The sequence below is a fragment of the Labrus bergylta genome, chromosome 6 (genome assembly GCF_963930695.1).
Source record: "Labrus bergylta chromosome 6, fLabBer1.1, whole genome shotgun sequence".
NCBI classification, from domain to species: Eukaryota; Metazoa; Chordata; class Actinopteri; order Labriformes; family Labridae; genus Labrus; species Labrus bergylta.
In genome coordinates, this window is record NC_089200.1 from 15,255,757 (window position 1) to 15,378,820 (window position 123,064).

General features: G+C 39.1%; 4 protein-coding genes across 5 annotated transcripts; 2 read left to right on the forward strand and 2 right to left on the reverse strand.

Annotated features, from left to right (window-relative positions):
- Positions 1-25,220: 25,220 nt before the first annotated feature.
- xxylt1 (xyloside xylosyltransferase 1) lies at positions 25,221-58,494 on the reverse strand. The gene is made up of 5 exons (XM_065955810.1): positions 58,018-58,494; positions 56,290-56,928; positions 48,755-48,902; positions 38,111-38,243; positions 25,221-28,993 (listed from the first exon to the last, which is right to left on the reverse strand). Exons 2-5 carry the CDS (start codon positions 56,824-56,826, stop codon positions 28,597-28,599), a joined length of 1,215 nt encoding a protein of 404 aa, XP_065811882.1. The 5' UTR covers positions 56,827-56,928; positions 58,018-58,494; the 3' UTR covers positions 25,221-28,596.
- Positions 58,495-59,759: 1,265 nt separating this feature from the next.
- On the forward strand, positions 59,760-68,351 carry LOC109987956 (serine/arginine-rich splicing factor 11). 2 transcript variants are annotated; one of them, XM_020639245.3, is made up of 12 exons: positions 59,760-60,104; positions 61,248-61,381; positions 64,153-64,262; positions 65,299-65,388; positions 65,480-65,526; positions 65,633-65,766; positions 65,996-66,077; positions 66,216-66,329; positions 66,502-66,591; positions 66,703-66,774; positions 66,856-67,033; positions 67,560-68,351. In XM_020639245.3, exons 1-12 carry the CDS (start codon positions 59,983-59,985, stop codon positions 67,764-67,766), a joined length of 1,380 nt encoding a protein of 459 aa, XP_020494901.1. In that variant the 5' UTR covers positions 59,760-59,982; the 3' UTR covers positions 67,767-68,351. The 2 variants fall into 2 exon arrangements, with proteins under 2 accessions (XP_020494901.1, XP_029134169.1); XM_029278336.2 differs by lacking the exons at positions 59,760-60,104; positions 61,248-61,381 and adding an exon at positions 61,393-63,890.
- Positions 68,352-70,130: 1,779 nt separating this feature from the next.
- Positions 70,131-95,949, reverse strand: LOC109987959 (ankyrin repeat domain-containing protein 13C). Its single transcript, XM_065955811.1, has 13 exons — positions 95,252-95,949; positions 93,292-93,333; positions 86,436-86,540; positions 81,611-81,696; positions 80,538-80,583; positions 79,547-79,613; positions 78,142-78,286; positions 77,176-77,307; positions 76,521-76,682; positions 73,399-73,478; positions 72,612-72,710; positions 72,120-72,220; positions 70,131-71,895 (listed from the first exon to the last, which is right to left on the reverse strand). The coding sequence occupies exons 1-13, from the start codon at positions 95,628-95,630 to the stop codon at positions 71,765-71,767; spliced, it is 1,575 nt and encodes a 524-aa protein (XP_065811883.1). The 5' UTR covers positions 95,631-95,949; the 3' UTR covers positions 70,131-71,764.
- Positions 95,950-98,240: 2,291 nt separating this feature from the next.
- Positions 98,241-107,745, forward strand: LOC109987958 (cystathionase (cystathionine gamma-lyase)). Its single transcript, XM_020639247.3, has 12 exons — positions 98,241-98,518; positions 100,305-100,386; positions 100,545-100,640; positions 100,750-100,859; positions 101,149-101,283; positions 101,414-101,471; positions 101,983-102,060; positions 102,480-102,632; positions 103,473-103,594; positions 104,249-104,301; positions 104,717-104,855; positions 106,563-107,745. The coding sequence occupies exons 1-12, from the start codon at positions 98,333-98,335 to the stop codon at positions 106,578-106,580; spliced, it is 1,230 nt and encodes a 409-aa protein (XP_020494903.1). The 5' UTR covers positions 98,241-98,332; the 3' UTR covers positions 106,581-107,745.
- Positions 107,746-123,064: the final 15,319 nt, after the last annotated feature.

Sequence of the window (123,064 nt, forward strand, 5' to 3'; positions counted from 1 at the left end):
GCCAGAATATAAGTTGTTCCTCAAGCTCTAAGTGGAGATATCAGTGTCAGCTGAAAAGCATGTGTGGAGATGGGAAAGACAAGCCGCAAATTTCTTTCTCTATCTATATCTCTCTACTTGTATAACATCTTTCTACATTATCCCCTGCATGAAAAGACTGAAATAAAATCCTTGGCATGGCTCTTGCTGATTTTGGATACTACACTGCACTTCCACTGAGATTAAGCTATTTTCTCTCTTTGTATTGTCCTATCTTTTGAATTGCTCCTACTCTTGTCTTTGTCTGACAATATGCAGTGACGTCTGAACACAGTGACAACCTTTTTTTTTGTCAGGGGAATACAGAAAACTGACAAAAACATAGGCTGGTAGTATTTATTAGAGGTGCTTCTCACAACTCAATCTCTGTTAAAAGTTCAGCAGTTGGATAAGCAATTTATATGGACTCATTTCACAGTATACATGAGACAGATTCCTGTACATGGTGTAACTTAAGCTGATGATATTCGATGATAATTACTGAGGGAGAGTGGACAGCAGATTCTTTCAGCTTGTTCAGTAATGTGTCCAGTCTGTTTGTACAAGTATATTTTTAGCTTCTCACCCAGACAGCAGAAAAACTGAATATTGTCTCACTGCCATGAGAAGGGATCATCTCAGGAGAGCTGAGAAGGTGATAAAGTGGTGCAACATTTAACAGCAAACCAGCAAAAGTGAGAGTGAGGGCTGAGCTGTTATAGCTCTGTTTATAGTCTGTCTTCTCTCTTTCACCTTACATAAGGAAGGGGGGTGGGGGGCTCTACTGAGGCCTCCCCCTCAGAAAATTCTACACTTTGTCTGCAACAAAAACTCTGTGACATTAGAAATGCTGTTTTTTTATACTAACAGACATATTTGGATCGACTGTCATTTTTATCAATACCCCTGTGACCTGTTTTATGTGTCAGTAGTTAAACATCTGTAAAACTTTGTGTTTCTCTTCAGTTATTCACAACATGTGAGGCACTTAGCATATGTGCACTGGTTGTATAAAGTTAATTGGGTTATTTATCTTGAGGACAGACTATTTCTTGAGTATATGGTCACTGGTGTCAAGTCTTCTTTATAAAAGCATATATAGTAATTTAGTAAATTATGGTTTTGAGTAAATCAACAATAAATAAGGATATGCTATAAAGGGAAAAGATACATGGGAATAGCAGTGTTCTCAAACATCCACTTCTTTTATGCAGTCTTTGATTTTCTGTCACACAATCTTTAGGAGTTCAAGAAGAAAGCCAAACCACTGCAAGCAGCCAGTAGACAGCGACCATCAGAGAGGCTGCAGAGATAGGGCTAATCAAAAAGAAAGCAGAAGTGCAATAAGAAATGCACAAGGCTATACTTAGAAGTAGTGTTAGTGGGTTTTACAAGAATAGCTGTAATTATACATGCCATTTTTAGTTTGCTGTTTCAAAGTAGTGATTGGGCAGGCCTATTGAGAGCTAAAACTGTGTGAAATAAACAGCACTCAAAGAACATTAAATGAGATTTTATTACTGTGACCAATTGACTGCTATGAAGCTGATGTTTTATATGACAAATAAGGAGATGAAAGCAAAAATCTGCCAACAGGGTTATTAATCCAATATAATTGATAGGAAAACTACAAATGAAACATTAGCAAACAATTTGAATTTAATAAAGGATCGCCCCTTGAGATGCATCATCTCATTTAAAAGTGGGCAATACTTTATGGCTTAATATGCAGACGCAAAAAGCCCTGCATGAAAAGAATATATGCTCAGTAAGTGGTCACGAAGCAACAAAAAAAAAAGCACATTTGAGAGAAAGCACACAGGTAGCTCAGGAATAGAGGCTGGATTTGTGCAGTGGTGGAGGTGGTGGGGGTGGGGGGGGTGGGGGTAGTGTCGACCCAGAAGCACGTGTCATGGTTGCCTGCTGTGGCACCCTGGTGCCTTGTGTGGAGAAGAAAAAAAAGTCTGATTTATCACCTGCTGCACAGAGGCATCAGACAGCAGCCATTCAGTGTCCACAGAAAAACACAGTGACAGTGGGAAGCAAAATAAAGAAAGGGGAAGTACAGATCAGAACTAAGAGGGGGAAAAAACACAGGAGAAAATTATGACAAAGAAAACAAAGGAGAGAGATTTTGTAGGGACGAAGAGAGTAATTGAGAAAAAAAGCAACAGGATCATAAATAGACTTCTTCACTGGGAAAAAAGAAAATAGATACAAGGCAGAATAATTCAGTAAGAACTTAAAGGTAAAGGTTGATGGGTGCAAACATCTATTTTTGTATCTGATCACGTTAAGCTGTATGGAGCGTGTGTGGAGCACGTGATAATGGAGGTCCTTTCTCTCTGATTCCATCACGCTCACAGGATTTCACTGTGACTGCTATTTTAGTGATAGAAGCAAGTGATGATGTGCTTTTGAATAAAAAGACCATGAAAGGAGAAAAAATTCATTGAGGACATTTTTTTCGTTTCTTTATTCTCTTTCAATTACACTCGTCAGAGGGGTTGAGAGAATAGAGAGTAGGGAGATAAATATGATCCCATCCATTTATTTACTCAAAGAAACACCTACAGTCTACATATTTATTGGTGACCTTGTGTGCATACAAGTAACAAAAGAAACTCACCAACCTTAAAAGGATTTGTTCATACATTAAATAAGGAAGATGTTCTTAGTATTCATACAAATTGTAATTGCATTTCTTTTAACTTTGGCTTTACACAGCCCCTAAAAATTCCCCTGCAGATGTTCTCAGGTGACTTTCAAACAGCCTAAAAATGGGGTGGGGATTATCATTTTCAGGGTGGCTATCTTCATCAACATGATTAATGTGCCCCCCTGCTCATTCCCCAGTGACAGTGTCAAGCCACCCTGCAATAATGATGAGTGCTTTTTCTGAAACGGTCTCCACTGCACAGAGTGTTGTACATCATTCATGAAGTTTACATTTTGCAAATAAAGATAAGAACTCTAATTGAAAACTTTAAGTAAGGGCATCCTGTAAGATCAAAAGACTTCTTCCCTGTATACATACAATGAACTGGACAGGTTGATTCCAAGCTGTGCCAGATCATTAGTCAATTTGCCCATTACTTGATCATGATTATTGGCATAGCACTTCTTAGTCCTAGTTGTATTTTTTTGTTTAAGGGGGCAACATTATCAGCAGAAATGGAACTGAAACCAGTTCTAAAACCAGACTGAACCAAACAAGCCAAACCTCATTATAAACTACAAGTGCAGGACAGCATCATCAGCAAAAGGTGCATAAGATATTAAAATAAAGGCAGTAGAAGCTTCAGTTTTAACAAAATATTTTACCTCAATATGTGCATTTACTGGATGGACAACAGATTTCCATATCTCTATTTCGTGTACATATGTTATTGTGATAATATCCAAATTATACTTGGGCAGATGTGAATACCTGGGAGGCACGCCCGGGTATATGTGGGAAATACTGTGATGTCACTTGCATTGGATCATTTCTGCCGCTATGGTTGTAACAAATGATATGATTGGTGCCTTAGACAGAAACAGCATTACGCTGCTTTATTTGTAGCGCTTTCTGACTATGAATTGCTGCAAACAATACTTAAAAACACTTGTTTCAGTCTTATAATACATTGGTTGAGAAATTATTTTACAGCTAGAAGTGTGTCAATACAGAATGCCACAAATCAAATGTTCTTCAGATAACTAAAGGTGTCCCTCAGGGATCTATTTTGGGGCTTATTCTGTTCTGTATTTTTACTAAAAAGAACATCAAAGGAAAATTACACTTATATGCTGATGACACTATTATCTACACACGTACCCTCCTTAGAAAAATCAGTGCAGGAGCTTCCGATGGCTTATCATAAAGATGATGATGTAGATCAATGTTTTGACTTTCCATCAGTTTGATTGGATTTAAATTATCGCATTAAATGTTGTATCATGGACTTGTTATCATGTTATTATCACATGACATTAGTAAAACAGTTTTTTCACCATGATGGTTAAATTTAGCAAATTGGACAATCATTTATCAGCACAATCTTGCCCATTGCACCAAAGAGAAATAGGTTTTTCAACAACAAAAGAACTCAACACATTTTTCCTGTTTTTTAGTAGATAAAAAGCCTAGTCTACATTAAAACAATGAGGCACTTTTTTGATCATAAAATAAAATAGGAAAAAAGATCTTAAATTATACAAAACCCCATCCATTATATAGACATGAGCAATCTCACAATTATATGAGTACCACTCAGTAAGAAAAAAACAATACAGAAATCACTCAACAAATAATGAGGCAGCTACAGGTGAAATTGAACAACAGTGCTTGAAAGGGAATGAGGGGTTAAAGAGGGAGACAGAGAGAGACAGAGAGAGATAAATAAGGTGACAAGAGAGGGTGATTGCTGTGGCGAATGATGGAAGTCCAGAGTTGCGAATGTAGGTCATCAATTCAGAAATGTATGTTAGTGTGTCAGGGAAGGGAAAACATGTCAGGGAAGAGCGTCAGACACAAATAAAAGAACAAGTGGGCATACAAAGGAAACAGATGATTAAAGTAATAATCAGAAACAGAGGTTATAAATAGAGCTACAGATGTGAGAGGTAAGTTTAAGTCAACAAAAAGGTAAAATACAGAAAGAAACAGAGATATAATATTAAATAGAATGATGGGAAATATTGGAAGGCAAATATATACTCTTTTAAATTATGTAAGGCCTTGGTTTGGGATCACAGTGTGTAACCACAGACCTGTGGTATAAGCACTCAATGCAGATACAGACAGACTCACATTATTGAAACATTGACAGAGATCAAGAACATAATGACAAAGAAGTTCAGATTTGTGCATGTATAGTGTTATTTATACCTAATAGTTTGTACTGTGATTAGGTTTTATTTTAGTTCATTGACTGTGCTGCAGGACTCTTTTAGCCTGTGTTACGCCTTTTAAACTTTCAAAGATAGAGCTTTGGTGCCCCATTCCCATAATCGATACCCTATTGAGTCCCTTTTGAAATAAGCAGCAACTACATGGTGCTCTATATGGACCTCATGCCACTGTGGCATGTGAGCACAGCAAATGGATTGTCCTATTTCACGAGCAGCAGCAATGTTCCTGTCAGAGTACAGCAGTGCCTCCAATAGGTATGATCTTTCTAGCCTATTTTCTGCTCTATGTGGATAGATCCTTAACGTACAGCACAAGATACAATATGTCCAGATGCTATAGTGAAAACAATGTGGGTTTCTTAACTGGAAATAGATGGAATCCATCCCACTTTGGATAATGCACATCTATGGTCTAGAAACATGGCTGAGTTTATAAGTCCAAAACCATGACAACACAGAGTTCAGACCAGGAGGCAGAGCTGCAGTCTTACATGCTCTTCTACTCTTCCTTCAGAGCAGTTTCCCAGCCCTTCTAACTGTAATTATATTATGGCAACAGTCGGCCCCCCACAGCCTGGACCCTTTGTCACAATGAATCTAAATATAAAACTATGAATACAATTTTGCCAAATATAATAAAGCATTAAAAATAAATGTGGTCTGCTTAATATCAGATCAAATGATCTGATATCAGAAAATGTATATTGATCAACAGAAACCTGGCTGTGTCAGAATGATGCTTCAATGAAACCACTCCTCCCAGTCATTTTAATACTCATATACTTTGAGACACTGTTGATGGAGTGGTAGCTACTCCAGAAAATCCTCTTTTATCAGATCATTTACTAAAAACATTTGACTTCCTCCTACTAGACTACTCCACTCAACAAAAATGTGTTCACTAGAAGATTATCTGATAGTGCTGTAGCTAAATTTAAGAAGGTTATTCCAGCTACTTATACTTCTCGCTAATCAAAGAAAATAAAAACAATCCAAGGTACCTTTTCGTTCATATAACTTTATCAGAGGCCTCAAGACAGTTTGCCCTGATAGTTGACTGTGCCCTGGGAGGGCTGTGAGCAGGTTTTCTTCTTGAGGATATCTGGAAACAAGGGTGGAAAGCAAACTGTTACTGAGTTGAGGTAGGCTGCAGAGGCTTTGCAGACCCCTCTCTCCACAGAGTCTACACCCTGCTGGGTATGAGAGGGATCGCTGAGGAGAACAGAGGCAGCAGAGAAAAAGTCTCCGGGTGGCTGTGGGTGAAATGGGTGGGATTCATGGCCTAATGCTGCTGGGACGTAAGTCGGGGCTTGATCAACCCCGCTGGGTTGCCTGGGTGAGGTTGCATGATGTTGCGATCTGAAACACCCAATGAAGCCAGGAAACATCACTGATGATACGTCCCAGCGCATCCCTAGGATGTAGCTTTTATCTTTAGCACTGTAGCCAGGCTTACAGTAGGGCTGTCACCTTTTCAATAAAACTATTTCGATCAAATTTGGAAAATGACACAGTAATGTTCAAACACATTTGACCCGAAAATGCAAGGTCTAGAATGTAAAGTGTCCTTAGATCCCATTTGTTATGTATTGGCTCTATACAAATAAAGATTGATTGATTGATTGATTGATTGATTGATTGATTGATTGATTGATTGACTTATACAGTAGTCATATTTATAGCAGAATTGACATTATAATGTCGTGACAGTTGTATTGTGGACTTGTTTTACTGATATTGGTTTCTGCAGGTGAATAGAAACTTTTTATTTTATTTTAACCATGTCTGAATTTTATCCTTTTGATGTACAACTTGATGATTCACTTTTCATTAAGCTGCTATTCATTTAAAATGAAGAATGAGCCTGCTGGTTTGAAATCTCAACACTGCTCTGTTAAAAGCTGATGATTTGGGAAAAAATAAAAGGTCCATGAAAATTACAAAGCGACAAGAATGATAGCCAAATGACAGGGAAGATGAGCCACTCAGCTATTGAGGAAATATTTTTGATGTCTCATTTAAGAAGATGAGTTGTAGATTATCAGAAAACAGCCTGCTTGAAAATATGTCCAAAGCAAATGGCCACTCAGTCGTGCCAGACAGCATTGACCAGAGGGAACTTTGAAGGCAGGCTAAGTGCAGATGACAAATAACAAAACGTAAGACAGCAAACATCATGTTCTGTCCCCTTCTGATACGAAGGCATGTCACCTTAACCACATAGCTGGCATGTAATGAAATGAGAGCAGCTGCAGTCTAACTAGCATTGATAAATCAAACTCCCCCTGCAGTGATAGCCATAAATAATGAGCCGTGACCAAAGTTATGTAACACAATCAACTGGAAGCACAGCGGCATCCATTTGCAGTTCCAAGAAGAGCCTAATACCACCACCCTGTCAACTGCAGCCTCAGTGTGTTCCCAGTTTACAGTGTTGGATGAGCAGGTGAATGTTGCATGCATGTAGATGGGAGCAATTGTCGTTAAGTAGACCAGCTGAGCATGTAGGAGCGAGGATCTTTGGAATTTTCTACTCAGAGAAGATCTTTTCCTCTTTTGACTTGTGAAATAGCACATAGGTTATTCATTATACACTTTGTATATGTATACACACACACACATATATATATACATATGTGTGTTCCTGTCAGAGTAAATTAGAGTTGCTGTGACTGGTGTCACTCCAGCTGAAGTCCCAGCAGAAATGAGTGGGTAGTCCAGGCTGCTAACAGGTTATTGTGCCAAAGATAAACTGGCAGCCTCTACTGGGGCAGACGGAGGAAGTAGCACTGCTATGGGGCCGGGATCAGGGCCGGGTGGTTGTAGTGCTATCCCTGTGAGATCAGGTTTGAGTGTTTTGAGGAATCACAGACTTGGTTTGGAGTACGTTTATTAGAATATCAGCTGATATTCTGTCCCAGAGAGACAGACAGACAAACAGACAAACAGACAGACAGATAGATATAGATAGATAGATAGACACTGGGAAATTGCCCATAATTGTAACGATAGGGCTGCTAAAAAATCTTGATATTTATTTATTCTCTACACACGTTCTAAAAACATTGAAACACTATCAGAAAATAACTGGTGTATCTATCTATTTATTGGAGATCTTGGGTCCCTGTTCTCATTCTGCAAAGTAAAGCTGTGATGGAATATGATTTTACTGCGACTGTGACTGTGATAAATATAATTGCTGATCTGACTGTTTTGAGACACAGAGTACGCAGAGCTGCAGTCTTACCCCCAATTCACACATACTCCGTGCGCGCCGCGGTCTGTCAGCGCCACGGTTTTGCTCCGTCGGACGGCTCGCGCCCATTCACACTGGATCCATTTCTGGGACGTCAGCGCAGCGGAGCGCACCCATGACACATCACAGGAGAACTACAAGATCCCGCAGGAATAAAGAGAAAAACATGCAAACAACATGTTGCTTTGTCTTTCTGAGGATGCACTGTTGTTCATTCGGTTCCTGTTGTGACGTAATGTTGAAAAGTGATGAAAAATACGATCACGAGTCCGTATATTGTGTTTTATTTTGAAATTGACCAGATGTTCTGTGCGTTTCCTTGTCTGACTTCCTGTCCGGGCTGTCATATTCTGTCCAGCTTGACGCGTGCCTGCAGCGTACTCCGGCGAAAATAGACTCGCTGCGTATTTGTAACGGAGCAGAGGGCAGTGCCGTCGGTGACACGTAGTGTGCGCCGCTGACGGACCGCGGCGCGCACGGAGTATGTGTGACACCTCCACTGCACTTCCGTCATAAAAGCACCCCAGCAATGTCTATGACTGCAATTCAAAATTATAATTATCTTATAGAGTGTGTCTGTCCCCAGGCCCAGACCCTTTGTTACAGTAAATCAAAAATAATCTCTCTATCATGGTGTGGACCTTCCGACTCCAACTGCTGCCGCTGTAACTTCAGTAATGTTGCTTAGTACTGTTCATGATGGAATAATGTTGGGTCTGTTTAAATAGTACAACTAAGTAAAGTCTTTTAACTGCTCTTTTGTAAAGAGTCTGGAGATAACTTTCTTTATGAATTGGCACTATTTTAATAAAGATTGATTAATTGACTGTTTGTTGTGACTATAAAATTAGTTAAGTTTATATAAAACAAAAAAAATGAAGTGAGTGGTGTGTGTTCTTTATGCTACGAAAGTTTTCCTGAAACTAGATTTCAAAAGAGCAATTTCCCATTTCTGCATATACATGGCATGTTTCAATTTGTGTGTAATTCCTATAATCAACTGATGTCTCTATCAAGTGTCTGTGTTGAGATTAACTCCAGCAACCTGCATAGGGTTTGGATGGTCCTTATAAGTAGAGAAAACAAACATATAAATAATGGGTTTAATTGTTGAGTAGAACATGGAAATGATTAGATCCCTCAGACTTAAATTTAAAAGGCTTGTTTTTTGAGTTATGTAATCATTACATCTACATCAACAATGTATTAGTAACCCCAAAACGATATGGATGAAATAAGCTCCCGTGGTAAAAAAAATGAGCTTGTTTAAACACACAGAGACAGAGAGAGAAAGTGCATGCTAAACCATGGAGTGGTAAGGTGACAAGAATCGTATAGATGGTAGCCTCAATTTGATCACAAGCCACAGCAACAGCAAGACACTGAGAGCCTGAGACACAAATTAACAGGACCAGCCAGAATATATTTTCAGAATCTACCATCACCGCCCACACCTTTTAATTCATCACAGACAGCTGGCCATGCCTTCACTATTAATAAACTAGTTAGTAACCCTGAATGATTCAAAGATGAACTGATTTCCCTGTGATTGAAAATCAGTGAAGAAGGAGAAAGATGAACAACTGTTAATAGCTATGTTTCATTCAACAGAGTTACTCCCTAGTACCCCAGGATTTCAAATGGTAAAACACAGCGAATAAAACAGTTCTGGTTAAATATTGGCATTCAATGGATTCACATGCCAGAAAAATCAAGATTAAAAACAATGAGAAAGGTTTGGTGACTTTGACATGGCCAGCATATAGCAGGTTGTCCTGACAGTGCAGCCCTTTGAGGAAACCAAGAACTGTGGAGCTTGTTGGAGTCTAAACTGCTGGACAACACAGACATGACGAACAGACAGGTGTCCATGATACAAATGCACCATTTAAGGAAGTTGTGGAGTTATTGCTCTCTTTGAAGCCAAGCTCAGAGTCAATAAGGTAACCAACAGTTTATCAAGTTTATTAGCGTTGATAGCTTATTTTACCCACATCAATCACACCTTTAAAATAATTAACACCAGATAAAGAAAATGTGAAGGGGTTAAAACAGCCCAGCAGAGAGAAAAGAAAGATGAGAGGATAGCTGTTCCTGGCTTGCTATCCAGGGGTTAGCATTTGGTTAGCCAGCTACATTAGTTGACTTGCTAGCATGGTTTACGGTATGTCACCAATGGCTTTCAGCATCAACTGTTTTGTGAGGAGATTTGCAGAAAAACTTAAATATTTCAGTGTATAAAATGTGCAGAAACATAAAACTAAATCATCTTGTGAATGACTTTCATTGGCGATGGGATGAAGCAACAAGATATCTGCAGTGGTTAGCAAATGACCAGCTTTATTCTCCCCAGGTCTTATTTTACTGCCATCAGTATGAGTCATTATGGTACATAATTGGTTCATCTGTGAAAGAGCACAGTTGTCGATGGACGGACAGCTGGAACATGACTGCAGGTAAAAAGCAAGCCTGTGTCGAGTAAATGTGGGACGCCACGTGCATGTCAGCTTAGATTCATATCAGGGTCTTAGTTGCACACTAATACGCACGCACACATACCTGCAGTGCCATAATAGCTCAGGAGATAAACTTTAGCTTTTCAGTCGACGCACACAATGACAATCTGTTGCCTTGAAAAGCAGACAGCATGTGGTCTGTATTTCTGATGTGCAACTAGGCAACCTGTGTCAAAGCAAGACATTATGAAGCCCCTTTTGGGTGCAGCTTTGTCTTTGTTGTGCTTTGCAATTTGCTATTTAGTATCACACTAATTTGAATTGAATCAAAACACACTATTCCCTGAGCAGAAAGTACCCTGGATGAAATAGCTAGACATTTATGCCAGTGTCAGTAATTTGCTTGGTATCTTGCTGCTTTCCTGAGCACCTCCACCTGAGTGATAGCAGGCTTATCTGGGATAAAAGAAATAAACAAAACGGCACTAAGCGATTGGAACAGTAGGTATACTGAATGTGGGTCAAACTCATGGAGGCCTGACACTTAAACTACCTCTCTGCCTGCCAGGAGAAATTAATTTATTCTACAGTACACTCGTGTGTGTGTGTTTGAGTATGTGTGCTTATGAATTACTCACACAAAAACATGTTTTTTTTGTGCATCTGCTCATTTACGGCATGTCCACAAGAGATAGTTATCAGTCAGCTGCTCACCTGCACACATCCCCCTCCTCCCTTTCCCCTCTTTTCTCTCTGCGTCATTCAGAGCTTTGATGTCATTTATGGCCTTTCTCTTTCAGGGCTGATATTCATTACTGCTCTTTGTCATGAAGGGAAAATGTTTTAAAAGTTAAATACTCACACACAGGATCAAAAAACTAAAGTGAGTAACCTGACCTACATTGTTGTGTAACACTACAATCCGTGCCCCAGAATAAAAACACTTACCTATTTAAAATAGAGTTTCAAGTATTATAAACAAGCCTCAGCCAGGCAGTAATTTGCTCTATAAACCAAAAGAAAAATCAGCAATACAGTCAAGACTGAGCATACAAATTCAAATTGCAGGAAAGTGTTTTTTTTTCTTTCTATCAAGCATCTGTTTTTCAAAACACCTTCCACTTGAAAGGCAGCATAAATCAATTGATGAAAAATGTTTTGCCGGGGCCAAGTGAGAGCAGCAGTCAGGTGTGTGTTTTGTTGTGCGAGTGTTAATGAAAACATGCTGATGTTGAAACAAAATATAGAATGATTTGCTGTCCAGTGGAGGATGTTGATTTCTGAAAAGAAAATGAAAGCACCCATTTTCCATCCACATCCAACATCCTAGAAAGAAAACAAGGATGTTGGACGTGGGTGGAAATGGGTGCTCATGTGGTGTGGTCTGTGAGAGAGGTGAGACAGATCAAGTAAGGACATTAACAACTTATATTCTTTGTCAGGGAATGGCTTTATACTGTATGTGTGTGTGCCTGAGTGAAGTATTTGATAGATGGAGCAAAGAAGGCAGTATATCATAAAAGTCAATGAAAATGACACAGGCATTTAGAAATCAGTAATTGTTTTTTCCCAGGGCCAGTCACATAACAGTGAGGTAAAAAAAAGAAGATAAGACTAAGAATGAAAGGTCCACTGGGCTCGTGAACCCACAGAGAGTGTATACCCCTCAGCTGTATAATATATTTTAGTTTTGTCCCGTTTCAGAGTTGACAAAAAAGATTGTCAAGCCACATCGTACACCGTCTGTGCCTCACAAAAACAGCAGACTGACCAAGTGACCAATTAATCGAGGAGGGGGAAAATAATGGATGTTTGTAAAAATCGAGATTCTTCTCTTCTAAGATTAAAATTGATTCATAACTTCCAAAAATCAATTTCTTTTTCTTCTTTTTTTTGGGGGGGGCTAATCAGTCATTCCCTAGTAAGTGCTAAAGCTAGCTCTTTAACTCAGTAAATTGCCAAATAGAGCAACAAGAAATTCAGCCAGTCTCACAGAGGACTGGAGTAGATTCTGAAGTATGTACTAATTCAAAAATAGACTTTGAATCCAGGGATCTAGATCCAGAACCGTTTTGAATAGAAAATCGATTCTGAATCGAATCGTTACCCCAAGAATCAAAACTGAATTGAACCGTGAGACACCCAAAGATTCCACGCCCTGCTGATTAATACTTACTTTTTATTTGATTTATTAAACCTATTTTTGACCAACACAGGCAGCAGCAGAATTTACAGAGCGAGCAGCCAGACATGTCTGTGTAGTAGTAAAGGGTTTGGTTGAAACACATGTATTATGTTATGGCACATTTAATCCACTGGCTGAGTCAAATCAGTCTGCATCATCTCAGGTTGCCCTGTCATTCTCACTCTAACACTGTTATTTTCATTGTTGATGTTCATTATACACAGTATATATATTAGACTAAGATGTTTCACAGTCAGAGATAGCAGTCAGAGTTACAGCATGAGCACCAGCTAAGAGAGCTCTGACATTTCTGTTGTAAATGACAGTCACAGTCTCTGCTCTGACAGGGACTCGGGGTGTGGAAGCTCACCATCTGGGCCAAGAAACAAGGACAGAGCCATGGCCACGCGGACTCTCTGTCAAGCATGCATCATTTTATAATGATGCTCCCAACAATGGAGGCAGGGCTTGTTGACAAGTTATAGTGCGCTTGTTGCCATGGTAATGCTAGTTGTTGGTACCAAGAACCAAGTCCAGAAATTTGTAAGATGTTTTTTCTATGGCTTAATTCTTCTTTGCTCTGAAATAAAACTTTATATGGCCATGCTTGCTGCTCCATGAGGCTGTAATGCTTATTAAAACAAAGCTGCTGGATGGAGAAAGGGTTACCTAAATGAAAGTTAAAAAAAAATGTTTGCTATGGCTATTTTTAGAAATTACTCAACTCTACTTTGGCCAGACTGGGTTTTCCTTTTTGTCTGTGTAGGATGCACACGGCTCTGCTGATATATAATGCTGATATAAAGCAAACTTAGGCATACACATTCGTAATGTTCTTAAATTAAATTGACATTAAGCAACATAAATATTCGTTTACAATTTAAATACATCATATATGCCGTGTGTGTGTAAGTACATTTACATAAACAAACCTACAGTACTATTTAACACAACTAAATGCCAACCCCTCGTTTCCTTGGTGAGTGACACCCCCGTCCCACCTTGTCCCACCCCCAATTAGTCTTCCCTTCTACTGGCATGAATTTCTACAGCTGAGAGAGCTTCAGACCAAGACCTTAAGGTCTGTCCTTTTGCACCATGAGACCGTGCATCAGTGAGTTCTAAGGACAATATGTCATGATTCACATCATGGCAGCCCTTCCCTCCCCTTTTGCTGTGTTGTTTGTCACTCCCTGTCTGTTTAATCCTCATGTGTCTCTCCCCTGTCTGTGTGAGTTTTGTGGGCGGGGCTCATGTTCTCAGGTGGCGCCAGGTGCAGCTAGTTGGTCATCAGGATCTCGGCTACAAAGACTTCCTTCTGTTTCACCTGCTTACGTGGTATTTGTACTCTCTCGGCTTCTCTGGGTTCTAGTGCTCTTTGTGATAGGTTGTGTAGCTAACCCCGTTTTTCTTCTCTGCTTTGCGCTAGATCGCTGTTCGTGGTTTTTTGCTTCACCTCACCTGTGCTTTTTTGGACACCACTCTGGGATCACGGACATTGCCACTGGGAACCTCGCACTACCCCTCCTCTTTGCACCTTTTGAGTCACTTTTGGAATAAACCTTTTTGTTATCAACTTGATCCTGCCTATCTGAGTTGTGCTTTTGGGTCCAGAATTTGTACTAACCGTAACACAATATATCTAACAGCAGGTGCCACCAGCGATTTAATGACAGTGTTTGTTGTGGTTTCCACCGCACTACCAGGATTTTCTTGGCAGCAGTTAAGCCAGAGAGCCAAATTCTTTCCTCATGTACAGAGATAGGGACCTTGGAATTGTCATTTAGTAGGCACATTGAAGAGCAACATGGCTTCTCCTTCACAATTATTTCTGACAGTGATTTTGTAACTTGTGACCAAAAGGACTGCACCTCAGAACAGTCTTCTGATAAAGAGTTGTATTAACTCCTTTTATTACAAGTGAATTTAGATAAAAAGTCTTGTCATACTTGTGATTTCATGGCAATCTATTACATGTTGAATCAATACACTCCACCTAGTGGTGGGCAATATGGGAAAAAAAAACATTGTGTCTTTTAACATTGTGTTATGGAATTACAGAAGCAGAAAATACAAGATATGTAAAAAAAAAAAAAAAAAAAAACCCAGTACAGACTTTATCTACACAGACAACCAGATGTGCAGATACACCCAACACATTGCATTTACAGTGGCACTGTTACGCCTCATTTATCAACCCTGATGAGGCTCACCATCAGAATGCCTTTGCCTCACAATCAGGCCAACAAAGAAGACAGAAGGTGTAGCAAAGGCAGACTAGTCTTCCTAAGTCTAAAATGGTGATTGACTCACTGTTTTCCTTTATTTGCCTTTCTCCACATCTAAGTAAGATTCTAAGGGCCAACTACAGCACAGCGTGAACCGACTGGAGTTCATTGCCTCCAGTGGGACAGCTGCTCACTGTCATGAGGCCTGAACCCAAAGCTTCTGGTTGTCTGACAAACCCCATCTGTTGATCGCGCTTCTGTGGGATATTCTAAAATATTTCCAGTTATTAAATCTGGAGGAAAAAAAGTGATTTATGAATTGATTAAACGACAGATTCATCTGATACAGAAGGTTTCATTAAAACCTATCCAGTTATAATATGTGTCATCCTCACAATTTATGCTCTGGCATTATTTGAGTGGCTGTTAATCACCACTGAAGCTTCTCCACTGTTCGCCTGTTGCATGTACTGTAGCACACTGACCTACTTCTGTGGTCTTCACTTTGTGTCTTATAACGTGCCTGACACACAGGCAGACGAATTGGCCGGACACATTAGGGCTTCATTATCGCAACCTTTCCCTCTGGTTTTCCTGTCAGACTCTGGGGTGTTTCCATTTGCCAGCTTGTGTAAGATAAAAGCTTTGTACGTGCATGACTGTGTGTGTACATGTTTTAGTGAAATGTATGTGACAGACAGTGTATGTAAGGGTACCATTATGTGTCTTCTTATGAGTCACTGTATAAACAAATCAGAACAGGCACATTGCAGTCGTTTTGTCCTTTAGAATTTATTTGAACTAAGAACCTGAACAACACACCACACACACACACACACACACACACACACACACACACACACACACACACACACACACACACACACACACACACACACACACACACACACACACACACACACACACAGCCTACAATCTCACTTAAATGCCATGTCATGATGCGGTCACAAGCATCAGTCTTCATATCACCTACAAATACCACAAAATTGGGTCAACATTTATGTCTCATCAGGTAACTGGCACATCGAGCATCAACGTGAAGCAAAATCACCTGACGTGCGTCATTTCAAGCCACACACACACACTGAACAAACTTGATATATAACCATAAAAGAAAAAAACGACAGGTTTTCAAGAGAGAACCAACCAGACTTGATGTTTAATCTCAAATATGTTTTATCCCTGATCCTGATCCTGGAGTGTGAGAGGCTTTATAACATCTGGGTTATTCACACCTTCATGTTTTTTACAGTCAAAACTATTTAAAGTCTACTAAAATTTAACTTGATTCCTGCCTCTGGTAATGAAATTGAAGAGAATTGATGCAGTTTTCTAGAGAAGCCATCTCTAAGCAAACCTCGACCATGTAGTGTTTCTGTCTTATCATTAAAGATATTGACTTCATTGGAGAGGAGATGGCCTTGTTTAACTTCTGTAATCTCATTTGAGTCTTTGGCGATTGATTTTTTTTATCTGATCAATTTCCATTAAGCCCAACCAAAGACTAATTTTCTTCTTGGTCATGTCCACCATGACCTTAGGCTGTCCTGTTGACACTTAACAGAGCAAAGGGAGAAGAAGTAGGTCAACTTGTCCTGAAAGTAATGAATAGCATTAGTGGAACCTATTCAGTGTTTCCCACAGAATGACGCGATATTCTGTTATTCCGCAAGCAGCTGTACAAAGGAAGCCATGACATGCTTCAGGAGCAAGATGCATAAATAAATAAATAAATCAAATAAAAATGTAATTTAATTCTGTTTTCATAAAGAGTACATTTAATGAGCAGCATTTATTTAGTTTAAAAGCTACCCCCATGACACAAATACGTCCATGCATCTCTGTTCACTATAAGAATATTCAGCAGGGTAAACTGTGTTCTCGATGAAAACAACAAAGAATGTTGATCCATTAAAGCCCAAACATTGATCATTTCCCTGACATAACAAAAATGTTAGTTTTCATATAATAAACAAAATGGCAACAAAATTTGGTGAGGCTCAGACACCAAAGTACTGTCAGTCATCTAAAAGTTAAATATATTTGAGCACTTGATTTCACATTTTTCAAGTATACTTTCTATGATGGTCAATTTGAGAATTGATCTAGTTAAGTTTACAGTCATTAAAGAGCCCATATTATGCCCTTTTTGAGGTTTGTATATTTAATATATGTACCTACTTTTGTACGTTCACAATAGGTAAATTGGGCGGCAGTAGCTCAGTCTGTAGGGACTTGGGTTGGGAACCGAATATGGAAGTTCCAAAATATGGAAGTTGGTCTGGTAGCTGGAGAGGTGCCAGATCACCTCCTGAACACTGCCGAGGTGCCCTTGAGCAAACCCCCTCCCCACCACCAGCTCAGGAGCACCCACCGTGGGCAGCTCTGTCACTCTGACATCTCTCCATTAGTGCATGTCCATAGGATCCTGTTTGTGCATGTGTGTGTTGCATGATTACAGAGTGTAAAAACTGAAATTTCCCCTTGCAGGGATCAATAAAGTTAAAGTTAATCTTAAAGTGTCTGTTTTCATGTACTGCTTCTCCTTGCTCCCTCTACGCTCTGAGTCTGTCAGCTACGCTCTGCTGAGCCCACACTGTTAGACCCCACGTGGGCCAAGTCTGCTCTGATTGGTCTGCCGATCCGCTCTGTCGTTATTGGTCAGTTGCTCAGCACGCGTCTCGGAAATTTCAACATGAGCTGCAGGGCTTGCCACAACGAGCCAATGGGCTTAGATCAGTGATCTCACACTGACAATGACGCCACACTGACATATTTTTATCGCGGGGGGCTAGAACCGAGCGTTACATGCAGCTAATGCTACAGCTAACAGGAGGACGTAGAAGAAGCCGCGTTTTCCGCTGACTTTGAATTTTTGTACATAGATGTGCCTAAACATGCACAGGACACTTGGAAAACACACTAAAGGGCATATAATTCTACAATTCTACAATTCTACAATTCACTTAGCAGCCGCTTTTATCCAAAGCGACGTACATCAGAAATGTAAGTACAACACAAGCAAGGATCTAGAAAAAAAGGGAACAATGTCAGTAAGAGCAAACGCTCAGCTTTGAGTCCGATTGGACACACAGGTGCTGACAGGCATTGCACAGAGGCAAAGCACAACATTGACGGCAGTTCTTGAGAGTTCTAATCAGTAAAGAAACCATCTTATAAGTCATCGTTATCAAACAAAAACAATCGTCACAGCCATCATCATCATCATCAATGATATCGAGACCATCATCATTAAGTTAGTAGGTATTCATGAAAGAGCTGGGTCTTTAGCTTTTTCTTAAAGGTGCAGAGGGACTCTGCAGATTGAATGGAGTTTGGAAGTTCATTCCACCACCGGGGGGCAACAGAGGAGAAGAGTCTAGTCAGCGTCTCAGGACCCTGTTGTGAAGGTTGGATCAGACGTCTTTCATTGGCAGAGCGTAGTGAGCGGGAGGGAGTGTAGACCTGGATGAGAGAGTTAAAGTAAGGAGGAGCCGTTTTTGTCGCTGTTTTGTAAGCGAGCAGCAGAGTTTTAAATTTGATGCGAGCAGTAACTGGGAGCCAGTGTAAGGAGATGAACAGCGGAGTGACATGTGCTCTTTTAGGAAGGTTGAAGACCAGTCGTGTTGTTGCATTTTGTATCATTTGCAGAGGTTTGATAGTGCATTGTAGGAAGACCAGCCAGTAGAGAGTGTTGCAATAATCGATGCGTGATATCACAAGAGCCTGTACCAGGAGCTGTGTAGCATGTTCTCACAGGTAAGGTCTGATCTTCCTGATGTTGTACAGGGCAAATCGACATGACCGGACAATTGAGGCTACTTAAACCTTAAAAGTTAGCTGGTCATCAATCACGACACCCAGGTTCCAGGCAGACCTGGAAAAGCATAATATGGGACCTTTAAAGTCTTTCAGACTCAGGCAAGACTTTTCACTGTTGCAGTTGCAACTTTTCACTGTTGCAGCAGTGACAGAAGTTTAAGGACCTAGATTATAAATGCAGGGTCCAAAATTAACACCCGTTAATTAACCCATTCCTGGGATCTTTCTGTGAAGACCCCTCTGGGGTCACCTTATAGGGAATATAATTGACACATCCCCGCTGTCTCTGCAGGTGTTGGTTTGGTCTAGGGCTTGGATAGGTATAGAGTCAGATGAACTTGTGAACATCATACACAAAAGCTTCCATATATTTCCACAACTTGTGCCTTAGGTAATTTAGTCAATGTTGGGTCCCATTTGTTTGATTTGATTTTTTTGACTAGAGTAACTACAACAGCAGCTCTAAGTGTTAAAATAGTTTTGCACTTAATTATAGGGAGTGAGTTATTAATTCAAGGGGTCTTATCAAGAGTAAACTAATTCTGCAATGTAGGATCTGAATAAAAGATACAGCTGGTAATGAAATGCCAATTTCTATCATTTATGCAAAACAATCCAGTTTAAACTTGACTTTTGAAAAGGGAACAGCTGATACGCTTTAATTACCTTACTACAAAATAGTGCAATTAACTGATATCTTCCTTATCTTCAGAAACTGATTTTTTTTATGCAAGTCCCATAAACTGATTGAACTTTCTGCAACGTGAAAAGTTTAATCAAACTTTCCAGACCTCAGGTGTAGTTCACCACCTTAGATTTTCAGTCTGATCCTGCAGCTGAATACAAGATTAGCCGCTAACACTGACATCTCTCTCCTCTGACTTTGAAGTAGTGCGACACAGAGACCCAATTTCTGCTGGATAGAGCCATATATTATGTGGGTCAGCCTCCTGGCCAGTGATCACAGTTGGCTTCCTCCCAGAAGGCATTATGATTCAATATCTTGTGAATAAATGGCTGTAATGTGTCCAGGGGCAGCTTGAGACATTGAGTTCACATACTTTATCTCCCTGTCTGCTCATTGTGAGGAGGCATGTGTCCTGCTGTTTGTGACGCAACTCTAAAATTCATCAAATCTTCCTGCCTGATACTATTTCTTGTGTCATATAGGCTACATGCATAATGCCTGAAAATACAGTACAGTACATAATGGCTAACAAGTCTCAATGTTCTCCCTTTTCTGAACAATAACAATACAGTATTTACATAATCCCCTTTTGGTTTTCGGTAACACTTTATATCACAGTGGCTTTACCACATTTTGTGTTCATGTATAAAACTCATATACACTTCTGCCATGGTCAATGGATGGACTTTAACTGACTAGACAGTAGGTTCATACTGTACTCTTGTGAACTTAGACCATGTAGTAGCACAATGTGCAGGAAAGATTGAAGGGAAGGATAACGCAAATCTTAAGAAAGTCAAATTAAATACTACATATGATTACTTAACGACCTCATTCCTGCATGATGAGGTGAAATTTGACTGGTTCCCTGCAAGCTTTTTTACAGACCTACAGCAACTATCTGGATAGCCCCACTAAACAACCTGACAGTAATGTTTTGCTTGTCACTTAGTGTTTTCTCCAAACATAAATGAATGAGACTGAGTCTCTGAAACAAAAATCAAGTCAGCAAGCCATAGCAATGCAATGAGAAAACAGCATAGAGACTTATCAAAAAAACCTTGATTTCTTAAGCAAAAGGCGAATCGTCCTTACAAACCATCAAATCATCATACAAACTAGACATGTGCACTTCATCAACATAATCTGACAACGGGTGCAAAACCCTCAATAGCAATAGCAAGTAGGCCTACTATAATGATCGCCAAATTAGTAGATTTACCTACAGTCTATGAATTCAACACAATAATGTTTCCCAATAAACTGTGTTAAAACAGTGGCAAAAAAACGAAGTCCACCACAGGTGTCTCTTATGCTGGAGTTGAAAGGTCTCTCACAGGCCTTCGTTTTCTGCACCACCACATACAGCTCAGGTGAATGTCTTCATGTGCATCTTAACTCGGACTTTTCATTAAAAGTAAATAAAAAAAAACGTCCAGACGTTTGGGTCGCATTGATAAGCTCCTCACTAGCAGTAATGTTTCTTGCCATCAAGAGAAAAAGTTAGCTCGCTAGCCTGCCTAGTTTGGCACACTTTTAGCTAGCGTGTGATTCGTGTCCTCGCAGCGAGCGGAATATTTTATAAAGTAAATAATAACAAAGCCCACCCACTAAAAGTGCAGATGTGACTGTTCAATATTAATGTAATTCTAAGTTTTCTCATTGAATAACTATATCCTAGCGCTCTGTCATTTTATGGCTTCAACATCAATTCCAGAGCTAGATGCATATCAGTTTCCTCCATGCGACAGCGGAGGGAGACAACTCTGATAGCCTGACATTTAGCGCAACAAAAACTGATAAAGACAGGGGTCAGAAATGTCCATCAAATTGTGAATTGAATAAAGCATAATAAAGAAGTGAAAAAAGAATAATAATTATGACTAATGACTTAAATAAACAAATGAATATTTTTTTGTCCCATCAATAAAGGACAAAGCTAGCCTATCAGTACAAGGCTAATCTAAGGCTAGGCTAAGTAAGCTTAGCTAGCATAAGTCTGGAAACTAGGAGAAACACATTTATCTGCAGAGAAGAAATAATAGTGTGTGGAGGAGCACTTATTTTCTAATTGTATGTTCCTGCAGCCTATCAGCACCTTACATATACGCTAGTCTGCCTTTGCATGGGGTATCCTGTGTATCAAATGTATTATCTTTGTTTAATTCTACCAACTTTAATTTTGGTTCAACTCTTGATAGGCATCATATTTTTTCAACAACTGTCAACACTTAAGTGAAAAGGGGTATTACCCAAAATGCCAACCAATATTGTACAAGACATCTTCATTGGAAAGAAAGTGTAGCCTAAAGGTTTAATGAAGTTTGATATAATGGGACAAGTCTTGACCAAAGTGTAATTAAAGAACTCGGTAACTGGGCTACATAAAAAAAAAATATGTATAAAATTATAGGCTATTAAATGTTTTTTTAACTCTTCCTTGGTTGTGTGAATCCATCAGCGTTGTTCCTCTAAATAATGTAGTGTATCATATTTCAATTTAGTTTACTATAGCTGTCAATGAACGTTAGCTTTTAAAAAAAACATCAAATCAGTTTGAGATAAATCTTAAAACGACACGAGTCATGTCTGATATCATATACTTAAAGAAATGAGCCGCAGAAATGATGTTGACAGTCAGTGGCCCACTTTTTGAGCCATGCTGTTTCGACTGATGTTTCACCTGCTGGTGATTCACAAAATGACTCTCCACTATCGTCATAATCTTCCCTCTTGTTTACAAGGTACAGCTGTTCTCAGACTGAGTGGTGGAAAACAGAGCGGTCTCTAAGGACTACAGATGTTGGTGGTGCATGTAAGACAGACGTTAATTTGTGTCAGGTTATTCATATGCAAAACATTTTAAGGATAAGAGCATGAAGACAAAAAAACAGAAATTAAAAGAGAGAAACACTGAAAATATATCATTAATTCATATTAAAATGATGCTAAACCAAGGATCAATGTTTGGAGGATAAAGGTTTTGGTTAGGAATCATTGGTATTTTCTGAAAGCTACAGCTACATTTAGAAAATGTTTCTCTTTTGAGTCTTGAAGCCACATGATTCAAAGGCACATGAGAGATTTATCATATGCAGCACCTTTTGTTGTTTGTCATTGCTGACATTCACCTTGAGATCGGCTATTGTAGTAAGAAATAATCAGAGATCAGCAGGCTTTGTTTTTGTCGTCTGAATAACACAGGTTCTTGTATATTGTCACTGTGAGTTGGAGGCTTTGCTAGAGGACAATGGTGGCATGGGACCAGACACGAAGCACAGGTGCATCAGACCACTGCTGAAAACATCTCATGACGTTTGTACAAAATAATCAGTGGTTACTGTCTGGAACTGTTACGTTTGGTTGATTCGTTTTATGTAACTTAACAAACGAGTTACCTTCAAGCAAACATGGAATTTCACAATATTATTTTAAGTGGCTGAAAATATGATAACCTAAGGGAACATATGGTGCACTTGCAACTCATTGGGTTTTTTGTTGTCTAAAATGCTGCACCAATAACAACAACTTAAGGAAGGCCTCCAAAGCTAAAAAAATATACATATATTTGGACAGTTTGAAAGTGTTGTGGTATGTTTTGTGTAAAAGCAACCTTTTTATCATCCTAATGCTAATTTCATCACTTTTTGGAAAAAGACAATTAACCATGCAATTTTTCCAAAGTCATCAGACATGAGGACATGAGTGTTGTTGTTGGTCATTTAATAGCTGCACATTGAGAAGTCAATGGTTAAGAGGCTACATTCCAAAAATAAACGTTGCATTTTCCTTACTAAGTATGTTAAAAAATACAACTGTGTTGTTGTTTATTGGTTGTTACCTCTATGCTAGGATAGCCAATTTATTTGTCTTCACATTATGTTAACCAGGCTAGTAATGACTTCATGAATACAAATAACTGCTATCAAAGTATATGTATTAATTCAGCTCTGCTCAAAGCAGAAACAAAGAATATTTCCTTCAAATATCCTGCTGTTATTTTCAGTAAAAAAAAGAAATCTGATGACAACTAGAGAGGAGACAGTAAGTCGAACTGAGAAGTGAGCGATGTGTACAGATGGAGACAGGTCTCTTACTGGTCAGCTTTTTTAATGGGCAGACTGACCGCCATCTGGGGGTAAGAGGAGACAGGCAACAACTTCTTATGTTTCAAAGTCCTCAAAGGTTACAGATAAATATTCTAGATTTTGGTGGTGTCAGACTTTTGACTCATTTACATACATACATAAATGTATATTGTGCTCCTCACAGTACAGACAAAGAGCAGATCAGTCGTTTTGTCTGAAAGCTTTGTGTTGTGTCATGTCATATAAGCACAGGCTTCTACACGAGTCCATATGCTTCTCGTGGTTGTTGTAGGAGTTTCATCATGTGATGGTTCTTTAGGATTTGACTATTTTGCTGACTATGATTAGAAGCTACAGCAGCAACAGATTATTTGTCTTTATTTCAATATCACGTTGCAGGAACTCTCAGAGTCTCATTAAGCTCTGCAGTAAACTGTTTGTGTTTCTTGGATAAGACAATATTGCTTCTGCTGTGTCAATCTATTGTAGTCTATTGTTTCTGTCGGCTTTGGGCTCAACATTTTTGTCAGTGAATCCAGACTGAAGGTTTTTCCACCAACAGAGGAGCTGTTATAAAAGGCCTAAGACAGGAACCCAGTGTGAAAAATGCTATTTGTTAAGGTTTCAGTCTGTTTTTACCTTTTTTATTGCATGAATTAAAATGCCTTTTCTTTCTTCCAATCACTGATTATGAAACAGGGCATTTGGAGAAAAACATGTAAAGTAGACATATGTTCAAATTAATTCACATGTAAAAAGCTAAAACCATTTTTCTAAAACACCAATCTCAGTACGTGGCTGACAGACAAATTCATACATTTCAGCATTTGTTGACACAAAAGACATTCACATGCAGGTGTAAATTTGGTTATTTAATATCAGCACATTCAGAGGTCAAGGCTGATTGATGTCATATTTTTCTGTCTATGGAGGGTTTACTGTCTGTGTTGGCAGGTCTGAGTGACAGAAAGAGGCCGTGTCTAGCTTGTAGCAGACGAACAAGAACATAAGCACAGGTTTGTATAATGCAGTGGTTGTCAAACCTCAGGGGCCGGTGCATGGATGATCATAGAGAAGTTTAGTAGGTCTGCTGTTGTAAAGAAAAGAATGAATGTCAACAGCTCTTTCTGCAAAGCTCAACTTGTATTACAGTGTTGTCCCGCAAATGTTAAATGATTGATGATAATTAAATCCAGTTTTCTGAATCTCATTTTGTTTTGGCCTCTGAAGGAGCTCATGACAGAATAAGGTTTAAAATGTCAAGTGAGATATGACAGACCTGCATGAATATACACCCTTCAGTCAGGTTTTTTTTTAATGTAATAAGGGCACTAGGGTGCTCAAAAATTATTAACAGAATAAATCCATTCTTATTTTAAATGTGCATGATAAAGCCTCTGAAAGCTAAATAAATGGCAATCTTTGGTCAAATATTTCATTTCATGTAATGGGGTTGAACATTATTTGACATCTGTTTTTAAGTGATGGAAGTGCCGTTAGCACTTCCCATGTAAGGTTAATTATTTGCGACTGAAACAACAGAAGAATGAAAAAAACAGGTATCATTAGTAATAATTTATTTAGTAAAGTTAACAGACAAACATAGGAACAAAAGCTTACCGTAGTTCTGTAGCAGAAAGAGCATTTAAAAAATAGATTTTGGCTTCTTGTTGAGCTGCTCTTGTTGTTACTTAAACATATCAAGTTCTTTAACATGGAACATCGTGGCTCTTTACTATGTCAAGATGTTTCTTAGTGAGGTATGGATGATATACTTATGCACATAGTTATTTTCATTTGAAAGCCCTTTTAGCCCTTTAAATTGCACATTCAACTTGTGAATACAGAACATTTACAGTTTTAACACTGAAGCAAAAAATATCAGGTTAAAGCAAATCATTCTCACTTTAATCCATCTTTAATCTCTAACACAACAGGGAGCGTCTTTGAGGGGTAAAGGTAGCACATAAAACATGGGTCATGCTTTGGGTTTCATCTCCCTCATTTTCTATTAAGTTCAAGGGAAGTTCATGGACGGTTCAAATCCAACCTGTGGCTGCCATCCTTTCCCACGTGTCATTCACCACTCTCCCCTTATTTCTGACTCTATCCACTGTCCTGTCTCTAAAAAAAAGCCATAAAAAAGACCACCAAAAAAATTAATAAAAAAAAACTATTTTTATATTATTAAAATATACTTCACATGCACTTCCTGGAGACTTCAAAGCAACTAAGATTTGGACAGAAGTTTCAGGTTATGGAAAGGTAAAATAAAGTGTCACTATAACTCTTCGATGTTATTTACAGCACATAAGGATGAACAAATCAGAGAAGAACAAAGACATTACTTTTAAATCGCAATACCAATCGATTAACATAATCTACCAGAGCAAATGGCGTCAACTCTAACAATACTATGAGAGTCAATTTGCTATAATTTACAAATATATTAATGATAGTTTATCCTATGTACTGGTCATATTGTTGCATTGTGGGTAATGCAGTTTTTTTTTGCAGTTTTTTTTTAGCCCAGATAACTGTAGAGGTGTTTAAACAAGACTAAACATTGGTTGTGGGTTGGTTGCCTTTACTTTGGGATTTGATATTCAACAAATGAATCTGATGCTCCTCATCATAGATGTATCCATTCTGAGAGATTAAGGTGTCAATGTTCACACACTGCAATGTTACACAGTTATGTGGAAAACTGGATGTTGATGACTGGTCACATATTAAGTCTCTGCAATTTTATTAATGCACCGAAAAAGTTCAGAAATTGAAACCAAAGAATAGGAAATATACACAAACATAAATGTATGGATTGAAATGCACAATGCAAATGGTATAGTCGTAAAAAATAACAACAGATGAAAAAATAAAAAAAACCTTCTTGTTGAAGCATGCTTTTAAGTTGTAAAGTGTAAACAGGAACTGAAGATGGAAATGGTTTCATTGTATTTTGTTTACACTGATTCAGTTATTTTCCTCGGTAACAACAAAGGGTTTTAAAGACATGGAGGATTGAGAGTGTTGTTCTGCAAAAGGCAGAAAACATATTGATCAGCTTCAGGGGGAGTTCAAGGAAAGTGAATTGATCCAGAATAATGTCAAGCCTCTAGTGCTTCCAACAGCCTCTTTGACTCTATTGACTGTCTTGGGCATTCAGCAGCTTTACTCTAACAATGAGTGTGTTGTGTGTTGGGAATGAGCACAGTTCGTGTGTGTGTGTGTGTGTGTGTGTGTGTGTGTGTGTGTGTGTGTTTCCTGACGGTGAATATTGAGTGTTGACTTTTCTTTGAATCTGTGTGTCAGTTCAGTGAGCACAGCAAGGGAAACTCAAAAGTGGGTCAACGTCTCGAGTCACGTTCCCCGGCAGATTCACTCTTTCTGAAATGTGTGTGGCTGATGGAATTGTGTTCAACCTCAACTAAACTGCAAACGCAGTACACGAACAGCCATCACTGCCATCATTGTTAGCCAATGTCCCCACGACGCCTTCTCCTCAATCTGCTGCAGCTTTTTTTTTTACTTTTTTTCCCTACCTGTAACAAGATGTGTTTGAATAGAACTGTGGCAGTGTGCTCCCACGTGTCTCAAGCATAGACTTGAGTGACCTCACCCAGAGATTACTGCAGGGGGGGGGGCTCTGGAGCCTCATCAATGGCGGTCGCCATAATGAAAATTCTGCCGAACTTTCGGTCAACCTAATCACAGGGAAAGAGCAGAATCTGAGGCGGGTTTGAAGCCTCCTGACAAACCGCTACATCGCGCCCAGCCTTCAATCATATCAGCCTCAAGCCTAACTGAGAGTAACTTTTATTGTTCATAAAATCAAAGCCGATGTGTTATAAAAAGATTCACCCCACCACACAGTGTGTGCCCATGAGGACACCAGGTATCTAGTACCGATTTTGTACCAGGCTGTAAACATGTTAATTTCTGCTGTAAAAACAGGCATTTTTTAAATAGGGTGTGTATGTGCCTTCCAGGGAGCCAGACTCAAGCGGACACTCGTTGAACTGCAATTTTTTGCACTCCGGCATTGGCCTCTTTTTCAAACACCGCAGGTTGCCACAAAGTCTGAAGCCTCACAGGCTGGCAGCTAATAACCCAAGACTAGCCCTAACCTGCTGCGGTTTTTAAGGGGTATGAGGTGACGCAGGGTGCAGTTCGGCCACTGTGGTGGTCAGAGTGAATAGAGGAAGTGAAAAACAGTTTTGAGACAATTTTTGTTTCATAATAGGGTCCGGACATTTGCCAAATAACACATTTCCTGACCAAATAACTGTTTAAAAAATGTGTTAGCCAAATAAATGGGAAATGGATGATGGTTTCTCCTCCAAACAATTTTTAGTTTTTATTTAAATTATTGACTAAAAGCTATTTCACATTCATTTACGATTTACTTTTTGTGATGCAATCGACTGCATTCATTCTGACATTAGCCCTTCCCTGCACTCAAAAGGGCAAATGCAAAAAAGGTTTAAATTCTTTTACAATGTACTGTCATCTAAGAAGGTGCTGCAATGGCCAATCAAATACCAGCAAGCAAGAGAACATTACTAATGCAGTATACTAACAGGTAGATAATCACCACATCTCTACTACCAAACCTTTGATTTCATTAATCTGTTTCTCAACTCTGTACCTGAGAGAAAACTCTCCTATTATTACACCTTTTTGCTTTGTTATACGGTAGGATTTTTATTTTTTTTGGTCTTATCGGAAAATGTCAGCATCATATTTGTAGCACTGTTGTGCAGGTAGGACTTTCAAAAGCCCCTTGACCAGCAGGGGGCTGAGTATGTAAAAGAAAGAAAAAAGAAACTGCCATAAATGTCAGAATCCCCCGTTCCAAATAGCAGAACTCTCCCTTTTACTAAAATGTAGAATTCAAACACTCCTTTTTCATTTCCAGCATCAGTCCAGTCCTTTACTTCAGTCATCTGGTATTGGGGAGTTACAGTTCCCGTGATAGATGTAGACTGGTCCACTACAGCGATAATACAACTGAAACACCTCTCCGTATCCATGGTCCCTCCACCAAGTGCACAGCTGCCGGTTCCATCCACAGGCCAGGGAATAAAACAGTTCAGGGTGCTCCATGCCGATCATGGTAAAGAAGTCCTGGTCACCCAGGTGGCCCCTGAATCGGTACTGGTCTGCCAGTTTGGCCACATTGCTCGGCTCCAGCAGCTGGTTGTAGAGAGCTGACGCCCTCATAGCTCCTAAGTCCAATAACATCACACCACTGTTGAAGCCTGGGAGTCCATCTGGAGGAGGCTCACCTACCTTACTCTCAGGGTTCTCCTTACGATACTGCCAGAAGGTATGTCTAAGAGAAAGAAAAACAGAGGTGTACAGGACAATGAAAGTGGGAAATGCCATATTTTGATTTCAGTTTTGTGATACCTTTGGTTTGTAGCGTTGAAGGCGCTGGTAATACCTTCATTCTTAACAGTGACTATTGTGACTGGTATCACGTTTTGCTGTTGTACTGTAATGATCATTGGACATACAGTTCATGTTGAGAATCTGTTCCAAAGTGTCAGATCAAAATGAAAAAGACTTCATTCTTAGCTGACCAATGTGTGATTAAGGGCTGCATGATTTTGGAAAAACCGACAATGCAATCTTTTCTTTCTGATATATATTACAATACTAAAAGAAATATAGGACCTTTTACCAGATACAATCAAATTTCAATAACCACCCCCCCCCCTTTTTTTTATTATTATTATTTTTTTTTTTTACTATTTGGGGCTTTTACGTTTCTTTTGGACTAGCAAAACGTCCCATGCATGTATGCAGGCAGGTGTCATGAAGACTCTGTGCACTTCCCTGTGTGCTTTGGTGGAGAGGTGAACTAATGTCATGTCAGACAAACTTTTTTATAGAAAAGTCATTGAAGACGAGAGGTAGGCTAGTTTTGCTAGTTTTTGTTTTGCATCAAGCTACTGTCCTAGTGTGAACCACTTCTACATCTACAGATATGAACAGGTTAAGAAATACCAATAATCTTCATAGCAGAATGTTCTAACTGCTTTTACAACTACTTACATTTAAAATAACACCAGTGTCATTCAGGTTTAAAATCCAAAATGAAAACAAGTTCTCTACCAATATTCTCTCACCTGAGTTATGTTAGAAGTGACTGACTGTTGCTACAGTTGCCGCCACTTTATAAAAAACATCTAACATCTAGAGGATTCAATAAAGAATCAGACCAATAAGAAAATCTGACAAGGACAAAGTAAAGGGAACAGAGAGAAGGAGAGTCCAAAAAGATCAATGGTATCATATAACCATCAATAAGTATAAACCTGATTGCATAATAAAGGACAATCACTTAGTTTATCTACTGTAACAAATCAAAAAAAATGTCTGTTGTACATTTTTGGGTTGTTGTACATTTACGAAAGTGAGGGTCAACCCTGTTTCAATTCACAATTGCTTAACCAACAGCTCTGAAGCCAAAAAAACAGGAAGAGAGCTGGTCCAGAAGTGTTCGAGCATGCTGGAGTGCCAGTCGCTTGTGCCAACTCAGCGCCCTGTTCTGCCAACATACCGACTCTAGAGTAGCTTAAACAGAGCTTTATTCTGAAAGCATTTGTATGCAAAGACGTGTGTACACATGAGTAGAGAGCTTTTTTGGAGCTTTGTAATATTGCCTTGTGTTCAAATTTTACCCTGGAAAGACTTCTAAGTCTAGTGTAACAGATAGCACTCCTTATGTTATGTAATGCATGGTGCTATAAAGGGTCAGTATTTTTGGCTCACTTGACTAATATCCATGCCAGGAACAAAGCTGTAGTTTGCATGAGAAATGGGATCAAGCTTTAACTTACAGCCTTGGCAAATAACTCAGATGAAAAATATTATGTATGTTTCTCTCCGTATAAAATACTGAGAGACAAAGAGATGATGCAATGGCATGAACAGAATCTTTGGACTTGTCTGTGTGAAAAATACCAGTTTCTTAACAAGTGCCAGATGTTTTAAGTGCACTGAGCTTCAGGAGGACAGCTACATTTAAGTAGGGTTATGAGAAAGCAAAGAAGGGAAGCAAGGTTTGGGTAAGGGCCAGTTTAACTGACCTACGCTGGGACAGTCCTTATTCCAACCAAAAACTTAAAAGAGGGAATGTTTGTTTGCATATTGGACCCCTGATGTACGAGCATGTACATCATGTGCTATTTGTCTTGTCACCCTGGAGACAAAGAAAAAACCCAAAATGGGACAAACAAGAAAAGCAGTAAAAACATGCGGTCCTGTCTGTAGCTGTTGTTTTCTTACTGTACTGTCAGCATGCTGTGGGTGTACTCTTTTCGGGGAAAGGTGATTTTTTTTATTTAAGGAAAGAACAGGATGTCCTTCTCTCGATACTAAAAGCCAGTGCAACAATGTTTTATTCCTACAGGACACTTGAGTGAATGGGAATGCACTATTGCATGCATGTTTACACGCACACACTCTCCTCAGAGTTCAGATTATTCACAGTTTTGGCCCAGCCTGGGGAAACCTACAGTGGATTAAATATTAAAAGGAGAAATGTGTGGGCTCCAACACATGTGGATAGAAGCCAGACAAATCTATTGCACAGCAGTCAGTTTCCTCAAAAAATACAAAGTGTTACTTAACTGGTGAAATATACAATTAGCTGAGCTCTCAATGCTCTCTTGGTTATTTTCAGATGAACACATGGGAATAATTATGATTCATATTGTAATGGATGCCTCTTTCTCGATGCAGCTTGTTCACGTCTGGTAGGAGCAGCAGATTCCCTGAATCACTCTTTGATATTATTACTGACCTATATAAAGCAGCTGTTGCTTGTCTACACAGTTTTGCACAGCCTGTTGGAAGCTGGGGACTTGTGGCCCCTGCGGAGCATTTATCATTATTAAGACATACACTGGGTCTACGTGCCCCGAGACACATTTGGGATGAGTACTTTTAGTGAGGGAACATTTACACAGACCTTTCCCTTCTGATGTTTAAACATATGAATGTACCAAGAGCAACATGTTGCGTTTGCTGATTATTGCAAAAATATACGATTTACAGCAAGCAAGCTGGTTATTGACTATCTGAGATGGAATAGCGAGCCATAAAAGAGGCGTTTGCAACCGGTTGTTATTTGCGTTATTTATATCTGCAGTTTCTAACCTATGGTGACCAATGCTTATACTGAGCAGAGAACATTACAGTTAAAAAATACAACAACAAGAGAAAAAAACAGAACAGAGGAGTTAACCGACCAAAGTGTGCTGAACTTATTGTTGGTTCTCACCAGTTGGCAAGCTGAGCAACCACTGGAGACTCCGATTATTTACTGCTCCATGCCAAGAAATAGTCAAGTATATAGCTACATTTACATTGGGGCATGGACGCTTTCACACATTAGCTTATGTACAACAAGGTAAACAAATGAGATGAAATCTGTTCAATGTGCTGGTAGGCAGATTTTGTTTTTCTGGACATAGCAGAGCCAGCTTTTCCCAGTTTCCAATTTTTTATTTTACAACATAACTTCCAGGTACATAATCGTGTGTGTGTATGTATGTATGTATGTATGTGTATGTGTGTGTGTGTGTGTGTATAACAAAATCAGAGACTTTTTAAAACAAAGCAGTAAAACATTCAAGTGCACAGTTAGTCCCATCAGTCCTGCTTCAGTACTCAATAAACGTGTGACTTCTGCTTTCAAAATGTGACATTCTAAGAGCAGGTACTGGACAGAATGTGGCTCGTCTCTCTGTCGCAATCACCTCAGTTTTGTACCAGCTCACTCAAACCAGACTTGAAGTCTTAGTTTAGACCATTGCACCTCTCCTCCTGCTCTGCCAAGACAGCCAGCCTTCTAAGTGTTTTCCTTCCTCTTAATGGTGAAACAATGAAGCATTAGCAGGTGACAGCGGGGACAGTCTGTGCTACACCATTCCAACGTGTCCTCCACTTTGTTGTTCAGAACAAGAAAACAGCCTGCTCTCTCAAGTCTGTGCAGAACTCTCTCACTGACAAACAGGTGTCTGGTCCTGAGGAACACAAATGAACTATCTGGTGCTTCTTAACAAAATGTAGTCTGGCGATGTGAGAGGTTTGTCAAAGAAGACTCCAGCTTTCATACATGAGAAAAGCCTTCAAACAAGAATGCTCACTATGCTGCAGATATTAACAAATTTTGTTGGAATTAGTTAAAAATATAGATAGATAGATATAGATAGATAAAATATATAAAATCCTGTAAAATATATACAATATTGTTAAGAAAATGTAAATATTAAAAAACAACAATTTATTTAAACAATACCAAAGAAAACTGACAGTATAATTTAGCCTTTAAAGACTCTTATTTGATGAACTTTGAGGATCATGATGACCCTTTTTATAGAAAAAAAATATTGTTAGACTGTCCATAAACAGCATATCTACTTCTTTAAAAAGATAACTTATTTTTGATCAAAACAAAGATATACCAACTATATACACAGTGAGAGTACTACACAGCTCAGGGTCAAATGACTGGAAAACAGAGGAGTATTCTTTGATAAAAAAATACATATTTCATATTCAACAGTTGATTCCATCTAAGGGTAAAAAAGTTGGGACTATGTGGGATGCATCACACAAAGAAGACTCAATACACAAAGTGCGAGTGTTTGTGGGTTTGTTACACTTATGTAAGTGGGTCTTTTCTCTTGGGCTTAAAAGCATTACAACGCAGCTGCAAGGGAAAAGACATTGGGCATTTTTTTTTTCCCAATAATTAACTTTCAGTGGCAGGGTGTTCTATGAATGAGGCAGGTGGGAGGACACGTTCTCCTGCATAATGCTCTGTCCATTAGCACCAACACAGAGAGAGAGAGAGATAGAGCTGAGAGCCTTCTCCACTCGACGCAGGAAAACACTACAGTGGAGAGGATGCTCACAAAGAATCACTAATACCAACGTTCAACATTTTAATATAGCTATGCACACGAACTAGATAGCTCATTGGGCTAGCAGGCTGGGAGCAAATGCAGTTCTCAAATATTCACTGTTTGGATTATTTTAAATCTAAAGATTTCTGACCAGTTTTATGTATAAATCAGTTCAGTTCACTTTTGCCGCAAAGACGATGGGAGAGGCCTTTGACCTGCACCTTGCAGTTAGTAAATTGTAATTCATTTAGCATCGCACACTTGGATTGTATTCAGAAGTTGGTCCAAACATGGCAGGACACAACAGTTAAAAAAAAAACCTCCATGAAAATCGCCTCGTTGTTTCTTAAATGATTCAGATACCATAAACTAGACTTGATGGAGAGCAAATCCATGAGAATCTTTAATCTAGTGTGAAGTAAATCTATCAAGCCTTTTATTATTTCATTCAGAAAAAAAAAAAAATCTACAGATCTGCAGATTTGCTTACCCTTGCTCTTAACTTCAACTATCAAAATATCTTCACTTAATCGTCTTCAAAACTCAAAAAGCTTGTCGGACATCATCTCCTATGTAGACACTGAGAGGCAAGGCATCCTGCATGGTTTGAAATGAGTCTATTCAGGCCCACAGGAACCAAAGTAGCAGGGGGTTCCCAGGCTGGGTTACCCATTGAACCAGTCGAGTGGCGGGGAAGAGATAGAGATCTGTTTGGAGATGCTGGTGCCAACTGGAGCCTGGGCAGGAAACCAGCTCTACTTCCAAAACCTGACATCACTAACATATACAGTCATAGAAATAGTCTTTTTTGCCTCACACATATAAACAAGAACTACCTGTTCACTGACAATGTACCTTCCCGTAAAAACGTTTAGATCATGACGACAATGGAATCCAACAAATCAGGGCAACACGACCCTCTGTTCTCGATAGAAAGGATTTTATGATCCAGCTTTTTGGACCCCAATTCCAAGTCCAAACCTTTAAATATCTGCTGCCCCTGGTACTGCAGCTTCTGGTCTAGTTTCCTACTTATTTCTACGAGATAAAATTGATTAAGTGTGACTTCTCTGCTATCTGTCTACTGCTACTCATACAGTATCTTATAGCTAAGGTTACCTTTTTACTTCATTAGTATTTCAGTGTTTTGCACCAATATATTATTATTATTATAACATTCACCAACTATTTTCTCCTATATGAAGTAGATGTGTGTGGTAAACCGGTATTATATTTTGTCAGGAAATTGATTTTTGGCATACCCTGATCACCAGTTAAAACACACATGTTTTGTTTGGTGTGCACACTCAAGTCACCACTAATTGCTTAACCTTCCAGCCACAGTGGTGGGGAAATAAAAATAGCAGAAAATAGTGATTAGTGACAGACAACAGCTCAGATTGATTCCCTTAGTCGTCTGCTTGTTTCCCTCTGAGCCAGCAGCTCACTGATCAAAGGGCTTTTCCTCCTCCTCGTGTTAGAGCAGGTAAGAGAGTTTATAATGAAAGTGAAATGTGGAACAGCCATCGGGTAAAGTTGTACTCTCCCCTCTCCAAGTTTCAGTAAATAACGTCAACATTAAGTGGGTGTGCTCGCCTGCAGTATGTCTCTTTCTCTCTGTCTTTGCTTTGATAAAGGCTATGTGCTGGAACGGCTCTGCATCTCCATGATAACAGGCCTACCTGTTTCAATTTATGTCATGCGTATGTTAAATCCAAGAGGGTTACAAGAAGCGAGCTGTGGCTCTGACTAAAAGAGCAGACAGTGTAGTTGAAAATCTCCCGACTTAAATTGCAACACCTTTAAAGCTAAAATGAATTATACATTCTATTTCTGCCATTATGATAGAGTCATATCACACAGCACATTGTGTATATTTTTTAATTGTAAATAGTTTTTATATCCTCCAGTCCCTGCATTTTGTACAAAACTTATTATTCTAGTTTCACTTGGTACCTATTGCTTATTTTATTCCTTTTTTGTTGTACTTGTATTCTTTTCCTATCTATAAACACCTGTTAGGTGCTTTTCTTGGGACGAGTGGTGGACATGTTTGATTGATATCTAAGTGAGTGAGATACACTTTACTGAGATGTTTGCCAAATATCAATAAAATTGATAAATAAATAAAAATGATAAGGACACACATTCACATAAAAAAATATGGAATAGTAACTCTGCTTAGGAGTTTAAATTGGAAATAATGAAGACATTCAAACACATATATAAATAAGCTCTTATTAATATGCCCAGAGGCAACCACTTGGCTGCATTTTTATCTCAGTAAGCAGCTGCTGCATAAAACCTCTTACCTGACCTTGACTCATGTAGTCTCACTATCCTACGCACAGTGATGCACACGTGCACGCACGCACACATACACACAGTGACGTCCTGTTTTGATGCTGTCGCTGAGTGGAAAACAGTTTGGTAGACTAAACGTACCAGGCATGTTTGTCTTACTATCTTGGAAAGAGACCGAAAAATCAGATGAGGAACAAAGAGCTTGAAAGTCTAAGTCCCCTGTTTATGAGCACACACACACACACACACACACACACACACACACACACACACACACACACACACACACACACACACACACACACACACACACACACACACACACACACACACACACACACACACACACACACACACACACACACACACACACACACACACACACACACACACACACACACACACACACACACACACACAGTAATGAACAAGACATTTGGATTTAGAGGAACAACAGCTGTTGTTTTTATTGAGTGGTTTGTCTGTATGTTCATTATGTTAATCAGAAGCTTCAGATCAAAAATAAATAGAGATAACAAACCCGACTGATAGCATAATTGGGACAGATTGTTTGCAAACTTTTTCACTACTTATTCACATAACTTCCTAACAACTTGGTAAAGACTGATAGGAAAAACCTGACTCTGCATACAGATGCACACGTTTAACGTAGCTGCAGTAAGTACATCATGACTTTTTTGGCCACTGGACAATATTTGCAGAATTTGTTTTAATTCTCAGTTTATAATGTTTTGAAACAAACTTTTGACTCCAGCTTTCAATACTAGTGTCGACTTTAACTCTTCCATACACAGGGTTTCAATGTGGATACTCCAATGGATAAAAGGAGGATGAAAGAAGAGAGGGAGGGGTTTAGTCTCAATCTCTGCAAAGTCACCACAAGGTGCTGTAACCATGTTGGTTCAATGAGTTGACTTAAACAAAGTCAAGGTTCCAGTGAAATACAACCAGTTAGAAAACGTTTTATGGAACCTGTCAGTTTGGTCTTCAGCTCTGATGACGAGCTGTTTATTTATTTCCTGCAGACAAGTTTGACAAATAGACTGGAGATGGATCTGAAGAACAAGGTGAGAGGGAAACATTTTCTAACAACCAATATCTCTCTGCTTAGATTCCGCCAAATCTTCAATTATTTATCTGACAGGAATGACTTTAAATAGCTTGTTACTGAAAAAATATTGCAACTTTTGACATTGACAGCTGCTATCAGGATCCCTATCTTATACAGCTGAAGCACTGGAAGCAACAGCAACAGCTGTGAAAAATCATACTATACAGATTAAAAACATGCTTGTTACACTACACATACCAACTTTTCCCACACAATGATGATATACATATTTTGCTTTATAAATATTAAAATCCAAACAACTGCACCCAAAAAAAATAAAGCCTCCAAACTTGGTCTTTCGTGAGGATCTGATCGACAGCACTATGACGAAACCAAAATCCAACAAATGCAACCGATGATTTTCATTGGTCTCACCACACCACAAGATTTTCAGTTGCATTATTGCATCATTGAAAACCGGACCAGACAACTATTATCTTCTGTTACATGTTGCATAACAGAGTTTTAATTCTTGTCCACAGTTGTATAACTGCAGGCTGTTATCACTACTGAAATTCTTGAGAATGCATGAGAGACTGCTTATGTTCTTTCTCACTTACACACTGAGAGAAAGTAACTGTGAACGTGTAAATGAGGCCCGGAAAACTCTAATCCATCTGGGGTCAGCAACACTGAGAGAGATTATAACGGATATTCCAAATGTTGCTCCTTACACCAATCTTTACATTATATAATTTCATTACATCAAAGTAATGCAAAATTCATGAAGTTTTGAAGCTTAACATTTTATCCGTGTAACCTTTTATGTAAGTCTAAAGGGAGACAAGCTTAGTTTAGTTGCTCTGAGTAACTAAAACAAGACTATGCCCTAATTATTTCAGTTATAGAAAACAAGTCAATTGATAAATACAATCTAAAATATCTGTGTAAAGAAAAAAAAATGTCTTTCCGTTAAGAGGCAAACAACCAAAAGCCTGATTTTTTAAAATCTTTTTACAGATGATGGATCTTGATTCAATATTAGCCAGCGCCATTTTGACACTTTGAAAAGTAATAGATTTTAAAGCTCTGCACAAGCTACACGTTTATAGTCAGATATTTGGTGATCTAGATTTCAGACCAAAGTGCCTACCTGTAGACAGGCTGCATCTCTCTGGTAATGCCTATCACTGCTCCTGGAGGGAAAAGGTCAAATTCTTGGAAAAGGTCCCTGATGTTGGTCCTGTACTTCAGGTCCAGGTCAAGCTGCAGAATGCGCGTCAGACCTGAGGGAAGAACACAGCACATCAATAAGGCTCAAGAGTCAAGCGCCAAAAAACATAACCTTTGATTATTCAAGTCTTCTAAAAGAAGGACACTGTTTAACAACGAGAAAGAATCCAACCAATGTGGATAAAAGATGAATCACAATTCATTTTTAAGCAAGTTTGGTACGAGTAAATGCGTTCCCCATTTGTAGAATGATCACAGGAAATTAACTTCTGAGTAAACTGTGCATGTAGGTTGAATTTCTCTGACCCAGCACATCATCCAGTGACTGTCTGCCTGACCACATCTCAGAGTCATTCCAGGAATAGAAGGCTCGAGGAAAGACAGGACGCTGACAAGAGTCTTTGAAATCTCAAACGGTTGCTCAGTGGGGGGTGTTTCTGACTTTTTACCTAATTCAATGACCTACAAAAATAAAAGTGTTTGAATTAAGGAAAAGTGTATACAAAGTTTTCAATGCCTGTAAAACAGTGCATGTTCGATACAAAGCAAACGATTAGTGCTTGATCTTGTTTCTGGATGAACTAGTAACAAAGGTATCCAGGATATTCGGATCCTCATCTGTTCATTGTTCCAGCTTCCTATGTTTTGCTAGTTTCTATGGTTATGAAAGGATGGGAAATACTCCTGAATGGTGTGTCAGGGGAATATGCTTATTGGACTGATGATAACACTTGTCAGGGGTTAAACATACTGTAGAAGAGAAGAGAGAGGGAACATTTTGTTGGCAAATGGTTGATTTAACAGTTGAGTTTCTGCATTGGTGCAAATGGTCCTGAAGGCTTTAAAAGATGAGGACACAAATATAATGAGTAACATAGGTCACATGCATCATGGAACTTCTGAGCTCCATTCAACATGAATTAAGATCTGTTTCAGTTTCTACAAAGCCTTTTTGAGATCAAGCAGCCTTTCATTCTTAAGCCTGCCATTACAAATGTAATATTACCATGAAGAGGGATATGAATGTTTCTATTTCTGTATGATAATAGCAGACATTTATCAGGAAAAAAAGAGTACTTGAAAAATATATTTTATCACCCACTTGTATGTTTCATGCTTAAACATGCAGAGTAAAGTGACTCTCATGGCAGCATATGAGCTGTGCATATGCTCCCCTAATCTGGTTATTCTGTTGGTTTTATTCAGGACACCTGCATGTTGTTGTTCATCATTGTTCCTTTAAAGTAATAACAAACAAAAAACCCCCACTAAATTCTTGATTCTTCAACTGAATGTTGTACTGTTTACACCGTGTCCTAACAGCACAGAGCATATATCATCGCAAGGCGCACGATCGCACGCTGGCTATCCACACTGCATCTGTTAAATATTTAATTCTTTGCTCTGTGAATATCATTTTCCTCTCGCAAAAGTATGACATCTAGTGCTTTTTTTTTTAAATTGAAGGTAGACAAACAGATGTGTGGTGCTTTGTATTTACCAGCTATTGACTCAAATCACAACAGTCAGCAATAATCGGCTCGCGGTGAGCCGGAAAAAAAGTGCATCTGCAGTGTTGTTGACACAAGTCAAAGCTCAACATTTCAAACAGGGATGTTGATATAATTAATGCACCGCTATCTCCACTTAGTAAAACAAGCTAAAAGCTCTGTTGAGTGAGAAAAGGGAGTGTCAGTGCCTTGTAGAGCCCCCTCCTCCCTCTCGTTTCTCGTCCGCCTATGAGCGACAGAGAGGAAAATAGAAACATTGAGTCAGGGTAAAAACGGCACACCTTGTCGCTTGTGGACAGTCAGGACACTCCGATAGTAAACAACTGAATTAAGCTGATTTTGTCACCGACAGGCTGAATGAACTAGAATCATCTTAAACTTCAGTCAAAAGCGTAAGATGTTTAAAATTATGGTTTTATCTACCATAATGACACTTTCAACTAAGGTATTATTCCTGCAGGTTTAAAATAAAATAGAATAATCAACATAGATGAAATAAAATGGTGGGAAACATCACAACCCATGCCTCCAGAAAGTGAAATGCAAAACAGTTGAAGTGTACACTTGTTGCTATAGGAACAGCATAATTCTGCTGCAAAGATTTTTGAGCTGGCTGTTGAAACAAGTGTCAGAAAAGGTAGACTCAGCAGCATTGCAGTGACCTGTTTTCTGTACTCTCCAAACAAGGAAGCGTCCATCACAATGGGTTCATGCGCTGTGGCAACACGGAGAGGCCTGAAAGAGTAGACACCAAGAGTGAGCTCAGTTTGTTTGTACTAACAGGGCTTAACTAGTGGGAGTGTAACAGGAAGAAGTCCTGGAGTTGGTACAACATAGTGATGTAGTGGGTTTGATGTTAGATCAGTGACTCAACACAAAGTCATGATGAAGATGAATGACCGGCTTTAAAGTACACAGCCCGGAGTCATCACAACATGTTATGGTCATGATGTCAATACTCATATGATTGGATTTGCTCACAAGATGGCATTCTAACATTTGATGTTTAATACCAGTAACTTAGATCGAATGCTAAATTGCTAATGCTTTAAAACACAAACTGTAAACAGTATGAAAAGGCAGCATGTCCTTCATTGATCCCACTTATGTTGTGTATAAAAGTTTACAGTGTGTTTCTGATTGAAAAAATGTTGTTATCTGCCGGCAAAGTCTGCAGCTAGCAAGAGGGTAAATGACTAATCAACACAATCTGGGAAATGTTGATCTTGAGTCTTTTTTAAAGTATTTTCATCCACATTTTTTTCTTTGAGGGTAAACAAAGCTCAGGTGTTCATGTGTCAACATGAGGTGTTAACACGCTATAAGTTACACAGAAGTGTACAGTGACTTCTGTGACTTTACTAAACCCTTGCATTAAAATGTCCACTTCAGGTTAAACATAAATGGAATTATCTTATAAACTATGCAAAGCAGAGTCGGCAGAGGTCTTTAATTAGTTTATTACTACGACAGGCCATCAGCCTTCCTTTTTATTAAGAACTCCTGAAGAAAGAAGATAAAAATGTAAGTGCACATTTCTCCTATGTTTAGCTTCTCTTAAAACCGAACAAATAACTTTCTATAGTTGACAGCTCAACCTGTCCTGTTCAAAACTTAAAACTGAGCTGTTGAGTAAATCACAGATCAACTCATGTACAGTAACCTCCATTTGGACTTTTCAAACAAGACAATTGTTTAAACTGACTCCCACCTGGATTCAGTCTTTGTCTTTTGCCGGCCTCATTGAGAATTCTCAGACATTTTAAACAAAGGAAGAACACACGATATGAAATAAATACTGATATGAAATACTGATGTCAACGCAGACCATAATCATTACTGAGAAGTCCTCTTCTTATTACACACTATCCATTCTTTTTAAGTAGAAATTAAGAGGGTTAACTTTAATGTTGATCAGGTGGTCACATTTTATTGTAGGAGTAATGTTATTAGAGCGTCGTACAACTCGCCTGAGGCTCCGGTCAGATCAGGCAGCTCTGTTTGACCGGAGCTGAACTGAGCCGCACACACGCGCACACGCACACACACTGTTATCACATTATTTTCAGGGAGAAAGTGGGTCAATGTCATTTAGTCCTAATGTCCGTCTTGATGTGAGCACTTACAGTCTGTATGGAGAGTCATTGTTTTCTACTTCGACCAACACTGTCTGAAAAACACCCTGCTTTCCTCCAGGAGGAGGTCCTTTGAGCTGAATTTCTCATTATGTGACTTTGCATCCACAAAGTCTGAAGTGTATCCAGTGGCAATAAAACAACTCCTGTATGGCTGCTTGTGGTCAACATAGTCTTGACTGGTTAGAAAATTAATCTTAGCCCAGGACTCTTTGTTCTAACTCTAGAGCCTTTAGTGCAGAAACTACGGCATAATGCAAATTTTCATGGTATTACAGTATGTGATACTCAACACAAACTTTAAATGTACGCGGATGAGATGTTATTATTAATAACTCCACCAGAAAAATCAATACCCACTATATAAAGCTGTATTGAGGAATTTATAGTTTTATCTGGATACCGTATTAACTGGGATAAATCTGAAGCTATGGCAATGCCAGGCTACTGCCCCACTCCTCTCTTTAATCAGTGGAAATTTTGTTGGTCAATGACGGCTATTAAGTATCTGGGCATCCTGATAATGCCGTGAGATACGTGAGAAACTGGTTAGCATGTCAAGAAGTGAGGGACAACCAGCTGGTTACAGATAGAGGTTGAAATTTGTTATGGGTCAACCCCATGGTCTGTTTGGTCCAAAATCACTGCAACAAAAAGAACATCCTGTTATTGCTAATGCTAGATTGATATGGAATAAACTAGATAGAGCTGGTCGCTGGGATTTCTTTAAATCCCCTCTAGCACCTTTATGGAACAATAGTAAAATTCTTGTTGGAGATAAAACGGTTAACTGGACTCTATGGAGGAGGGCTGGGAATTTGTACATCTCAGATTTGTTTGTTGGCCGAACTAAACAATTTCTAATCTTCAACCAAATTGTTTTGGTATAATTTACCATGTAACCAATTCTGGAGATATGTCCAAATGCAAAGTACTTTATCAAAATGGTTAGGAAGCCCCCTTATATGCCCCACAGGCAGCCCAATTGAAGAACTGCTTACTAAATCCTCATCATGCAGAGGCACTGCCTCAAAGATTTATCATTCACTACACAATCAATTGTGTGATCCTTTGATAAAAGTAAAAGAACAATGAGCAAAGGACATGGCTGTGGACATATCACCTGAGGATTGGGATTCATGTTTGAAAAATATTAATACAATGTATAAAGAAGTTGGCAATAAATACATCCAATTAAAAAAAATAATACACTGGTGGCATCGGACGCCTCAAAAATTACACAAGTGGAAACTAAGACCTACAGACTCTTGCTGGAGATGCGAAAAGGCTGGTGCCTCTATCTTTCATGTGCTCTGGACATGTTCTGCAATTAAAGACTGGTGGAACAATATACAACAGGTAATTTACGAGGTACTGAAAAAGAAATTCCAAGTCTCCGCTAAACTGGCTATTTTGGGTTCGACCACGGAGCTTAAAGACTGTGGCTTGTCCTCTTTTGAAAAACGATGGATTATTTTGGCTTTTACCATAGCTATACGGATACTTCTGAGACACAGGAGGAGGAAACACCCACCTTCCTTATGAAGAATGGGCCACAACTGTGGCTCAATTAGCAGCTTATGAGAGAGTAACATATTGTCTGTTGGACAAGCTAGATCAATATATGCTTACGTGGGGCCCATTTACTGCTTGGCTTTCAGTGTCTGTAACTTAAGAGGTCAATTTAGTAATTACGTAATTTGATTCATTTTAATATTGGACAGATGTATTTAACCCGGGGAAACAGTGTGTGCACTATTATTTTGTTTTATTTTATTTATTTTATGTCCATGTTGAATACAAAAAAAGAAAATGAATCTTGAAAAATAAATAAATAAGATAGAGCAAAGCATATAGGGTTTTGTGCTTAGATAAAAACATAATTACAAATAGCAAAATTGTATTTTCAAATTCTGCCAATATATATTAGATTTTAATATTTTTCTATCTTATTAACTTTATCTTTTGCAACATCTAGGTACTACATACACTCTAGGCAAAGCAGTTCACACAATAGCAATGCCAATGTCACTACCTGAAGTGAAAAACAAGAGGTTGCAGTTGTAGGAAAAATGCAAGTCCCAGCATGTAGAAACCTCACGAGGGATACAAAACATGGAACATCTCTCCACCCCAAAAAAAAACAATGTTTCCTAGGGACGTTTATCATTTATTATATCAGGTTTTATATTGCAATCTCATTTATTCTCCTCCATGGACAAATGGTTCTAAAAGTAGGTCTTCATTTTAGAGGTCACACAGTGTTTCCCCTAGGTTTACAGCGTTGGGGGGGGGAACACGGCGACACAAACACTTCTTGGTGTTCATGGGTTTAATGACAGCTGTCCTTTTCTATCGGAAAGGTATCCTTAAATGACTTTTTTCCCTGATTTCCGACTCTATCCACTATCCTATCTCTACAATAAAGGCAGAAAAAGCTCAAAAATAAATCTAAAAAATAATAATAATAATAATGGTAGGGGAAACACTGTCACATATTATACTCTTCAACAAGTTGAAATAAGTCTCAGAGCTCCCTAAAACATGTCTGTGAAGTTTTTGTTATAAATCCACTCTGATCCTTTATTTTAGCACGCCTAAAAACCTCTTTTTCAGCCTTGATAAGAACAGGCTGTTTCTGTGTCTGTAGCTTTAAATGCAATAGACCTGTGTCTGACCACGCCCCTCTCTGGAAGGGCTTGGTTGGCTTGGGCTTTCTTGCTCCCTGTCCTATTGTTTACAGTGAGAAGGCAGACACAGAGGGCAGAAACAAACATCTAGCTGTGGGAGTGTCAACCACCTAGGGGAGGGGTTTCTGCCCTTAGTGATGTCATGAAGGAAAAATGGCCTGTTTGAGCACACATTTTTCTGAAAAGTGGAGCAGGCAACTTATAGAGAGGATGGACTTTTCTCATAATTGGGGGGTTTGTAGACAGACTAGGGGCACATTAGTGTTAGAAAAACACGGTACAGTGTATTTTGAATAATATGTGACCTTTAAGTAATTTGTTTGCAAACAGCTGTCATCGTAAAACATCTGTAAACTTTGAACTCGTGTTTTACACAGTCGTATGTGCAGCATATAAATGCTGTACATTTAAATGGCTTCCTTTAGGCTAAACTGAACCAAGATAGAAAGGTCTCCAAACACTACCTTATCATCAGTCATTTATATCTTGTAAAAGGGCTTCTGAACTGCACTTGAGTAGATTATAAATAAGAATATGGGGTTGAAGAAGATAGAAAAACTAATGTTTAGTTAACTGAGAAACTCAGTTGTTTTTTTAGGTATACAATGGTATATAGTTCACATGATAGGCTAAATTATAAACACTTTTACCAGTTATAAAAACTGTCAAAGGATTTACTTTTTTGGTCAAAATCAGAATAACAAGAATGTGAATGTTTAAGAATAAAAAAGAACCCCTCTAAAGGGTTTCATTTTATGCATAAAAAAGCCTATGTATGTATTTATGGACAGTCAGTACTAGAAGGTTCAACCATCAACAGCAGATGCACTGCTTAATAATGCATCAGTACTGCCTGTGTTGACAGGACGTCAGTCTGATATCTGCAGACAGCCGGCTAGCTTGCATTAGTAACTTGTTGGCGACAGACTGAAGAAAGTAGAGTCTTCACACATTTGTGGACTTACTGCTAGACATTTCATGGTCAGCGATAAAAGCTCTTCAGCAACTAAAAGCAGAAAGCTCAGTTTTTTTTATATCTATTTTTTAGATGTGAGGAGGATCCAGTTTGGCTAAGAAGTGATAGCCAGAGTCTGATAGTCAGCCTGAGTTAAATCAGCCAATTTCTGCTTTGTTTTGTACGTGAATATTTTATGTTGCACTTGTCTATGAAAACTTAGGTTGGCATGACACTTAGTTATATAAACACTGAGTTTATAAGGGAAAATATCAGTCATAGTTTTTCATTAGTTATTAGAAAATTCATGTCAAGATAAGCTGTTTTTAAAAGCTTTGAATAAATTGACCAATACAGTTGGTCTGAATAAAACAATGTGATGACCCAGCTCATCAGAGAGCTGGGTCAGCGGCGTGTCACTCGCTTAGATCGTTACAACGGGCTGTAAACGGGGGATAGAAATCACATTTTGAATGAATTGAAGTTATTTGTGTTTTCCTTCTAATCACAGTAATGACATGGAAAAATAGCCTCAGTGGTGTACTTGATTGGTCTTGATTTAAAATCCAGAGTCCAGTCTGATACTGAGACAAGAACGAGTGTGTGCTTTCAACTTCCGAGACGACGCCAAGACCTTCAAAAAGTGGTCTTTAGAACAGTCTTGAGACCAAGACCGAGTACTACAGCACTAGTGTGTGTGTGTGTGTGTGTGTGTGTGTGTGTGTGTGTGTGTGTGTGTGTGTGTGTGTGTGTGTGTGTGTGTTTGAATGATTGGTTGATCTGTATTTTACTGCTGCCATTATCTGCCCAGGGACTACAGATGGAAATTAACAAAAAAGCTAAATGTGGTACAAAGCATCTTTTCTATTCCGAGTGTGATTTTGTACATTGTCCCTGATTCAAAATAAACTAATTAAATAAAATAAAAATAATAATAATAATAAAAAATAATAGAGCATGAGATTGTCCATAAAATGGAATAAATAAAAAATGTTTGTTATGAGATTATTGTTACCATAAGCTATGTATTGTTGTGGTTTTGTATGAACCACTTTTATTTGTCTTTTCATACAGAAATGTGTAACACAACTCAAACACACAAGTTTTTACTTCCTATTTATATAAAAAGTCTGTTTAGCTGTTTGAAGTCTAAATCCAAAGTGCTGATCGTTTTAATAATCTTCTGAATAACATTTGATCAAATGGCCATATCTCCCACTTCACAAGTTAGAGGATGTTACATTTCCAGCCCTCCCACTTGCAGCTGCTGTTTCTATTTGTAATACCACTTTTATTCCACCATGCCGTTTCACCATTAATGATGTTATGTGTCTGCTGTGAGGCTCGCTGAATGAAAAGAGTTTCATGTTATAGTTCAATCAAAGCGGGATGCTGTAAGTGACACTGGTGGAGGCTGGAGCAGCATGTCGCCCCAGTCTCTCTCTGTCAACTCAAGCAAGCACATAATGCCCTTTATAGATAAAAGCCATCTCTAAATATAGTGTGTGACCATTTGGACGGCAGACACATGTGCTTGATCAATAAGTATTTCAAGGACACAGTGTGAGACACCATCAGACAAATAGCCTCAACCTCAGAGAAGGGACTGCTTTTCTTTAATTAAAAAAAAAAAAGCTTAAAAAAAGTTCACACTGGCAATATCTTTAAAATTGTGGAAAAAAGAAAACTTCAACACTAATTACATTTTAGAGCAGAGAACTGAACAACCACACATCCACATGTTTCCTCTGCTAGCACAATCTTTTATTTATCACCCTGTTCTCCCTGCAGATCCATCTGTTCCATTACAGTTCTCCCCTCCTGCTCCTGATTGACTACCTGCCATCCCATGTAAGGTAAAATGAGTTTGCTTGTATACTGCACATGACCACCGGGGTTGGCAGTGCTGATATCCAGGACAGCATCCTGACCTGGAGTGTGATATTGCTTTTAGACAACAGTTATACAAGCAGAAAGTAGAAAAGTAGAAGTAAATCGTAAATATCAACAACGGAATCATTTTTAACTAGCTCCACAATTTAACCAAGACTAGACTGCTGCCAAGCAACCCAAACCTTCTATTCTACTGAACTCTTGCTACTCAGTTCGTGTCCATGGTAACGATACAGCATCGATACTTTATACTATGAACCTTTACTCGCATATTAAAGGAAATGTATCTTCTCGTGAAACCAGTGAAGTTAGAGTATATTGTGTGATTCTGAGGTATGAGATTGATGAATACAGACAATGTCAGCTGTAAAAGTCAATTAGTATTCAAATCTCCTGGCTGAGGAGGAGTGATGCATGTTGTGAAGAGTCCCAGTGATGTTGTTCTCCTATATCGTCACTCATAGAAGGCCTCCTGTCCAATCAGAGAGTTCTTACAAATTCATTCGATACCAAAGACTGTCATGTTTATAAAAAGTTTTTAATGACTGAAAAACACTCATAATACACCCTCTGTTCATTCTCTGTCGGCCCCTAAGTGTCCCTTAAATCACTAATGATAAAACTTTAAAGCCCAAAAACGTGATAATCTGAAGAGCTCACATTATATCCGCTGTGCACCCTGTCAGAAATACAGTTTATATCACTCAAATGTGCTGGAGCCCTGCTGTCCTCAACAAAGACACTTCAGGTTTCTAATGTGTGCCTCCGGTGACTATCGATTCTCCAAAAGCTCGTAAGTTTAGGGTCATTTGTGGAGAGACGCCCCATGCTGCCCGTCCACTGAAGTGAACCACAACAGTGCACAGCAGAGGAGATGGCTGCCATGGGTCAGCACTAACATGGGGGGCACTAATGTGGGCAGCAGTGACGGAACAGAGCCTTCCTTCCTCGCTCTGCAGGGCCTCTGCAGCCTGCCACGTGTCTGTTAGATACCTGCCCAACCTGCCTGCTCCAGCTGTGCTCCAGCAGTGCCAGAATAGAGAAGTGAGCATCTGAGTGAATTTTTAAAACGTGGTCTGCCGCAAAATCAAAGCACAATACTAAACTTAAAGCTATAAAAAGTAGCAGCGAGTATAGACGAATATGTTGTTTTTGTACGTTTACTTATTTTTTTGGCGCATTCATTTCTTTGATTGATTAGATGAAGAGGGACAGGAACTGTAAATAGGAGAAAGTGGGGTAGACGTGCATCAAAGGGCCGAGGCCGGGAGTGGAACCTGCCACTTATGCGACAAGGACCAGCATGAAAAATGTACCATCACCTATTTGGGTGATCTCAATCTAAAACTGATCTGAAGGGCCAAATAGATTTTTCCTTACTTTCTGGCATGATGTGATGCATGGCAACAGACAGGAAGAAGATGGCGTCACTGTAATAAGCGCCAGAGCCGGAGCTGAAGTGCTTCTGCATGGCCTCCACGATGGGGAACAGTTTCTGTGTGAGAGCCTCCACATCATGGAACAGCACCTGCAAGTTCAACACAGAGGAATCAGGATATGAAAGCAGTGTTCAACTGAGGTTTAGTTTAGAAATAGAACAACTTCTACTGATCAGGTGTGAGACTATTTGTTGAGGTCATTCAAGATCCTCATTAACCTATTGTTATATAGCTTGTATGTGTGTTTCTCTCAACCTAAAGTCTACATGCCAGTCTGGATTTTATCAAACTGTCCTGAGAGTGAGTTAGAATTAGTTAGGAGTTAGCTTTTTTTCCTAAGGGCCAGTGTCTTTCACAATTATTTGCAATGAGGAGAGAGCGTTTGCGGCAGCTAGTGGCCGTTTGGAAAAAAAAAAAAGCGCAGCGCCCAGCGTCCTTTTTCCCAAGTGCTCCTCCTTTTTGTGCGGCCGCTCCGAGCGCTCAAGTTGATAATATTTCAACTTTTCAGAAAGGCGCTGTTGACATCACGGAAGCTCTTTTCCAAATGTATGATGTGAAGAGGATTCTTTTAATATTTTAAGCACTGATTATCATTAAAGTGTTCGTGTGAGAAGAAAAATAAATATAACAGATTAGAATTGACAGCATTTCCTGAGGAGAAGCATTTTTAGGTTTACCTTGGTATCAGTCAATGTGTATGTTTAAGGCTTTAGATTAAATCTTCACTATTCGGGCCGCATTATTATAAATCAGCCTCACGTGCATCGAAGGGCAAACATGATTTACTGATCCTGGCAGATAAAGGTAAGTCCTCAGGCGTTTATGGAAATCAGTGCCATTTTGGACTCTTTGTAATGTGGTGTAATGGTACGCTGCTCTCGGTAGAGTAACTTGTGTTGCTAAAGCTCCGATAAATATCTGCAAGGGAGAAAATTCAAACTATAGAGTGCCCATTTGTTTGGCTAAAGATATGGGGGGGGAAACTCTTACTGTATATCCTCAGTCAGTCAGTTTCATATTTTTTTAAATCTGGATGAGACATTGAAACAGTCACATTAACACACATTTCCACAGTCCACCAAATCAGAACTCATTTGTGTTTTCATTTTCCATGACAATGCTGAAGTTCCAAACTTAAAGGTGTTCTCACTGCAGGAGTTCTAAAATCCTTTCTGATTTTGAATTCGGGTAGCATCACACACATAAGGAGAATCCTAACAGATATTCTTTTCCATAATCTCAAAACATGCCCACAGTACAAGATGTGAAAATCTTGGCACATCACATCATACAGGATTTCATTAAGATTATCGTGCCAGAGGAATGCACCACCTCACATGACCTCGCGTAAACAATGGAGTTTAATTTGTGCTTTGTGCAGAGAGGACCAAACGTAAAAAAAAACAAAAAAACTTGTAACTGTCAGATTCAGTATAGCTGTCCGACCTGTGCAGTTTGCGTCCTGCCGCTGGTCGCCCCTACTGTCCACTTGTTACTTTCCTCCCTTGTTTCCCGTGGTGGCGTCCCGGACGATCGCCGAGCAGATCTGTGATGTTAAGATTGGATCTTTAAACCACTAACACTACAAGATAATCTGGTAAAATAATCAGTTCGGAGCAGCCTTGAGCCGGGAACGACCCCGCGATTGTCGTGAAGGAGGAATCGGACCTCAAATCGGCCTGATCATCCTGCAGTGTAAGCCAGGCTTGTATGACTGCAGTGCATTCACTCATGTAGCCTTCACAACAACGCCATCTATCAAATATTTATATCTGTGCAGTGTAAAGCCTTATTTCAATTACATTGATCTTTTAATAGAACATTAATTGCTCAGGATGCATTTCTTTATAAAAAGGGAGCCAGAACAATGGGAGCTCAGCCATCTTGAAAACTGAGCTCTGCTGTTTAAATGTTCCATCAAAGATTTAAGTTTCCTTTCACCTTTATCAGAGTGCTATTCATTACACATACAGTATGTTGGTGTTCCTTATCAATAGGAAGCTTTGAAGGGATTGTCCTGGATATTTGTGGGCATTTACATGGATAACAGCTTTGAATAAAAGCTCATGATGACAGGTAACTGCTAGAAAACGTATCGGTCCTCCTGTGTGTCATGAGGGAGCAGAAAATGGACAGAAAATATTGCTGTAAGTGCAGGTCTAATCATTTAAATATGTGTATAGTTTCAGGGAAATTGCAACTCTAAATATCAATTGAATTACCAACTGAACTACTTCTTTTACTTTTTGTGGATACAGACTCCGGCATATAGATGATACTCATATGTAATAGTGTGAAATAAATAAAATCAATTGTTAACTTGAGGGGCAACTTTTTGGCATTGAATGTATTGTTTTTAAATGCAGGTAATAAGCATTTCCTAATGTTAAATGGACTTGAGCTTATATAGCGCTTTTCTAGTCTTCCGACTACTCAAAGTGCTTTTACACCGCCTGTCACACCCACCCATTCACACACTGATGGTAGTGATCGCTATGTAGTATCATCAGAAGTAACTAATCCCATTCATACACTGCCAATGAAACAGCGGGAGCAATTCAGGGTTAAGTGTATTGCCCAAGGACACATCAGACATGTTGCTCAGCTGGGGATTGAACCCTCGACATTCCAGTTGAGAGGCGACAACTCTACCAAATGAGCCACAGCCACCCTAATCAACACCATGTATTGCTTGCGAGACGACTAAGTGACTAAAACACCCGCCTAATCCTAGGTCACATGTCCATAAAGATGGGATAATAGTATCACTTCCTTAATGAAAACGTTTGGTTCAGGATGGCAGACATTGCCTCCTGATATCCTTCTTTATACTGGAGCCTACTTGCACTTCCTGGTTACAGGATACTCTAAACTACACAGTCCTGGGTAATCAGCCAATAAGAACTGAAGTAAGGTTGTGAAAGTTATGCATCTTTGGAACGCTGAATCTCTTTTCTGCACAACAAATGAAAGTTTTTAGGTACTAATAAAGAAACCTTGAACCTTAAAGGCTTTATATGTGATTTCTTTTGATCCAGCAGATGTCGCCCTTGAGCACCAGCATGAAACCAAAACAACTCGCCGTGCATTGTTGTGTTAGCGATCTTTATCATGCTCATATCACATAACACTGCATGTAAATTTACCCGAAATGAGCGTGATCTAGAAACGCAGTTAAGCAGTGAGTACAGTATGTTATTCTTCTTTTCTCTAGACCCGCAATTAAACAACTTTTATACGCCGGGGGATGAGCCAGCCGGCCGTCCCGGCAATGTCAACAAACTGAAGATAGGACTCGGAAAACTCGGAAAGCATCACAGACAGCGGGACTCGTGTGTTACACCTACTGTAGACAGTCATGACTCACAGAGTTATTTTCAGAGGATATACTTGATTTCTATTATATTTAAGTGTGAAAAATCGCATATAAATCCTTTAAAGTTGGTCAAATAAAAAGATGATGATATAATTTGGATCAATTGGAATTCTATAAAAGTGAAACGTTTCATTAAGTAATGTGTTGAGTGCAAGACTCCAGCATGTTGTGTCATAAGGACTGTGTGAATGTCGGTTAGCAGGAAAGAGTACAGCCACCAGGCGGTGTGACTCTACAGGCTGTTTGTTGAATTGACCTCTGTTGGGAAGCCATGCATGCAGAAGTTCTTGCATAACTGTGTGGTCGTACCCTCATGCTCTTTTAAAATAAATAATTCAAAAAGAATGACACTTGAGATGAGCAGACAAGGATGTCTACATGCTCATAAACATGCTTCTGTTCACTCACTGTCCCCTCTGGGACATTGCCTAAGCTTCTGTGTTTGTGTGCAGAGAGGAGACAGAGGATGTACTTGTGTCAGTGGGTGCAGAACATTATTTAGTGATTTATTATCCTATGATGTCTGATTATCATGGTATAAAGCACTGGTCTGGAAAACACCATGCAAATGCTAAAACCACTGGGTGAGTGGGCGGGCAGCTTGAAAGTGAGAGCACTGTTGGAGCATGTCAATATGAACATACAGCAATGAACATAATGTAGTGTACTAGAAATAAAAATAAATGGTAAGCTGGACCAATACGAACCAACTTGAGCCGCAAAGTTAAATCTATATTAACCTTTTTTTATTTGTTTGAGTCTTGACTGATATAGATAGATAGATAGATAAATAGATAGATACTTTATTGATGGGAAATGACATGAAACATTACAAATTAAACCGCAAAACCGACGCCCCCCTCCCATACATATATATATTAACCCGAAAAAAGATTTAAAGAATACCCCTAGATGAATCAAACTTAAACTGTGCAATTCAAAAATAGATTTATACAAGAAATGTACATAACCCGTGCAGGGATAAAAAATATATGTGCAATTTAAAGCAAGAACCTATAAACAGTCGAGGGAAAAAATCTGTAATTAGACCTAAATATATAGATTTTTTTTTTTTTTTTTTAAAGTGTTGACCTTCTGAAGTTGTGATATGATATGTTGCCATCAAAACATTTGATGCCAACAAAGTAGCAGTAATAGAGACTGCCTTTATTTAAAGGTTATGGGGGCATTTACTTCCTTATTTAAAAGGGGACGGTTAATGAATAACAGGAAATGAGGTGAGACAAAGGTGCAACTACAATCAAAAAAAATCCTCAGACTTTACATGCTGTTAACATAAGGAACTGAATATTAAATGATATTTGAAGGTGATGGTTTTTTCAGAGAAAATCCCAATGTGTTTTTTTTTAAACACTCCTTGTTTTCTTCTTCCATCTTTGTAATTCACAGCATCTGACACAGAGCCCGACTCCAACTGCGCTCATCACACTACTTTGAGAACTCAAGGGAAAACTTTTGGAAAAGAGGGTCGTCTGTTTGTATCATGCTGCACTGCAGAACTCGTCCTGCGTACGCTGCTCGGTACAGCGGTTGATTCACGCTCTGTGACGGACATGCGAGTTCGTTTACATGACGTCAACAAGGCGTGGGCTCGGGGGAAAATTCACACGCTGGATGTAGGCCGCCAACGTAATTACAAGTTGTAAACCGCATCAGGATCCTGGAGATGTATTTCTCGACTGGCTGAACAGGACAGATGCTCTTCTGAAATATAATGAGTGCATATAAACTACATAAAATCTATAAATTCATTATTTTGTGCCTTTCTTTTAGAGTGGCGGGAGGTCACACATGAATGGCAGGGAAAGCACTGCTGGGAATAGGCTGACATTAAACTTTATAGGAAGGATCATCTCTACAGGCCAGTTTGTGTTATATTTCCAAGAAAGACACTTGGCCTGGTCCTCTAACATAATGGTGACACAACAGATCCTTTATATTGGTTTAGCAGGTGTAACTGCACTTTGCCATCACTGTACACTAACCTCTTCCAGTATTATTTTGTGACACACACTTCACCTGTACTGCTGCAAGTCTTCGAGCTCAGTCTCATGGTATAATCAGGCCGCAAAATGACTAAAACCTCAAAAACTGCCAAGAAGCCAAACTGAGCCAAACCCTAAACAAATCCAACGCAGAGCAGGCATCAGTCTGCGCTAACACAGGGAAATCACATGCACATTTGATTTTGTGGAGGATGAGACACTCCTATGAAAAAGGGCCAAGCTGGTGAGGAGGATTTGTAAGCATAAGAAATGTTCAACCATTTTTGTTTGTATTTTTCCATTGTGATAATTCAAAAGGAGGCGAAATAGGGCAGCACATTGCATGCTACAGAAAGAGCAACAGAGAGGGGACATAATCCTCTGTTTTGGCAGAGAGAAGGGGGGGGGGGGTATCCCCATTGCTAAGGAATTACTTTGGTTGGGCAACAGTGCCACCTTGTGTTTGACATTATAATCTAGAGCCTATTTTTCTCTTGTAGGATGTCTGCTTTTCTCTTGAAGCTTTGGATTTCCCTGATAATATCTCAAACTAAAATGTTCGAGTTTGTTTGCAGTACATTAAAAAACAGTTGGTTAAATTGCTAATAGGTCTCACATTATTCATCTCATGTCCTTTAAGAGCTGTCCTCTTCTCCTCATAATCAAATACACACACATGCACAACAGCACCCACATCCAACAAGAAAGACAAAATCTCTGATGCATGTCCCTTTGGATAAAAGTGTTTGCTAAATAATTGAAGAATTGTAGAACATGCCATTTAAAAATGGTGGATTTTTACTCCTAAACTGACCGCTTTTGTGTAAAACTGTAGTCATGAGTTAACTTGTGAATGCTCCTCTGCGTCTGTATCTGTGTGAGCAATAACTAAATGAATGCTCATTCTGTAAAAACGATTGACTTTGTACTGGTCCTTCAGACACAGACGTTCATTTACATATGAACAAACAACAATAAACCTCGTAGTTTCATAGACCGACCCCTCTGGGGCTGTTTTTTATTTTTTAAAGATTTATTTTTGGGCTTTTTGTGCCTTTAATTGAGAGATAGGACAGTGGATAGAGTTGGAAATCAGGGAGAGAGAGAGAGTGGGGAATGACATGCGGGAAAGGAGCCACAGGTTGGATTCGAACCTGTGCCGCTCGCTTGGGAGACTATCGCCTCCATACATGGGGCGCGCGCACTAACCACTGCGCCACCAGCGCCCCCCTCTGGTGCTCTTTGACTACAAAGATCGACTATTACTTCCATTTAATTTAACGTTTGTGTTTAACACTCCATTTCTGGTCAGTCATGACTTCTAAGGTTTGGATTTTGGTTTTGCAGACTAATGAAGATCTTAAGAATACAAACAATCATGTAATCATTTATAAAACATATAAATAATGATAATCATATCAACCTGTGGGTCACAGTCCTGATTATTTATCGTCTGTTATATTCCTTTGAGCTTGTTGAGGCTGAGGTCATGGAGGACTGGAAAAGATAAGTGACAGACAAGCCGTTCCTTCAGTGATCCTGAAACTTCTTTTCACGATGCCTCATCACTGAACATTTTGTTCAACTATGTCTCAATTATTACAGTATGCAGGCTCATTCAAAGAAGCCAGAGTTTTACATTGTTATTGACACACTAAGAATTCAAAAAGCATTGGATTATTTCAAGTAGAAGAAATAGATCATTTGGGGGCGCAGACATGGCCTAGCGGGTAGGTCGCGCTTTATGTACAAAGGCTATAGTCCTTCAAGCGGGTGACCGCGTTCAAGTCCGACCTGTGGCTCCTTTCCTGCATGTGATTCCAAGCTCTCTCTCCCCCTGGTCCTGACTCTATCCAATGTCCTATCGAATAAAGCCCCTCAACAAAAAATATATTTTTTAACTCATTTAAAAAAGATGAAATACTTTTCTGAATCGTTGTTTTTCGGCTCTTAGTAAAGTAATTAAAAACATACTATGAAATACTATCCCACCATGTCGATGTAATGACGACCAAACTCTGCTGATATCAATGCACATCAAAGAGAACTATACTGAAAAAGAAACCAACATAAAGACAGGATTTGTCATCCTACCTCATACTTAAATGTTGCATCAAGGAGAAGTTCTTGCAGCATCTTTTCTCCCAGATCTCTGCTGGCCGGGTCACTCACAAAATGAAGGACCAACACCTCTCCTTCCATGAAGCGTGCCAGCTTAACCATAGACAGCATGGCCACCCTGAATTTGTCCTGCAGGCTGCGGCTCTTGTCCACCTTGGTGAACATCATGAGTGCGTGGTAGTGTTGGTCAACAGCTCCACTGTCCCCTCTCCTCGACATAAACCCCTCGCTCTCTCCCCCTAAGTCGTGCTCTACCCCTCCTTGCTCCTCAGATCCAGCTGGGTGCGGGAGCCTGGTGTCCACAGTCAGGTCTGCATCATTTCTGTTGGTGTTGTGACTGGCCTGGCTCTGCTTGATCCTCTTTGTGGTGCTAGAGAAGTTCTGTCTCTCTGAGCCAAAGTAGTAAAAAGCAACGACGGCCAGCGCAGCAGCCAGGAGCAGCACGAACTGATACGACCTGAAGGTGCTGATCCTACCCATGATTCTGGCTATCAGTCTTAAGATGCCCATATCTCATGCTTGTGTCATGAGAATGTGGACGTACATGTGGATCCATTCGTCATTGTGTGTCATCCAGTTGTGTGTTTGTTTTCATAACTTGAAAACTCTTTCCTGTAAGAGAAAGAAAATGATTGTAGTGCAGCGCTGTCCAAACAGGGATAATGTGAAGGTTAAAAAACTGGAATCAATGCACCATTTTACTACTTTAATGACAAATTTAAGTATAAGTTCAATGTATTCAGCCATGAGTTTCAGCAACAAAAAAAAAGGTAGATGAAGCAATTGCTTGCTTTGATTAAACTGAAACTGATAATCTGTTACATCTTTTTAACGCCTTCCAATTTTAAAAAAAAATCTGGTTTTGGATGCATGGCTGGACCGCTGTTAACTGAAATTACAATTTGAAAGCCGCCCTGCATAAATGCCTGTGCTATAGTTCCTGACGATTACCAATGAGAATGATTACTTCTTTCTTTACACCTTGCTGCTATAATACTGTCATCTTCTAAACTTAGCAATTAAAACACAAATACATCTGTTGTGTTTTTTTTATTAAATTCATTTGATGCTTCATATACTGACATTTATTTCACAAGCCTCTTTATTTTCCTTTTAAATCAAATTAAGATCTTTCACTTGTGGACAATTAATAATCTCACAGTAAAAAAACAAACAAAAAAAAACAAACTCTAACATCTCCTTAAATTGAAAGTGCTAAAAATAATTAAGTATTCTGAATGTCCTATTTCAAAAGCTGTGTTAAAAATCTAAGGATTATTGTAAATGATCAATTTGCAGCCTCATTGATAATACATCAAAAGGTATAAGTTGGTATGTTTGTAATATTAATAGAAATATGCAGAAAAGTTTATAAATGACGTGAAGCAAATAGTTATCTCTGCAATGTTTCACTTGAAATATAACAGTCTGGTCTGCGAATTAAATCAAGTGCAGCACAGGCACATAAGAAAGGTGTTTGAGTTGTTAAATGTAGACACAGTGCACCACTGCCGTGTTGTGTCATGTTGTGAAACTCAAACAGGTGGGATGTCTGGTGTCTCAGCTCTGCAGGCAGTTCATTCAAAACATGTCGTGCCACGGTTTCGCTTCTTCTTCTTTTTTTTTTAACACAACAATGCTGTCAAACCGTCTTTAAAACAAGCACATTTAAACGTATTGACCCATTACAGAAACACTTGCCTGTGTCATGTCGATGATCTCTGCAGTCCCATCTTGACTGAGGTTCCGAGGATAATTCAGAGCTGAGTTTAAACTTTGTGAAGCATCTAAACTAACTCCATCTCTTACCTTGATGTTACTTTGAAATACAATTAAACCGTGGCTTTCACCACAGCCACGTTTAATTAAAAGTATCTACCGGCACATCGACTTGTTGACATACCGACTCGCAGCGAGGATGCTACGTTAGCAAGCAACGACTTTGCGCCTTGATGTGGGTCGTTGAGTTGCCCCCCCCCCCTCCCTGACGCTGTTTGTTAAACCCATGCAAAAAAAGTAAGCTTAAAATGACCGATGCATGTTTGCAAACATTTCTCGCTCTAAAAGTATCACAGTGTTTGCATGTCCTTGTTACATCGAGGGGAATCGCGACCAATAGACTATTTGGCAAAATCAGCAGCTAGCAGCCTAGCAACAAAAATACTGTGACACAACCAAGTTAGCCACACCCACTTTCAGCCATGCTGCCTTTAGGGACCGGTAGATAATGGCAAGCCTTTCCAAAATATCGTTCAGTTCGTTCACTATGATGACTTAATTTTCAACTTCTTTTATAGCATAGATTACAGTGGTTAATTCAAATTAAAAACGTTAAACGAAAAATAAGTTAAAACCAATAAAGATATTTAAAATATTAACAAGTCAACCAAAGGACAAACAGGGTTGCGGATTTAAAAAGTGTGACATTCTTGGCCCTATGTTGGTTCTATACATTGGTAAATTTTGAATTATTAAGCCACGTCTTGCAATTTGGTAGGCTATAGTTTAGTGGCATTTGACTTGGCTATTTACATGTTATGGTTATTAATGCATTTCAAAGGGAAAACGGTGTGCATCTTTCCTCCTCCACATTTCGCAGCTTTTAAGTTGCTTTCCTGGTTAATATTTTACAGGAGTAAAATAATGTGATACTATAGCTAGCTATTCCAGCAGATTTCACATTGATTTCACAACCAGATGTTGTTGAAAATAAGAAATACAAAGCGTTGTTATACAAGTGTGTATTTAATTCTTTAAAAATACATTTGAAGTCTATCAGCCTGTATCCCAGCGTTTTTTCCTCAAAATATCAATAAAATCAATAATAATAATAATAATAATGATAATAATAATAATGATAATAACTTTATTTATATAGCACCTTTTAAAAACACAGGTTTGACAAAGTGCTTTGACAAACAAGAACAAAGCAAACTAAAACAAACACAGAAGAACATTAACAACAGCAAGAACATAACAAATGCAAAATACTAAAAAATAATTAAATACAATTCAACAGAAAAGAACCCAAAGATACCCAACAGACATATATATATATAACCCGACCATCACAAGAACCATTATAAGAACCCAGGCAACAAGAGCTGAGACCAAGAGGACCAAAGATTTAAAAAGATGTAAGAAACTAAAAGAGCTAAAAGAAAATAAGAAGATAACAGCAATAAGAAGGTAAGAGCAGTAAAATAAATAGAAACAAGTGGTTAAAGGGTCAAAAAACCCAAAACTATAATATTAATAAAAATAAAAAGTAAATATAAATCAACAAAAAAATCAACATCAGCAACCTGTTATCAGACAGGCTACATATAACATATAACAGCTCTTTAATAAAAGTAAAACAACCTGACATTTTATTTTCTAGACGAGAACGGGTTGGATCGTCAAATTTACTAACTGCACTTGAAAGCAGCATCCCTGCCTCGCGACATTTTCAGCAGCGGTATTGTTGCTGTCGACTCGCGGTCGTTGTCGTTTTCGTCCGCAGCACATATTTACTACCTTCTCTCGAAAGGGAAAGATGCTCTCCTCTGCATTCGCCTAATGTTTTTTTTTTCCTATTAAAGATTATCGGAACCCTCTTTTTTGTATTAAATTCAGGCGCGTTGCTGGCGTAAAGCTAGCTAGCTTGATTAGCAGTCGCGAAAAATGAATTCCAACACGCACGTCATCCAGGTGACAAATGTCTCCCCGAGCACAACGTCCGAGCAAATGAGGACATTGTTTGGATTCCTTGGAAACATAGAAGAGCTCAAGCTGTTTCCACCTGAGTGAGTATTGTGAAATAAAAAACGTTTCCTATCTAGTTAAAGCAGCACTCCTGTCTAGGCCTGTAGTGTCGAGTAGGCCTCACTACATGCTAATGCTAATGTTCGCCCGCGCCAAGTGAACGCAGACGCGGTCACGCCCCTCGACGTCACTCCCCTCGACGTCACCGCAGAAAACACGCGGAATTTATTTTAATGTTTTTTCTCTACGTATGAATGATTCAGCACAGATTTGTGTCGACGCCGGGATATAGTTGAACTCTTAACTTTGAACGTGATGATAGTGAACGAATCGGCAATAAATTGAATATTCGTCCGTGGATTGAATCAGAATATAAGTAAAATAATTATATAAAATGAAACTAAAACTTTTTATTTTATGCTTTTTAACTGCATCATGTGTTTTCTCCTCCTGTTCGAATTTTTTTTTTTTAATTGAGATGTAAAATCATGCCTTGATTTTTTTAAACCTCATTTAAATGGAATATATATATATTTTTTCATTTTTGAGATTAATGTCGTTACGTTTATTGTCGTAAGGTCAAATGATTGACGATCTAAAAAAAAATGGCAACCTTAGATTTGTCATCCACAGCATTTTCTTGGTGTATTAAATGCTGTCTACAAATAGTAAACATATCAAAGCAATGGCTCCCTGTTGGGTAACCCCTGGGTTCCCTGTAGCACACGTGGGATGTTGTTACACATCAAGTAATTTGATAATGAGCACAGTAGGAAATAATTGTTCTCTGCTTTGTATTTTCCTCAACTGAAATACACCTGGCTTCTGAGCAGGTAGGAAATGTGAAGACTGCAACAACAACCACAACCTAGTCACTATTTAATCACAATTTCAATCCCAGGCAACAAGTAGTAAAACATTAAGTTTCAAAGCATGACTGATTGAGAGTGTTCTTTTAATCTCAAGAACCTGTCAATAAAAACTGGAAAAACATTAACATTATATTCTTGGATAACTTGTAAGTCCAAATGGAGGGTAAAACATCATAGACTGGACAAGATACTATATCATAATCCTCTTTTAACTCAGTTGTCCCTGGGGACAAAAAACTAGTAATTTTGAAGAAGGCATGTTGGGTCTCTTTGTTTGTATTCTTTGCACAACATGTCTGTATTTTTTTCCAGTGACTCTCCCTTGCCTGTGACTTCACGTGTCTGTTTTGTAAAGTTCCATGAGTCTGAGTCGGTGGGAGTATCCCAACACCTGACGAACACCGTCTTCGTGGACAGAGCTTTGATTGTGGTCCCTTTTGCTGAAGGTGGGTATCTGTTTTATCCTTGTCGCTGTCTGATGACTATCTCTGAACATACATCTCATTGTCTAGATTATTTAAATCAAAATGCCAATGTGAGCCATTGTGAGTTTTTTCAGACCAAGCAATATTAGCTAAGCTTTTCAGTGCTTGGCAGTTCTAGGTATGTAAAAGGGAAAATGTACATTTGTGTCCATGTCTTAAAATCTAGCTGTAAACCTCTCTCTCTGTTATTTGTGTTGTGGTTTTCATAGTGGACAAGTCATTTGCAGAGAGCCCCTTCCTTGCTGGCTGAAAGTGGTCCTCTGCTGCCATCAGAAAAAAAATATGGCACCAGGCTCGCAAGCCCCACTTCTCTTGTTCTGCAGTAAAATATTAACTCTTTATTTTTTTTCTCTCTGTTCAAGGCATCATTTCTTTACAAAAAAAGTAGCCACACAACTCTTAAGCCAAATACAGGGGGTTGGGAAGAGGGTGCAGGGTGCAGTCCTTACATGTTTAAAGGACTTAAATAATTTTTAAAATAAAAATGTATGCTGATTAGTAGCCACACCCAGCTAGGGATGCCCCGAGCAGATCTGCTCAAGACTGAGCAATTATTATTTATTTATTTATGGTAAATCAATTAGTATCCACTCCAAATTGAGCAACTTCTGATCTTCTGTTTATATTTTTGAACTCTGGGTGCACCAGTTCTGAAAGTATTCCGTTATGCCTGAAACATTTAATGCATTTCTATTCATGATATCGACACTAATGGCATGCATTAAAGAGAGACAATGAATTTAGCAGCTTTTTCTTTTTTTTAGAACTTTTGCATATCTCCTATACCTCTTGAACTTGTACTGTTTATGTTTCATAGCAAATAGGTGGATCATTTTGCTCCACAACAGGTCAACACTGAGGTTCATTTGGATTTTTGGATTTTGTGCATCAGTGTAGGACACCATTAAAGACCCTGCACATACACACTGGTGTTTTCAGTTAGTGGCTGATTAAATGTATTTTTAGGTTCAAACAGGATGGGATTCTGTGGGAGTTTTCTTACACCAACAAACTCCAGTTGTAAGTTTCCCCTCCTTATCAGGTGCTTCAGGTAGCAGAATTAAGCACAGTCTTGCCGGTCCGCAAGTTTCTCAGGAGAAGTGTAATCAGCCAAATAAGTGAAAACACTGGCACAGGTGTAATGTGGCTGTTTGGGTTCTCTGTTTATTTTATGCGGAGCTGTTCAGTAAACATACCCCAAATTCATACCTTATTATCGAGTCTAATGTTGGCATGAAGAATGATTTGCGTAACTTGCATCTCAAAGGAAAATATAAATATAAGATTAGAGCTCAGATCCAGAAGATACCTGTTCGGGACATCCCAACACCAAGCACAAAGCATGCAGGATACATGAACTAATCGGCTGTGCATGCTAGAGTAGACGTGGAGGTGTGTGCCATCATCTACAGTTTCACTAAGCAGATGTGTTGAAAGTTAATTAGCATATAATTTGGCTATTAGCACCTAAACTGACTTTGGCTTTGACCTGCTTCATGTGCCAAAGCCTTGTTTCATTTTACACTGTGCATCTGTAATTCCAAATTGTCACTAACACACAAGAGATAATGTAGTTTTAAGCCTCTGCTTGATGTTGCAGTAAAATATGCTTTTATTGACCCTCTCCACACATGACTCTGAAAGAGTTGAGTGACTCTCACGTTTAACAGTGGTGTTTCTTTTGTTGTTGTGTTTTACAGTTCTTTTTCCTGGTTCAGCCAGCCCTATATACCAGGCCCTGCTGAAAATGCCACCAACAGTTTTGTCTTCTGCAGCCTTATCCTGTTTCTCAAGTGTCCTTTCTGTTGTGTGTGTGTGTGTGTGTGTGTGTGTGTGTGTGTTTGCGCGCGCACGCATGTGTGTGTGTCTCTCTCTCCCTCTCTCTCTCCCCCTTTTTTTAAAATGTAAAAAATGAGATTACATAATTAGCCTGTTTTCAGATTGCACAGCCATGGAAGATCATCTCTATAAGATTTTCCCTTTGATTATACTGTTTGGTTTTCCTTCAGCTTTGGGCACATTTTTATTGTATTATCACAGCTTTTGCTTGCAATAGCATTAACATGTCTAGTTCAGTTTATCTTTGACATTGTTTAGTGTTTTAAACTCTAGCAATACAGTAGCTTCTTAGCTGTACCTATTTCTGGTTGCAAAGTAAGTTATTTGTTTTTTTTGTGGTGGGATTGTACACGGTAACCACCGACAATAGCCCAGAAAAGGTAATATGACCAAACCTTTTCTGTTTACTTTTTGTATTGGTAATGGTAAGTGATGTTGAAATGTACCATTGTGTCTACACCCAAATCATGAACTTGTTTTCTGTATCTCAATGTTTTTGTGTGCTTTATAGCGAAGCAGCCGGCGCGAGTCGCTTGTTCATAAAACATCTAATGAAAGTTGAGAGCACATCCCACGGGACAACTGGCTGTGCTTGCTTACGTTTGGTTCATGACTTAAAAAACAAGTACAGGTGATAAAATCTTGGCAGTGTTGACCACAGTGTGTATTGTGACTTTTAAACTCATAGATGCTAATCCTACAATCAATCATACTTACACAAAAAAAAAAAGTCAGGGATCAAGATTTACAGACAAGACAAACAGTGGATTTTTGACTTTTTTTTTTTTTTTTTACTTCAGAGTAGTAAGACTGAGGTGGCTTGTCTGCAAGTCTTGTCTGAGTGTTGATCAATGTTTGCTCGGGGTTTGTACTGAAATGTTGTCTCTCTCCAGGAGTCATTCCTGATGAATCTAAAGCTATGTCCCTGCTGGCTCCAGCCAATGCCGTGGCAGGAATGATGCCTGGGGGAGGCCTTCTTCCAACACCCAATCCTCTTGCAACAGTGAGTTTTATACCATGGCCGTATCCGAATTGCGAAGTACATACTCAATCTTTCAGTAGGCAGTACGTACGATCTGTGCTGCATACTGTTAGTACCTACTATTCAGTATGCGCACACAGTAGGCAGATATTTGTGCCTACTTCGTCTGATTCATTCAGTATGAGAGTGACGTCATTTACGTTTCCCGAACCGGCTGCATTCACCGTTTTTTTTTTTTTTTTTTTCGTTTCTTTGTTTAGCTTTATTCAAGAAGAGTAATGCACATATACAGTCAGATAAACAAAAAACAATATCACAATGTAAATCAAGTAAAAGACAGATTAAATAACTAAATAACATACAGTACATAAAGGAAAGTACAAATGAAAGACAGTAATATACAGAATATAAAATAAACCAATAAAGACGCATTTAAATAGTGAAATCATTATTTAAATAGAGGGGGAAAGGTTTTATAATAATGCAGACATCTGTTATATTTTCTGTTGTTAATTAAAAGTAGTGATTTCAGTCGGGACTTTAACTCTAGATTAAAAATTGATTAAATTAATCAACGCTCGTTTGTTTTGATTTGGAGGCACACGTGACGTGATGATTTACGTTTAATTTCGCACAGCATTGTGGGTGGTAAAACACAATTCATTTCCTGAAAGCATGCATCCGATTGATCCATACTGCATAAAACCCAGAAGTTAGTATCCATTCTGAAAAGTTCAGCATACTGAGGTGGACCCAATAAATGCATACTGAATGACCACGAAAGTTCAGTATACTGAAACTCCCTACTGAATAGTACGTACTGCATACTGAACTGTGACTATTCGAAAAGGGCCCGTGTCTCCCTGAGAGTTCAGTTTCAGTGATGATGCTTTATACACATCATGTGTACAATTAATACACTATTATTATTGATGAATTATAATACATCAATAAATACATTAAGGTAAGATTCAGGCTTGCATTACCTGAATACCTGAAAAATATTTTCTACACTAGCTCTGCAGAGTATCCTGAATGTTTGTGTCTGTTACTCCAGATGGGAGGGACACCGTTCGGAGGTCTTGGAGCTCCAAACATGGAGCAAATGGCTGCCATGGGAATGCAAGGACCTAACATGAATCCCCAGGTGAGCACTTAACCAGTCATTTTCAGAATCAAGACGGTTAATAATTGACAAATTGTAATAGTAATTAAACTTGTCTGTCTTATATTTTAAGGCTCTTTCTGCAGACTTCCTGAAGCTCATGCAGTCCATGGACCCCAAGTAAGAAACATTACACACTTGGATTCATGTTTTCCATCCAGTGAGCCTCATGGTGTGGTTTTTTTTGTTGTTGTAGAAAACTCTAAATAATTAATTGCACTTGCAGACTGAATCCATTAGCGGCCGGACTGAACTTGAATCCAGGGATGAAGAATGATGCTTCCAATAAGGAGATTGAAGAGGCCATGAAGAGAGTCAGAGAGGCCCAATCTCTCATTTCTGCAGCTATTGAACCAGGAAGTGAGTTCTCTTGTTTTTTCTCTATCAGTACAGCATGCACAGTCTGCTATGCTGCTTCAGTATAATGTTCTCGATGTAGACCAGAGACTTTTAGTTTTTATAGATCATTGTGATGACTGTAAACTGTAATTTCCCCTTTTTCATTTTTCTGGAATATTTGTTCCCCTATAGGATCATTCAGTATTTTGTACCTCCATTGAGATTAACTGTATGTCATTGTTTTTTGCAGACAAGAAAGATGACAAACGGAAACATTCCCGCTCCAGGTCAAGGTCACGGCGCAGGCGGACTAGATCTCGCTCAAGACACAGGTAAAGACTCCAACCAGACAATTTCTCTTGTGGGCTAGACATAAACGACGTGATCAGAGAATAATGGCCCTTGGTGTCTACACAAACGGAAATCAGCATTTGTTTTATTTTACAATGTTCTGCTTCTTGATTTGGCAGACGATCAAAGAGCAGGTCTCGGCGGAGGTCCCATTCTAGGAGTAGGAGGAGGTCAAAGAGTCCACGAAGGAGGAGGTCCCACTCCCGGGAAAGAGGCCGCCGCAGCAGATCAAGGTTAATCAACCACATGTTAACTACTGTTGCAGAATTTGAGGTGTAGTTCGGGCTGTTTTTCTGTCTCGGAAGCTGTTGTTTTGGATTTTTTTGTTGATAAAACAAAGTTTCCTTATTTGTTCTACTTTGGGTTACTGCTTGCTAATGTTGTTGATCCTTGTGTAATTTGTAGGGACAGGAGAAAGGAGGAAAAGTCTAAAAAGAGGTCTAAGACACCCCCCAAGAGCTACAGCAGCGCCAGGAGGTCTCGAAGCATTAATCGGTAAGTGTATTCATAACAGTAAATGGCAGCAGTCCATGTTTAGTCAAATATGACTGCAGTTACAAACGTTTGTATTAGTATTTCTGATTTCTTTATAACTTTGTGTCCCAGAAGGCACAGGCGAAGCCGCACTGCATCTCGATCCCCTAAGAGGAGGGTGTCCAGGTCTCCATCACCCAGGCGGTAAGTTGTCGGATGTATTTACACTCAATTAATGAGATACATTTGAAATTGGAAACTAAAAAAATGTCATTTTTTTTGCAGACATAAGAAGGAGAAAAAGAAGGACAAGGAACGTGAAAAGGACCGGGACAGAGAAAGGAGGGAGGACAGGGACCGGAGCCGAGATGAAAGAGAACGCTCCACTAGTAAGAAGAAGAAAAGCAAAGACAAGGAACGAGACCGGGACCGCAAATCAGATAGTGAGAAAGGAGATGTTAAGGTATGTTTGAAACTTAAAATTTTCTATTTAAAGTATTGGTTTTCTTTCATATTGACTTCTTCACTGGATTTATATCCATGATCTTTTGTACATTTGTTGTCATCATTATTACTATTATTATTTTGAGAAAGGCAGGCAAAGATACTTTTGTTGTATCTATATTTTTTTCATATCCCAAGTTAAATGTTTTGGAGGAAAATAAGGTCATAAATGCCCAAACCATTCTTGTGAAGTTCTTGTATTAATACAATTTAGAGCTATATATCTGAAGGTGTATTTCCATGATTCTATGATCAATTGGTCATCATTTATAAGCATGCAAGAGTTCATGGTTATAGACATAGGCGTCAGACCTCCACAGAAAGGAACATATTGGTGTACGGGAATGATGTCGCTGAATATGTCCAGGAAAACAATCTCTAGAAACGAGTGGGAACCCATAAGTTGTAACATGCAGTTATGTTTGTGAAAATTAACATTTACAACATATGCCTTTTTTGTTAACACTAGCAAATTGTCTCATTAGGTGACTCGCGATTATGATGAAGAGGAGCAAGGTTACGACAGCGAAAAAGAAGTGGAGGAGGATGATGACGAGAGGAAGAGCGACTCTGATTCTGCCTCATCCCCAAAAGGCCAGGAAGAGATGGAGAGATCTGAGGGACAAATCCCCAAAAAGTCCAAGCTGAATGGAGACGATCACCATCAGGAAGATATGGAAATGAGCGACTAAGAACATCCTGAATCTGATTGTGTTATCCTCCCACTGTCCCCTTTTTTATATTTTTAATATAGGTCACATGTCTGTGCCTGATCTCAAGAAGTATAAAAGATGTGTTGTCTTAAATGTATAAGCATTTGGGGTGTTTGTAGAAGGAAGAAACTCAAATTTTGTATAAATAAAAAATAGACTAAGATTTGGTTAACATGAGACGTGGTTTTAAATTGTCAGTACTGTACTTTTTTAAGACCCTTATTATTTTTGTTGCCTTTGTGTTCAAACTTCGTCCACCTACTGTAGAAAATACACAGAATTATTCAGTAAAATGTTGTCTCTAAATATTTTACAAGTCAACACTGAGACCTTTCCTTCCTCAGGCTGTAAGTAACTCTTCACCCAGCACCAACTTTGTGTCAAGTTTTTGGTTCGGCTGAATTTTTGCTTTAAGTGCAACACATCCGGTCCTGTTCAGCAGGCCTTCCTATTTACACCCCTATGTAAGTGTACAATGTAGATTGAAACGTGTTGTTGCAATGAAATACTTTGTCTGCATTAGGTTTTCTGAAGGAGACTAATAAAAAAAAAATGGTGAAAATGTCAGCTTGTGTTATTTAAAGAGATTTGAAACAAATACTTGGACAATATTGTGATTCGTTGTCACTTCCTGGAGTCTACACCAGTTGCCTGGCAACCACACAGGGAAAGGCAAGTTGCTTTGACCTTAGTGTGAATTCTAACAAACATACTGTTACTTTTTATTAATAAGCATGACAGTATGGGCTGGTAGAGGCAAGTTGGTTACCATTGTACAAAGTGTTGAAGCTGAGTCGTCGCTTTAGCTAAACATCCAAGTGACTTGTAATGGAAATGTTCTCATTGTAAGATAACTCCCGGCAGAAAGCAAGTGAAAATCATTTAGCTTTAGGATTTTCTTGCGGCAAGTTGAACAATCGTGCAGAACAAATGGTTAGATATGTTGAATTCACACTCGTACTAAATAAGGTAATAAATGAACATGAACCTTTAAGCTCTCATGTCTGTATGAGCCAAGGTGATTATTTGAAAGTGCCAGAGTAGGGAAGTTAGCCAAAACATACAATGTTTTTATCAACATCAGAAAGAGCTGATGAACTGTAGAAGCAGCAGCAGTTATACAACCCTCCTTTCAAGGCCCTCTGAAAAGATAGCACCACCACCACAGCCAAAGCTAACTGTATTATGTCTAGAACCTCACCAGCATTATGTGATGACCTATGACCCATTAAAGCCCGAAAACACTGCACATTTCTGTTTCTTTCTACAAGGTTAAGTATAGAGAAGTATTCACTTTTCTCTAGCATAATGACAAATGTAGTAAAAGAAGTTCACTATATTATGAATATTATGATGTTGGTTGTTATTATTAATACATAAATAAGCAATTGCTTTCTATGAAATATGAAATAAAATAGAGGCTGTAAAGTGAGTTATCTCATGAATTTGAAATCTTTATCACTGTCTATCACATAGCCAGTCCTTTGGCTGGAACAAATGGAAAACACATTCAAGATGTGTGTAGCTTGAAATCAAGGCAAAAAAAGACAAATAAATCAGGTTACCCCATCTGATATAACGGTTCAGGAATTAGCACATCAATTGATTGTAAGCACAGGGCAGGGCCGGACCTCAATTCAATGACCTCTGGATGTCCTTTTTCAATGGGATCGCTTTCAGTTTTCAAACAATCACATGGTTCCATACTGGTGGTTGTAATGAACATACAATGTCTAATGATTGTTCAGGAAAGAGGTCATGGTAAAGGTAAGGTGATCAGTCCACTGAGCTATGGTCCTGCTCTCTTTTTAGGGGTATGTTAGGAGTTTATGATTTACCTTAGTATTGCATTTCTGTAAGGAGGACACAATGAATGATGTCAGTAATCAAACAGGTTATTTGACTGTTTCGGCACGGGACGGAATCATACCAGTTGGTCATCTTCAACACATAGGGCATTCACAAAATTTCAACTGAGCTAATAGTCCGGCTCTATTTTGAAGGTTTTGATTGGATTAGAATTGATTGAAGAATAGCATAATTGTAGGTACAACTAAAATAACTTCATTAGAATCAGTTGTTTGTTTAATTCCCTTCTTTTAATGCTGAAAATTATTGTGGATCATCTCACCTTTTACTAAAAACATCGTATAGTTCCTTTGGCTACTGGGTTGTCAGTTCAAACTTTCCCCCACTATGACACCAATGCTCGCAGCCTCCAGTGACTTTTTTTTTTTTTGCTGTTCTCTCTGTTGCTCTGTTGAAAAGATTGATTGCTTTGTTCATCTGATGTTGGTTCATAAACTTGAACCTGTGTAGTGAAATGAATAAACGACAGCAGAATGAAGAGATTATTTCTTTAAAACATTACAAGTATGTACAAAAGAAGAACTGCCAACATGTTAAAAACAACAAACCCTTGAATTAAAGTAATCGGACATTACATTTAAAAAAAAAAAAAAAAAAATCCATACGTTTCCTCTTGCAGAAGACATATTAATATCAGCAGCACAAAAAAGAAAAAAGAAAAGACAACGTAAAAGACAAAGCTGTATGTACATATTGTGTGGGAAGGGGAGGGGGGTTAGTTCTCATCATGTGTAGAAATGGAGAGAATGTACTTAGTTTACAATCCCCAGGTTTGTTCTTTAAACCTGATTTTACAGTTTGTAACATCGTTTACAAAGATTGTTTTGTTGTGCCAGAAACAAAAGGTGTAGATGTCTCAACATATTATGCTTGCTTCCACTAAAAACAAAAATGAAACTGTTGTACCGTACATTTTGCAACGTTTCCGGCAATGTCTTTATTAAACCAGTATAATTCAGATGCAAGTTTAAGGGCTGACTATCACTAAATCAATGTCTGTACACTCAGCTGAATGAAGAGTGGCTGAAACAGATCTAGTGTCCAAAAGTTCAGTGATACTACTCCATGCCCATAAAAGTCAGTGACACACACACACACACACACACACACACACACACACACACACACACACACACACACACACACACACACACACACACACACACACACACACACACACACACACACACACACACACACACACACACACACACACACACACACACACACACACACACACACACACACACACACACGCAGCATAAGTGGAATTCTGCAAATACAGATTTTTAGGTTTTTAATCTACAAATTTCATAAAACCAGGAATTCAGTTTTGTGAATTCTAGATCATATTTATCAGGATAGCTTTGGAAATGTATCTAAAGTTGTTCATGAAAAGGAATTGAGTGTCAAAAACACTGCAATTGTCTCTCCTACACACCTGTCCTACAAGTGTAAGTTAGTTTATATACAAATCATTATCTCATTGATCTCAAGTCGAATACCACAAAACTAAAACAGAATTCTGAAAATTCTATTTAAGGGGAGAAAAATAACCTAAAAAGTCATTTTTGGTGGAATTCCTCCCGAGTGTGTCACACAGTCACATCAGTGCTTTACAACAGGTCAGTTAGAACACATTCCCTTATAAACATTACTGAGAGTTTAACACATAGCATCAACTGAACTGGCTGTCTGTCTTTCTCTTCTACCCCACATACAGCTGACACTCGTTTGATCTTCAATGCCCTTTCACTGATGAGACGTACTGACTCTCAGCTCAAAGATATTTGCACTTCCTGCCTCGGCTTCTTGATTGAAAAAAATTTGAAGTGAGATAAAAGAATCTTCAAGTGTACCCTTCAAAACGCTTAATGCGTGTGAGGAGATGTTGACCCCTTCTGTCACGGCAAGCCTCTATCCGCTCTGATGAAGGCTTTTTTTTTGATCTCTTTTGTGAAACTGTGTTCATCTTGGTGCCCTTTTTGTCGAGGGCTGACAACATAGTAGCTGCTTTTTCTGTCCACTTTTTGTGTTGTAAATCCAAAAGTGTTTTATAGCATAAAATTGCCTCGATGTCAGTTTGTTTCCTTCTCCAGGTTCAGAGGTTAAAGGTCAGGGAAGCGGCTGGGGTCTTCCTTATATTCATTGGGAATGGTAAAGATGGACTGATCAAACTCATCGTAGCGAAACTCCTGAAAAGTCACCGTGGCTGTGATTGTAGGAAAGACAGGGATGTCTGCAGGAAGAGCATGAGCAGAATTACAAATTACATCTTTAGACTTGTACGAGGGCATGCTTTGAAAGTGACTGTGTTTGATTTTTGCAGCATTTTAAATGAGTAGAAGCAAATATTAAATTCCCTTTCAACATCTCCTTTAGTTTAGCTGATCATATATTTATTTTCTACCAATCAACCTTGCAGTGTTTGGTTCTTCATAAAAGATATATACATCAACTTACCGAGTTTGACTGGAAAGCCAGGGGGGAGCTTCATCTGGACAAACTCCCTGAGTTTATTAAAGTGCTTGAATGGTGCAACGACCTCGAGAACGTTCAATAACCTGAAGGAGAACAAGGAACACAGGGTGACAGGTTAACTACTGACGACTAACAAATGAACCCATGGCTGAAATGCAAATAAATGAGCACTTTTTGAAACTTTTGATATTTGTGTTACATTAAATGATTTCAATAAAACAACTAACACATTTTTCTACTAATATAAACACAAATCAATAACTGTAGACTTCACAGGAAAGAACTGTAACACATTGCAAACAAGAAGTTTATTTTATGTAAAGGAAATCATCAGTTCCAATAAACAAAACTTAAAATAAATCACTTCCCTTTTAATCCACCACTTTGCACACGCCAGCAGGAAAGAACTAGAGGGCATTTTGGCAGCGACCTTTTTAAAAACAGTTTGAATGCCAAGTTAAAGAGAACACTCACGATTCAATGCCCAGAGGGAAGTCTTGACTCATGGCTATCGTGGCTTTAAAGTTTTTCTTGCTCTCCTTACAAACCAGCTCTCTGCCTAGATGAGGTGCTCTGTGGGGAGAGAGAATCATCAGACTGTTAGAAGAGCTTGAGGACGTTTTGCAGAAATCTGCCATTTGTCATATTTGACCAATTTAAATCATGTACGGTATTTATGAGTCCTAATATTTTATTGTCATTAAAGTAACACAATCTAATGTCTGTCATATTTCCTCTTGACAGTTACCCAACAAGACCTCAAAGTGTGAGATTTAACATTTCGAGACGCACATTTCAGCAGACACAGGTTTCTTACAAATCTGCATCGACTGTAGTCTACAATGTATATGATAACATAAAATAAATAACTAAAGGAGCCGGTAGCCTATTGGCTATCGTGATCGCCCCATGTACAGAGGCTGTGGTACTCAAAGCGGGGGGCGGCCCTGGTTCAAATCCGACCTGGTGCTCCTTTCCCGCATATCATTCCCCACTCACTCTTTAAAAAAAATCCAAACAAACTACATAAATAAATAACTATACTTTAACCATCTGTAATCTTTATAAATTATGATTACTATTTATTACAGGTTGACTTCTGGCTTTTTGGGAGGTATAATAAAATAGAGGTTTGTTTAAAAGGAGAAGTTTCTTCACTCAGAAATATATGTCTATGATGTCAGTTACATTATTTTCCTTGGTGGTCTGGTTCGACTTGTGAAATTCTCAAATTGAGGTGGTCAGAGATGAAGGTACCTACTTTCCATTGTCAGCAGTGATGTATTCTTCCCAGGATATAGTGTTGGGAGAAGGGGCAGTTAAAGACTGCCGCCGCACTGGCTGTGGAGCAAAGAGACAGAGACAAAGGTTGGACCTTAGACTTATCTTTTAAACGATGTGACTTTATGGTACAGACAAAAATGTAAGTAGAAGGAAACTCTTGCGCTTCAGCTGCTCCGCAAATGAGAGTCGGTGCTCTCAGAGAAGGACCTAATACGTTCAAATTATAAATCAATGGACTCCGTCTCTCAGGGAGAATTCAAAGAAAGTCCTGGAGCACATGAATCATTTAAACCTAATGTTTTTGGGGCGCAAAGGAGTAACATTTTCGAGGCACTGCGTCTTCCTCAGAGTCAAACCTTGACAAAAAGTGAATTTGGCACTGATGGAAAAAACTAAAACTGATGAGTCTTTTAACAGAGAATAGTCTAACATTAAGCTTAACCCATCTTTGTTCCAAATGTGCAGTGACATGCACAGCCCCGGCCAGTAGAGGGCCCTACTACATCTATATATATATCTGGTTAGATAAAACCTAAAAGTCAATTTGGGGATAACAGGTGGATATCAACTTGAGCTGTAGCCTCCATGTACCCTCAGCTCAACATGAATGTTTGCTTTTCAGACTCAGGGTTTTTTTTAACTGTTGCAGGAAAATCACTATATTCAGAATTAAAAGCAGGCCCAATGTTACTCGGCTTTACAGAAAAGATTATTTTCCAGTTATTAAAACGTGTGGTTGATGGAACTAAAGACAAACTATGTTAATTCTCCCGAAAAAACAAAACCTTCCTTTCCTTATTCCTTCTCTTGGTGTTTTGGAGGGAAGATGATGATATCAAATCATCTAAACCTCCTCAGGAAAATGACTCAGCTTGGTCTTCCCGACTGAGCTGTGGAGTTCTCCTTCAGCGACAGTTTATTTTAGGATGCGACAGTCTGTTCTCACAGAGTCTGAACTGGGATGAGCTATTTCCTGTTCCTCCTAAAATGGACTTTCTCCTAAAATGAACCTGCTGTTCTTGCCAGTTTGTTGCAAGCTATGGTTAAATTAAATAAGATAACTAGGGCAGAATAATGGGGATGAATGGCGCGGCTGATGGGACACCTGACTTTGCCAAGAGTCGGCTGTTTGTAGTGCGAATAAAAACGGAGACAAAATCTTCATCCCCACTAGCACAGCAGTCATGACAGAAGTGTTTTGGAGTTTTCACTGTGGGCTTTGGTCTTATTAAGAGCTCTCTTTCACACAGTGTGTATTGGCTCTGGCGTGTTGTTGTGACGAGGACAGAGTACACACAGCCTGCCGAGGCACCGATGTGCTGGTATGTCGGTCCTGCCCCTCCATCATTCCATGGCACCAGGGGTTTTAGCCTTCATCCATTTGATCAATAGTGTCAAGCTCTTTCTGAAATCCTCCCCTGCGCTTCCCCTGTGTCCACAGGCACAAAGCTGACCTGCCTGCCTTGCTGTGGTAAACACAGCTACGTCACCGCAGCTGCTTATTTTCCTCTCACTGCCTACCCTCTAGGGTGGGAGGAGAAACTATTTCCACATCAACACCCTCAAAACACAGCCGGTTCACTTTCACCATGAGTGGGCACTGATTCAAACAAGTGTAAATAGACTGACAGACAACAGAGGACACTGTGATGACACAAGGCCCAGCGCAGAACAAGGGGGGAGTCTACATAAAAACATCTATTGAGTGTTGAGAGGCATTGTCTTTGCTGTGCAGCTGGCTTTCTGTTCAATGTTTAGACAAAGGCTTAGAAAGCAAACTCTGGAATATACTGTGCTTAGGGGATGGTGAGTGTGAGAGTCATCCCTGTGAATTAAGTGCAGCTGTGTAGCTTTCACCACTAGGCAGCAGTGCAGGGACTGATATCCATGCATGGTGGATGAAGGGTGGGGTTGAGCTGTCTCACAATAAACAGTGTCAGGGAGCTGGTGGTTCTGCCTCCATGTCAATACCAAGTAAAATATCAAAGTGACAACATGGGGGAGTCAGATAGGAACTTTCCCACACAAAAAAAAAAAACATGCAGATTTGAGTGACAGAGTCTGACAGGAAGTCCATGCTGGCTCTACAGGATCTATCTTTGATAGATAAGGCAGTGGGAACTGTGAGGTTGATTTAGTCTGAGACTCATGTCCTACCCCAAGGTTCCAGCGGGACAGGACAGTTTCAGGACTGGACTGGTGGTTACGCTGCAGGTGTAAGTAAACATAATGTTCATCCACATTTTGGTACTTAACCTTACTTTTTTCTGTTTAAGTTAAAAACTATAAATGAGCATTTTTTTGTTTTTTTGTTTTCAGCAACACAATACTTACCATCCTTTATTCTACTGTATGCTGAGAAAACATCCAAACACTCATTTGAAAACCTGAATGTCTTTCACTATCTGTAACAGGAAACGGCCTGATTGAACCTGTACAAAAGCAAACAGGACGGGATATGCTGATATGTACCTATCTCACTCACACCAGGAGGACCTTAACTGCGGTACAAGAAACATTTTAGGCAACTAGAGCTGTACTGAAAAAAAAGTTCCTTCTCTACATGCATGTTGTACTTTCTGATGGCTAATGGACTATCTGGTCCAAGTTGGTAGGACTGAATGCCACTGATTGATCAAACACACATGCTGTAGGAAGTGCAACTCAGGAACTGCTTCATCATATTACAAGAAATAACCAAATGCCACTGGTATGACTATTGAAGACGAGGGACAGACTTTGATATTAAACATAGGAAGGGTATTTTTTGTTCCTAGTTTTAGTTTGTCTGCTTCCAAAGTTCATGACACAATTTGGTGAGAAAGGGCTCTATTTTCAGTACATGACGTGAACATCATTGAAGTACAGATTGTAAGCAGAATCTGACACATACAGGAGGCATTGCAGGAGAATATGATGGTTTCAGCATGGAAGCAGGATGTTTGGGGATGTGTGCTGCATGTGGCCCCTTGAATTACATCTTAGGTAATGACTGAGGGGGCTGTTAATTTGATTCTCTGGTGAAATAGCCTCCTTTCTACTCCCATCACACTACCCAAATGACAAGTGATAATCGGCCATATTTGATTCCTGACTCACCTCAAAATTCTGCTCTATGAGATTCCCTCCCTTGCTCAGGCTCTCCATGATGGCTTTGTTCCTCAGGATGTCCTCCTCGCTCAGATGCTCCCGCCTCTTCCTGGACTCCAGCACCAGGCCATTCACAGAGTAGAAATCAGCCAGAAAGTTCCCCACACGCTCCTGGAGAGAGGAAAACGTTAGATAAGACAACATCTTCCCTTGTGTGGGGAAAAAAAAGGAGCGAGATGACAACAAGTCATACCAAATTAACTAATTCAATGAACTATGAGCCTATCGCCTATGGTTCCATTTTGGGGAAACCAAAAAAACCTGACGCTTCTCTGATTTATTCAGATTTATAAGTTATGGCCAAAAACACATGAAGAAGAGTTTAAAAAAAGAAAAATAAGTTTCTAGATCTGTTAATAGTAATGTGAAAGGAGTAGAGAGATTCATGTTTTGGTTCTTTTAAACACATCCAGCAAAATATCAGAGAACTGCCAAGTATTTAAAATATTTCATCACTTTTGTTTTTAAAATCAGAAAAAGTTAAGAATGTGTCAACAGTCTTTGTTCCTTCCAGATCAAACACATATTATCTTTAGAAAGCAGTGACAGTGGGGATAATAATTATGATGATAACAACAAATCAACTACAACCACTGACACCCACCGTCTTGTCTTCTCTGAACAGCCAGCCGGTCTGCGCCCTGGAGAAGGTGATGGACTTAGTGGAGAGCGTGGCAGAATACACATCGCTGCTCATCAAAATATCCACTTCCTCCTCTGTTTCCATCTCTGACTCCTGAACACACACACAGGACAGTATTAGGAAACCAACAGAAGCATCAACACAGCCGTAGAAACTCAGTGAAAGGATTTATCTATTCATGAGAATTCTAAAAAATGTAACTAACTTTTTGAACGCACTCAGACACGAGTCAGGAGAGAAGAGAAGACAAAAAGGCACGTAATGGAGTTTTTAACAGCAAACAGCATAGATGGAATTTTAGTACCGGGGGAAAAAAAGAGATGTGCGAAATTGTGGTGTGTGATAAGTCTTCTGTTTAATATTTCTAGTTACATATATACTGTATATATATATATTTTATAGGAGATGTACAACATGGGGTTAGGATCACACATCTAGCTTACTACTGATAAAACTGAGAAGAGCAAAAACTGCTCATCTGTTATTCTCTTCAACCAAAAGTTTTACGATGCAGAAGAATGATTAAGTAAAAAAACATATTCAAATATTCGTAATCTAAAAATATTCTTAAATCCTTTTCAAGGCAAAAAAAAAAAACACAACAGAAAGTGTGCCAGTTTTGACCTTTAATATGTGAGCAAATGCTGCTTTGATCTGTTCAAGCTCATTTAACACATTTGACCTTTAACCTGTGCGTTGGTCTATACAAGGCACCTGGACATATTGAGTATAACTCTGAGAAATAATGGTGCCAATTTTCTCTATTTCCTGACGTGTTTTTTTTTTTTTCAAACAATGAATCAACAAAGAACTTGGTAGATGATTTTGAGATGAAAGAATCGTCTGTTGGTTGTGATGCACGCTGCAGACTTCAGGAGGTGCAAGTGAGTCTGTAGTCTGTAAGTCTGATGTCAGTGTCTCGCTCACCTCATGGTGTATCCGCTGGTAGACCTTCTGCTCGTTGTCCAGCACAACGAAGGACTCGGAGGGGATGGCGTTACCGTTGAAGATGAAACTGAGGTCGCCACGCTGACACTTCATATCTGAGAAGTCTATTAAGGTAGTGTCCAATCTGTACAAAAACAGACGCACAAAGATGCCCATACTGAGATTAGGTTTATTGTGGGAAATTAGACAGTTGAAAAAGGGAGACAGCAGGAAAAGGGAAATAGTATGACAGCAATAGAGCTTCATCCAGTTTAACACTGGCCAAATGCAAGACACTTGCACACATAGGCGGTAGGGAAAATAGTGTGATGGACATTGCACATTTGCTCTGAAAGTTTACACACAATGTTTATGGTAATCATTGCCATGGGAGACCAACCGTGCGGTTCAAGATTCCCCCCCCCCCCCCCCCAACTCTGATAAAGTTTGTAGTCCTGGAACGAGGCATGACAGCAAAGAGAATCACTGATGTTTCTTGTGAAGACCAGACACAAAGTGGTAGGTGCTGTGGGTAGGTGTGACAGGCCTGACACACTGTAGCACATGAATGTAAATGAACTTTGCTGTGACAGTGTTTCTTTCTTTCATTCCCTCTCTCTGTCTGTATCTCTTTCCCTTTTTTTTTTTTTCCTTCCCTGAAACTCCAGGATAATAAGAGGGCATTTTGAATACCAAATTAGACAGCCTGGAGCAGTTTTAGAGAATAATGAATAGCTCCACATCAAGGATATCTCATCCAGGAACAATACGCAGAGACACAAACACACCCTTGCCTGCACTCACTTCTGTCTTCAGTTGAAGGTATTATGTTATCATACCCAAATATAGATGAATCTGTGTGTGCTAAGGTCTGCTCTTGTTTATCGCACATGTACCCCTGTTATAAGTCTAAAATCCATGTGTTAATGTGTGCATATGCCCCAGTAGTGAGCGCCTCGTGTTAATTTATCCCCACAAGCGAGTCAACGCGCTGCCTATCCACTGTTGTGTCAGCCTTCGTGAGAGTGTCACCGATTTCTGCTGATGCCCTTTGTAAGCAGGGGAAGAAGCAGAATATACACTACTGTAAATGTCCTTCAACAACGCTCTGATTTAAATAGAAACACAGAAGTAAAAGATCGGTGCTCAGAGGTATCGCTCATACTGCCAGGCACTAATTTCACACCCTAGTTAACCAAGGAGGAGGATAGGAAGATACAGAGAGCAGATAGAGGAGAGGTTGTTATGTGCAGGGAAAGATGGCATATTAATAAGAATGCGTTAAAAGTGCCATGCTAGAAGAATTTTTTTTTTCTTTTTTTAGGGAATGATATTGCTGTAAAACTGCCTTTTTTCTTTCTTTGTCTCAAGAAATCACACATTCACATTTGTGGACAGGACTTGCCTGATGTTGATGCCCTGCTTGTAGATCTTACACGCGTCTGAAGGCAGGATTCTGGAGAGCAAAGGCACTGCAACATGAAAAGGTACAGTTAGAACATGTGAAACAACAGCTAAATTTAGAAAGTACACTCAATAATGAAAATCACCATCGTCTTTTAAGCCACGGAGGCATGTAGCTCTATAGACTAGAATTGGCCTATAAAGTGTAGTCCTGCAGGCAGCTACATCTTTAATAGCTCACCAGGTTCAATCACACTAAGATAGAATAGAAAAATCCCCTGCTGTTGCTTTTGCACAAAGATGTATTTTCCCTCCCTCTGATGATATGATATCCGTGTGTGTGTTGGTTTGAAACATATTCTACTCCAAGTAGAGAACTCTTTGGCTCTCTAACCTAAAACAAATGAAAACATTTTGCCAACTGTTGCCACATCAAAGCCTTTTGCATCTTCACAATTTCCATTTACTATTATGCAACTGCTTTACATTTCTCTTCTATCATGCCTTTATTGCATAACCTTGCCCACCTTGTCAATAATTTACAAACACACAGTGAGTTCAGCTGGTGCACACTCTGGGGCCAGACTTGTGCAGACTAACCAAAAGCTGCTTCACCAGTCAGTAAATACATGTAATCTACTGTTACCCACTATGTGTCCTCTGTAACAGTCCACCAGGACATATCTGCAATGAACTAATGCAGATATTGCTTACATTTCTTACTCATAAAAACAGACAGATTAGGAGAAGATGTGTAGGAGAAGTAGGAGTTTGTTTTTATCCTGTGCTCAATGTGAGTCAAGGTCCCTTTGTGCAGAGATCAGCGTGCTCTTACCAGACAGACAGTGATACATTCCATCATATTTTCCAGCCTGTAACACCTTGACTTTTGTTGGAGTTTCAGACTAAATTCTAGTCCATTTACAGGAACGATAATGACTATGAAACAATGTTTTCCATAGTAAGAGAGCAGGAGATGATGCTTGACTCACCCCAGCTTTGGAAGTCCCAGTGAAGCTCTAAGTAGAAGTCTCCAAGCTGCAAATGACAAACACACAACATTTCAATCTGAGGTTAAAAACAATTAGGATGAAGACACGGGGCTATTTGTTCTGTAGCTGGCTTTTATCTGCAGATAAGCTATGCTAAAGCTTTATTAATTTTACAAACTTGAAGAAGAGAAATCCAGATTATTTAGCAAAGCTTCTCCGCTTGCAGAGGAGGCTTGACTGCCTGATTATCCTGTGAGGTGTCTGGAAGGCACCAACAGACTTTTGTCATCTCAACTGATGGTCTCAATCTGGCCTCTTAATAATGATGTCATGCTGATGAAGCTTAAAAAGAATCTCATCCTTGGCTCATCGACGTCATCATCATCATCCAGGAAGAAATACATCCCCTCACTGCCATGACTGACTCGAGCAAATTAATGACAACTTGTACATTAAGGCTCAAGGTGGAAATCCACTAAACCACGCTAAATGTACCTCTGACCTGGAGCTGACAGCTGACCTGGGAGTTAAAACCGCCAGATGACTATGACATACATATGTTCTGAAAAGCATATATGCCTTTAAGTGCATGGCAATTTTAAATGTAAGTGTATGTTGAACATATAGGCAGACAGCTGCAAAATAAATCTGTGCATAATAACTGTGACTTTGATGTCGTCAATAGCTACTTGTTTACAGTGTGTGTGTGTGTGTGTGTGTGTGTGTGTGTGTACTTATGATGTCAGACCAGGCAGCTGTAATAGCACTTCAAGGTGTCACTTAGGCTCAAACCTCACAACTTTAAATGTGTCAAGGTAATAATGTTGTGTCTGTATACTGTATATGTGTGAGTGTGTGTCCCTCCTGGCTTTGCTTTGTTGTGATGACAGTCATATGGAAATGAAAACTTGACTGATCTAGGGATATTTGTATATATGACCGTGTAGTTTGTTAAGCTGTATGCAATGAAAAAGAATGAGAAGTAGGAGGTTCTGATGAGCAGAAAAAACAAAGCATTAAGACAAAAGGAGCAACACTGATAATACGATCACATTTTTAAAAAAAGCATTTACTTCTTTAAGGGCTTTCAGCAGCTTGGGCCTCTTGTCCTCCACAGTCTCCCTGGACTGTTGCTTCAGCTTCCTCAGTAGTGCTGTGACTGAAAGGCACAGTGAAACAAAAAGGAGAAGAATGAAGAAGAAAGACAAGTGAGACCAAAAGCATGAACAGTAAAGCGAGCTTTCAGCAGCTTAGGAAAGAAAAGCAATGGCTGAAGAGATTTTTTTATTCCAGAGAAAACTGTTGAACAGTTGAATGGAGAACTGCCATTTGTTTCCCTACTTTAACATCTAAAAGTGAACTTCTTTGATTAACATTTTGCTTTACTGCATCTGATTCTAACACTTTATCCAAGATGAACATTTAGAAATGTCATCAACAACTTTTTTTTTTTCACTGTGTTGCTTGATTTTTGGCAAACTTCTCTACATGACATGCAAGCCAGTCTCCTTAAACCGTGACGAGTTGTCCTGCACACTGACAGAAGCCGCTCCTAACTGATGTTAAAACAATGAGTAAGAATGTTAACATAATGAAAGAAGGCAATGAAAGAGTGTGAGCAGGCAGCACTTCTTATTGCTGGATCATCCTTTATCCACCTAAATCATCCAAAATTTGACAAGAACTTTATTTATTCATATCACAAAAATAAAAAAAATGTAGCTACATGAATTAAGCAGATAAGGGACAGTTCTGATTTTGCCTCTCTTACTCATCATATGGGCTGTGGTTTGAATTTTACAGGAGCACATCTTTTCTGTATGAATCCACTGGAAGTCACCTCCATTATCACAGGAGCAGCCTCATTATGCTAATCCGAGCAACAATGACACATGCTAAAGGCACAGATCACGCAGTTCACAGTAACGACGGCTTTAGGCTCAGAGATGTGCTGACTTCCCAGAGCCAGATGGGACACTCGCGCCTGCATCGCACCAATCTCCGCACGCCGCCTGCAGGGATCAAAACGTACCAGGAAGTTCAAAGGGAACGAGCCAGCCAGATACGGAGCTGCCATCTAATGAGCTGCGCCTTTAACCTCCTTAATGACCTAGGGGAGAGACAAGCTCGCAGCAGAGACTTTAACCATGGCGGGTCACATTAACAAGCATTCAAAGCTCTTTAGCCTATTGGCTGCGAGAAATTGTCATGTTTGTGGAAAAATAGGAGGATTCACACCCAACCAGCAGGCATTTGTTTCATGGCTAGTTGCTGTTGTTTATAGGGGGGAGTGCATTACTCACTGACATAATTGTGCAGCTTTGATAATGCCAGATGGGGATTAAATGATGACATGACTGTGCCACTAATAAACTAATGGAAACAGTAAGAAAAAAAAAGAAAGAAATCTGCTTTCACACCCATTTTATGTGACAAGGAGCTTTGTGGACGTATGCCACCATCATAAGCCTAGCTAGCTCCTGCCGTCCATGCGGTGAGTCAACATACACAAACATGTTCTTCACATTGTCTTACTGCTGCTCCCTATGAGGTAGCACAGGAGGGGGCAGTGATGGTAAAATAAGGCCAAATGAAAGCTCAGGCACGCACACATGGATACACATGACGACACACGCGCCAATTGAGACAGACACAAGTACAGGACCAGGGTGTCTCTGCGGCCCGGCTTAGTAATGAGTGTGGACAAGCTCTGGACGGGGCTCCTCCTGATCCTCGCTGCCTCTCAGTGGGACCAGGAAAAAAAAAAAAACTGCAATCCAACCATCTGGCCACAGACCACCCAGCCAACACAGGCTGAGAGACTGACGCTGATGGCTTTAACGCTAACCCGAACTGGCTCTCCATGCTGGCGCTAACTCACCCAGATACTGATTAGGGCACCGTCCTGGCAGTAATTAGGCGAGTGATCTCAGTAATTTTACCCCTGCACATAAATGAAAAGAGGCAGCTTCAGGACAATTTTGCATCAAAATCACTACCGCGACAACACAGCTTCCATTTGAACAATTCAGGCCTGAGATCTAACTGGAGGTTTGCTGCTGCTGCACAGATCTGAAACCACAAGTATTGATTGACACAGGTATGTAGTGTGGAAATGCACAACAGGCAGCAGCTAGAAGGACATCTGATTATAGTGATGCTTCAACTTAATAGGCCATGGTGAATACATTATCCAAGACATTAAAAAAAAAAAAAAAAAAAAAAAAAAAAGAGTCAAAATAGTCAAATTAAATGAAGATAACCCACAACATGTGGAATGCAGTGCTCTTAATATCATTCTAAAATCAATTCTACCAGCTTTTAAAAAGAAAAATACTTAAGGGGGATCTGGTCTCCTCCGACTTCTAGTCACAAACATGGACCACAAATTGTTTTCATGTAACCCTCTCAGTTTTAATGGAAAATGACATCACTCTGCAATGAAAGCAGCAGTATTCGAGTTACAGGCCAGCAACCAACATACAGTGTGACAACAATATAATAACTGACTGAAATGCTGCTGTTCACTGGCTGTACTGTAAAAGCCAATTTCCCATCTTTGACTGTTAGAGAATAACACCTTAATAGGAGCAAAGCTTCCTATTATTTTCTAAACACAGCCCAAATGAAACTGTGTTCACAAAACATGAAGAGAGATAATCATTGGTTTTAATGTCACATGACCTCAGGACATGGAGACACAAGATCTCTTCATCGGTTGTGTTTTAAAATGTTTCTTTTATATGTTGTTTGTAATTTTAGAATTAGGCAAGAATCAGCGAAAGCAAGCAAGCTGTTCCCTGACTAATAAACACCAACTCGACTGTGACACCCTTTTAACAAGCTCCTGAAGCTGACAACCCAGCTGTGTGGAGGACAGAAATAGCTCTTAGTGAGCAAAACAAAATGATAAAATCTATTTCTGAGCCACATTTGTGCTTCCTTGTTCAAATGAAAAGCTGTTTGTAACACAGCTCAGGTGACAAATACATTAAATCCCAACACAATATGGGACGACATCAATGGAAATTAGCCCAGAACAGAAGTTAAAAATGACACAGTATTTTTCTTATTCATCTCATTCAACAAAATGTTCGCTTTAAAAAAAGACAGCTTTATATAAATATATTGCCAAATACTGCAATGCACACTGCTTTAGTTGGATAATGATATGTGATTTTTTTTATTCATTTTCAGCACTTTCCAGGCCTGGACGTTTTGCCTTACAATAACTCAAACAAAGCTCCCATGTTTTGATTACCTCACAGACTTGACTTACACTGACTCAGCTCAAACTGAATATCTAACCAGGCAGGGCTCTGCAGGGTAAAGCCTTTAACATAACTCCACATTTATTGTGCTGAATGGAGGAAACAGTCAGAGTTTCCTTCAGCAACGTTCCTCTTTTATGACATTGAGGTAGCCAGGTTAACGTTTATGGAAGGAACACAAAGTGTTATCTTTCTATAAATTGCAGACTCAGCATGGCCTAGATTAGCTGTCACAAAGGGGCTCTTATCAGTGTTTTAGAGCAACGTTAAAAAAAAAAACAAAGAGGGTCAAACAGCAATGACAGTCCCTTTCAGTGATGGAGTTTTTGATTCAGTGAAAAATGGCTGCAGTCCTCTTCCCTCTAACCTTACACTCTTTAAGGTCTCTGAATCACTTTATTGTAAGTGTGCAAATCATTATTTCCTATATATTACAATATTTTAATTTGAGATTTTATGTAATTTCTAATATTGATTTGAACAATATCCAGACACAAGACTGTAGCCAGATTTTTTCCAAGAGGTAAAAAAGTAAAAGGTGTGCTCTTAACTCAAACACAATATGTGTCATGCAGTTGCATCACATGGCGGTCTGTGCAAGCTAGACGTGGTGAGGAGGAACTGACAATTGTACCGAAAAATGGTACTCCATTAGAGGCTAGAGTCAATAGAAACACTTGTAAACCTGCTAAGGTAAGTAAGAGGCATTAGAGAGTTAATTAGAGGAGATGCAGTCAATGGAGATGCTTTAAGCTGCCTCCCTGTATGATTGCTTAGTGTTGGTGCCAAGTGGCTGTGCTTATAAGCCCATACTCTTTCATCCTAACAGCCGAGCAATTAAAGTGAAGTTGAAGATTTTAACATGAGCCTTTCAGCTTCACTGTAGCCGATTTATAAATGTCTCCATGTGACATTGTACTTTGTGCAGGAATAAGGATACACACAACCTAGCAAAATGGGGGCACATATTTCTTAGATCCCTGTTGGTATACATTGGTAGGACTGATATAATAACAGTATTTGTCGGTTAAAGGATCAATTAAGATAATAAACAAATAGTTGTAACATAGTTATAACACTGGCCCTTCAGCCTGCGTGTAGTTTAGTAGCAGTTTAGCTCAACACACTTAGTATCTGTAAAACCTAACATGAGAATATCACTGAAATAAAAATGAGTTCATGTAACAGAAGCTATGTATTTGAGAATATATGCACAATACTTAGACAATATCAACCTATTTGTAATTTAAGTTTGAGCTTTTGTGAACTGTGGGTTGAAAATAAAGCCAGACGGGGGCCTGAACCTAATCAGCCTATGAGGAGAGAGAGAAACATCTAGTGAATTGCCTTTCATAAGAGCACAAAGCCAGAGGGCCTTGAGGAATGTCCCCTCACTCTGAGGCACAAAGGAGGCAGGCCTGCATCATGACCTCGCCTGGACTCAGCAGCGTGGAAGAATGTGCAGAGGCAACAGTTGATTTGCATCTGTTGATCAGAACTTTTCTTCCCTTCATCACAGTTTTGAGATGAAGAAGAAGAAGAACCCAAACTGACGGACAGCACATCAACTTCATGTTAGTGTGTTACAGCGGTGGTAGTACTGCTGGAGTTTCAGTGAGTCACTTACTCATTTGTCGGTCTCCATAGCTAATGGCCTCGGCAAGAGGGCTCCATCCCTGAGCATTCTTCACCTTCACAGGTGCATTGTGGGCCAGCAGCAGGTGGGCACACTCTGTAAGAGCGACAAGAGGACAATCAGGGGCGAACAACAGCTTTATTTATTTTTTCTCATAACTGAGGCAAACAAGACACAAATGAAAAGTATGCACACAAAAAAAAAACAGCAGCACAAACAACACTGGAGAGGAAAGAGAAACATATTTACATAAATATGTGCTTTCCAAACATGACTCAGTCATCCCAATACAAAGGCCTGTTTGTTTTTAGTCTTACGTGCAGATTCGGGGGAAGAAGGGATGGTGCTTGAGCACATTCAAAGTGAAGTTTACCTGCAGTGAACCTGTGTGTGTTGTATAATAAGAACAGCTAATCTGTGGTGTAGTGACAACCAGTGATCTATCTAGTGAGTTTCTTCTCAGACCGCGAGTAACAATCCCAGATGTTCCTTTCTGCTTAGAGGAGGGTTATATACAACTTAAGAGAAAATAGAACACATAATAGCTTTTGAAAGTATTCAGCCATAAGAATGTAAAATATGAACATGCCCAGCTTTACTTGTGGTGCTGAAAAAAAAAACCTATGAGACCGTTGATGCGAGGTCTGCAGTGCATTATTATCATTGCTAACCATGTTATTGAGGACTTGTGGCAGACTTTCCTTCTGCAACAAGAATACAGGTGGGCAGGTGTCTTTTTTTGTAAGAGCGCTTGATTATTGATTGCAAGTGAGTTGTACAGAGAATTCCAAAACATCTGGCACAAGATTCTCCCATTTAAATCCTCCCTGAGGTAAACTGGAGGTGTCTGAGATGATGTTAACTCAAGCAATCGCCCCTTTTGACAAGGGCAAATCCATACTCATGGCCTAAAGTGTGCGACTCCTGAAAAGGAGGAAACTGGTTTTCAATAAAGAGGAATAAATACATTCAACAGAAGATTTGTGTTGTTACCAAAAATGTGTTTTTAAAGGGAAAAACTTCAACTCAATACAAATACACGTTTGTATTTCTGATGTCCTGATTCTAAACTTCCACAACCCCATACAAAACGGCCACACATAGAAGAAAAAAATAATTGGCTTCAAACATGCACAGGTGGACAAACCTGTTTAAACACTTAAAGCTTTAAACATCCTATCCCCGGGAGTTCAATAAGTTGGGGACTAATGAGCTCCTACTTGTCATCAACTTTGATGTTGCTATGGTGACAAAACAAGCCCAAGAAACTAATTGTAACTGCATTCCAACACTGTGCCACATTTTCAAGCAATGAACCAACCAGAAGCAAGTGAAGGACACTTTTACTGGTTTTACTTTCTGCTTCCTTTCTCTCCACAAACTCTGCTGCACACCCTCAGTTTTTACTGATCACACATTTATCACACACTCATCTGACTGGACTTGGAAGTACATTTTGAAACACTTATTGACTGCACTCTGCTGTTTAACATGCGATAATTACTGAAGAAGTTTCCTTCAGCATTTGATCAGAGTTATAAAAACAGTCCTCGTCTTGTATGGGGACAGATTGTGTGTTGGATTGAGATGACAGCTGACATTAACTGCAGAGCCATATGAGACCAATGGTTACACAACACTCTCTATCCTACTTCAGGGCCTATACTGCTATAAAATGAGCGAGGAATCACAGGAGTTACATGTCAAACTAAACAAAAAGACAACCCAGAGAAACTATCCGAGCTGTTCTTTAATTCCAACTGTGGGAAAGCAGCCGAAAAGCTTTATCCCCTTCTCTGTGGCGAGATCAGCAGTGGGTGCAGCACAAAAATGTCTTCACTCGCACCATTTCAACAAACTACAGCCAGCCAAAAATGAAGCCATGGTGTTCCGGCTCGGCTGTCAGTTTTGTCTTGACATCATTCATTATAATGTTGGCATCAGTGCCAGTCGCTGCCTCAGCATTGGACAGTCGCAGACAGTCACAGGCCCTGAAAGCAGCAAAGCACTCAAATGTAAAGCAGAAATGCTAACTGCTGAGTGCATATGAAGGGCGTTCACTTGATAGCAAAGGAACTTTATTAGAGCTGCCTGTTACACTTCCTTTAACGTCATTTTAATGATCATGTAAGTGGTCAAAAGTCACAAAGAAGCTCTCCGTTCATACACTCTTTCATTGCAATCCTTTGAGTCAACCCTATTAGTCATCAAACTGGTTACAGCCCTCATGTTCAGACTTGTTTCAATGCTAAACATCAGAATGAAAGCTATTAAAGAAATGCCTTAAGTAGTTTACCTACAGAGCCAGAGTGTCACACAGAACCAGTGTCATATAGTCTAAAATACCAAGTCCTCCCCCCCCTTCCTGGATCTGGATCTACATACACTATCTGTTTTATTAATGAGAAAGAGGCCAGGGTCTCATACATTCTTTATGACAGAGAGGAATACATTTTGAAACTCCTAATTAAACACTGTATCCACACAACAAAGAGGAATACGGCTGTAGCAAGTGTAGGTATACACGAAAAAAAAATAGAGCTTTCAGGCTATATTCTTTACAGAGACAATTAAAAGCAACATGATCCTGGTCATGTACTCTCCAGCTTTCCTGAAGGTGAAAGTGTGGAAAAGGAAAATGAGAAGGAACAAAGACAGGCCGAAGAGAAGTCCTTGTAATCACACGAGGGGAGCAGCTGAGGTTCAAAGACTTCGCTCATGACTCGTCTGAATTTGATTTCTTTTAAACTTCTGCCCAGTTCTCCTCCTGCGTGATCTGCAACTTCAAGTACTGAACTCAGAAATGTGACTTCTTTAGTACGATTGGCAAAAAAAAAAAATTGCCCGTATTTTTTCATGCTTTAATTAAATAAGGAAGCAGTGCTGGCTCTAGGAAAAGGGGGATGTAACTGCTAAGTGCTTCACTAAAAGCCTTACATCGGCAGACAAAAAAAAAAAAAAGAAACAGACCTCACTGTGTTTATGTATTAGTGTGATCCGTGCCTTGTGGATGGAGCTGCTGATAACAGAGGTTGATGTCGAGTGCTATAGCGCTTGCTTTCCGATGTAAGCCTCCCCTCGGGCCTTTGACCTAAATATCAACCTGCTAAATCCAATGATTGTGTAATAATAATGACAACATTCAGCAGATATACATTACATAAGCATGGAGGGAACAGCCAGGCCAAGTGTCCTGTACAGTGAATCTGCTAGCCTGTGGTCGGACCTTAGCCTTTCAGGAGTAGAATGTCCAGCTTTGAGTATTTAAACAATACTGATGAAAATATTGGAATGATTTGAGTCCTCACTGTGTATGGGAAAAGGTATTTTACACGATCCATTTTAAATTCTATAAATCTGTAGTAAAGATGCTTTCTCATTTAACAGTTTGTGTTCTACTAATTAACATCATCTACACTTACATCATTGTAGAAATACCAGTTTAAAGAGAAGAGGCATTATACAAAGGGCCTTTACTTAGGGTTGAATTATTTTTGATTCATCTCCAGACAATTCCATTTGATTGAGAATATCAGGCATCTTTGCTTGAAAATAATTAAAACAATTAATAGATTTTTTTAAATAGTTTCTGGTTGGGGTACCCAACTGGCTCTGGTTGGGAATTGATTCCCTTAACCAGTAGCAGCAGGGACCATACCTTACAAGTCATCTGCCTATTCTGAAATCATTTTCTTTCCTTTCATTCAGTACTCACAGATAACAAAAATAAAGTATAACTTCCTCCACAAAAAAATGAAAATCAGTTTTTTGGGTATTTTTATTTTATTTTTAAAGCTCTTTGTCCTGCAATACATTTACTTTAATCAAATGTAATTTGTAGTTTTTGTAGTTGTTGCTTCTCTGTACTTTTCGTGTAGGAAGCTGAAAAAGAATAATCAAACTTCAGCTCACTCATTTGAATCGAAAAAGAGAGCCGCCTGGATACATTAACATTTAGCCTATAACTCATTAGCTTGGCTGGCTTTCCAATTCGACCTGGCATGCAGTGGTGAAAGTATTGATAAAAGAACTCTCCCTCTGGGTCTCTGGGTTGATTGCACATGCAGGAGGTGTACAGAGGTGCTGCTCTAGTCACTTACTACTTCAACAGAGGAATGAGAGAGGCAGCGCTGGGATGGAGAAATAAAGTGCTAATCTAATGCTTCACTGCGTGCATTGGCTACAGATGGAGCGCTTGTTAAGAGGCTCTGTGGGTTGTTAAAACCCCGACATCACCACCCATTCTCATCTGGGCTGGGTACATCTGTAAACAGGCTTTTTCACTCACTTCCTTTCCATCGATCACACACACTCAGTGACCGAATCAAACAGGAGTTGAGGAACAACATTGGCACAGTTCCTGAGGTTACTGATGTTGTTTTTTTCTCAAGACAGAATTGTGGTTACTGTGTGCATTATGAGAGTCTAATGTCCACTCTTGCTTTAACTGGTTATTGTTCTATAGGGACAGCCTTTTAAAATTGCACTTTGGCCTATCAGATGAAGACTTTTCCTGTCCTGGGCTGGCTCATAGGCTCCACTGATCACTAGATTTATTCTCTCTTCTCTTGGTGTTACCTTTGCAGCAATGGGAGCTGATATCAAACCTCTGGGGGGGGGGGGGAAATAGTGTCTTTCCTTTGAGGACACGGCAGGTAAAATTCTTCAGGAGATTACGGTGTCATGTATAGAACTCTGACCGTGGTGTAACTGTTAAATGAGTGGTGAAACCGTATAATTTACTGTATTTCAGGGTTTCATTTCAAGCAGAGGAATTCAGCAGTTGCTTCAAATTATGAGTCATATAAAGAGTATTTAATTAATAGAAAAAGTAACTCGTGGTTGGTTGGTTTTATTAACCTGTCTTAGTTTGAAATATATTTGCTTACTTCATAGACTGTTTCTCAAGAATTGACAGACGTATTGACGAAGCCCATTAGGCCTTTTCTTTTATTGAAATGTTTATGTCATTCTTAAATCAAAAAATTGCCAAAAATCCTTTGCTCATAACTTTTACAATACACATTCACCTCTTCTTTTCCTTATATTGTTTTAAGCTCTCTATATTTGGGTTGTGGAGTTTTGGTCGGACAAGGAGAAACATATGAAAAGGTCTGAGATATCTCAAGTCCTAAACAGAGAAAATAACAGATAGCAGATTCTTAGTTCACAGAAATAATTTTTAGATTTAGCAGCAGCACAAAAAATGTCCCTGTAATAGCAGTGGACGCTCAGCATGATAGATTTTTCCTCAAAGAAATATTAAGCGTGGATAAAGCATTATGGTTTGATGTGATGTGCTCAGTTGTTACCTTCACAAGAGAGCCGGGGAAGATTAATTTTCTCAAAATAATTCTGCGTAGCAATAACAATACTAATGCTCTCTCCTAAGTATGTAGTCCTGTATGTCATTTGCATTGGCAGAACCCCATTTATAAGACGTGAATTGTGCTGTTACACAGTACTATGTCTTACCTGTACAACAGATTAAATCAAATTAACAGCGTCAAAGATACGGTCATTCGCAGCCTTGTAAATCACACAGACATTCAGCTGTACAGACAACAGCATTGTCCTCTCCATCCCATCAGACCAGCCACACCCTGACTATGATCTCATGCTGTAGCCTTCAGCCTGTCTGGCCTGAGCGTCCCTGGAGGACGGGGAGGCTGCTCAGTCAGGAGATAGGCAACCTCATTAGAACAATCGATTCTATAGCGTCCCATCCGCCACTACACTTGGTCCCTTGCAGTCTGAATTACCAATAGGCAGCAGCGGGGCCTTCACACACACGCGGGTGCGAAGGGAACTGAACTTTGTCAATGTGAAATCAATTGAAACCTGCGCTCGAATGAGAGACACTAAACAAACAGGAACGTGCAGTATAAGTAACCCTATATGCTTTGCTATGAGCCGGCTGCAAAAAACAGGGGGATTAATTTTTCAAAAGCATGTTCTGAAGACTCCGTGTGATATTTAATGTAGGCATCGCTTCACTGAGGGGCAGTGCATTAATATTTGATGCACATGCTTTCAGCTAAAAACAAATCCATGAAACAACTTCTACAAAGCTTTGACATCATGACATACGTAATTAAGATGACAGATTGTTTTGCTAGGATTTGTAAAAACACAACTTGCACCACTTTGATGTTCAAGTTGTTGTTTTTTTTAAATACTCAGTGCTGTATCATTAGTGTGAAACACGCCAAAAGAGAATGCTTTGTGCCATTTCCATCACAAGACACCCCCCCCCTCAACAAAAAATAAATAAATAAATACTATGAATATAAAAGTAACTCTTTAATAAATAACAGCGTAAAAAACAAATATTGTGGAACCTGAAAATTAAATGTTTAATCTCTGCACTAATGATCTCATTTGCCAGATATAAACCCATTGAACCAGAGGTGGAACATTTCTCAGACCGTAGCCGCAGAGGGGATCCTATTTCTTGGAGAATCATCAGTACCTAATCCCCACTAATTAAATCTGTTCCGATAATTTCTATAATTGTATTAAAAAGATTTGTTTTTTCTTGCTCAATCTCAGTTTTCATCATGGCTATAATGAACAAACCAAACCTCTTTATTCATGCAAGAGAATTTTGATGTCTGGGATTCGTGTAGCGGTCTGTGACAAATGTCTGGTAGTGGTGCTTAGCCGGACAAATGCACACACAAAAAACAAAGACATCTAAATGATACACACCCACAAACACACAAAATAAAATAAATTTGAAAACATAAAAACACGTAGAGTCGCAGACAGATTTGTTTAAAATGCAGAGACAGAGAGAGAGAGGAAAATAAAGCACATGGAGGTGAATCTTTGGAAAATGACTCACCTTTGTGCCCCATCATGACAGCCAGATGCAACGGTGTGTTTCCTATAGGAAGAGCAAAAAAAACAATGAGGTCGTGGACTGCATTTGATTTTCACAATAAGAGAGGAGAGTCTGTGACAAGCACTGTCACACTCTGAATCAGTTAGATGGTTAAACTGGGAGGTAGAATCCACTAAATTCAAAATGACATGGTAAGTATTTTTTGTGCTCCAACCGTATCAAGCAATATTATAGTCTATTAACCTTCGGCACCCACTCACCACCCTCCAAAAAGAAGGAATTTAACTGACTGCATTGCATATTCAGAACCATGAAGTAAACACTGAATAGTAAGAAATACATTTAGGGAAAGTAACATTTAAGCCAGGTTTGGATAAACTCAGGTTTTCCTTCCCAGGATGTCAAATGTGCCTCATAAGCTTTTGGAAAATCCCTCAAGAGGAAGCCAACATGCCCTGTCAGCTCCTTCAGGCTTCTCTTCCAGGAGAGGAGTGGTGGGAAGGTATCCAAAGTAAAGAGGGCCTGCCCTGTAGAAGCCCTGATGAGGGTGAAACAACAAACTGGGGATCTGCCAGCGGTTCCACTTTACATTGTGATAAACTACAAAGGTAGGACAGTGGTACAACTGAGACTCCATCAATCCTACCTGCAGGTCAGGTTTCTCTTTCAATTTTTTCCCCCTGAAATTGTGATATATCTGTCTCTGAAACTTTGGCCGTCAACCCAGATTTAGTTGAGGTGAAGTGAATTTTATTTGCTTACTTAAAGTAATTTTCCTTTAAAATATCTGTGTTTGTCTCACTCTGGATAAGCCAGTCCTTGCTCTCAGTGGGTTGTGTTGCGATTCTTTCTCCAGTATTAGATATAAAAGGTTCCATAACTTTTAAGAATCTATAACACAAGTATCAGTTTTGATATTAAATTGTTTTAATTCTGTTTAGTTTTTTTTCCAGTGTGAGAACTTTCCGTGTGTTACTGTTAATATCAATGAAATGAAATTAGTTAAACTTACAAGGACAGAGAAGCAACTAAATAACTATATTTAGATTTTATAAACGATTATTATTTCAAAAAATATTTATCTGAAAAATCAATGATACGGCTAGTGGTGGCTTCATGCTCATTTTCTACTGATGGTTTTTGACATCGATGAAATTCAGGTTTTAGTCCATATCCAGTGGAAGCTTATCAAATGTGCCAATAAACACACAAACTGCTGCTACAGAGACAAACAAACCTTCAACACACTGAGCAAATCTTTGAAATGACAAAAGTTACATTCCTAATGACACAGCAGGAGGCAGAAGTCCTGTTTGACACCAGGTTTTGTTACACCAGGTTTTACCTGCAGAACAAACCACATTCCAGTGCTGACACTGAGCTCAAGCAGGCTACAGGTCACCTCCTTTTTTTTTTTCTTTTTTTTTGGCACGTGAACCGGAACAAAACAAGTCTGTGCTTTTGTAAAGTTCAGGGGAGGGTTTCTTTAAACACGGTGGTGTTAAGTTATGTTATCTGATCAGACTTTGCACTGCAGGAGAGGTCCTATCAGTCTCCCAACAGAACCCCTGTCTTTTAGACATGGGAAAAACCCAAGATGATCTCCTCCAGGGTGCGTGAGACTAATTCAGATGATGAGGGATCTCAAAGTTGCACAAGAGAGGGGACTGGAGCCTCTGAAAACCGTAATTCTTAGCCACCTGTTTGGTCCTGTTTCCCTGAAGGATCAGATGTGATGACATTTTGGGTTAGGGTTAGTGGTAAGTGGTGGAATCAAACAATTTCTCATTTTGATATCAGTTACCCAAGGCCTGCAGTGGCAAAGAGAAGCCTCGCCTTTTCCTCATGCTGCTGGAGACTGATGGCCTATTAGCCGACTAAAACTAAGCTTCATCAGACCTTGAAATTGTGGAATCATTATAATGGATTTTGGGGGATGCTGAGAAGCTGACAAACTCACCGTGCACGTCCTTTTGGGTGATATTCTGCGTCCGTATGAGCGATGACAGGCGTCGGACATCTCCTTTAAACACACACTCATGCACCGGAAAGTCCTGCCCGGTCCGGATGATGGGGTTCTTGTTATTGTCATCGATGACTTCTGACGATGACAGCGTGTTGGTGTTGGCGTTAATCTGCGACTGCTGGTTCTGCTGCTGTGTGGATGAAGACTTGATTAACTTGTGATTGCTGAAGATTTTACTCGCTCTGCTCTTGCTGCTCGTCTTGGAGGCGGCGGTGAACGTCCCGGTTGCAGCCTCCTCGTCCGGCTCCAGTAAATCCTCGTCCTTGCTCGGCCTGTGGTCCTTGCGCAGGGAGCGGATCTTCTCTCCGGTCATTATTATTATTATTATTATTATTATTTTTAAACAGGTGAAGCTGAAGGAGCAGAGGGTGTCGTCTCTGACCCTCCGAGCGACCTGATGCGATGAGCCAGCTGGAAGTCTCCTCGCAATCGCAAACACTGAAAATTGTACAACATGAAAAACACTTGCCCTTTAGCCGTACAGATAATTAAAAAAAAAAAAAAAAAAAAACGTCGGTTCGAAGACAGACCGGTAGAAGCTCCCGGTTGAACGGTTTACACAGAAAACAAACACTTTGCTCTCCTCCTACCGTCCAAAGCTGTCGTCACTTATTGGTTGCTCTACAACATAAGCGGCTCCAGTTGACTACTAAGGAAGAGTCGACGCTTCCGCTCCGTACTATCGCGAGAGTTCAGGAAAGGTTACTAACAGTCACTTTGCAAACACTACTCCTACTCACTCTTTTTTTTTTTTAAATTTTTTAAATATTTTTATTGAAGGGTTTTTAACTTAAAACAAAAACAGGCAATGGGGAAAAAAATACAAGGAAAAACTCTAAACATAAATTATTCAGAGGCTATATGTTCCCAACCCTGCATTTTAGAAATTCCTGCCTGTTTATATATGTCTCTAAATACATACATATACACATACATATATATACATGCACTTACTCACATACATATACCCATCCTCACACATACATGAATACACATACTCAAAGTGCACATATACAGTATATACTTACATACACATGTGCCGACCATATACATACATTATTATTATCATAGTCCCCTTTTCTTTTTTCTTCTTCTATTTTTTACTCCTACTCATTCTTATCGAAAACCCATGATGTGAAGTTGCAAAGAGGGGCTAAGTTAAACAATTAAGAAGGCTCATTCATATGAGGAAATTAAATAAAAACAACAACTGTAGTGTTTTTTCTGGTATTTATAAAAGACAGAATTATGTGGTTATCACATATGGGACTACTCGTTTCAGGCTATATCAATTAAGAAGGTTGGGTTTTTGTATTCTGATCATTTGGTTAAATAAAAGTTCCAATATCTACAAGTTTACGCTATAGTAAAAAAAAGTTGAAGTGTAGTCAGAATTTATCAAGCATCAAAACGTGAAGTGCATGGCCTTAGATATTTTGGAGAAAAAAAAAGACAAAAACATTTCTCAATTAAATGTAGGAAATCCAAAGTTTAAAGCATACAAACAAAAATGCTTAACACTGCCTCCACCTGCATGGGTGCAGTGCCTGAAAGGTTGCTTTAGTTTGGTTGATTTACTTTAGTCTTTGTTCATTTTTCATTAAATTATCCTAAGCACACTAGTAACATAAAGTGTTAAAATATGAGTATCTTTCAGAAATCAGACTTTTACTAATGATCATGTTACAAACCCGTCTGTCGTTAATTGGTCCATTATTGTCTTTTTTTTTGCTTGCACGTTTCAGCTCCAGCACAACTCTGTACATTAGTGTAGGCTATAGATACAAATAAAAAAATAATTTCAGATTTTCTTCCTCTACATTTAATCTAGGTAGACTGCTTTGTTCTCAACATAAAATAGGTTTCCATTGCACAACAAGTGGTCTATTACAGTGAAACTTTTATATCGAGAGTATTCAGTTTGAGAATTGTACAAGGTCCATGATTTATATTTTATCATAGCCTCTACAACCATGTAGATTGTCTATCATGTCTTTTCCCTTCGTTCCTCAATATTTGTTCTTATGTGTGAGTTGTCACTTTTAAGTGTTACTGAAGAACACGTTTAGCTGTAGACAAGCCAGGGTAGAACTGAGTTGTAGTGATATCACAGAGTCAGAGTAGGCCCACAGAGCTCGTCCTCCCCCTATGGTACAAGAAAGGAAACACAACTCAAATGTCTGCTTTTGTGAGGATACCGCGAGGAACGATAATGCATGGACTTCAATGTAATATAGACTCTATCTCAACTAAAACTATTGCGGTGATGAACAATAGTCAAAAGTCAATAATTATTAATATATCTATTAATCAGGTTAACACTATTATTATGTCAGGATTTAGTTCACTCTCAGGGTGGAGCGTCTAACAGTAAATATTGGTTTAGTCCTCTGTTTCCTCCCCTCTAGCTTTTCTTTCTCCGATTAAATTCCCTAGAAGTAGGCCTCGTCTCATCGTCAACAACAACAACAACAACTGTCTTTCATTTTAAATACTAAATAAAACTGTTATTAACACGCGGTAAGAAGCCTTCCTTGTCCGCCAGGCGGGCTTTTTCTTGTGTGACGCCACCCTAGAGCTATGCCTGGATACACATGTATTAGTACCGATTAGTACCTAGTTTCTGTACATTATAACTTCATTTTTCTGCATTAGAACAATTATATCAATGTATTTATTAAACTGTAAATTAATATTCTAATAAATAAAGTCTTTATTAATTAAGTAAGTGATGTAAACGTGAATGTATTACCTCCCTCACTCAAACTACAGGAAACGTTACGTCAGTACACGCACAAAGAAAGCAAGCGCCGTCCACTGTCACGTGGTTTGGACGCCCCTGCAGAACCCCTAATCAGCGCCTTCCCCTGCTTGTTGATGAGCGCTGATTGGCTGACGCCGGCACGCACAGCGCAGACCTACGTTAAATGGATTTAACTCTTTACCATGTAGCGGTAATGCATACTCGACACCCTGAGTGCATTTGGGCCACGTCAGTTGGAGGTACCGCACATCATGGAGCAAAATCACAAACAAGACGAGCTGAGCGAATTGTACGCCGGCTTCAGCAAGGCTTTTAAATCGTTCGCCACAAAGGCCATTCACGTCGGCCAGGAGCCGGAGCAATGGAAGTCATTGGCTGTTGTGCCGCCGATTTCTCTTTCTACCACGTTCAAGCAGAACGGACCAGGAAACCACGCCGTAAGTAGCACGATATGACTTGGTTACTTAAGGAGAAGGGGCCAAGGAGGGGGCGATCTGGTGGTATGCACGTGCGTAAAGCCCATATGTGGGGTCATGCACGAGGACTTACGTGAGCTTTGACAAGGCTACAGGTGTTTAGATATATTTCAGATGTGAATATAGATTCTCAACACGTTTATTTCGGAGCAGTTTTTCCTCAGACACAGCTTTGGATGGATTTATATCTGTATTTAGATTCTATGAACCCTACTTGGCGAGCCAACATCAAAGCAGCCAAGTGAAATATTAATCACAAAAATTGGCTAGATAGGCTATACATAAAGAAAAGTCCTGTTAGGTCCTAATGCGATATTACTCGAATAGTAAAACAATTTTCTTTTAGAAAATTTACAATAACTTAAGTGTAAACAAGAACTAAAGTCAAAATCTGAACCTGTAGACAACAATCATGCCAGGTAATGTCCCACGCATGTTCTTTAAGGCTTTGTCGAATCCTTTTTTGTGTTGTATTAGAGCAAGGTGCTTCATGGGAAGTATCCAGAATGACAATACAGAGGTCTTTTTTTTTTTAATCTATCATGTGTGACACCTGCAAAAAAAAAAAAAAGTGTCCCTTACTGCAGTTAAATCTAACCTTGGACTTAAACCAGGCTGGCATGGAGAACTGTGCTGTTATCTTTTGGTTTAAACTGTTTTCAAAAGTTTAGTTTTTCAACTGCAATTTGTCTCTGGCAATAATCAACGCAATAACGGTTAGTCATGAATTGGCTGATGGCTACATCTTACTATGTTCAATGTGCTATTGTAACCACAATCTCACGCAAACAAGTCATAAAATTAATGAGAGCAGATGTCCTTTAGGTTTTCTTGTGTCTGGAACAAATGTACAATCGGTTTAATTGAGGTATGAATGGTCCTTAATGCCTCTCAGATTTTATCTTGAAGCATACTATATGTTCAGCATTAACCACTCAAGTTCATCCTTAATGAACTGAGCCCACTGCTCAAACTGATCCCCTGACCTTGTTTTCTAGTATTCAGTCCCACCGACAATTGCGCAACACTCGCAATATCCTTCTTTTACATTAAAGAAGACCGTTTGAAAAACTCTGAACTCAGAAAACAGCAGCTGCTGCTGCTAGAATAAACTTGTTGGACAAGAACAGTAACATTAAGGATTATTTGGCCTTGTTCACCCAGGGAACAGAAAATGGCCATTTGAGCTCCTTTTTGTGTCTGACGCAATAGCTCCTCTGGTTCTTTTATCCCTCTCTGTCTTTCACCGCTGCTTTAGACACAGGTAAGTTTTCACATACCCTGAAAAACCTCTAATGCTAAGTTTTATCATTTTAAGAGACAAATGTGTATTTGAACATACATTTAGAAAGGAAAATAGTTATTTGCTACATGAATTTAAACCAGAACAGCTATGTAGCTTTGTCCTTGCAGAGAGCTTAAGGAACGGTTTTTCCCACCAGCACAATTACGTTTAATTACTGATTCCTGTAATTTTGGCACTGATGTGTTTTCTTACCCCACAATACAAATTAGTGGTTATCACAGCTGTCAGGGTTATTAACTCATCCTTTAATTGTGGAAAAATTCTGGTGTTGAGTGTCTGTAATAGTGGTAAGCCAGGTGTGTTACGAAAACCTGTTTGGTGATTAAGAAGTTATCACTTGTGTTAGGCAACGTGTCTGCTAACAGAATGTTTTCTTAAGTTTTTTGGCATCAGTAAGTTACCATTACTGGTTTTGATGACTGATTGTAATGTTTCATTTAGGGGTATGAATACAGCCGGAGTGGAAACCCTACAAGAAACTGTCTAGAGAAGGCTGTAGCAGCTGTGGATGGAGCACGCTATTGTAAGTACAAAAAGACACAAAGTATATATAATCACATTGTTTTTAACTGAACAGCTCAACAAGAGAGATTAAAATGTGCAAACTGCAGTGTCTGTGTCCACTGCTGTTAAAACTATTTATGATCTAAAAGTCTTTTGGGTTTTTTTCGCCCCCTGCAGCTCTTGCTGTTGCCTCAGGACTGGCAGCCACCTTGACCATCACACACATGCTGAAGGCCGGTGACAGCATTGTCTGCATGGATGACGTGTATGGAGGTAAGAGAAGCCATTGTTATAGGTTTCACTGTGCCATTAGATACCCGATATCTTACCCATTTGGAAGTAGAAGCATATTGTGAGTACTGCCGATTTGCTCAATTGCCAGGCACAAACCGCTTCTTCCAAAAAATTGCCCGGGAATTTGCCTTGGAGGTGTCGTTTGCAGACTTCACAAAGTTAGAGAAGCTGAAGGCTGCTCTGAAGAACAACACCAAAGTAAGTCAAAAGGATGGTGAAAACAGGTAAAGTCCATTTTGTTTTGTTGGTCTAAATCTTGTGGGTGTATACTTCTTGCGTCTCTCTTTTTACAACAGAAATTTTTAATCTAGGATCCATAAACAAAGAAACATCAAAACCTCAATGTTGCGTAATGGTTGCATAAGTGACAGTAGTCATTATGAATCAGCTTTTAAGTGATACAGTACCAGTAAATGATCTGCTTGCTACATCTCCTTCCTACGTATTCTGCAAAAACAAAATGACATCATGTCTGTCTCTGGCATAGCTGGTGTGGATTGAGACCCCCACCAACCCCACCATGAAGGTTGTTGACATCCAAGCCTGTTCCGACATGATCCACGAACACAGCAAAGACATAGTGGTGGTCGTGGACAACACCTTCATGTCCCCCTATTTCCAGGTGAGAATGACAGAGCTTCACCCTCATTTGAAGTGGAAGTAGCGTTTAATGGCTTCCTGCTGTTGAATTCCAGCTCATGTGGAAATGAGTCACTGATTAACATGCCTGTGTTTGTCTTGTGTGCTTGTAGCGCCCCTTGGCTTTGGGAGCTGATGTCTGCATGTACTCGGCCACCAAATACATGAACGGTAGGTTGTGAATGTTAAAAAAAATAAAATAAAACAAAAAGGATTGTCAACATAAAGTTTTTCATAATAATTGCAGTTGTTAATTGTTATGCAGATCAACGTTAATCAAACAAGGCAAATAAAAGAAGACGCAAAACACAACCAATCAAGAAAAAAATACAACCATCTATTTTAATACAGTTGTTAAAGGTCAACCAGCACTAGTAATGCCATACATGTACCATAAGGTCAATTATTTGAAAAAGAGAAGAGGTTAATAAGCAGTTATCAAACAGCGAAATCAGCTGCATTATGTTATTTACCCACATTTATCAAAACTAACAACATTTTGAAATCTGATTCTTAACATAAACATCCTTCTCAACATATATCAGTATTAGATCTTTTTTTTTTTTTTTGTGGATTTCTTTAATATTATTTGCTTCTTGAGTGGCTTTAATTCTGTGATTTTTATTTATTTATTTACTTTTTGAATCTCAACATTTCTTTACACTTTCTTTTATTTTGAAAGGTCACAGTGATGTGGTCATGGGTCTGATGTCTGTGAATCGGGAAGATCTGTATGACCGTCTGAAGTTTTTGCAGAATGGTGAGTAGAGAGAAAACGGTATATGACTTAATGCAATTCATCGGGTTATGTCATTGACTCTGTGTTGTACTTAACACTAGTACTTAACCAACATGTGTGTTGTGTTGTAAATGTAGTGACTTGTCTGATCCAGTTTTATGAATTCCTGATGTCAGTTAAGATCACGGTTATCATAGTGCACGCACCTCCAGCTCTGCCACACTCTGTATTTGTCGACCCACTGGTTACACTACTACTGGTTACAGCCTGACCTACATTCCCTCATTAAACACCCACATGTGCCTGAGGCCAAAATTAAGATCTTACTTAAAACCTTTTCAGACTGAAGTCTTTGTTTATTCTAGGGTTCTAGATCTAGGGTTTGAAGGTCTTTGTAACCTCTTTTTATCCCCCCCGCCCCAAACCCTGCCTTGGTTCAGCACTTGGCTGTGTCCCGTCCCCCTTTGACTGCTACCTGTGTAACCGAGGACTGAAGACGCTACACCTGCGTATGGAGCGACACTTCAAGAATGGCATGGCTGCGGCTAAGTTCCTGGAGGCCGATCCCCGGGTGGATCGTGTCATCTTCCCAGGTAATGTTTCTACTATGCAGTGTAGGGCTTTAACAAAAAAAAAAAAAAAAAACCTAACCCTATTTAATCTAAAATGTAATGCTAAAATCTTTTACTTAAATTCTATTGAGAGGCATGCATCTCACACACATGGGACAAAATTACACACAAACATACTACTGGGGGTTCGGGCAACTCGGTGGTACTTGGAAAGTGTTCTAGCACCTCTCCAGCCACCGGACAAACTTTCAAGTCTGCACCGAGACTTGAACCAGCGGCCCTCTGGTTCCCAATCCAAGTCCCTACAGACTGAGCTACTGTCGTCCAAGGAATTGTTCCATTAATTAAGTTAGAATACACGAGGTGATCTGAGAACAAAGCTGTTTAATCATCAGCCACTAGACTTCTGTACAAACAGTTTGTGTTTGGTTACAGACGGCTAAAGTCTAACATGATGAAGTTTGAGCAACAGTTTAATCTATTCTTTAATCCTCTCATAAAATGTTGAAAATCATTAACAGCTGCTTGCTCTTTGTTGTTTTCATAAGCAGTCTTATCAGATTTATTAACTTGTGCATTTAATGCTGAGGTCATCATTGCCTCAGGAGACATCTCAAGCTACATGCTACATCTTCACCTGCAGCTGTTTGATGTAGTAAACACTACAGACTAAGACTAAAGAATGCTTTGATACATGCATGCACAGTACATTTGAAATGACAATAAGCAATCCAAATAACTAAGGTGTATTCAAACTGTGTTTAAGCGGGTATACCTCTACTTGTTTGCACTTTAGCAAAGTACAATCATCCTGTTATTCCCACCTGACTGGTTTTATCCTGGTCTCTCCCCCTGATGTAGGCCTGCCCTCCCACCCTCAGCATGATATAATGAAGAGACAGTGCACCGGATGTCCCGGGATGATCACCTTCTACATTAAGGGGGAACTGGAGCATGCATCAGCCTTCCTTAGTAACCTCAAAGTAATTCATTCTTGACATTTTTATCTGGATGATGTGTGAAATTGTAAGAATAAAGGTTCTCGTGCAGAACTGACTGTTTTAGATGCAGACACTGACAGGATAAGTGTGTGAAAAAAACCCTTTGATACAACAGAGACAATGATCCAAATGCAAAGATCTAATGTCCCAGCTCCATGCCATTTCCTGTTGCACATTTTAGTGTTTTCAATCTGTTCAGTAGAAGAATTTATGTCCATGAGTGGAAAGACGATTGAAATATTTGACATAATAACCAATGCAGGGATTACTCTTTTGCAATAGTGGACTCCTAGAATTTGAGTAAAAAAATTAATCGACAATAAAAAAAACAACATTTTTTTTGAGTAAATATTGTTTAATTATTTCAATTTCAGGCTTAACATGATTGAATTAAATCTAGTGGTTAGTGTTGACACAAGAAGATCAGATGTTATTCACCATGTGTTATTAACTAGATTTATATGAAAGTGATCCAGAAAATGCTACAAACAGTATGACCATGGCATGGATTATTTCTGTAGTTGGGTACTTTTTTATCTTGTGTGTTTTTTTTATTTAAGCTAATAATTTATACTAATTGTACACATTAATTATGTTCTACATTTGTTTCACATGCCCTTTTTTTTTCTGTTTCAGTTGTTTGCGATTGCTGAGAGCCTGGGTGGATATGAAAGTTTAGCAGAACACCCGTAAGTGTCCATGTATTATTTATTGAACCTTAATTTGTTAAACTAAAGTGTTATATTTGGATGTTCTAAGGTACTCCTAATTAATTACAATTATTTATTTTGGTAAGGTACTCTAAATTAAAGTACTATTTTGGTGGAAGAAAATATTATAAAATAACATTAGGTGAAATAATCCATGTACAACTTTGATATGCAAAAAAACCCTCAAATTTAAAGCACCTGTTTTGAGCTGCAATGTGGCAAGGTGGCCACAAGTGGGCAGCAGCGATCAAGATTTTGTTTGTGTGGAAAGATTTCAATTGAGACTCTTAGTCTCCATTGTGCAGTCAGTGAGTGTTACTTTAACCATTTTTACATTAGCTGAACGTGTTTCTGTGTACAGTTCATACAAAGTTTGCCTTATTCATAATTTCAGGGCGATCATGACTCACGCATCAGTTCCGGAAAAAGAGAGGATCGTCCTAGGAATTAGTGACACACTGATCCGGCTCTCTGTTGGACTGGAGGATGAGGCCGACATCATTGAGGACCTGGAACAGGCACTGAATGCTGCTGTGAGTAAAAACCAAATGTGGAGAAAAAGAAAAGACTCTCAAAGCAATAAGTATTTTTCATCAGTTAAAATAAAGTGTTAAAAAGTGCCCTAAATATGCACTCTAGTTATACTGGCATTTAATATATAACCAGTTTTCTGTCACTCCTTATAAAAGTTATGTGATGTCATTTCTGGAAAGGACATCCAGATGTCACCATGATTTGCTGGTTATAAATTGGAGGATAAATGCACCCATGCCTGTTTGTTCTACTGCAAGTAACCGTTTATAAGTCATCTAAGAGCTGTATGTGTGATCAAAAACCTGCACCTAGGGTAATAGTTAAAAAGAAATCCACTGGTGCATTCACAATTCCAGGGAGTATATTTTGAGGAAGCTTCAGAAAAAATATGCTCCTTGCTTACTCTAAAACAACATTACCTGGCAAAAAAACATTGTACACATTTAACCTGTAAAGTGCAGCAAATGGCACATTATGAAGACAAATCTATTGTGGAGACCAAGTGGGAATTATCTTGGGAACATATAGGGAGAGCCTGACCAGTAAATAGTTGCTGACCAAGATTGGGTATGCAGCAGTTGCAGGATGTGCACTTTTTAGAGGTCTGTGGTGTATTCACTCCTCCCATAAACCTGCATGCTGCTGCTGCATCACCAGATCCGCCATGCACTGTGAGATTTCTGTGTCTGTGCTGCAGTCTGTTAAGTCTCTCTCAGGGCCATTCACTGGGGCGTGTTCCTCCATGTTGCACATACTCAGCACATTTCTGAGTTAATGTTATTAAAAATACTTAAGGTAGATTAATTTGCAGCTCGCTATTTTTTCTTGTTATATTTGCTGTGGAAAACCTTCAAAGTATTTCTACTTTGAAGAGTTCATTGCATGGTTTTAGCCTCTCTCACCTCTGTGCACTGTTTCTCTCAGATCTGGCTGCGCTTATCCAGACATCTGTGATTTTATCACTGGCTGGTGTTGGCATCTGAGGTTTTATTAGACCTCCATCTTTCTTTCTGTCCTGGCATGACAACTGAGGTTTTTACCAAATGCAAAATATGTGGATCAAGCTATTGATTTTTCTGGTCAGTGCTGGAGGTTTATAGCGGTGTATTTTTTATTATGCATCGACACATTAAAGAGGGGAAAAAATGAAAGTCATGAATCAGCAAAAATGCAACAGCTCATTTAGAATCAATTTGGCATAAGAGGACCAAAGTTGGCTGAGATTTTATCCCATTAAAACTGTATTTATAGAGCCCAAGTTTGCAGACTTTTGATGAGTCACCACAACTTCCCACCAATCACCTGCTCTACAATCAGCAGAGAATTTCACTTTCCTAAAACCCACGCTGCCACCTTGTGCTGCTTTATCCTGCACAGCAGCATGCACTTCCTCTCTTTGGGATTCAGATAATGTATCGTCTGTAGCAAATGGAAATTAAATGGAGACAAATATCTCCAAGAACGGGCTGTGTGCCTGGGAAGATGCAGCTCTGATGGCTGACTCGTTTAATTGGAAGGGATGGAAGGTCAGATGGGGGCAGACGGCTAAACTTGCTGCTAAGTGACTCATCTGTGGATTAGTTTGTATCTGCTGAAAAATGCTTGGTCTGGGGTGATGTTTTTGTAACATATTTTTATCTAGTGTTGACCTGACTCATGCTGCATGTTGTTGACTGCTACTTATCAGTTCTTTTGTCTTCCATTAGCACCCAAAGGAGGAGTGAGCGGTGGTCACCGTGGCGACCTCCAAGGCTGAAGTTGACTCAGTTGATCAGGAGGATGCTGAGAGGTACACAGAGTCTTAAATCACCGCAGATCAACATTCGGTACCTCAGTTAAGCGCACAAATGGCAGAGATTCACCTTTCAGGGAACAGCTTCTAAAAACAAACAAATTATACTATCTGTGAATAATTGACACAATTATTACAGAGAATCTCTCTCTCACTTTTAATCTTATTTATCTAATGCTGGTTTTGCGTTATGTCTGTATGTGTTTCGTTCGAGTTCAGTTCCATTTGGAAGGCTTTAGTTTGACATTCAGTCCAGACTGATATGAACAGTTCGAGGTTCTTCAGGGTAAACACCAACACTGTATTTGCTGTATCTTTTCACTGTATAAACATGAGCACTTCAGGCTTCCTCCTACACAATGCACAGAACAGTATCCAAATTAAATGTTATATATATCATTACTGATTGATAAATCTGTATAAGTAACCTCCTTAACATAACTGGCATAGTTGTGCTTCAGAAGACAGCTGTGTTTTTGATGACTATTAATCTGACTAACCAGACTCATAGAGGCAAAGCTAATGTCAACACTGACTGCCTTAAAGTCAGGCCTGTATTCTCAAGATAAAATACCTTAGATTAGCTAAAAATGAAGACGATATTGCTTTAAAGTGCTGCAGCAACACAAGCAAATCTACGTACATGGCAGTTTTGTGCAACTAGATTTTCACATGCCATGTGAAGAAGAGGAGAGGAATCACATCCTTCATTTTTAATACTTATCAGGATGTATTTCAGATGAATCGGTTTGAATTTGGTGTGCACTTGACCCTTTTTGGATCACTTCTAAGCAAAAACCTTTTTGAAATGCTTTTTATTGTCATGAAGAACAAAAAAATCAAAGGGGATTTCTCACAATACTGCTTGATTTATTTCTTCTTTTTATTAACTTGATTCATAACATTTATGTCGATGACAAAGAAAAATCTTCAAATACTGTTTTTCTGTCAAACAAAATGTTTCACTTGGGCACTCCTCCTTCCTGCTTTTCCCCGTGTAATCCTCCAGCGCTCAGTACACGCTTCATTTGGGCCAGACCACTTAAGATCAATGTCATTATGCAACCTACAAATCCATTAAAAATCTGTTTGCTGTAGATGTCTCTGTGTCTCTTACTTCTCCGAAACGTCACACAAACACAAACGGTGTAATCGTAAGTTCAGCCGCAGTAAACTCAACAAGTCGATATGACGCATTCACTTTAGCCTGGGCAGTGCTGTGTCTCCATGCTGGGGTTTAGGCCGATGGATCAAAGGAGTACGTAGCTGTCATAATGATCAAATCATCTCAGGAACATTAAAGACTTGAAGTTTCTCATCTTTAAAGTGTAACTTTTCTGTCTTGCAACCTTCAGACAAAAAATGGAAGTTTTCCCTCTGAAGAACTGCTGAATCAGCCTTTAAGATTTCTCATAAATTGAATCTACTCTCAAGATTCTGCCACAGCTGATGTATTAACATAGCACCCACAAACAGTGCCTCATTGACATGAAGCCTGGCATGTCTGTATAGATTTGAGTCTAGTAGAATCAGATTAAGGGTGAAACGCTCTGCAGTCAAAGTAGAGGTGCTGTTGAGGTGTTTGAAATTCAGCTCTCAATGCTCAGGCTTGATTCTTGTGGTGGGATCACTCAATGTGTGGTTAGATTTTCAGTACATCATCATTCAGTGCAGGTTTGCACTTTACCTCAGCTCCCATCAGTCAGCCTGGGCCTGTTATGAACAAACATGTCTTCATCAGATGCATCTGGATAGAAGACTCTGACACCACAGCTTAAGGGAGGCAAGAGAGGCTATGATATGGCCATCTTGTTCATTACAAATAAGTGTGCTGTCATTAGTTTGAACAATACAAGTCTTCAAGTCTATAAACAGACAGGCTCTTTTGTAGCTCCTGTTATGGGGATTTAATATGTTAGAATGAACAAAACCACCCACATGATTTAACTCTAGGCTGTCTGCACTCCCTCACATCTGAAGACGTAAATCACATTCCCGTGCACAAATATATAGATAAGAACTTTGGAGCCCGACTTCCTGTGTCACCGACTGTGATGCCAAAAATGGCTGTAAGCAGCAAAAACCATTTGAATTATGAGCCTTGTTTCCCAGAAAGACGTGACACCGGCTGTACACATCACATTCATGTTTGTCAGACTGGAGTACAATATAGTGCCAAAAGATACCAAAGAGATGAGGGAGACAAAAGATATAAGAGTGGGGGCTGCAGTGCACATCTGATGAAGTGCTTACTCACTTTTTATTTAAAAGAGCACTTACTTTCCTGTCAAGTTTATTTTCATAGGCACACTTTCAGTAGCAGAATTCAACTGGATGTTTAATACACTGGATAATGGATTCAACTGGAAATAAACAACTTAAGGGTTTAGGGGCTGTCTCTTCCTGAAATCTTCTCGTCATTGTGGGAGATAGAAAGTGACTGCTTACCCACAAAAGATTATTTTTTTCTACATTCAAGGTATTCAATTGTACAGATTAAAAAAAAATATATATATATAGAATGGAACGTTTTCAAAAGGGTCACTTTTGTAATTTTATCAACTTTTTCTTACTCTCAGTCTCCGTGCTGAGCAAAGACAGCTGGGTGCCAGCCATATTTTCTTACCCGGCGTTCATGTGGTGTCAGATAAATAAAAATGTCAAGCCGAAAAATGTCTGTAAAGGCTCTCACAAGTAGCAGAAACAACTGGTAAATGTGGTGCCACTTTTAGGGTAAACAAACCTTAAACATCTCATATTACATTCAAACATGGCCGACTACAGTGAATGTTGACTTGATGGTCAGAAGCTTTTAAATAGTTTACATTTAGCTAATTAATATCAGAGCGTAAGTTCAGAAGGGCTACTCGATTATGTCAAAATTCATAAACACGATTATTTGTATTGATATCAAGATCACGAATATGAACACTTGACTGACTTGATGTCCTGAATACTTTGAAAAAGAAGCAATCCATGACAATAACTGAAGGGAAAACATATAAACATAAAAACAGTAAATAAATACAGTAAATAAATGAACTGTGTTTTTGAGATAGTGGTGATGTACTCTTAAAGCCAAAATATAACAAACACATTTTCTTACCACAAACGAAAAAAACCTATGGACAAAAGTAGCAGAACACATCATGAATAATCGTCTAAATCATGATTATCTTTTTTTGGTCATCATGGTAGGCCAAACTAAAAAAAACAACCTGTATTTAATTTCCCAGCCCTAGCCTTAGGAGAAGTTATGTGCAGCAGTTTCAGATGTTTAATTCTGACAGTGATACTGATCTCATCCACCTCTCCTCAAGAGAGAGTATTAAGAGAAGTAGCATCCTCTTTGCGTCACCATTTTGGACAAAACAAACGTTTAATGCCCACAGAAAAGGATTTACGCAGCAGTAATTAACTAGCAAAAAGATATTGGATGTTTAAAATCTTTTTCAACATTTTTCTTTGTTGTGTGTGTGCCTGTGTGAGTGTGTGTGTGTGTGTCTGTAATGTGTTTTATGTACCTTATAAATCACTGAGGGTAAATGAGAAGATAAATAAACTTGATTGGTAGTTAATCAAACCCCAGCTGTGTTGGTGACTGTTGCAACATTACTGCACAGTGCTGAACCAAATACAGAACATATTGTCCTTTAAATGTTATTCTAATTGATGCATTAGCTGTAAAATTAAAACACATAAACACGTATATTGAATGTGACAGCCAAATGAACCAAACAGAAAAATGACCACGGTGTTGCTGACCTTCAGGGTGATACACTTCATTTACAGCGTCATGTTATGAAGCCCAGATGTAATGGCCGTCCACATTTATGGTCCTTTTGTAGCATGTCGGCCACCGTTTGTTCCTTATGAATGGTCCTGAAAGTTAGTCCTGCAGGCTCCTATACTTAGAAGATATAAACACTGGGTTTATGCCACACTTGATGTAGTTTCTAGGACAGTGAAATTTGACATACTTTTCACAGAATCCTCTTGAAGTTGTTTCAAGAAAATATGTTATTAAAAAATGATCCAGTCACTGACTCGCCACTCCAAGGGAAGCTTGGTCCACTTTGCAAAGGTTGTTTCTATTTTTCAGTGTTGAAACCTTAAAGAGGCCTGACTGAGCTCCTATCAACAGATCCAGGTGAACAGAAAACAGTAATTGAATGTCTGATGAGTTCATTCTTTTCCAGCCACCTTGTGACAGAGACAGAAATAACATAATTAGTCCTGGATTGATTTCAAATGATGTCAATAATGCTGCTGTTCCGGGAAAACTAGAAATGGCAGCAACAGCAGCAGTTGCTCACCTCAAAAATTGAGTGTTTTTTTTTTTACCAAGCCTTACCCACAGCTGAATTGCAACAAACAGAAAAAAAAATCATTTTAGTATTTCAGTACATGTTGTACACTAAACCCTGCAGCCATTAAATATAATGATGTTGAAGCTTTGAGAGGGAAAACCATGAAAGCACCCTCAGGACAATCAGACAGTGTCATCAGATGTACTCATCAAATGTCTGAAATAAATGTTTTCATGCAAAACAGAAAAAAAATATATACTTGTTATATATATGTGGCACCATTTGGTCTTTAAAATGTTATCTTCAAAAATAAAATTCAATAAATACAGACTCCTTGGAAACTGATAAACTTGGTATATATTTGCTTGAAAGGGGTGACAGGTACAGTACCTGCGTTCCCCTTCTTATGAACGGCCTTTCATTGTCTATGTCTTCCCCAGTGTACATCGATCCTGGCAGCAGTGCAGCACTGTGGCTTTGAAATTTGAAAGGTCATGAGCAACGCTAGAAGGAGAAAGGTCTGCGAAGACAATGACAGGGAGCTTATGTACGCGCCATTTAGTGGACCCTATCAATAATAAGTACAAGGTTTATGAGGTAGGGAAATGTGCTGTCATATAGCAGAAGCAGACAACTCAAGTGAAGGTTTCAAATGTTTTTACACATATTGAAATACATACTTCCATTAAACACTATGTATACAGCATACAAAGTTCCATCACCTATCTGTTTTTGTATTTGTGAGTGTGCCAGTCAGACTTAGCATATTATTGAGGAAGTATTTTGACAAAATAAATTAGCCTCTAGATGTGGATAGAACACATTTTTTAAGGAAATACAAAGTAGACATACAACTCGGTCAAGACCAGCAAATAAAAGCAAAAGTACTCTGATCTGAAATACAGACAAGGACAGGCTGGACTACATATGCAAGTTTTATGTACTGTACGTAGATGGATGTAGTAAGCCAATAGAGAGAGATAGTGCAAGTAAAATGATGTTTTAAATACCATACATTGCTGATGTGACAGTGAAAGGATATCATGCTACAGCACATAATTAGTTTTTACATGATAGCATAAAGTACAGAAAAAAACCCATCATATCTCTTCAGCTTTGAGCTACTCCACAAAACAATACGTGATAAGAAAGTCATTCAACAATACAAACAAAACTGCACTTGAAGTAACTAAACATTCGGCTGACCATGCATTATGAAACTCTGAGATAAGCCATGCAGGAACACCATGGCATAAAACATATCAGCATCGAAACAGAAGGGAAAAATATCACAAATCTCCATTTCCAGCTTTTGAGTCCCACAACCATAAAAGACCAACTTAACAAAAAAATGGTGAACTTCTCAAGTAGGACAAGGAAGGATGAATGTCATTTTTTGTTTGCATGCTCACCCATGAACATACTATTATGATGTTTAAATACATGTTTTGCTTTAATGCCTTGTGCTTCTGCATGTGCACACTTCGTGAAGGTAGCACAGCAGTATATCTGAGGAGGGCTTTGCAGCTCAGGTCATGTCACACTGAGGTCAATACATATGCATGTTCTTCTTTACTTGGGGCTAAAATTTGTACCAGCACAGCACCACATGCTGAATACATGCACGGCGATAAATGAAGCAGAAAATTGCCTCTTGCTCCTCATTATTACCATCTGTCTCCTGAGATCTATTGAATCTGTCCTTTTTTGTCAGGGAACCATTAACACTCAGTATATGTTTCTCTGCAGGAACAAGGTCCAACAGGCCTCCATCAGATTAGAGAGGAGAATAACTCCTGTGCAAGAAATGAGTTGTCAGTGTTAGGAGGAGAGATGGATGTGTTTGGGGGGTTTGAGCTTGAGGGAATATTTTCCCTGCCTCTGACCCCGTCCATGTGAGGAATCACATCAATTATTCACACTCTGAGGTGTGTTGTGTTGTTGATTGCGGAGGAATCGCGGAGCTGATTCTCTACTCCCTCAGTCTGGATCCGTCTCAATCTGATGTTTCATTCGTTTCCCAGAAGTCCTTATCTCTGCTGTGAGAAATTCATCATCTGGGAAAAGTAGTTGCAGCGCAAATCCTCTGTCTCCTCTGAAGAGTTTGACCCTCACTCAAAGTGTCAGGACTCGGAGGCAACAAAGCAGAGTATTATGAAATACTGAAACTACTAATGCAAACATTAGGATCCATGTTTTGTTAAACTAACTAACAGCTCTGAGTGTGTTTAAAAAAACACAATCCAACAAGATGTGTAACTGCTAGAAATATGAATATCGGAAAAAAAAAAGACACTTTAGCTAAAGCAAAAATGCATAAACAAACAACAAAACACTTTACGATATGATGTCATCAAATTATACAAATGCAACTGGGGCTATGCAAGTCATACATTTGTTGTAATATGATAGATGACCAGTGGTCTCTGTATTTGTCTGGACTGCATCACACACAACATAACTCTAAATAACTAGAAAGACTAAAGAAAGTAAGCGGGGAGTTGAATGACAGAGACTCATCTGAAGTAACAGCTTCCCTCAATGTGCCTTTGAGCAACGCCCTTAACCAGCAACCACTGTTATAATGGGTTAACAGTAAAGCTTGAGGCTTCTCTGCGCTGACAACAAGTGGGAGTTTGTTAACATTTCTACAATTCATTTCAAGGACAAACATCAGAGAGTAAGTAATACAAGCAAGAATCTAGAGAGGAGGAAACAACATCAGTAAAATGCAAACCAACTGCTTTAAGTCTGATCGGACACAATTTTTACATAATTGTAAAAAACATTTTTTTTTCATTTTGATAAATTATGATGTGCACTTTATCTTAAATCATGATGTGCTGTTAATATTGAAAAAAATCTTTAAAACAATCATAGTATCCAGCTATAGCTAACAGAGCAGCTGAATTTGGGACGTTTTACTCGACTTGAATAAGTTTCTTTGGTATGAGTTTCATGTTTTTAAACTACAATCAGGCTGTGAATTTTTTTCTCTACATGATAGTTTTGTATCTGCTGTTCCACATCAACAAAGCACTTTCCTGTTCTGTTTCTAAGATGTCCCTGATGCAAACAGGTACTCAAGAGACATATGCACTCTTTTACTGATGGTGTTGTGAAGATGGAAAATATTCTGTTGAAGTGTGATTCACAAAATCTGAGCCATGGACCAGAAAGAGACAACCACTTCCCTCTAACATTACTGAGTGCATAATAAAAACCCAGAAGATGTGATCTGTACCATCACTGAGCACTTACAACTTCCCAGAGGCCCAGCATTTTTGGAAAGGATGTGTGTAGATGTGTTATCCTCCTGAGGGCGTCCATCACAGTATCTGCATATCAAAAGCTGACGGGGGACGTTATCTGTGTGTGTGGATGTTACCTGCTGTTTACCCAAGCTGTTATCTCAGCTGCTTTTGTTGCTCTATTCCTACTGAAAGAATAATGAAAAAGTTGATCAAATCTGTGTTGGATTAATGAAGAAATGAAAGAAGCAAGTCACAGGATACATCATCTTTACTTATTTATTTATTTTTTTTTACAAACCATCACATTTGTGGGGTAACATCCCACCCAAATATGTATCAAGATACATATATATATAATTATAATATAATAATTTATATAATTTCTGTAAATATTGTAGTTTTCTACTTATTTAAAAAGTACCTCCCTTCTCCCCAGTTAAAGTCTTGAGCCAAATATTCTTGTTTTTGTCTTGAGCCAAATATTCAAAACAAAAGGACCGCTCTTTATTTCCCAAAAGCGTGTCAAAATGTACAAATAAGAAAGAAGGAGATAAAACTGAAAGGGGACAATATAATAAAAATGGCCATCTAAATCTCAAAGGATTTAAATTTTATTTTAAAACACAAAGTTGTAAAACAAACTATGGCCATAACTTAGAGAACTATGCAAGTTAATAAGCTGTTTACTTAATATCGTGATATAACACTGATTTTCTTGTGATAATAAATTCATTTCTTGAACTGGTAGCTCAAAAATGACTGACATTCACTTACCAGAAAGCTGAGTTGTAATCTCTAGATTATGAGATAAAAAGTCTTGAGAAAACAACTGGAAATTACTCATTGTCTGGAAAATGAAGTAAAATAAAATGTATTGATACCATAGACTGTAAATATTACTGGACGAACCCTGAGTGACGTCACCCGTCTGTTACGGAGGCAGCAAATGAGTCTAATCGACGGGCGCATCCATATTGGAATTGCAGTCTTATTGGGGTCTCAACCTAACATCGGATCAACCTAGCAACAGCATTAAGGCGGGACTTAACTCCGCCCATTCAGCTCGACGTTCCATTTCACATCGAAGCCAACGGCTACTGCTGCTAGCATCCCCTACGGCTTTCCTGCTCGTCAGGAGTTATCTCTACAAAAAGTAAGTTAACATTCAACTTTTCTCCAACACAGTTAAAACAAATTATCTTCAACCCAAATATTTAATTAAAGTCTTAAAACTACACTTTTTTTTTAAATATACAATTATGGTTATTAGTTATTTGTCAGAGCAGTTACTAGACTTTGTCAGGGTTAGCAGAGCAATACATTAGCAAAGTTTTATCATAAAATATAAGAAACATTTTGAGGCCAATCTTTACATTTAAATTCTCACATTGTGTTACAAATACGTGTAAATACATGTTTAAGGTGTTTAAGGATAAGAAGTCTGTTTTAAACGATAAAAGACGAGAACTTTGGCGTCTTTTTTTCGTTTTGTTGTTGTTGATAAAACTACTGTTAGATCATAGACTGTAAATAAATATGAGACATCCAGAAGAAATCAATATTACAAAGCATACAGTTCATGTTACTGTTCTGACAAAAAGAGGAATGTCTGTGTCTTATATTTACTGACGTCAGCAGCGATGTGGGTGAACATGACAATTGAAAAATAAATATTTAGTATTTATAATAAGATATTTGTTTTCCATAGAACCCTGTGAAGTCATGGAGTCTGTGGTCAGTGATGAATGCCAAGTGTCAGCTTCACACCAAAAACTTTAAGTATTAGAAAAAATAGTCTTTGAAGACTGGCATCTATTATTATGAGTTGCAGCTATCTTGTTCATTATTATTCCTGCAGATGTGGCTAATAACAAAAAAACACCCTGAGCTGTCACATGTAGTTAACTGTACATTTTGTGTTGTCTGAGGCATTAATTGAACACCTTTGTATTTCTCCTATAGACACAATGTGAATTATTAGTGACTTGTCCGTCGAGGTGCCCAGAGAGCTGCAGAGGAAGAAACCTAGGCCTCAACAACATCTTCATTTGTTGGTTCTTCTGGGGTGGACTTCAGTTGAAAGGCCTGCTTCACTTCTTCAACAACTCGCTGCGAGGGAGGTCTCCCCCAGATGGCCTGAGTGATGACACCCACATGTTCCTGCATCGATGGCGGTCTCCATGCTTGAAATGCTGTCTCACCCTTACCTTCAGTCAACCTAACGACAGGCTGAGAGCTCGACACGCCTTATTGTGAATAACTCTTATCCTTCATCAAATCAAAACTGAGAGTCATCACAACATCCCCCCCCCCCCCCCCCAGCAAAAGCTCTGTCACTTTGGGTTTTTAGCCTGCACCTTGGAACATCTAAGAGCATCTGGTGTGTTGACCGCATCACTCTGACTGGAGCATGGAGGTGAAACAAATCGGACACATATTCTGGCACCAACACATTAAGGGATTTAAAAACAAATAACAAAATCTTAAACTGGATCCTATAACCAACAGGAAGCCAGTGAAGGGAAGCCAGAACAGGTGTGATGTGCACATAACGTCTCTTCCCTGTCAGAAGACGTGCAGCCTCGTTTTGAACCAGCTGCAGGCGGCGAAGCAAACACTGGTCAACCCCAAAATACAATGAATTACAATAATCCAAACGAGAGGTTATGAACATGTGGATGACTCTTTCAGATTCATGCGGCGGGAGATAGGCCTTTACTTTTGCCAGGAGACGCGATTGAAAAAAGCTTGTCTTCACAACTGAGCTGATCTGTTTGTTCAATTTAAAACAGCTGTCAAAAATAACAGTTAGCCCATTATTTACGAGCCAGCCTCAAGCCTCATGCAGTTTTTTTTACTTCCGCATTGGCTTCATTTTTCGAGACCGGAGGTTGCCGCTTGATTGATACATGTCCCATTAGAGGTTTAGTATAAAGATGAACAATATCTCTGTATAATATGTCACTTTGTATTAGGACTGTATGAGCTGCATCCGATCCGTCCAGCCCCAGCACAAACACAAATAAATGTATTGATTTACTTTCTGCCTCAGATGACTTTAAAAAAAAGTATTTTAAAATGTCAGACTGAACCCTTTTCCTCATTGGCAATCAAGCTTTCAATGTGGAAAGGCCAGGTCTGAAAACACGCTTGTTCTTTGATATTTCAAGGTTCCTCTTTTCTTACAACACCGCACACTTGAAGGATCAAAAACTGTGTCTCGTTTCTTAAAAAACAAAGTCTGGTTCTGATTTGATGAAGTGTACTCGACACCATCAGACACAAAGCTGCTGCTCCACACTCTGCAGCCTTTCACATTTCCATCAGCCATCAAGTGATACTGCAGATTTATTGCAGCCTGATGTCCTCTACTGTCTTCTTTGATAGGTTAGTACTCCATAAAATATATATGTGTAAAGACACACATCAACTTGATTTAAGCCCGAGTAAATACAGATGCTGGATGTTTGAATGAAGACCAGTCTGGCATGGAAAAAAAGATCAAAGAGGATCAAATGAAATCTCATCTCAAAGTGAATCTAGGAGTGTTAAGTAAGACTAACAGGCATGGCTGCAATGTGGAAACACCTTACATAAGTCAAAGAGGAACCAGACCTCAGACAAGTGAGCACAGAGAAACAGATGATAAATAAAAAAATATGCAGATAAGTGGTGTCATCTGCTGACTATAGCAGTGCATTATAAACAGCAGATACGTTTTGCCAGAAAAGGAAGTGTCGAACGAAGCCTAATCATTTCAAAATAAGATAAAAGGGTCCAGTCCAATGTGAGATATTGCATTTGACTTTGTGCTTGTAGGACAGCATTTGCTAAAAATGTGATGTCCATAAATGAAGTGTAAATAACAGCTGCAGTGCAACAGTGAGTCGTTGCTGGGCGTTTGGAGCTGAACAATTCAAACTAAGTGTGAAGACAAGACAACTGGACTTGGTTAAAGTTCATGAGGACATTTTGCCTCTCATGCAGAAAAATGTATCCAGAAAAATCTGACAAAAATGAAGACCGTTTCTAACATGTTGGAAATCTAACAAAGTACATTTACCATGATATCAACAACTGGATTTTCTTTTATGAAGATTTGAAAATGATTAAGCTACAAAGAAATTGGTGCAGATGTATGCTGTATCTTGTTGGTTGTCTCACTCATCATGCATGAACATGTATTCATCATCTGCTTTTCTCTGACAGAAGAGTTTTTCCACAAAACCGATATCTCATGAGCTCACTCAGTCCAGCAGAACTCAGTCTGCCTTGTCTCCTCCACTTGTTCTTTCCTCTCTGAAAAATGTTGTACTCAGGGATCTCTTCTAAAATAGATTTAGACCTAAATACCAATGACAATCCCTGATCAAATGACGGTTGAATGCATGGACGCAAACTAAGGGTCTTGATCTCCCAGATCACACATTATTCAAACGATAAACACTGCTAGCTTTATCTTAATACAGATGTGTTATGTGTATAATGTGGCACATCTGAAAGACAGTTCCTCTTACCCTTATTCACATAGAAGTATTTCACAAGGTCTGCACACTGTTTATGGGATACATAACTCAAACAATTTATTTTAACCCTTTCCTATGTCCCAAACAAGGGAAACTATGTCTATTCATTCATTCAACACAGCCCTGAACCTCATGACGTACCAACAGAGGGCATAATGCAACAGTTGCTTTTCCGAAGACTTTCAAATGACGCAGACAGTCAAGGCACATGGTTGCTAACCGATTAGTCTGGTGCTGATCCTGCTTGAGGTTTTGCCCATTAAAAACAACTTCTTCCTTGCCACTGTTTTCAAGAGCGAACTCAGTGGATTAAGCTGTGTCATGAGAAATGGTTGTAGTGATTTGGCACTGGATAAATAAATAAAAACATTTAGTATATCAATAAGAAATGCTACCTTTGGATGTTGGAAAACACCAGGCTTCTCAAATATTGATATTCCCGTCTCGATTTATTTGTCAAGCTGTTTTTTTCCATTCATGGCTGCAACAATTTCCAAGAATTTTTGGGCACAGTGTCAGAGATTCAAAGATGCCAGACTGCAGGCGTGGGCTGCTGAGGGTTGAAATAGCAACATAATCCTGAATACCTGGACCTTTGGGGCAAAGAGAGTTATAAGACCCTTTACTGCAACAGACAGATGTGCAAGGGTGTTCAATTTGTGTTTGAGACCTTGAGGCTGAAATCAGTTGTATTTTCCAGTTCTGTTGGACCAGAAGAATGCTTCTTTGTAATCCTTTTTTTTATCTCAGCAATGTCCTGCAACATGAGAAGGTGAAGTCATTTTGCACACCAGCAGACATTTTCTAGTGTAAGACAGAGAATTCAAATATAATATATAGTCATAAATATATCTCCCGCTCAAAAACACTAATCCACACTCCCTGCAACCACTACTCAGCTGCTTAAAAGAAATGAAAGACTGGATGGCACTAAACTTCTTAAAACTAAATGAACAAAAAACCGAGGTACTTCTGTTCGGCCCCCCGGAGTCCACCACCTTGATCTGTAAAAAACTTGGCCCACTGTCTTCTTTTGTGAAACCATATGCAAAAAATCTTGGCGTAACCTTTGATTCAACCCTTAAATTTGACACACAAATCAACTCAGTTGTTAAAGGCTGCTTTTTCCAACTACAGTCCTTAACAAAAATAAAACCTTTTTTATGTTTCCAAGATTCAGAAAAGCTTATTCATGCTTTTATTACGTCCCACCTTGACTACTGCAACTCCCTCTATATGGGAGCCAGTCAGTCGTCCTTCTCACGGCTACAGTACGTCCAGAATGCCGCTGCAAGATTTTTAACAGGTACACGCAAGCGAGAGCACATCACCCCTGTACTCGCCTCCCTTCACTGGCTCCCTCTAGATCTTAGAGTCCATTTTAAAATTCTATTATTTGTTTTTAAGTCACTGCAAGGTCTACCCCCCCCGTATTTAACAGAACTTGTAACCCCCTGCACCCCATCACGCCCACTTACGTCCTCTGAACAGTCGCTCCTTGTAGTCCCTCGAGCTCAACGAAAACTCAGAGGTGACTGTGCCTTCTCAGTGGCTGGCCCCCCAACTGTGGAATCAACTGCCTCCCTCCATCAAACAAATCAACTCGTTAAATCCATTCAAATCAAAACTCACCTTTTCCCTGGCATTTAAAACAAGTTGAAACAGACCCCATATATTTAGCTTAGGTATGTATCTGTATGTATGCATGTGCATTTAGGTATGAGGGTATGTATGTGTTTGTGATATGTATGTATGCTGCATGTATATATGTATACATATATATATGTTTGTGTGTGTATTATGTGTATATATAAGTATGTGTATATATGTATGTATGTGCATATGTATAGATTAATTTTTGATTTCTTGCTTATGCATTGCCTGTAAACCACTTCGGTCAGATGAAGCTGTTTTTAAATGTGCTATACAAATAAACTTGACTTGACTTGAATTCATCAAGATAAATGTAATTTAAAAAAAACGAAGCTTTTAAAGTTATTTAATGGTACTGCCATGTCTCAAAGTCATATTCGAGGAAGACAGCCAAGCTAAGATAATGAATGAACATGCCATAATTGATTACGTAAATGTGATTACAACGTGGTCCCCTCTCCTCAGGTCGATGGACATAAAATCGATTGGCAACGATCAGCTCATTTGCATCAAGACAAGCAGCGAAGACGAATGTACTGCAACCCCGGAGAGCAGTAAACAGAGGTCAGGTCTGACGAAGGGAAAAGGAGTCAGTAATCCAAGAGAGGTGCTCTACATGAGCAGAATAACATATCATTTATTGAGTCGAATATAGCTTCAGTTAAGTCTTTCAGACTCACATGACAATAGACAGATGTAATTAAGTAGCTCAATATATGGCTGTGAAATTGCCACCTGTCCACATAAAAAAAACACATGTTCAATGTTTTTATCGATATCATCATGATAAATGTTTTACATAATGCCTTTTCAACATTAACCTGGTGACTCTCTTAAGATTCTTAATTGATTTCAGTCACACTAAGTTCTATTTACTGCGTGGGCATAATAATGAAAAAGAGCCACTTTAGAAAGAAAGAGGACACACTCGTTCATGCTGAATTTGCATTTCTAACAACGCTTGACAACACCGATTTATTATAGCGTAGAAAAAAGGGCAGCTTATTCTCTCTGGCCACACATGAATGCAGCAGGGAGAAATGCTTGTTATGGGCCAGAGGAAGCATATCTATAGATGATTTATAAAACATTTTCATCCCATACGGCGTAAGAGTATCATAAATTACAAGCTCCTTTTGCTTTGCCTTTTCCTCTCTGTTATAGGTCAGAATAATACTCTTTATGTTGTAAAGATCATAAAAGGCATCGTGCATTAAGTCAAATTGTGTAGTAAATTCTTGTTAAGTACTCACTTTACTGGAATCTGAAGTTTCAAGTCCAAAAGTGCAGTAAATCAGATTTATATCTGGCCCGCAGCAACTTGTTCTCTCTCAGTTTTATACTCTTGTCACTCAGACCGTGCAGGTGAAATCATTTCATTTTTTCAGAGTCACTTATCTCTTTTAAACTTTGAAAAAAGGTTCAGAGCCAAGACGGGATACGACAAATCGTGGGCTGTAAATTAACATTGTTGCTATTCCTAGAAGAGTAGCCTGCGTGTACATGTGAATCGATTGAACTAATAAATTATCAAACAAACAGGGCTTTACCCTGAGCGATATTACTACGTGGTGGAGATACATCTACTCTTTACGGATATACAAAAGCTGTTTTAAGATGTTATGTGATGCAAAACATAACATAATGTTAGCTGCAATTGAGTCCCAATTTTATTTGGATTCAAGCATGCATGCATGTGAAACAGAATAAAAGAAGAACATGCATAAATTAACTTTACTCATATTTATTCATGACCAAAGTCACACATATAGTACAGCCTAGAGGGAAGCATTATTCTGTGATGTTACATTCAGTACCTGTGCATGAAACCCCACGCTCTACATTTGTCTTCTCGCAGAAATCTATTTGTTCTGACTCTCACCACCACATCTGCAGTTCAGCTGAAACAGGATAATTTTTCCAATGAGTCCATTTTTCTTTCATGGCTTGAAAGGGCCCGTGGTCACTCTGACTGTGAGAAATTCACTGTCCCAAATCAGCAGAAGCACTCGGCTGAAGCAGGTGCTGCAGCGGGGGTTTGAGCAGCACAGAATCACCTTCTGCACATGTCCGTTGTTCCCTTGTGTTATTGAACTTGTTCAGTAATAACATTTCCGTGATATATACGTTTAAACGTGTCTGACCCTGCTCTGGTGTTTCATCGCTGAATATTACTGCCGCTGAGCACATGATGGATATTTGATCAGCAGAGACTACAGCAGCACTTAAAAGACACACAGCAAACCCCGCCTGTTAATTAACAGGTTACGTGAGCCCCCTTCCACTCATGAAGAGCCTGATGAAAAGTCTTCACACCAAGATGCGAAGGTTATGAAGAAATCAGAAGACAGAGCTTTCCCTTTGAGTTTCAAGCTTCAATTTGAAAGAACTCCTATATGTGAAATTATTCTTGGTTTGGCCGGAGTTACACAAATGTATTTTACCCAGGAGCACAGACAGACACTCGACTAGGATGAAAACCAAACATCTTGGCACGTTTATATTGGTGGTGTGAGGCACATGATTATAATCTACACCGGCTCTGTCCTTTCATCTTCTGTATTGAAGTTGATTTCCAGTGAGGTTAGCGTAGAGTGAATCCATACTGTACTTTTTAAATCTCCTACATGTGAACAGCTGGAACAGAGCATTCAAGAGCTTGACAGCGCCCTT

Excerpts from the sequence above, each read along its gene's own strand:
- LOC109987956 (XM_020639245.3), top strand. The coding sequence starts at position 59,983 with ATGAATTCCAACACGCACGTCATCCAGGTGACAAATGTCTCCCCGAGC. Across the intron at positions 60,105-61,247 it reads CTCAAGCTGTTTCCACCTGA|TGACTCTCCCTTGCCTGTGA; the intron begins GTGAGTATTGTG and ends ATTTTTTTCCAG. Across the intron at positions 65,527-65,632 it reads ATGCAGTCCATGGACCCCAA|ACTGAATCCATTAGCGGCCG; the intron begins GTAAGAAACATT and ends TTGCACTTGCAG.
- LOC109987958 (XM_020639247.3), top strand. The coding sequence starts at position 98,333 with ATGGAGCAAAATCACAAACAAGACGAGCTGAGCGAATTGTACGCCGGC. Across the intron at positions 100,860-101,148 it reads CTCTGAAGAACAACACCAAA|CTGGTGTGGATTGAGACCCC; the intron begins GTAAGTCAAAAG and ends TCTCTGGCATAG. Across the intron at positions 101,284-101,413 it reads TCATGTCCCCCTATTTCCAG|CGCCCCTTGGCTTTGGGAGC; the intron begins GTGAGAATGACA and ends GTGTGCTTGTAG.
- xxylt1 (XM_065955810.1), bottom strand. The coding sequence starts at position 56,826 with ATGGGCATCTTAAGACTGATAGCCAGAATCATGGGTAGGATCAGCACC. Across the intron at positions 38,244-48,754 it reads GCATCACATCATGCCAGAAA|GTCTGACGCGCATTCTGCAG; the intron begins GTAAGGAAAAAT and ends TTCTTCCCTCAG. Across the intron at positions 28,994-38,110 it reads GAGATGCAGCCTGTCTACAG|ACATACCTTCTGGCAGTATC; the intron begins GTAGGCACTTTG and ends TCTTTCTCTTAG.
- LOC109987959 (XM_065955811.1), bottom strand. The coding sequence starts at position 95,630 with ATGACCGGAGAGAAGATCCGCTCCCTGCGCAAGGACCACAGGCCGAGC. Across the intron at positions 93,334-95,251 it reads CACCCAAAAGGACGTGCACG|GAAACACACCGTTGCATCTG; the intron begins GTGAGTTTGTCA and ends CTCTTCCTATAG. Across the intron at positions 72,711-73,398 it reads ATCACTGCTGACAATGGAAA|AGCACCTCATCTAGGCAGAG; the intron begins GTAGGTACCTTC and ends CTCTCCCCACAG.